The sequence below is a fragment of the Homarus americanus genome, unplaced genomic scaffold (genome assembly GCF_018991925.1).
Source record: "Homarus americanus isolate GMGI-L3 unplaced genomic scaffold, GMGI_Hamer_2.0 scaffold30108, whole genome shotgun sequence".
Classification (NCBI taxonomy): Eukaryota; Metazoa; Arthropoda; class Malacostraca; order Decapoda; family Nephropidae; genus Homarus; species Homarus americanus.
This window is the reverse complement of record NW_024748109.1, coordinates 6872714-7016892: the sequence shown is the minus strand read 5'-3', so window position 1 is coordinate 7016892 and position 144179 is coordinate 6872714. Positions and strand designations below refer to the sequence as shown.

Here is a 144179-nt window from a genome sequence, read left to right as displayed (position 1 = left end):
GTATAGTGGCTGTAGTGTAGTATAGACGGTAGTGGTTGTAGAGGAAGTAGTGTAGTGGTAGTAGTGGAAGTATTATATAGTAAGGGTAGAGGAAGTAGTGCAGTGGGTATAGTGTAGATGTCAGTATAATGGCTGTAGTGTAGTGGCTTTTTCTCTGCGTTTACTTTCTGAAGAGTCTTCGTCTTCACTTTCCTCTTCATCATCATCGTCGTCATCAACACCATCATCTTTGCCTTCATCTTTGTTATCGTCATCATCATCTTTGTCATTGTTATCATCGTCTTCGTCCTTCGTCATCATCATCTTTGTCTTCATCGTCTTCGTCGTCATCATCTTTATCGTCATAACATAAGAACATAAGAAAATAAGGAGTCTGCAATAGGCCGGTTGGCCTGTGCATGGCAGCTCCTGTCGAGAGTTACTACCACTCTCTAACATCCATGAATCTATCCAGTTTCCTTTTGAAACTTTCCAGAGTTCCCGCACTTACTACAAAGTTGCTAAGCTTGTTCCATTCGTCCACCACCCTATTTGTGAACCAATTCCTTCCTATCTCCCTCCTAAACCTAAACTTATATACTTAAATCCGTTGCTTCGAGTCCTATCCTGCTCGGATATTGTAAGAACTTTATCTATATCCCCTTTATTGATTCCTTTCACCCACTTAAATTCTTCTATCATATCTCCCCGCACTCTTCGTCTTTCTAGGGAATGCAAGTTTAGTTTCTTTAACCTATCCTGATATGGAAGGTTTCTAAGTCCCGGAGTCATTTTCGTCATTCTTCGCTGCACCGACTCAAGTGAATTGATATCCATTCTATAATATGGGCACCAGAACTGAACCACATAATCGAGGTGCGGCCTGGCTAGCGCAAGATATAGTTGCAATAAGACCTCTGCAATCTTATTACTTACACTTCTAGATATAAAACCCAATACTCTGTTTGCCTTATTTCGAACATTAACGCACTGTTTTCTAGGCTGTAGGTCCGGGCTTACAAGTACCCCTAGGTCTCTTTCACAAGTCGACTTCTCTAGGTTGATGTTGTTAAAGGCTGTATACATTGACAGTATTTGTTCTTCCAATATTAAGTACAAGGGTGTGTGTGCGTGTGAAGATGATGATGAGGTATAGGAACTAACTGCTGGGAGCCCGGAAATAATAAGTTAATAATAATGATGACCAGAGACAATAAAATGACCGACACTGTTATGTGACATCGACGCAACTTTGGTATTCTTGTGGAGGCTTAAAGTTCACCGCTAGAGAAGTTTATAGTTATGTATGTGAGGTGTGATGACAGGTGTGTAGTGAGGCAGGTGTGTGTGTGAGTGAGTCAGGCGTGTGTAGTGTGTGAGTGAGTCAGGTGTGGATGTAGTGTGGTAGTGAGTCAGGTGTGTGTAGTGTGTGAGTCAGGTGTGGATGTCTGTGTTATTGACCGTAAAAAAAATGGAAACAAGAAAGAAATTAGAGAAGATTGAAGAGAGAATAAATAAATAAATACATAATAATAATAATAATAATAATAATAATAATAATAATAATAATAATAATAAGAAGAAGAAGAAGAAGAAGAAGAAGAAGAAGAAGAAGAAGAAGAAGAAGAAGAAGAAAAAGAAGAAGAAGAACAACAACAACAACAACAACAACAACAACAACACACACTAAAAGGTCAAACAAGACAAAGACACTGATAACAAAGACAATGTATAAAGTTCTGCATCGTGAATAACAAACAAAGACGGGAAATGATTATAAATAAACAATTGAAGATATACATAATTTTACATGATTTTGCTTTGTATTCAACTGTAATTTTTTTCATTATATTCTGGTAGCATGAATAATGAAATCCAGCGTTCATGAGTACACAAAATACTGCGTTTAAGTGTTGGTGAATGGAATAACGATAAGAGAGAGAGACAGACACATGGATGGTTAGACAGGTGAAGAACAAAGATAAAATTAGGTAGATGGAAAGACAGTAAGAAAGATGGAAACGGGCAGACAGACGAACAAACAGAGACAAACACATGAAGACAGACAAGCAGACAGACAATTGAAGATATGCAGGCTGACAGACAGACAGATAGACAGATGACCACAAACAAGCAGACGAGAACAGACAAACAAATGAAGACAAACAGAGATAAAGTTAGGCAAACCGACAGATGAAGACAGACAGACAGACAGACAGACAGAGGAAAGTTTCACCAGCCTTGGAGGTCACCAAGTCCGTAGTTAGAGGTCGCCACACCTTCTGATTGGTATCTTAGGTCAAAGGTCAACCAATCTCACTCTTTCTCTTCTGTGAGTGGCTCCAAGTTATCGTTTATGGCTCCAAGTTATCGTTTATGGCTGCAAGTTATCGTTTATGGCTCCAAAATATCGTTTATGGCTCCAAGATATCGTTTATGGCTCCAAGTTATCGTTTATGGCTGCAAGTTATCGTTTATGGCTGCAAGTTATCGTTTATGGCTCCAAAATATCGTTTATGGCTCCAAGATATCGTTTATGGCTCCAAGATATCATTTATGGCTCCAAGTTATCGTTTATGGCTCCAATTCAAGAATGTTTTCAGTCAACAAAACAACAACAACAACAACAACAACAACAACAATAATAATAATAATAATAATAATAATAATAATAATAATAATAATAATAATAATAATAATAATAATAATAATAATAAATTCGTCATACAAGTTTACAATAGGTTTGGAGGTTTGGTATGTAAAGGTAGTGTTACAGTGTTACATAGACCATACAGGTATACAAGCAATGGTGAACAGTAGGACAAATTCGACCATGGATAAAGAGACACGCGTTAATAGTGTCCCGTCACCACGAACAAGATTATTGGAACAGAAATTAATTGTTGAAATATTGAACGATAGCTTCCGTAGTCATATTTTTTTCCCTGTAGTGGAATGATTTTTCTTGTGTTATTTTTGTAAGAGGTGTTGATAAAATAGGAATAGGAATAAATGTGATGAAAGGGGGAGAGAGAAAAGGCCAATAAAGCATGGAGTAGGTGTAAGGTAGGAAGGAATTCTTAATATCTATATGTAAATTTGTCTGTTTGTCCATCTCTCTGTTACACACACACACACACGCACACACACACATACACACACACACAAACACACGCACACACACACACACACACATACAAACTTGACCCCGAATGACCTAGCCTGGGAGAGAAAATCAAGAGAAAGTCCAACATCAATAGACGCAACTCTCACGGGTCAAAGGTCACGACACACTGTACCTGGATGGTGCTAACACTACCCTGAAGGACACGGTGTTGCCTGGATGGTGCCAACACTATCCTGGACAATATGGTGCCTGGATGGTGGCAACATTATCCTAAAGGAGGCACAACACTATATTCAACTACCTATCATGTTAATTATGACCAAAATATCGATAACAAAATCCTCGTCTCCAGAAAGAGTCTGAGCGACGAACGGAATATAATATGTTTGGGAAAATTATTGTAGTGTGTGTGTGTGTGTGTGTGTGTGTGTGTGTGTGTGTGTGTGTGTGTGTGTGTGTGTGTGTGGCTTAGTGACATTTATGTAGTAAGCTGAGACGATACTAAACACACACGTAAGAGTTGAAACATCCTGATCAGATAACACCTGAATGAGTGAGCATATGTGTACCTGTGTTGCTCACCTGGTGATTAGTTACCTCATTACCACAGCACTTACCCAGGTATTACTCGGAGTGATTGATTGTTCAGGGTATTACTCATGAGGTTGTCTGGATGTCTGAGTAGATGAATGTCCAGCCCCGAGGTGAACAACAATACTAACTTGTGTCAGATGTTTCCAGTAACTACGAGGCCACCGTGTGTTGCTCCACGTTCCTCACAAACCATTTATGGTCTAACCTCAGGCGCCGTTTCCTTAAGACAGGTAATTAGTTATATTCTACATATCATACCCGAAAGTTCTTATGATGCTAGATACAGATAATAATACCAGGTGGTGGTGGTAAGGTGGTGGTGTAGCCAGGTGGTGCAGGAGGGTTCACTCGTGGCCTCTCTCTACCACCTGAGTCATCATCACCATCTGGAGAGACACACACACAACAACACGCCAGAATTTGACATACTCAGCAAAATGACATAAACACCAGTGAGTATCTTTCGTAAAATATCTGTCATAAACTACGTGTGGAAAAATATCTTATGGGGATTGTATATTTCACTGAGCTGTGATGCAGGAAACACGGGTGAAAGTGGGGTGTGTGTGTGTGTGTGTGTGTGTGTGTGTGTGTGTGTGTGTGTGTGTGTGTGTGACAGCCTCGCCAATACACCTCAAGGCCAGGCGACTCTCCCAAGGGTTAACTAAGCTCTCTGTATCCATAATAGAGAAGTGAATCCACCTCAGACACACCTTTCCCTTTTGACACAATTTTTCATCACTGACCAGAAAACACAGGTGAGCTAATATACAGGTGTGACAGGTACAAATTTATTTATGTAACTCAATTAATAATCCATCTTTTAATAAAACTAAAGTGGATAAATTAATACATAAAGACAAGGTAGATTTATGGCTAGGGACTGACTGCGGTATAGATAGACAGATAGATAGACAGATAGACAGATAGATAGATAGATAGAGATAGATAGATAGATAGAGATAGATAGATAGATAGATATAGATAGATAGATAGATATTCAGCAAAATTCGTTGATACAAGTTTACATTGACTCTACATGTGTATAGAATAATGTAAGTATACCGTTAATGTGTATATACAGTAGGTAATACAGGCATACAGCTCAGCATGTATATAGACAATATACATAGACCGTGTATGTATAAAAACAATGGTAAACAGTAAGGTAATTCGATCAGACGCTTAGTACCTGTGAGGTAGTGATACTAACTGTCACGCGACTCTTATTGGTGCCGCCACTGACAGGAGCTGACCATGAACTTTCTTCCCGCACGTCACATTACGTACAACTGATTTAATTGGTGAGAAAAAAATAATTACTCACGCCGAGCTCTTGTGAGTAGGACGAGCTAGTACCGTGTGTGTGTACTGAATGTTTGTTTGTCAGTAAGTCAGGGGAAACGCTCCGAGTGTCCTCTGGTCATTTTCAGGAGGCTCGAACTACTGTATACTCTGAACAAACTTGATATTTTCAAGATTTTTTCCGAACCACAAGTAACAGAAATCACCATAATAATGATGATAATAATAATAATAATAATAATAATAATAATAATAATAATAATAATAATAATAATAATAATAATAATAATAATAATAATAATAATAATAATAATAATAATAATAATAATAATAATAATAAATCATCGTGTTCCAATATTGTTTTTCTTACACATGTAACAGCAAAAGCAAGACTTGACTGAACTGGAGCAAACAACGATGGTACTATACTCTACTGTACCTTTTGTCATAGCTGTAATGTTGACCTCTGACCTTAAAAATACAACAGCTTTACGGGAGGTCATGATGGAAATATCTGATAAATAATAAACGCGTTTTTAGTACTCCAGTGACTGAATTCATCAAAGTTTCAACCTTGAACTTTTCTATTTTGACCCGAGAAATGGATGACATTCTTGGGGCTGTCCGAGAGATTGCTGTAACACCTTCCTTTATGGAGCTTTGTGGACATACATACAATAATGCGTTGATGTTTTAATTTACTGCACTTTAACAGCTAATGTCTTTAACCTCTTGTATACGGGGTCTCTGTGCTGGATAAAGTCGTTTAGTGTCCCCGTAGTGAAGAGGGTACTGGAGATATTAAACTCGTATACTAGATTAGGAATTAGACTGCTCCATCAACAATAAAAAACACCGTATTTATATCTTGCCGCCAGTGTGTATAATAACAATAGAATATCCACAACTATTTGCACGTATTTTTTTTTCATTCCGTTTATTTTTATATCTTTGTTTCCATGACGAGCCCTGAGCCACCAACACTGCTGGGTGATGGTGGTGGTGATGGGTGGTGGTGATGGGTGGTGATGGTGATGGGTGGTGGTGGTGATGGGTGGTGGTGGTGGTGGTGGTGGTAGAGTCGTGACCGCTGCTTCATTTGCAGATTAAAGTTAAAATTAGGTTATGACATATGAGATATGATGATGATCCCGCACACGCTCCACACACACACACACACACACACACACACACACACACACACACACACACACACACACACACACACACACAAACTTGATCATCAGTTATCTCACCAACTCAGTAAAACCAGTCTAAGAAAATATGCTTTCCTAATCTGCCGAGTTTACCCGTGTGATGAAAATTATATATATTTATTTTGTGTGTGTCCAATTAGACTTAATCTACTGAGATTTTTATGCAGGAAATTATGATGTGAATTAAACCAAATTAAATCCAGGTCAAGCCAGGCTGGTTCTGGTAATCAGGGGTAATTAAACCTAACAACCTAACTGTCCCTCCTCTCGGAAATCCCGTTTTTTTTTTTGCAGAGTATTTTCTTATTATTATTATCATTATCCTGGAGGGCTTTATCGCTTTATTGTTTATTAATCCTGCGTCTGTTTGACAAGTCCTGCCGCCGCCCGAGATACAGTACAATCTAGTGTTTATACAGGAACCTTCACTTATCACATATTCAATTGTCTGACTTAGAAGCATAAAATTTAAAGCTCGTTATCATGTACAAATTAACATCTCATAAAAGAAGATATAATGTCGTTTATGATGTTATTTGCATATTTTGGGAGGAACTTATCAGACTACATTTGGCTGAACATTTTTTTTTTTACACATTATTCAAATTATATTATGTAAGAGATATAGTTATTGTGAATCAGTTACTTGTCTTTCACATACAGTATAATAAATTCCTAGTAACACGTATCTACAAAACTACACAACTTGGAAACAAATAAAACAACTTTACCCACAACATGACCTTAATGCTCTCTCCCACACATTTAAAGTTCTCATAGTTACGTGTACACAATATTACTTTACTCAGAAAAAAGTTACAGAAAAAGGTAATCATTCCAAAGCGACTTTTGTAACAGAGGAAAACGACCATGGGAGTGGGCGGGCGTGGAGGTGCGTCAACCATGATACAAGAGGCTATTTTCAGCCACACTGGATGACGTTCTCCCTGGAGGTAGTAGTGGGGGGTCTTGAACGGCTCACTCGGCTAACTCACATATTACATCAGACTCCACTTAAAAAAAAAAAACCTCTCAAACTAAATTATCTGGACTGTTAAGTGGCTCCTCCTGGCCCTAGAGCTACTTACTGCACTCTTACACACACACACCTACAATTCAGGTTACAACAGGTACCGTCTCTTCACCTCCAGGAGAAGAAAAAAACGAATGATATTGATCTTCACCATCCAGGAACATTAAAAACAAGAAGGACAACAACAGGTTTATGACTAGTTAAATGTTGCTTATAACAGATGTTTTTCTCTATTAAGCCAGGTAGCTGTTAAAAAAACCCCACATACTTTAAGATTTTTTATTGCTGGAGAAGTTATGTCAAAGATAAACTTATAAGACTAAATATCAAGGAGAAGTAATGTGCTGTGGCTTACGTTTGATATCCGGCATTAAAACCTTCTGGTCACTGTTGTACCTTATGTGTTGCTGAACGTTGGGAATATTTATCAATTCTTATCCTGTTTTTCATTGCAGAGAAAGATAGAGAATGATAATTATGCTCCCCCTCCCCCGGTGTGTGTGTGTGTGTGTGTGTGTGTGTGTGTGTGTGTGTGTGTGTGTGTGGAAATTTTCGTTGGCGAACAATAACACTCACAGTGAACTAAGTTATGTCAGAGACCGCTCAAGTATTTCGCGTTGTTCAGAGCTTTACGTGGAAGATGTTGAAGAGGGTATCAAGTGCATCCCTTGACAGTGTGCTTGGATGATGACAGACGGAGTATTAGATGCGTATTAAGACACTCTTATCTCTCTCTCTCTCCTGCTCTGTACGGGTGATATTTAAGGTTTGATATGATAACGTCTTCAATCTTTGTCAATGATGGGACGCTTCGGTGAATAAATTACGAGTGTGTGTACTAGCATAAAGCTTTTTATGTCGAAAAACATAACAGTGACATGACAGTGATCAACGCCCTGAATATTAATTTTAACGTTTTCTTTATTCTACACTTTATTCTTTGTATAAATCATCGTTTCCACTTTCCATACATATATTATAAAGATGTTTGACGCTCGCTCCAGTACGCAAGTGTTGGCTAAATAATTCATCGTATGGTAGGCGCCAGTTGTTGGGTTCACCATTAAAACAAATATAGGCGTGAGAATAATGAGGGTCGCCACAGTAATTATATTTCGTACGAGAAACAAGGTAGAACCGATAAAGAAGGGAGAGGCAGAGAAGAAAATGTTTGAAGAATAACATAAGCGTGTTTCGGGTGCCTTGCCTGCTTGAGTGGTGAAATAAATGGAGGAAGAAGCGTCGTCCAGGAGTGTTGCCTACCACTCCCGTCCCTACCTATACTGCACTGTTGGTATCTACACATACAGGCTAGTGTGATACAGTAGGCTTGCATGGAGGAACGCGGTGGCGGAGGCAGTAAGAGGGCGATAAACGTCCAGGAAGCAGCAAAACGTGCAAGGTTATAAACCATTACGTCGAGTGGATACTGAACCATGTACTTAAGAGACATGGGTTAATTAGATAAATATCCTGAGACGTTGTTGTGAAGGGTGAACACCACGACGAACCCACTTAGTATGATCGCCATCAGACCGAATCAATGGCTTTGAAGGAAGAGTCGACGGGTTAGGTTTGGAAGAGTTCATACGGTATAAACAAATATACCGGTGTACAGTATATATAATTTTTTATCGGCCAATATTACAAGGCATGCTGGTATTTCTCTGTCCTTCAATACACAGTTATGACATTTAATATCAATTATTACAGATCAGCCACACAACCTTATACGTTTTTGTGTAGGTAAATGTCACCCATGTTATTATGGTGCATTAATGCGCTTCTACAGCTCGGGTCTTTAAATATAAATGTGAAGGAATGTGGACGTGACCACTGACTTACTGTGCAATGATTGGAGGAAGAATGCCTATTGAGTCGAATTATAATATTTTGTGTCATTCAGTATATCTATCAGTCGAATATATCGTCATTCATTATAGAGTTAATATAGATAATCCTTAAAATCCCTGTTACAGTAAATAAATCACGTCATATATTTTATTAATTTTCTAACGTGAAATTTTATGAACTATTAAGACCTCATGTAAGGCTTAAATCTGTTGGGTAAAGTGTGTCAAGACCGTTTTATAACTTTCAGGAAATTAATAAACCTTTTTCTTACTGTTTCGTAACGCTTCTAAGGTCCCGAGTTAGTTGACTGTATTACTACCGTAAAAATTAATGTTATGTATCTGTTACGCTTCTAACATACTATCGACATTTTTTTTTTGTTACTGTTCGAAATTATTAATACCTCGGCGTCTGGTGACATTATCATAAATTAAATTGTGCTTTTGATGTTCATAATTATCATCGCAATAAAATCTTATGTCTTAATTTAGGCGCTGGTAGATTTTTTTTCATTAGTATATAACGAGCCAAAGAGAGAGTAGGTGTTTCATTGGTCAAGGTAAGGAAAATAATTCGTGTGTTTTTAAGAAGAGCGTGAAATTTAAGAGTATTGAGAATACTTTACAAAAGGCATTACAGTTCGAAACCTAACTCTCCTTTTATTATTAAGGAGTTTGTATTGCATCATGGAAATGTTGTTCCGTACTTCGTCTGATTCAAGAATTTGTAAAACAAAAATTATAAGCCATAATTTTTATAGCTGTTGTTTACTGTAGGGACGTTACAGTGTGTACACTACATTTGTTGAAACGGATTTACACATAATCATCAACAGTGGATGGTGCCGACTGACTCTTCCCTCACAGCAAGGAGCACGGTTACCACTAAACACCCACGAAAATTAAAAAAATAAATACCTAAAAAGAATGGAATATAATGCCAATCTAAAAGGAACCGACTATAGAAAAGGGGCGCGGCGCCAGGCCTGTCTGTATGTAAATCCGCCAGTGATCCCCGTCACAAGAATGGCTTCCTGGCGACACATTTTCCCTAGGAACACCCGCACGTTAGGGGAAGAGGGCGATAGGGTATTTAGAATGTAAGACGAGCTTGGTTGAAAATGAATAATATAGTGTCAGACGAATTGAGATCCGACACATACACTACAGGTGGATAATATTGTAACACCCTCGAAGAAAGCCCAAAGTTTGGTTGAGGGTCAGAAATTGTAGTAAACTTTAGTGCCATCTTAGGGTAACGTATCTATAGAGAAGAGACTCTAGATGTGTTTGCCAAGTTTGGATGACATGAACATAAAGTGTAGAAGGCATTTAATGACTTGCGAATTGCCACACAGTAAACATTACTGGCAGGATATTACCCAAGTTGAAACAAGAGTCTGCCGAGTGTGGGTAAGACGCCAGCAAAATGTTAGCATCTGTGCCGTATATGAGAAATTAAACAGCAAACTCCAAAAAGCCATTAGGAATCCATACTTAATTTGGTTATGATTGGAAGAAAAACACAGTAAAGGTTAAGACATAAACACGAGGCACACTTATAGTAAAGGTTTACATCTATTTAAGTATATGTGTGTGTGTGTATAAGTGAGAGGTGTGCAAGTTCTGGGCCAGCGCCTCCATGTAGTGCCTCCCCCTACGGTAACTGGGTCGTGATGGTGTGTGTGTGTGTGTGTGTGTGTGTGTGTGTGTGTGTGTGTGTGTGTGTGTGTGTGTGTGTGTGACATTAAACTTACAGGAATACAGTTATATTAAAAACAAGCATGAGTTGGAAGTTAGCGAGCGAGATAAAGATCTAAAGAAACAAAAACAGTTATAATTATCTAGACTTTACATGGCAGACCAACACCTCCGAACAATAACTTTTCTCGTCCACCGAGACGACTTTCACTCACCCAATAACAACACAATACAATAACACAGACCACACAATCAATCATCATTTATGCAGTATTTTCATTCATAATTTACCAGTAATCTCTATTATTTTATTTTTATTTTGTATAACGAGTGTAATTACTAAACTGATATCCGTGCTTTAAGAATTTAGCCTTTGAAGCATAGTTAACTAAACGCTTCAAGACCTCAGTCGCTGAAGCGTAGTAATAATAACAATATCAACACTGAAAGAAGATTTAAACTACGAGTACATTCATTCATACAACAAACCAAGTGAATAAATAAATAAAATATAAACTTAAAAAAAAAAAAGACAATATGTACTATATATTCAATAGTACAGGAATATTTTATTTTCTTCAATTTCTGATTAAAATTTCGCCAAGTAATAATGAAAGAAACTTTAGCTCGCTCCTAGATGTTATTATCATTGTTGGTGGAGAGGTTTTTCTGTAGGTGAAATATTAAGAGAGAATTATAAGACTCTTGCCAATTATTTCTGAACATGGTGTCGGAATGTGAATTACCTCAGTGTTTTCTTCTTATGTATGTATGTGTGTGTGTGTGTGTGTTTTAATCTCTTCTTGTTTGCAGTATATATAAACGAATTCACAAGAAGTCATTTATAACTAATTCCGGGAGAACAACAACAATAATAATAATAATAATAATAATAATAATAAATAATAATAATAATAATAATAATAATAATAATAATAATAAGAAAAGAAGAAGAAGAAGAAGAAGAAGAAGAAGAAGAAGAAGAAGAAGAAGAAGAAGAAGAAGAAGAAGAAGAAGAAGGATGAAGAAGAAGAAGAAGAAGAAGAAGAAGAAGAAGAAGAAGAAGAAGAAGAAGAAGTAACGAAATATGAGCAAATAATAAGATTTACCTGTATATACAGACTCCTAAGCTGGTTCCCTGTCCTATAAAGACAAGAAGTGATAATTTGAGAACTATCTTAAGAGTTTGGTAATCATATATTACAATTCGATATCTTCAAATAGGTATTGTACGATATATTCCAACGAGAAGACACCTGCTGCCGCTAACTCGTATTAGTGAGTCTCGCTGTCTGACGTACAACTAAATCATTAGTGTCTTAGTAAGCAAATGATTGTTCCGTGAGTTAGACATTATGGAAAGCTAATTCCTTGCAGAGTTTCGTCGCTAGGATCTAATTACCACATTACCAATCAATCAATCTTAAAATGAGTAAGGAGATTTGTATTGGCTGAAATATAGATAAAAGACGCGCCCGTAGATATTTTCCAGCGTTATTGGTTAGTGAATCAGCCAATCAGAAGCTGTTATGTATGTAATCAATACCAACTACTGTTATCTCTATACACCAGTGACCCAGTTTATTGACCTCACCCAACTCACGAGATATACACCGTTCCCAAACCTAATCTTATCCTAACCTAACCAAACCAAACCAAACCCAACCTAAGTTAACCTACGAAGCAAAAATGTTGGGATGCAGGTGAATGGATACAGTGCTCGCTTCCAGTCCTATGGGTCACTAGTTCTTACTATCTGAGGCATCCTTATTCTATGCAGTTGTGGGATTAAGTGAGAGCAGTCGAATACAGTGGTGGACCATAATACCTCCTTGTGTAACACCTCCTCCCAAAAGGCTTTAGTGTTCTGTATCGACAATGAGATCAGTATACCCAGAGCAGGACCCCGAGCTGATAAAAACATTGAGGTGAAATAGAAAAAAATAAAAAAGTTTGGTGTTAACAATAAATAGTAAACTCACGTGAGAGTTGTTTGAAATTGTTTTATTATTAAAATTATCTTTATTGCGAAGATAAAATATCCCATCTTATTTCACTTGATGATTAGACACTAAAAAGCTATCTTAACCTAACCTATATTAACCTAACCTAACTTAACCTAACCTAACCATAGTGTTTAACCACCAGGTGTAATAGGTTTATAATATTTCTGGTATAAATAAGTGATTATAATTTCTAACAGTCTTTGTGGTCTTGTGTCGACCTGTTGTAGAGAGAGAGAGAGAGAGAGAGAGAGAGAGAGAGGGAGGAGGGGGGGGAGTCACCACAATTGCTTAACAGCATTCTGGCACACACACACACACACACACACACACACACATCACACACACACACACCATGTTATTGAACCCTTCCACTGCCCTGCCCTTACTACCAGGATATTGATAGGGACTAGGTAGCTATTATGGTAGGCGGTGGTGGTGGCGGTGGTGGTGGTGGTGGTGGTGGTGGTGGTGGTGGTGGGGTGGTGGTGGTGGTGGTGGTGGGTGGTGGGTGGTGTGGTGGTGGTAGGTGGCGGTGGTGGTGGTGGTGGTGGTGGTGGTGGTGGTGGTGGTGGTGGTGGTGGTGGTGGTGTGGTGGTGGTGGTGTGGTGGTGGTGGGTAGTGGTGGTGGGTGGTGGGTGGTGGTGGTGTGGTGGTGGTGGTGGGTGTGGGGGTGGTGGGTGTGGTGGTGGTGGGTGTGGTGGTGGTGGTGGTGGTGGTGGTGTGGTGGTGGTGGTGTGTGGTGGTGGTGTGGTGGTGGTGGTGGTGGTGGTGGTGGTGGTGGTGGTGGTGTGGTGGTGGTGGTGGTGGTGTGGTGTGGTGGTGGTGGTGGTGGTGGTGGTGGTGGTGGTGGTGGTGGTGGTGGTGTGTGTGGGGTGGTGGTGGTGGTGGTGGTGGTGGTGGTGGTGGTGGATAAACACAGTTGACAAATCCAAGTTTCACCTTTGTTAAAGGTGGAAGATTTAAACGTTAGGTGAAGTAAGATGCCGTAGCTGAGAGAGAGAGAGGCGAACACCGGGCAGTGGTGAGTCAGGATGATGTCATTACACCCCTGATTCCTGCGAGGTGTAAAACACAGCCCCATCACCACTCCTTCAGGATGGTGGTGGTGATAGAGGCCGGATGGGAGGAGAGGCTGGGATGGTATACAGAGGCCGGGATGGTGGTGATAGAGGCTGGGATGGTGATAACAGAGGCCGGGATGGTGATGATAGAGGCCGGGATGGTGATGATAGAGGCCGGGATGGGATGATAGAGGCCGGGATGGTGATGATAGAGGCCGGATGGTGATAGAGGCTGGGATGGTGATAACAGAGACCGATGGTGGTGATAGAGGCCGGGATGGTGGTGATAGAGGCCGGGATGGTGGTGATAGTGTCCGGGATAGTGATAACAGAGACCGGGATGGTGATGATAGAGGCCGGGATGGTGGTGATAGTGTCCGGGATAGTGATAACAGAGACCGGGATGGTGATGGTGGCAGTATGGTAGCGACAACACCCCGGACTGCCTGCCTGGAGACCTGATGACTCACACATGACGTCACTCGCCCGCCCTGCCCCTCCCACCTTGGTTACCACACACCACAACATTCACGACCTCAACACTTCACAATCAAAACAAATCCAACCTACATTTGATATATAATTTACGCACTAAAACCTATAGTTAACGAGTGACAGTGTCTTAAATTGCCTAGTTTATCGGTAACGTAGAAGACAAGGCAGGAGGAATGACAGGTAAGGAAAACTGAGGGTACATCATCAGGTGGGCTAAACTATATATGGTACCCACACACACACACACACACACACACACACACACACACACATGGCGTATTTACACAGGCTATATACACAGTTCCAATTTATCACTTTCTTAGTAATAGATGAAGATGATGATGACGCTCAACAGTGACTTAAAGACCGCGGGTTATTCTATCTCGAACATCAACACACACACAAAAAAAGACTTTATCCCAGCACCCACATGTGTTTTGTATTAGCATAAATATTTTCATACATTCACTTGTTGGTTTTTCCTTTTCTTGTGTTCATTTGTGGTTTCTGTTGTGGATTGTGTTATCATGTTGGTGTACAAAATCACATTGATAAAGACGGAGGTGCAAGTATACATGTCACACACACATACACACACGTACACACACAAGATTATAAACATTCTTACACATTCTTACACATTCTTACACATTCTTACACATTCATCTCTAACAGTGAGACATTAAAGTGAAATTATTGTATTAGACTTGAACCAACAATACCAGGAAACGAGCGCTGTATCCACTACCCCACTACCCACCAAACCCTCTTCAGAATCACCTACTTTACCATCACCGATTTCATTATCACCCTTATCACCATTCTCATCATCATCATCATCATCATCATCCTGACCATCCTTATCATTACCCCTATTACCAGCATCCCTACTACCACCATAAGGCACACGTATACAGGATGTGGTACAAGGTAGTCAAGGGAAGCGTTTGTTGATGATGATGACAACCCTTATACTGTGCCTCCGTCGGCCCTTCGTCTGGCGGGCGTTGAGACACTACCAGAGATTGAAGAAGAAGAAGGAGAAGAAGAAGAAGAAGAAGAAGAAGAAGAAGAAGAAAGAAAGAAAGAAAGAAAGAAAGAATCACCAGAGTACAAAGAGTGAAAGAGAAGAGGAGGAATGAAAAACAAAACACAGGATAAAATGCAAAAATAAGTGCAAAGATATGAAAGGAAGAGGTTAAAAGGAAGAGAGGGAAAGAGGGAGGGAAAAGGAGGGGGAAAGAAAGAGGGAAAGGAGGGAAAGGAGGGGGGAAAAGGAGGAGGGGAGAGGAAAAGGAGGGGGAAAGGAGAGGAAGGAGGGAAGGAAGAGGGAAAGGAGGGAAAGGAGGGGGAAAGGAAGAGAGAGGGGGGAAAGGAGACAGGGGGGAAAGGAGAGAGGGGGGAAAGAAGAGCGGGGGAAGGAGGAAATGAGAGGAGAAGGAGAGGGGGGAAGGAGAGAGGAAGAAAGAGCGGGAACGTGCAGTGTTTCTTGGTAGGATCTACCCAGAATCTAGCCTTCCGCTTTAAAGAATCATATTGGGATCATTGTGGACTACGACAAATACAGACACAAACTACGACAAATGCAGACACAAACTACGACAAATACAGACACAAACTACGACAAACACAGACACAAACTACGACAAATGCAAAAGACTAAACATCCTGGGGAAGTAAGAACAATTAACGGCTGTGTATATGAAGGAATATTTAGATTTAGAGTAAACAAGTGTTGACTGTGTGGGGGGTGGATGTGGTGTGTGTGTAGGGGGTGTGTGTGTGTGGGGGGGGGATGTGGTGTGTGGGGGTGGTGTGTGTGTGTGTGGGGGGTGGATGTGGGGGAGTGGATGTGGTGTGTGTGTGGGGGTGTGGTGTGTGTGTGTGGGGGAGGGTGGATGTGGTGTGTGTGTGTGGGGGGGGGAGGGTGGATGTGGTGTGTGTGTGTGTGGGTGTGTGTGTGTGTGGGTGGGGGGGTGGATGTGGTGTGTGGGGGTGGTGTGTGTGTGTGTGTGTTTGAGACTTTGCATATTTGGCATGTGTAAGTTAACTGTCACTGTTTATTATGAGTGTTGTACGTGATTTAGTTGTATAATTTTTTGGTCTGGGTCTGGGATAACACTCAGGAACCTAATCTACAGTACAAAATATTCATTGTAGTTGAAAGCCAATTGAATGACCTCGTGATCTCGACTTCTTCACACTCGACCTCAACCAAACACAACCCACTTCCAGGTAAGACTATCAGGGAAGTACAGTTTAACCCTTTGAGGACTATGGTTTAACCCTTTGAGGACTATAGTTGAACCCTTTGAGGACTATGATTTAGCCCTTTGAGGACTATAGTTGAACCCTTTGAGGACTATGGTTTAACCCTTTGAGGACTATAGTTGAACCCTTAGAGGACTATGATTTAACCCTCTGAGGACTATGATTTAACCCTCTGAGGACGATGGGGTCATGGTGTATTGATTATGACCCTGTGTTCGCCAGGAGGTCATCTTCTACAGATTGTTAGCCCCTCTATTCACGGTGTCAACATCATGATCACGTGGTCCAATAATACTAGTTCATGTGGTGGTGGAGGTGGCGGTGGTGAGGGTGATGGTGGTAGGGGTGGTGGTAGTGGTAAGGGTGGTGGTGGTGGTGGTGGAGGGGGGAGGGGTGGTAATAGGGATGCTGGTACTAGGGGGGTAATGGTGATGATGAGAATGGTGATAAGGGTGATAATAAAGTAGGTGATAAGGCTAGTGAGGACAGATACCCCTCTTGTACAACTTGACACCAATCTTTATAATATCCTCCCCCACCCCCCCCAAAAAAAACACTCAGGTAAGATAATTGTGCACCAAGACTACGCTACCTGCCTCTTACCTGGCCACTGATGAAGAACCCAGGTGAGAAAGGGATCGATAGAGGTGATAAACGATTAATGAGAACCACAGAGTTAAGACAGGTAAGTAGATGAAGTAAATGGTGATAAATGAGGAGAAAGCAGAGATGGAAGAGAAGAATGACTGATAACAAAGAGAGACAGACAGACAGACGTTAGGAAAAAGTTATTAATTTTAAGATGAAATAAGCTGGGGGTACTAATCTTCACATGATATCAAACAACTTGTAAATCATCCTGTGTAACAAAAGATAAAGCGGCGACTCAGTGTGTGTGTGTGTGCCGGGGAGTGAAGGTAAGTCAGCTGGTTGATCGGAACACAGAGAGAGAGAGTACGATATAGAGGACTGTGGGGGGGGAGGAGTAGCTTAAAGGTGACGTGTGGTACCATTTACGCTTCATTTATTTACAAACAAAAGCTTACTAAACTTCCACCAGGTTTCATCCACGAGTGTTTATCAACTACAATTAAACAAAAGCGTAAAATAATAGCTAAAATGGCATTAAAATCATCAATTATTTACAAACGAGAGCTTTAGAAAGATAGATTGTATCCTGCATTAGATAAACAAATGAGTGAAATTAAACGCGAAATCTTATGAAAATTGAGATGTTTACCATTAAGGGGAAACCTACTGTACTCTTATGACCCCTGCAGGAGAGAGAGAGAGAGAGAGCCCGGGTACTGTATTCATGAAGGATTTATGAATGGGTGTGGCTCCTCTGACACAGTTTCTGATTTTGAGAGTTTATTGACAAAATCCTGGTAAACAAGTATTGTGTGTGTGTGTGTGTGTGTGTGTGTGTGTGTGTGTGTGTGTGTGTGTGTGTGTGTGTGTGCCATCTGCTGCTGGTCTTTCAGTGCTCACATGGTGTTATCGACCACCAACTGTCACTCTTTTAACTGTACACCACTTGTGAGTAGTCTATGTTGTTATGTCGGTAACGAAACAAGTAAACACACACACACACACACACACACGCGCGTCAACACAAACATACACACGTGTAGGTCAACACACACACACACACACACACACATATATACAGGTGACAACGCCCACGACTCCCGATCAGTATATTTATCAGTATATTACTTTAACACACGCATTTCGTTGTGTATTATCAATGTTATGTTATACAACTCTTGTCTTCCTTAGTGTAAATAATATAACTTTTTCTCTTTAATACAAACTATTTATTTTTCTTTATGTCTTAGGGAAATACAAGACTGTTTATACGTGGACATGAATCATGATATACTGAACCAGTGAATCACCCTACCTCTTCCTCCTCGCCACTCCTCCTCCTCGCCCCTCCTCTTCCTCGCCCCTCTTCCTCCTCACCCCTCCTCCTCCTCCCCTCCTCCCTCCTCTGCCCCCTCTTCCCTCCCCTCTCCTCCTCGCCCTCCTCCTCCTCGCCCCTCCTCCTCCTCGCCCCTCCTCCTCCTCGCCCCTCCTCCTCCTCGCCCCTCCTCCTCGCCACACCCTTCTCACATTACCCTCCTCCTTATCGTTATTGTATACATACTTCCAGACGCCTCAAGTAGCAACTCTTTTCCGCCTGTGAGTGTGTGAAGTGGCAGCCTCAACCACCACTACCACCCACTACTATCACCATCTACCACTACCACCACTACTATCACCATCTACTACTACCACCCACTACTATCACCATCTACTACTACCACCACTACTATCACCATCTACTACTACCACCACTACTATCACCATCTACTACTACCACCACTATTATCACCATCTACTACTACCACCACTACTATCACCATCTACTACTACCACCAATACTATCACCATCTTTTTTCAAACGTGGCCTCCAGCCTCCCCCTAATAGCCACACCTTCGCCACCATTTTATTACCTTAATATTAAATATCCTAATACATAAGTAGCTATCCTATCTGTGTTGAGTTAGTTGAGCCGCAGATCTATGTGACATTCAGTGACTGTTGCCTCATAGTCAATATCTGCAACTTTTGTCGGCATTGGGGCTGATGCTCTCGTTCCCCTGAGGCAGAGCAAAGCCGACCGAAGGAGAGAGAAGGACAGTCGACAACCCATCAACCCACAAACACCACCCACCATTACCACCACAGTTACCACTACTAACAGTACAACGAAAATTAAACTATACCGCTTCAACCTCCACCATAACCACCTCCACCACAACCACCTCCACCACAACCACCTCCACCACAGCCACCTCCACCACATCCCCTCCACCACAACCACCTCCACCACAACCACTCCACCACAACCACTTCATCACAACCACCTCCACCTCCACCATAACCACCCCCACCACAATTACTCTACCACTCCACCACAACCACTCCACAACACTCCACCACAACCACCTCCACCACAACCACCTCCACCACAACCACTCCACCACAACCACTTCATCACAACCACCTCCACCTCCACCATAACCACCCCCACCACAATTACTCTACCACTCCACCACAACCACTCCACCACAACCACCTCCACCACAATTATCTGCCACTACCACCATGGATAGATAGATATAATTGTTCCGTAAAAAAGCCCTAGAAGTCCACATTGGCTTAACATGGTTGTAGACAGTAGACAGTAGACAGTACAGGTTTATAAACAATGGATAAAGGTAAGTCAATTTAGCAAGGAATAACCCAATTAAGATGTTAAAAACTCATTGCCATTAAGGTCTTTTGCAACGCATTAATCATGTTAACTTAAGTAGACACGTCATAAAAATAGTCACCAATGATAGCGTCAAAATTACCTTCAGTAGAATCTATACCAATTTCTCATACCTGGTGAGTGGATATTATAACACAAAGAGCCAATACAAACCCAGGACTTGTTCAACAGTGTGTAGGAGAGAACAGACTCACCGCTTGACGGGTTAGTAAGCTGATAAATGGGAAAGAGGATATTTTAGTAAGGAATTAAAAAAAAAAATTACTGTCTCTGAGTATCCTTACGTCACCGACTACTAAAGTCCTTCCCCTGTCAATCTTGTGTGTGTGTGTGTGTGTACATGTGCGTGGGTGTGTACATGTGTACGTGTGCAAGGTGGGCGGTACAGGATATGGAGCATGACGGGGTTAGAGCGGACAGTGGCTGCCTCACTACGGCTGTCGACACACTCAATTGACTGTGAAAGAAAAAAAACACCACCACACAGACTCGCCTTCTTACCTAAGCTGGCATAAGGTCACATCTGGAGGAAGGCTGAACATTCTAAAGGCGATCATTCTGTTTCTATTGATGTGTGATTCCAATAGTGACCCTAATTGACCCACCAATGTCAAAATTTAGATGCTTCGGGTTTTTATTCGTATTTTGTCTTATTTAGTACCTTTATTATTATTATTATCATGATTATTATTATTAATATTATTATTATTATTATTATTATTATTATTATTATTATTATTATTATTCCCCTAATAAGCTCTTAATGGCTTTCTTGGGGCTATTCTTAGTTAATTATTCTTATTGTTTACCATTGTTTGTATACCTGCACTGTCTACATATAGTGCTTGTATACCTGCATTATCTATGTACAGTCACTCAAAAAAATATCTGTACATGGGGTGATCGATGAATTTCATAATGAACACTACGACTCCTGTTGTCTCGGTAGGGTTGTCAAAATCCTTCGTCCGTTGTGTCATATTTTCTCAACACAATTTTGTATAGATAACTTTATGAGTGACTATACAATATTGTTATACCTGCAGTGTCTCTATACATGCTAAACCAATGTCTATTAATCTATCTAGTTGTATGTCTCTCTGTCTGTCTACTGGTAAGGTTCAACACAACAAAGTCTCCCTATCTCAAGGGTTCAGAGGCTTTTATGAGTGGTAAGGATAGCGTAAAATGTGTAGCTTTCACCGCCATTAAGTTTTACCTTCCATTGTGGATAAACAACAACAATAACAACAACAACAATAATAATGATTAAAAATAATAATAATAAAAACAATAATAATAATAATAATAATAATAATAATAACAATAATAATAATAATAATAATAATAATAATAATAATAATAATAATAATAATAATAATAATAATAATAAACAATATAATAATAATAATAATAATAATAATAATAATAATAATAATAATAATAATAATAACAATAATAATAATAATAAAAACAATATAATAATAATAATAATAATAATAATAATAATAATAATAATAATAATAATAATAATAATAATAATAATAATAATAATAATAATAATAATAATAATAATAATAATAATAATAATAATAATAATAATAGTTGTAACTCATCGTCTGGTGGTCCATTATGGTCATATTAGAGCCATGGTCCACACCTGGCCCTTGGTAGTCCATCATGACTCACACTACTACAGGTGCCACGGGGCAAGTGACCTTTTAACACCCTTACTCAAGTATTACCTCTCATGACACACACACACACACACACACACACACACACATATAAGGACGGGCATTTGGTTACAGGCCGAGTGATCCGCAGCCTAAACCTAACCTTGCTTCACTTAACCTAACCTAACCTAACCTAACCTAACCTAACTTAACCTAGCCAACCCTAAACTGACTTAACCCAACCTAACCTTACACTAACCCAGCCTAACTTCACATAACCTAACTTTACCTAACAGTAGCATTAACTTAACGCCAATTCTAACCTAACATAACTGTACCTAACCTTACCTATAAACTAACCCCTCTCCACTTATCGATAGGGTGTTTAATTTTCAGGGGGAATAAGATAGGGGGTGTGTAATCTTCATGTGATCCGTTTCCTCGTATGCCTAATGTTTTGAGAAGGTGGAGGTAGTATCATGGAGCGCGAGTGACGTACAGTAAATATTGCCAACAAGACAATACTGACGGCCTCAACCTGTTTACTCTAACATAGATTTTGACGATAACATTAATTATATATTTCAGATAACAAGGTAAACAGGTAAACAACACTTCAGCTGATGTTATCATTCTAATCAACCCCCCAAAAATGGATACTTCCCTCTGTAGTGTGTGTGTTACCTTGAGTGTGGTGAGGGGGGGTGTGTGTGTTGGGTAGGTCAGTAAGAGGGGGAGGCGAAGTGAGAGAGTTCTGCAGCGGGGGGTCATTCTTGAACATTCACAGGTCACACACACACACACACACACACACACACACCATCTGGTTCCCTGTTTACATTAAATATTCGTTCCCCTTCACCAGATAATTGAACAACCTAACCTAACTTATGTTAACCTAACCTAACACCCACAGGTACCAATAAGGTAATTAATCACCAGATAAAAATAAACTAAGAACAAGTGAATCCTTCAGCTAAATCCCACAAATAATACTCACAACACCTGAGTCTATTAAATGATCGTGGTGTGATGGCCCAGGTATGGTTAGAACAGACCAACCCCTAACTAAGGTAAAGGTATATAAGGAGCATTATAACCAGGTGACCTCAGTCATTCATCAACGTGTGCAGTGATCCCGGGAGAAAGTATTGCCTTTTGGTACAATGAGGGTCGACTCGCCTTATTGACTTACTACATAGAGTTTCAACATCTGAATTGCCTTTTTTTTTATTTTCTATTTTAATGTTTATATCTGGCACTGATGTTGTTTATTGACATGTGATGGATAAAAATCGCCATAGAGGTTTAAACTAGATCAACGTAGACACGGACTGTGCAGTCATACAAAAGAATGGTGAACAGTAAGATGATTCGACCAAGTATAGCCCACCCAAAGCTATCGTAAGTTCCCCGGGGTAAAACAAGACACAGTGCTGGAAAAGGTTCTACAAGAGAGGATCAAATGCTACTTAAAATAAAGAATCCGAGATGACTGATATTTGTTTATAAATACTTGAGCGTGGAGAGAGGGAAGGTAGAGCGGTAACCACACCTTAAAACCCAGCGCTTGAGCACGATATACACCCGGGTCTTAAGCAATTGTATTTAGAGGAATGACTCATACAATCTTTATTCGCTGAGAGGAAGATATCTGATACGAGTAATATAATAAATCTTACATAAACTGTGAGGCAGATGGAAGGATGAACAACTGGCGTCATAGTATCTGGGAATAAAATGCTGACAGTTGCACATCTGAGGACAATTGTATAACTACACTGACTTTGTACATTGTTTATATACCTGTGTTGTCTGTGTTTGCACTTGCTGTTTCAGTGCGATCTTGTATGGCGAGTTTATTTAATATCTATCTCTCTATCTATTACAGCTGCGGTCCATATAAGGTAGTGTTAAACCCCTGTGGTGATGTTCTGATTACGTTAGGTTAGGTGTTGTTTATATAGTGACATTCCTGTTACAATCTGTCATAAATGGCACTGAAAAATACATTACGAGATGAAAGTTTTCCACCATCAAATCTGCCTTCGTGTTGATTGACTCTGACATAACACTCACCACAGTTTACCACACGTGAATAACACTGACACAGCATCGCTCAGACATTAGAGGCAGGAGTCAAGAGGGTTTCAACACAGTACAGTACACAAGTCATGTTTCCTTATCTCTCAGCTCTGCATTCTCTCTCTCCTTCTCCTTACCACCATTCTTCCCTCCTTCCCTCTCCTCCTTCCCCTTCTTCCCTCCCTCCTTCTCCCCCTCCCCCTCCCTCCTACCCCGATCATAATCAGGTCGCGTCCCTTGTGTGATCAAATACCACGTCCTGACTTGAGGGTCCTTCACTGGGGTTCCTACACTGGGGGTCCTACACTGAGGGTCTTACACTTGGAGTCCTACACTGGGGGTCCTGCACTGGTAGTCCTAAACCAAAGTCCTTACACACAGAGAAGACTCATACAGTATTAGATAAACAAAATACTTGAAAGTGAAAAAGAACAATTTAACTCTTTCTAGTTCACATCATATAACCAAAATAATTGCCATTCAAAATCCGAGAAATATAGCGAGTGAGATGGAAATAACTATTCTGTAATTTCAAACGAGAGATTGAGAGAGAACACAGGTTCGAACTCTTGTCCTACGTTGAAGGAAGGGGGTGTAGCTCAAATGGTAGAGCGCTCGCTTAGCATGTGAGAGGTACGGGGATCGATACCCCGCATCTCCAACTTCGTTTTTATATATATTTTTACAGTACTTTAACATTTGTTTTCACAGCTTAACTGATAAGATTGTTACTGAAATTTGGACTCTTTCAGCAGACACCAGAAAAAGGTGGGAGGCCTCTGAAATATGGTGTTATAGGCGAATGCTGAGAATAAGTTATACTGGCAGGAACAAATCAAGGGTGTTAAATGATATAAATGTTGTGTTGTCAGAGAAACAATTGAGACCTTGCAATTGTGTGTAAACAAGGCAGAAAGTCAGTCAGATCAGCAACTTGGGACTTGGTCACAATTTTTGTGATGCCATATGACAGCAGGGTTTACCAATAGACAACGCATGCTTGTATTATTTTCTCAGACGGTAGTACCTTCCTGTTTGATAGCTGCCTACTACCTAACAAAAGGTTAGCGAAAACTTCAAGAGAAATATATGAATTGTATAGAAAAAGAATATACAGTAATTAGGGATGAGGGGATAATAACAGAAATATTAATGGGTAAAGTTAGGGGTAGTAGAGCCAGGGGAAGGCAGAGACTGGGATGGGTGAATGAAATTAAAAACTGGGTCACCAGAGAGACAAAATCTTGTAAGATTGGTAAAAATATCCTGAAAACGTTTCGAGTGGAGGACTGTGGTCGCCAACCCTCAGATATGAGGACAGTACTCTGAATGCAGTTCTGATAGTATGGGATTAACTATTATCAGTAGTAGTAATTGTAGTAATAGGGTGGTGGTGATAGTAGTAGTAGTAGTATTGGTGGTAGTATTGGGGGTGGTGGTGATAGTAGTAGTAGTAATGGTAGTAGTTGTAGTAATAATAGTAGGTCTGTATTGCTTTGCCTCTTGGGAACAAGATCATCGACCTGTTAGCCAACAACAGTCGGAGTAGCAAGTCACTGAATGCCGCATAGATCTGCGGCTTAACTAACTCAACTCAGGTAGATACTTTTGTATTAGGATAGTTAGGTAATAAAATGGTGAAGGTAGAGCTATAAGGGAAGATTGGAAGCCATTTTAATAATAAACAAATAGTAGTAGTAGTATCAATTCTATATGGGATACCACCTTTTGCGATTTTGGGATCCACACCTTCTAATAACAAACACAGAAAGCGCACAATTAAAAAGGTATTTGTCCATTTTCAACCCCTACTTTATCTTATCCTTGTTATTTCCTCCTATTACAACAGGTAGAACAACGTCGCGGTCAACACGGCGTCCCTCAGGGTCTTTTTGGACCTTTTATTTATCAATTATCAACCGCAGTTTGTCTATGTTCGCAGAAGGGAAAGAAAGAGAGAGAAAGATTCTGTAATTTCAAGATGAGGAGAGAGTTAGATACTGAGGGAAGTGTGGGAGGAATTGAGGGCGGCGTGGTGGGGTTGAAGGTGGTGTGTATATGCTTCAGGGAGGAGATCTTCACTCAAGTGGACGTGACGGACGCCCTTCAACATTCTTCATCTTCACGACGCCCGTCACTACCACACATAAATATACGAAATACTCCCCTCTCCCGCACACATATACAGTATACAGCACATACTGTAGACACACACACACACACGACTACTAATACTACTATGCTATCACTCGGAATCGAGTGTTGATCATCCATCTATGACAGACTGTTAAGAATTTTTATTGGTGTCGCCTTCGTTGGTGAGCGCCAAGGTGGCTTGAAAAGGCGATACGGGACTTACTGCACAGGGCCGTCCACAGATGTTGCACGTGTGAAGGACCAAGGAGCAAGGACTATAAACAGTAAGGTCAGATCACTGTAACGTCATAAACTTTAACGCTGCCCCGTTCAATGACGTCACACTAGCGACGCACATCATCTGGTGGGTTGGGGCAGTGACAGATGGTGACAGCCTTACCTTGGTTGACGTTTGATTGTTTCAGTTTTTGAGAATACTCGTAAGGCTGAGGCTTTTATGTGGTCAGGTATAGCAAAATGAATGCCTTATATTCTCAAAGTTCTCCAAAAAATAAGTGAGATATCAAAAAAAATAAATAAAAAATATTACAAGGAGACACACGGGGAAGGAAGGGGGGGGGGGGGTTGCCGGGCATTTCGCTGATGACATGGATGAAGCAACTCAATATTTGAGCTTAATATCAATGCAAAAAATTTTCTTTTGCCAGAAATGGCAAGGTGAATGTTTAGGGGTACTCTGGACAACTGGACATTGTTTTACACTGCATACTCAAGAAAGTAGAGCAAGTTTCTCTAAACGTTAAGCATCACGACCGTCACCAGTGAATTAAGTGATGTGACTTTTTGTGTTTTTTCTTTATTTGGGGCAATATTGTTGTTTTCCTTTGTCAGATGTAGCAAGAACGATGTCTCATGTTCTTTTGGATGACCTGATATTGACTGACATTGCAGAATTAAGAAACTACAAGAATCTTCCCTCGCGTCTTGAAACAAACAAACGAAGTGTTGACACCTGAAACCCACGTACCGATGTACATAACTTTCTTTTCTTTCTTTTTTTCAAAATTATTAAATATATTCAGAGTTCATTTTGGCCACAAACAGCAAGATGAATGTCTCACCTTCGCGTAGGTACCTGGATATCGACAGACATTCCAGAATTAAGAAAATTCAAAAGAAATGTGAAGTCTCCTCAAACAAGTTCTCGGTTGGCCTAGAATGAAGTACACACATCTTATAGCAAGGACTAGAATGCTTGAACATTCATAATACAGTACATACCTGCATTTGATTTTGCCGTTGGAAGTTGTAGGGTTGCTACAGCCCATGGATACAGTGGTCTACTTTTTCTTGGTAGCACTTTTAACTGCACTTTCTTTACTCTGTACTCAGTCTGTAATCACCTTTGTAGTGGAGAGAGCACACGCGGGCAAATTTGATGTTTATCGCTTATCCATTTATCTCAAGTTTTCTTTCTCTGGGAAATCTGGAATACTCAATGTGCTCTCTGCTTGGGATTTGAGTGTTGCTGATCTTCCCGTATATTGCACAAATTGCCACAATTAATGATACACTGGTCCAGGGAGCAGACGCAGGCACGCTGAGCTCGCCAGATGACGCGTGTTTACAAGTCACGTTACCGAGCTGTGGATTGTGGATAAAACAAATGCCTGATGAACTAACCTTACTTGTATTTTATCCTTGTGGAGGACTACATCTAATGCGGGAGGGGCAGCGGCAGCATCTTTCCAGCACTGGCGCTTGTCTACCTCGATGATGGTCCACCTCAGCAATCAGCATGCTTCAGGTTTGTATTAAGACTATCTTTATACCTTTTCCGTTGCCCGCCAGCATTACGTTTGACATTCTGTAAAGGACTGTAGAGTTGCATTCCCCATAACGCAGATATCATTTTCACGATAAAAGTCAGTTTAGTCAACATGTAATTATTAATTTCATAAAAAATATAAATCGTCAGTTGTTGTTTTTTTTAGCGTCATTCGAAATTATAGGATGTGAGAGCCTTGTACACTCTCATTGACACAAAATCAGAAATACAGTATGCAAAACGCGAACCATCGTATGGTGAGTCGTGTTTTGTGGAAGGTGAAAATAAAGAGTTTCACACACACACACACACACACACACACATACATACATACATATATATTCTAAAATCTACCACTAGGTGTTGTGGTGGTTCCTCGGAGAAATAAAGCGTTTTAACCCAAACCAAACTCGCCCCGGTAAGCCGAGACCATAGTTCAATTGTTGACCAGGTGTGTAACTGTCGCGCCAAGGATAATAAGGAACCGGTTATCCACAACGCCCTGCCAGTACACCACGGCTGGTAGTGTTCCGAGATAACAATAGAATTGACAGGTGAAGTATTGCCTAATCTTCACCCTTGAATATCCCAAGTCCACACCCAAATGGGTTAAGGTTAAGATCATGGAACCACCAGTTGAACGGGAAGAAAGGGCTGGGGGAAGTGCTTGTGGTAATTCATGTTGTCTCAGCTTGGCATAAAAACAAATTAAGAATATATTATCCAAAAGGACCCTGCTGGAAATAAGCTGAACTGTATACCTGCGTAGTCTACTGTATATATGCCAAAAATTAGGAAATACAAATAGAGGAATACAATGTGCAACGCGGTGCTTGTATTTATATAAGAAATTATTTGGCCTACAACCTTAGCTCTGACTTAAATGATGAATGTGAAGGGCTTATGGCTGGAAATATTATCTAGAACTAAACCCATTCCCGTGGATACTCTACCGTCCACCCAACACTAGTCAGTTTGTGGATCATTTTACCAAGATACTGTACTGTCAAACCTTAGGACCGACTGTCAAACGGGTGACTCTGTTTACCTGCACTGCCTCGCATACAGGAAACTATACCCTGTACTTACACGGCTTACATGCACCGTACCATTGTCGATATTCATGCTGAACTATAACTGCATAGTTTATGAACATGCATATCCAATTGTAAACCTGTTCGACAATTTTACTGAATCAATGTTTTTATTATTATTATTATTAGAAACAGTTACTCTTTTAAGAGAACCAGAGAAAACGCGGCGAGAGAAAGACAAGGAGAAAGTGTGTTTGAGAGCCAGCCAGCCATCTTACACTAGACACAGCCCAGCACCAACCTGATGGTGAGACACTTGTCCTCTCAACATCAGCTGAACAAGATGAACATCACTTATCGTTATGTGTCGTTGCTTTTAACAAACTTGTGTAAATATTCGTGTCGTTTACGAAAGATGAATAATATTCTGTTAACCACTCTCAACCTCCTATATAGTTGTGGCGTCCAGAGAAATCTGGCACGACACATGCTGGAGATTCAACGGCTAGGATATTGTCATATACAGTATATGTAAGCACCATGAAAATCTGGATATACTGTACTGGTTTAGGGTAGACTGGCATATTCAAGTTAGAGCAAAGTCAGCGTCTCGTATGATAGTAATAGTAATAGAAACCTAAACAGAGAAAGACTGTGTAGAGCCAACAGCCCCGTCCTCCCTTTCAGGTTGGTGTCCCTAGCCTCCCTCCCCTCCCTGATCCTCCTGTAGTCCTTCCCTCCTCCCCCTCCTCACCCCAGTGAAGAATGTGACGAGACGCCCTCACCGCGCCACCACCGTATAAGGGGATGGTGAGTCTCATCCCGTCGGACTGGACTGTGTGTGTGTGTGTCTCTTTTGCTGGTCAGGATCCGCTGCCAGCCGCAAGACGCCTGTTGCAAGATGGATGATTTTTTTGCTTAGTAAAAGTGTCATACAAGTTTACATTCGTTCAGCATGTGCAAAGACAGTGCAAATGTACAAAAATACTCATAAAAGGTGCAAGTATGCAGCAGTGCACATAGTGCAAGTATACAACATACATTGACAATACAGGTATAGAGTCTATAGAACAGGTAAACAAACAAGAGTACATAGATCAGGTACAGTATACATATAGAAACCAGGTACACAACTTAATAGACAGCAGGTACCTTCGCCGATCAGTGGCGAAGAGGATAAAAGTAAAAGTAAGTACACAGTCGACATAATCAAAACAGGTACACGGTTTACAAAGACAGCAAGGACACAGTAGTTACAATCAAAACAGGTACACGGTTTACAGAAACAGGACAGAGCAGGTACACAGTGCATACAAACAAATCAAGTACACAGGTTACATAGAGCAGGTACACTGTACACAATAGCAGGTACACCGTGTACATAGACATACAGTGTACATAGAAAGAGCAGGTACACAGTATACATAGACAGAGCAGATACACAGTGTACATAAAAAAGCAGATACACAGTGTACATAGACAGCAGGTACACAGTGTACGTAGACAGAGCAGGTACAGTGTACATAGAGCAGGTACACCGTTACATAGAGCAGGTACTGTACACAGTGTACATAGTGTGGGCAAACAGAACATCGCATAAAGTGCAGATAAACAAACAATGCACAGAGACAGTGCAGATATCCAAACAATGGTAATATAAAGAGAGCGTCTATATGGCCCTGGATATCTCAAGAATGAGGTTAGAAACTTTATTTCCATTGCTTAACGCTGTGAAAGCAGGCGTAAGTAAAAAGTTCCACCCCTCTCGCAGATATGGCGTTATCCTGTTACTCTTATGATAATGCCTCGTCCTGTATTTTGCAACTAAACACTCTCCTGGTTATCTTCCACCTAAAATTTATAGACCTCTAGTGGAAATCAACTTCTTCTGGCTTCTTTGTGTTATTCTTCGTTAACAAGACATACTGTTCACCATTATTTGTATACCTGTATGGTATATATAGTAAGATTTTACTGAATATCTATCTATACATCTATCTTTTGTTTAATTGTTCACGTTTCATTGTGTCTTTGTTCATGTTTGTTTCTATGTTCATGTTTCATTGTTTCTTTGTTCACATTTCACTGTTTCTACATTCACATATTTCAATTTCTTTTCCCACAAAATTTATTAATTCTGTACTCAAATTTCATCATTTCTTTTCCTATACTATTTTTGTCAAGTATTTTCTTGTTTCTTTGTTCCATTTCTTACACTGTTGAAGACTCTTTTTCTTTGTCTCAATGTATAGGACCTTTAATTTCCTTTATCTGTGCTTTACTTTACCCTTACCCTCGGTCAGCTCGTTAACCAAGGGCGGTCTATCAGTTCTTTGTTGAGCAATGTTGATGGGCATATAATGGATCGTGAATGTATTGTATCTTGCTTCATTTCTTATGTGTTAAAGACCTTATGTTGCTTTTTGTTTCTTATGTGTTAAAGACTCACTGTTTTGCTTTTGTTAAATTTCTTGTGTTAAAGGCCCACTGTTTCTTGCAGAATTGAATTAATGGGAGAAAAGGCAGTCACTCAGCACTATAACATATGCCCCAGCCAATACCAAGTTCTCAACAACATGTAAAAATATAATATGTATTGAAATCCATAATAACCTTCTTTGCTTCCACCAACCACTTTTCTGCTGACTTCTTAATCTTTCTTAAATTCACTTTGTCCTAAATGAAGTTGTAATAAATTCTCTTCAATTCATATTCCTGTTGAAGTAATTTTACACTTACATACTCTTCCTATCTTGGCTACTTCTCAAGAGATACTTTCAGTGTGAGCCATCGTCATGAGCCATTATAAAGCACTCCAGTGGCAGAGAAACCATACTCAAAACGTGAATGGTACAAAATATGACGGAGCAGAGATATCAAAAGACCTGTTGACTGAGACCACCATGATTTTGTACCATGTGTTAAGAGACATCAGAGTCTTTCTGGTATTTTAAGTACTGTGTTTGTTTGATAGACCCAGTGTCCAAAATTGTGAGGGTTTGCTATCATACAGAAACCAATGACTTTGTTCTTGAGACTACCACATAACACTTGTCAAAAACTCAAAAATTATTCTGGCCATTACTTCTTTTTAGTGCATCATATCCCTGAAAACTATAGAATAATCCATTGACCAGTACAGTACAGCCCTTCAAAATTTGTTGCTACAAACTTAATTACAGTGTATAAATATAGTGTTCCTTTATTCATTGTCAATCCTTCATTCTTACTAATGTAATATAGATGCATTCTGCTGCCATATCCGGTACTTCCTGGAGATCTAACCCCCCCCCCCCGCCCCAAGTTGCTTTCAAACACATCATAATAATTATCTGGAACTGTAAATCTGCTCCTCCCCTTTGTCCTACTGTATACAACTGTACACATTAATATCTCGTTGACATCCCTACCATTGCCTCCTCCAACACATGCTACATCCACCTATTACTGCTGTGGCTCATTCTGTATTCAAACACATCCACTCCCAAATATGTATAACACCATATTTCCTCCATTTTGTCTCCCAGTGATTCAACATCTATTTTTTAACTTTCTCTACTTGTCTCCATCACTTTACTTTTCCTCAAATTCCCTATTAATTTCCTCCAATACACACTTATAAATTCATTCACCACCATTTGCAACTTTAGTCTCCAAGTCACCTACCCTATATATATATATATATGCTGATAACCACAAGGAATGAAGAAAACACGAAGTGCTTTCTTCTTTCCTTGTGGTTATCAGCATATACCTGGATCACGCGCAACTACAGTGATTTACTTGCATAATATATATATATATATATATATATATATATATATATATATATATATATATATATATATATATATATATATATATATATATATATATATATATATATATATATATATATATACAGCACTTAACATTATTAGGGACCTGCCACGCTTTGCCATAAACAAATAAATTGTACCGGGAAACCCCCACACACACTCTCATCATTCTGTCACTTTATGTAATTTGCTGACAAAACCCATGACCCTTCAGGCTTTTACACCTTCAATGCAGGAGTCATAAAGGCAAGCATGAACTCCGCATGCTTCCCAGATGGGCACTGTAAACTCTTCTGCGCTTCACCTTGCACAGGATGTAAGGGGGTGCCCAATAAACTAGCCCCCTCCAGAGCAATCTAAAGAAATCTATAGTACTATATATATAGGTAACTCACTTATTTACATTATACCCTCTGATCATCAAAATTTTTTTAAGAAAAAACATAACATACATTATACTGTACATACACACGAAAAATACTGAAATGGCAAATATATTTTTATATAGGATGTAAGAAAATATTTGTAAAAAGTATAAAATATATATATATATTTCTCTTCATATTAACTTACAAAATGACTGAAAACCATCTCCACATTATGTTCAAGTACTGTACTGCACACACATTAAGAAATCATTACAGAAAGGAAATAAATTAAAAATAGCTTTACCTCTACACTGTTTCTTCACACCTTAAGATTTTTTTTTTTACTAGCTATAGTCACATAGTTAAATACTGTATCAACAACAAATAATGACCAATATGAGACACAGCATTTAATAATTATTACACATATATCAAAGTGTAAGGAGAATGTAGTAATGTGTCAATCTACTTTAAATGCAAAATATGACATAGTGTACTGTACTGAATACAGACTAATAGATGGGTAGAATCACATATGGTGAACCCTAAAGGCTGAAGGCGTAGCTACCATACTCTGCTGTACCTTGTGAGGTAAAATAATTTTAACAAATTTAATTCTAACAATTAAGTGAATAACAACACAGATGGTTAGATAATCACTATTTGCAAGCAAAAACACAACCAGTTTTAAGATATGTAATATCGCGGCCAAAAACACACCAACAAAGTAGAGGATAAATTGGAGAACATTAGTACTGTATATTAAATAAAAAGAGTAATAATAAATACCTAACAACTAAGCTTCATCATACCAGTATATAGTGAGGAAAGAGAAATATTAACAGATAAGAGAGGAGACACTAGCTCCTGTCTTGAAGACAGGTGTCAAAAGTACTTAACACAAGAAATCTGGAGCTAAAAAATAACAATCAACACTTCTGTTCATATAACCTTAGTTTCACTATGATCAAATGAATCATCTATGCTGGTTTATCCCATCTGAGAATATTCTGTATAAGTACTTCATAAAGTAGCACACCAAAAAATTTATTTTAGTATAAAATTGCTTTGCTTTCTCTATACCGATATATATATATATATATATATATATGCCTACAATGTCATTTCATTACTACTTTACAAAGTCAAATCCAGTTGTGTATGATTCAAGTACTGTACTTCAATTGCCTCCACTGCTCCTTTATCTGGGACTAACACAAAACTGATGTGTAGTATTTTTGGAGAAGACAGTAATATTCCTTATACCCAATGGGCCAAGCATGAGGTCCAACCTAAAGTTATCATCAAGCACAGAAAAGTATTATTTCATTATTTTGTAGTATATTTTTTAATTGGTAAAAATAAAGCAGTGACTTTTAACAAGATTGCAATCACACACTGAAACCCGCACTTTCATCTAAAATATTCTACAAAATACTGTAATAATGTGTGTAAAGATTGGTGATACAACAAACACAACTTCACATATGAGAAGGTTAGGTATATCTAGACTGTAATACTGTAGAACTGTGTGTTTGTTGGGTAAACAAACACACGCATTAATAAAACATTGTTTACAATGAATAAAAATATGCAAGAACTCGAAGTAGAGGAATTTGTATGGATCTAACCAGGAATATAGATCTGTATTTTTCGTGCTATGGAGAGCAAAGTATAAATATTGTCACCTAAAAATAAAACACTGTACCTGTACTGTATTAATGAGCCTCAATTTACCAAATCACAACATGTGAAATGTACAAATTAAAATTTTCCTACTTACTGAATTCCAAATTACAATCTGTTTATCAACAATCAATACAACTAGTTCTCTCACATAAAATCAGAAGGGTCTCTACAGAGTCTTTTTCATACAGTCATGGAATCCCCCAACATTCAGCTATACACCAAATAACAGTACAGAAATCTACATGTTGATTTACCTTTCATTAAGGTGAAGAAGATGCTTTACCCTTCCGCTGTACAATATGCAGCTATGAAAAGGTGAATAGTGTCTGCAACAAGTGAGGTGGCCCATGGCAAAGAACATGCTTGGAAAAAAGAAGAGACAACCAAATAAATGTTTTAACAAAGTAACAAAAAACAGACCTCACCCAAATGGCTGATAAGTGGTGAAATAAATAGAAAAACATTAAAAAGTGACAATAATTTCTATGTGGCTGACCCAGCACGCCTTAAAAAAAAGAGTGGTCCAACTGTATGCTCGTTGCTACATTAGCCTGGAATATGGATCATTGCCTCACATTACCAAAGTTCACAAGAGGAGGTGATTGATACTATAATCAAAGTCATTTAAGACTAACCAAATCATAATAGACTATCCATTTGCTATCCAATGCACCACTTCTAACACCAAGCTCTGTGGTTCACCTTACTCCAGTTTGTTCATCTTTATATGTCTTAAATGTCAAATCAAATACTCAAGAGCAAGGACTTGTAGCGACTGAAATCTTGCACAGACTTTTCTTAGATAAATGCCGCATCTGTCTTCTCTAAGTAGTGCATTTAATCATCAGAAAGATTCATATACGCCTAAGAAAATACCTCCTTTCTATATTTGCCCCAAAAAATCTTGTATTGGCTTTTATTAACAAATATCAGAAGCCCAGAGCCTTATCATCTTTTATATAGCACAAAGTAAAAAAAAAAAAAAAATTTCAGTAGCACTTCCATTATAACACATCAATATTACATAGAAAAGTTAACAGAATAAAATGTTCAAGAAAGCTGCTACTGTACATGTACTTTCTATTATCAGAATATCTATTACTTAACTAGATCAACCTGCATCTTCATTTCATTTATAATAATCAGCACTAAACTGCACGGGTGAACAGAGCTACTACACACTCATGTCACTATACATATTAGCTATCCACTCAAACCTGACGACTTCCTCAAATAACCTGATCCATATTTCCACAACATGCAGTGGAAAACTATTTTGCCTCCGTTGATTAGAGTAACTGTTTTTAGCAGCTTAAACCTCTGACCTTTGGTAATATTATCATGAGGTGAACTATCTCAGGCAAACTTCATCACATATTCCTACAGTCTAAAGTATGCCATCCTCAGATGGGCTTGAACCTTGAGGTTCTCAACTTGGGCACCAATCACATTACCCATCTCTCATTTGAATTAGTCAATACATTGATTCACACCTTCACGTCATACATCAGTAACACCTTCAAGTCACACATCTTTATTTCCCCAATTCATCAGTGTTTCAGTATGTTTATCCAAACTAGTCTCTGTACTGTACTGTACATTAAAAAAATAAATAATAATAATAGTATAGGTCATAAACAGTACAAACAATATTGCCACTAAACACTAAATGTCAACATACAAAATTTTTCCCCTTTCTTCGAGTCATATTACCATTTAACTTATTGAGCTTAAGAAGCCTTATCACATTTCAAGAGCTACTTCTTCATTTCAAATATCCATTTGGTAATTTGTATTGCAATGCTTAAACTAACAATAATCAGTCTTCGTTATACTGTATGTCAGAAATTGCCTCTTTAAATACTAGTGCTATACAATGGTGTTCAGTTTGTGCTTCATCAGCACTGCATTACAAGTACAGTATTATGTAATCTATATCATACATGACTGAATAGCTCACTGGGTGATGCAAAACAAATATTATACGATGTTTGCAGAATATTTACTCCAAAGGACATGGTGTCCATAAATTATCTGACTTACTTTAAAACTTAAAAACCCCAAAAACATCATGGATAGGATACTGTAATACTGTACATGTGCGGAAATCAACTAAGACAAGAAAAAAGCTTTCGAGTTCTTCATCAAGTAGAATAGAATCAGTTTGTTTAATCTATAATGTTTTTGAAGTTATAAACTTTTAAAATTAGTCAGATAAATTAGGGACACCCTGTACAGTGGTGAAATTTATCATACTAACAACATGGCAAATGGTGACATTCTACAGACATAATCTTAAATTATTATATGTTCACTTAGCTGACAATAATTATCTATGTTGTACAATCCTGGTGAACTTTCCGAGGAGGTATTTAAGGAATAAAGTGTCAAAAAATTTTATGCACGTTGCCTTACTGATTTTTGTGGCAATTGCAAGTGTGTTTGTGTCACACATCAACATGTGAGGGTAACATTGCTAGGCATATGTTTTTTTTTTTTAAGACACCCTGAAGGAGTGAAGGATACCATAGGGAGTTAACTCCCCCGAGACAGCATTTTAAGTGTCTGAGCTAGTAGTGGAAACAAATGCAGACTGAACTTGACAATTCATAATACGGGAGTATTTAGAATCTAGCGCACCTACAAAATATTCACACACAAAAAACAGTAAAGATAATAATAAGTTCTGATGTCCACCTTAAGTTTACCAAGCAGGCAAGAGTAAAAAAAACAAAGAGAAGATAAAAATCTATCATTGATGAAAATCTAAGCTTCTTATAATGTAGATTGTTAATATTCCCCTCCACTGTCTATCAAAAAACTTCTCTTCCACAGTGACATTAATGTTACTTAAAATGAATATTGCAAGTTAGACTCTTAATAATAACTTAAGCCTTTCTTTTGACACTTGAAGTGCCTGTACACTATTGATGATTATATTATTTTAGTTTCCATTTCTGAGGAATAACAAATAAGCTGCTATTAGAGGTATTGACAGAAATAGCAACACATGTTTACATATTACAGTATTAAGATGTTCCCCATTTTGGTTATCAGTTGTTTATCATCCATAACTCCAAGTACTGTATCTTACACAAGATGGCACTTTAAACTGATAAACACAAGAAAAACAAGATGTTACTGATGAAATTAATTAAGGGTAGTTTAGTAATGACTTTAGTGTAGACATTAGATGCTGAAGTTGATTTAATGTCATTTCAAGGAACTGTCGGCCATCTGGTGACATGACAATCTGGGCGAGGTCTTCACAGGTGAAGAGTAAGTTCGGACATGGCTCCTTGGCTTCTGCCCAGAAGTTCACCAGCAGAGCACCAAACTCCATTAGTACCTCTGAAGATCCAGAATTCAGACATCTGCAGGTAGAAAATTATCCCTTACAAAATTTGACATCCAAAACAGTACAGTCCCTCGCTGAATATGCAGTTGTTTCAAAATAAAAGTTCACAAAGAAAATTCATATACTGTACTGTAGAGAACTATTTATTAAATGCATTACTGTATACAGGTATAGAGATGTATTCTAGGACCTCTACTGACCCCCTGACACCATAGCAAATTTCATACACAGAGCAGAAAAGTACAATAAATATAGTCATCACATAAAAATGAAAATGCATTAAGTTACATAAAACAAGACCCCCCCCCCCTATTTACAGTATATGGTTTAAACCTTTGAACACCACCTATGATTTCAGAGTCGTTCATGAAAAGTATGATTTTCCTCCCCCAAAATGAAAGTGCTATTCTTCACAATTCTTTTATATTTTTAAAGAGATTGTGATGATGAAGTTTTTAAATATGCCATCAAAATTTCCTGAAAATTATAAATAAGCCCAAAAAAGTTTTACTAAAAACCTCAAATTCTCTTTTTATCAAAGAAAAGCCGATCAAAATGATACCAAAAACATGCCAAATTACAATCATATTTGATATTAGTGAAATACCTGTACAGAATTACAATTACTTAAAAATTAATTGCAATTATGCATTATGCAATTATATACTTTACTGTACTGTATACTGTACAGTATATGAAATTTTGAATAATTCCTAAAAAATGGAAGTTGACAAATTACAGCTCCAAAAATACAGATTATAGCAATTAATTACAAAGGCACACCTAAATATAATGTAGGTTATTCAAAATAATTACAGAAAAATGTAGTACCTGTAGCTATAAAAATATAAAATTAAACATTACACCAATACTGTAAAGGTATCCCTTGCTATAAGAATGGGTTAGGTTCCTGAAAACCATTCATTAAATGAATTTCTGTATATCAAATAAAAGGATGTTTGGGAAAAAAAGGGTTCGGTTACTGAATGATAAGAAAACTTCCATATCATAACTTAAAAACATTAAATCAGTTTCCAAAGAACAAAACCTACCTAACCAATGATAAATAGTACACAACTACTGTAATTTCTACCTAACATATTAAAAATATTAAACAAAATACTATAACATTAAAAATATGAAGCTAAAGCCATTAAGGAAAAGCTAAATCAAAGTTTAACACAGCCACTGGCTGCATCATGCATGAACGCCCTCAAGCCTTTTTATAGCAACCCAGCCCGGCTGGCGACTCTCCCCCTCCCAACCTTAGCAACACAAAGAAATGTTTATTCCCTTTATGTTTTGACCTTATGATAGTTATTGCTTTTATTTTTTTTTTGCACATTATATATGTAGGGTTGTGTGTGCATGTAACTGAATAAAAAAAAAATGAAGAGTTAAGTTTATCTACCTGAAATTACGAGTTGAAATAACCATAACAAAACTTCCCCAGCCCACCTTGCTAACTCTAGCTGGTGCACAAAGAAATGTTTCTTTCCCTTATGTTTTTGATCTTAAGATAATTTTTTGGCACATTCTGTATGTAGAATTGTAGGTGCATGTAACTAAATAATATTATAAAAAACACGAAGAAAGTTATCTTTATCTACTCAAAATTAAGAGTTGAAAATAACCATAACGAAACTCCTACATCAGCCTGGTAGGGAGAGGTGACCGCTCCAGCTGTCTCCCGGTGGCATGCAATTTGAATTTTTGCCATGACCCAAATTCATATAAACGGGGAAGTATTCGCATCATGAAAAAGAGGTGGTAATTTAGGATATTCATACACACCATTAACTTCACAACTCCACCCGATTTTTTTTTTTTTAGATCTATCTCCTTTGTGAATCCATAAATACTATAGCCAATAATTAATCATGCTTACCTCTAGCTACCACCCACAAAATGGTACTGTACTGTATAAAGAAGACTTAGCTTCCTAAATGCACTTAACTAATGACTTCAAAATAAAATAAAATTTAGTAAGCAAAAGCAAAAACTTCATTTAATATATAACTTACTTGCAGAGAGCAGATCCAAGCTTTATCACAACATTTTGAAGGTTTTTTGCACTGCTTCGAGCATCTTCCAATGACATATTTTTTTTATTGTTGAGAGAGGGTAGATTATGTGGAATTCTATGGGCATCTAGTATCATAGCTCTGAAAAATAAGATGATATTTTATAAAATTTAAATGTTTACAGTACTCCTATCAATGTTACCAGTTTTTAATCAGATGCTACACTTTACAAATGGCACCCCAAAGATTGGTCTTATAGATATTTTATGTTTCCTGGCTACCCTAAAGTAGTGTATATACATGTACCGGGTAATATTAATTCCAAGGAGAAATACTCTGTACCACAAAGGATAATGGGTAAAAATAAGATAGTTCACAGCCTACCACACCACCTCACCTACAGGAGTTCATTAAGATTAGTCTGCTGGCAATCATAACACCCTCCTCCTCCTTCCAAAACATTAACATTCTTTTCATTTCTGTTTAATACATTTCACTTTTATTCAAAGCCTTTCTTTAGGTTCATGAATATATATACAGATGGCTATAATCACACTGTAGAAGACTACATAAAACTGGTGTCAAAATTAAATTGGATAAAATGTCTTTCCAGTACAGTAGAGACTAACAATATTCTAAATGTAACCAAAGAAATAACCGCACATGCTTATGTAAACTTACACAAATTGAGTGATGCTAACAGCAACAAGACTGATCATTTCCCTGGCACTAGATATGCCATTAGAAGTTGGATGGTGCATAACTGTGTTGTGGTTGATGGCTGGCAATCGTTGAGATACATTGTTTACACCCACTGGAATACTAAAGAAAAAAATGTGCTTAGTACAATAATTTCATAAGCTTTTATCACCTTTTATTAAAAAAAAGTTCTTCACAAACTATTATATCGTTAAATGCTGCAATGTATGATCAACATTTTATGGTCATTTTCCACATTTGCATGGATTAAACATGATTGCCTGCCACCTCCAATGTTTCATTACTGTACATCTTTCAGTACATTTCAGTTCAGTTTTACTCATTACATTATTACTGTATACTGTGTTTACATTGAGTCATCATGTGTAAAGACAAAGCAGGTACTGTACACAATTTAGTGTGTACAGACAATGCAGGTACACAGTACTATACTGTACATACACAATGCAAGTACAGTACACAAAAACATATTGAAAAATGCCTCTCTTAAGCATTTAGTCTATCAGTCCTGCCCATCTCATATTTTGCCATAAATCTATATCTCATTTTTTAGCACAAAAAGTTGTAAATTAATTATCATGATGATACAGATACCAGTAAATCAATATCAAAATTGCATGTTTACATAAAAGTTGATAAAATGTGACAACCACAATTTTTATTTCAAATTTAAAAAAAATACTTTGCTTAGACTATACAACATGCCATAATTCACTCTCACTCACTCTCTCTCTCTCTCTTTTACAAAATAAATGAGAAAAGTTTTATTACAATCCAAGAAATGTCTTACCTTGCACTTAAAGCATTAGGCTGACTAGATGGTACTACTGTTTCTTGGGTAACTTTTACATTAAATTGTGAGCTCACGCCATCAGTCCGGGTGGTTGAGGTGGGCTCAGCATTATTCGGAGGAGCGTACACTTTACCAACATACCCTGGCACACTATGCTCGTACCTAAAAATTATTTATATAGTTAAGAGGAGGATGACCCATGTACAGTGCAAAATACAAACATCTTCTCAAAATATTGTACAATATAAGGAATTAGTGGAGATCATATTAGTGAAGAATGAGGCAATCTATGGATAATGCAGGAGTGTCCTGTACTGTACAGTAACATGTCAATTTTAAAGTTTTTTAGAAAGGTAATTAACACCTTGAATGAAAAATTAAATAGGACTTGACTACTACAAGCAGAGTATACAGTACAGTTCTGCAGTGAGGACGTGGTACAGGTATTTAAAGAACGGAATTAGGAATGAACAAGTAACTGGGAGCTGGAATATTTAGCTACTCTAATGCACATTACTTTGTTGTGTGGTGAAGACATCCGAGTGAGTAGAGTGGATCAATAGGATACGATTAAAAAGTGTAACAATGTTATCAACTGGAATTAGTGCAAAAGAAAAACCAACCAATGATGAAGTGAAGGGACAATATGAGAGAATTTCAAACACAAAAACTGTACAAGATATATCATGGCTGAGAATATCCATAAGCCAACCTGTCACATATCATCATCACCATTTAACAGACATTTTCCTTGCTTGTGTAGGTTAGCCATTATTACCTAAAGTCATGGTGTCCTTGTTGCTATCAGACAAATTTGAAGCAAGTTTTATGGCTGGATGCCCTTATCACCAACCCACATTCACAGAATAAGAACTGAGCACCTCTTAACTGACCAGGCAAGGTTGCCACTCCCTGAGGTAGCGAATGCAAGATTACCTGCCTACCTCAAGTATTTCAGTAAACAGGATTACTTAACAATACCTAAAGTTAACAATATAGCTTACCTGCACTTATCTCCATAGGCACACGTTCCCTTTAGGTAATATCGGCAGAACATTGAAGGCTGTGCTGTAGCTGGGTCGTGTGAAAATCGACAATGGTCTGCTTTGTTACACACATTGTTCATAAAATATCTGTCAAAAGAATAAAAGAGATTAACAACAAATTCACAATCCATTGTATCTAAGTTATATAAAAATTAATAATACTTTAGTGTATAAGATATTTCCCATAAACCCAATCTGTTTTATCAATGTTAATAAAAGATAAGTACAATGTTAAGGGAAAAAGAATACCTAATCATTACAAGACCAAATAAATCATTCACTTTACATAATTAATGCAGATACCAGCTAACCACATGGAGATTAAAACTTTGTAGATTAGGTACTGTACCCTTGCATATTTTACCAGATGATCTCAACACCCTAATGCTAAATATGGGAATAGGTTAAATTACATTAGGTTAGGGTTGGTAAGGTGAGCATTTAGTGTTTAATCATCAAATGAAATAAGATGGGGTTCCTAATATTCACAAGATCCAAAACTTTTGTGTCTACTACTGTACAGTAGTGAGGATAAGAAGTCAGTGATAATGAAACTGTCAGTGGCAGTGTCTTCAACAAGTTTGAGGGCTGTGAACCAGTGGCGGATCCAGGGCACATGTCCCCCCCCCCAAAAAAAAATAAAATAAAAAATTACATATATATATATATATATATATATATATATATATATATCCTCAAAATATCACTGCACGGGCTCACTATGCTTGCCATTGACCCCCCACTGTACTGTACTGTACTGTACCCTGTAGTTTAGTTTACAGAGTGGATGCCCAGTTTATAATTCTAGCTCCTTTCTCTATAACATTACCATTAGGTTGTGTCACAATGACAGCACTTCCAGCCCTCCCACAGTGTTAAGAGAGACATCAGTGTACAGTACAGTATTAGTTTTTCACAGCTGCAAGTGATGAAAATATATTTGCTGCTCAAAGCAACTGTTTTAATATTAATACAGGGTACAATTACAAAAGTAAGTTCTATTTCATCATTTCTATTACAGGTTCCTTGAACCATTCATTATTGCAAATAACATATGGAAAAAATACGGATCAGTTCCCAATGACAAGGAAACCCCAATACTGTATGATACCCGTTACCTAAAAAGATTAAATAGGTTCATAAACAACAAATAATCCAGTAATAATCGGTATATACCTGTATATGAGTACAGGTATATATAATAATAAAATAATAATAATAATACAGTAAGAATTCAGCCACAAAAAATACTATTTATAATATTGTACTTCACTCTATAGTATTTCCTTTAGATATTTTCAGTTTTCAAGTTTGTGGGGATATATATTGTTTTTTCTTAAGTGGCCAATCAGCGGAAGTGTTGATGTCACAGGTATATTATTGCGCATCAGAAAAAATAATTTTAACCTAACCTAAACCTAAATTCACTGCAGAACAAAATGATAATACAGTAATACTGATTTTAACAGGTATAAACCACTGAGGAATACACAGTACAGGTACTGTACTCTAGGTCAGTAGGACTCAGTGGTTCATTCCAATTAAAATCAAACAGTTCAGAATTGGTTTGTTTTCAATTACTGAAGGTGTAAAGAGGCTCTTGAAACCTACAGTAGATACAGGTGTACTTTCTGCAGTATGAACCTTGAACAAAGTTAACACCACATTTCAAGATGCCTATACTGGATTCATGATATTTTTGACATAATAAAAAAACTTTTCTTATTAAAAATATTGCATAATATGGTTAGTTTAGGTGTAACCCTTTCGTATATTATTACCAACCCCGGGCATGGAGGGTACGACCTACTTGCTACTTCATAGTAAATTCAATCAGTTTTCCTCATTTCACTTTCACATTTGTATTTTACAAATGAAAACAAATACGATGGTGTATGATTTTAATGGCATTCTAGTCAGGATGGCTGTGGGCATTATACTGGTCCTTACATTATTATTTAAATGTTGAATGCTTTATCACTATCTTATTTAATCATCCTCTGATGCTCCGAGGTGTCCCACTTCTCTCATAAACATATATACGAAATGTAGGTTAGGTTAGGTTAGGTTAGGTTAGGATAGGTTAGGTTAGGATAGGTTAGGTTAGGTTAGGTTAGGTTTGGTTAGGTTAGGTCGGATCAAAATATTTTGGTCTATGCTTGATACCTAAACAATTTCACAACTGTTAAACATTGAGGTGTTGGTTTTCTTATCAAAGTGATTTAGAATTTAATCTAATCTTATCTTCCTTGTATCGGTATCCTTTATTTTGCCTGTATTATTTCTATTTGATCAATTTTGTTTAATATATCCAATAGTATACAGTATTAAAGTGGAATTTTCTGTGGCCAGAAGTATGGAGTTTTATTTTAGAACCTTTCGAATTATTTTATTTTAATATATTTATAAATTGTCAGTTATAAAAGTTACACTGTATTGGTAATATCAATTAGTAAATTTCAAAACATTTACATGGTAAAATCATACATATACCTGTATATATAGTAAAATAATTATTACTCAAATGGTACAATAATGGATATACACTACACAAAAATTTTACATAATCCACAGCAAAACAGCCAATGGCTATTTGGCCAGGGTCTCCTTCAGACAAACAGTGGATATTTAGCCGGATACCAGTCAAATAACCCCTGCCAGACAAATATTACAGTGCATATTTTAAAGAAAGCAAATTATTACTATGGGTTAAACCATAGTACTATTATTATTAAAATAAAACTTCTACGACTAAAATAGTCATAACTGGCAATTTAATAGCAGCCGTCCTTCACATTTACCGATAAAATTCTTAACTTAAGGATAACTGAAAACTTTTCCTATTATGTTCCATGAAGTACACCTCAGAAATATTATTATTAACTACTTAAACCACTCACATCACTATTGACTATAACTTCCTTTTCACAATAACTTGGAGTCATTTTCTTTTCACATTCTAGATATATCTAAATATTTATTCAGTAACATCTTCATAAAAGTTCACACGAGTTCAAGAGGTACATAGCAAATATATACAAACAATGGTAAGGAATGAACCGCTCAAACAATTATAGTCCAAGAAAGTTGTTAGCAGTTGGAATGGGGTTAATGTACTGTGAGGTCTTCTGTTAAACAACCAGACATTCTACACTTCCCTAACCCTGGCTGGTCCGTTACCACCACCGGTTTACACTGAAAATCGATTCCCTTTTTCTAATATCGTTTCCATTACTCGATTCACTTGTTAAAGAATATGCTCCTTACCGACATAGGACATTCTGAGTTCCTCCTCCTTCTGCCATTTTCCTGGCCTTGATGTAAACAAGTAATGATGGTGTAGACAGATGGACCACTTCAGAGGCCGCCACACCGTCGCCCCCTACAGTCACTGTCTCCCAGCCCTCCTGTAGATGGCGCTGAAAACGTAATGTACTTTATTTTACTTTACATTTTTTTCGCCACTGATCGGTTCTTTAGCCGCTTGAGCGTTCAGTAGCGTCTCTGTTACATATTAATGGCATGTACTGGCTCTAGAGTGTATCTTTACTTGTGCTGGGTCTGGACTCTGGTACCGTTACAACACTCATAGATTGTTCCAAGAGTTTGCAATTCTCACTCCCCTAAAAAATTGCTCTGACAATTTTCTGAACTTGTGGAAAAGACCATCTTATGAGTCTTTGTTTGTGGCTTCTTCAACCTTAAGATGTTACTCCTAGTGGTGTGGGCAATAGGTCATCCTTCAGCTCCAGATATGAAAACTCACCTAAATAATGTCGTTCCTCTGAAATGTTTATAAACTTCTAATAAATCACCCCTTGTCGACATATACAATTTTAAGCTACTACTAATACTCATTATTATTATATAGTAAAGTTGTCATACAGGTTTGCAATTGGATAGGAATCTTTATAAACTATGTAGTCATGCATAATACTCAGTAGTACTCTGTTATGCACTGTTGGCAAGTACTGGGCATGCACTGGCTCTTGAATGTTTCTGAACCTGCTCTAGTATATATGTACACTCGACTGAGATGTTTATACACTTCAATGATTAGGTCACCCCTTTAGGTAGCTGAAGTGCCGAGTTTTTGTAATGCATCTTCACTATCTGTGATAAGAGCAGTACCATCTACATAGCGATTATATATTACTTATTACTATACCATTAACTTTTCCTTCAATATTACTTATAAGATATAACTTCTCTCATTAAGAATTCTGAATATATATTATACAATGTTGGAGAAAGAACACACCTTGTCTTATTCCCTGTCTAACTGTGAATCAATTTGTAAGTTCATATTTACTAACACTGCCTTCTGTTGGCAATAAAGTTTCTTTAAAATTCTAATATCTCATTCATTAATGCATATCCTTCCAAGATTTTTTTCATAATTACAAGTACCCAAATATATCAAAATTAGTAATGGATAATTCTTATTTATGACACAAGTAATAATATTAAAGAAAAATAAGTTTCTGGTTCTCTCAGTCTCTCTGATAATATAATAAATTAATGATACAAAATTACAACAAAAATAAAATGATAGACAATGATGTCACAATACTGTATAGTATATACCAGAAAGTTGACTTTTTTTTACGGTTACCATAAGAGTATTTACGAATTGCAGCTGCAGGTGGCACAGCAGCTATACCAATGGAAAGTATCGAAACTCAAATCAGCATATACATCATGATCATGATATATATGTATAGTAGCCCATATTCTACGTGCACATTCAGTCGCAATAATGGGTATGATTTGGATATATTGTGGGGTAATGGGCGGGGTCACCATTTGTGGGGTAATGGGAAGTTTGGTTCACACTCAGGATGGGATGGAGAAAGGAAACTCACAATGTGCTCTCTGTATACATGATGTATTGGATGTACAATGCAGCTTGGTGCTGGGAAGGCAGCATGGTTACAAGCGCGATGTAGAGAGAGCTGGTTGGTGAGGGTGCTCAGAGGAGGACAGCTTGTGGGTCGCCATGCTCGCCGGCGGGAGCGAGGACAGCCAGGCAGGCGGAGGAGGAGGAGGTGTTGCTGGCTGGTTGGTGTAGCTAGAAGAAGAGAGAGGTCACCACGAGGTCAGGTCTTAAATAGCGGGGGTTGGCGTGGCTTAGTAGTTGACCTCCGTGATGTATGGCGGCGCTGGTTGACCCAGACCACGAGGCATACACTGGGGAATTCGCGGGGTCGGCTACTCAGCGACAAACAGCGTTTGTAGGGGAGAAATCCACTACAATATCATATCTCAGAATGTTTGCGTGATACTTGTGGCATGTGATCAAAAACATTAACTCACTTGATAAATTATATTATACATTGTGGAAATATGTGACGTGTTAAGAGTCACAGTATGCATTTGGGAAAATTCAATACAAAACGAACATAAATATTCTAAATAGTGGAATAGGAAAATTATATATAGATATACAGTATAGGTAATCTTTTAGCTGGCAATATTAATATCGCCATTTATAGTAACGTTTGCTTCGAGATTGGCGATTGAGTTTTTTTTTTTAAGTTTCAAAGACCGCGATGGTTGACCCTGAGATGAGGGAGGCGACCACGACCACCAGCCGAGGGAGAGGAGCCGCGTAGATTAACACTCAACAACTAATTTCCATCCAGTCACCTATGTTGTTCTACAAGTCTGGGTAATTGGGTAATATACGCCTTTTTGTCCTGTTTGATTTGAATAACAGTTTAATATAAGATTTTGTCATACGTCATTGTTGAGGTAATTTTGAGTTGGCATTGGCCTCTGGGATAACTTTCTACTCTGAGGTGGATATTGGTAGATGTAGATAGGTAGACATAAATAGACTGGTGGATATATAATATTTATTTAGTAAAATTATCATACATTCACATTGTTTAAGCGCATATAGTATATAGTAAACAATATTTTGTTTAACTAGAGGGTAATAAACTGACGAGGAAGTTAGGTAAAGTTAGGTAGGTTGGTTAGGTCTGTTTTTCATACCCTCAAAGGTTAAGTTCCGTTTATTTTAGACATAACCATTTTTTAACACATTTGCACAAATTACAACAGTATCCACTTTAAAAAAAACTGAAAATCTGGAGATTTTAAAATCATTTTCTATCAATTTCGGCTGTGGGTTAGTCATTAATATTTACCGCATCCATCTTTCATTAGTTTTAGTGAGCTCTGTGAAGATGGAAAAGGAGTCCAGTCTTGAACAAATTTCTGAAAACTTGGTCAATAATTCTATGAAGAGAGAGAGCAGCCATTTAGAGGTATCGGTATGTGGTGTACAGATTGCTGAAAATGCAAGTGTATCAAATTGTGATGCGAATGTGGCAATGGTGAAGGAAAAAGAGGAAAAAGACTCATCCACTGAAGAGGAGGAAGACGACTCCTCTGCTGAAGAGGTGTTTTCCATTGATAAGGAGGTAATGTAACCTAATAGAGCCAAAACAAAGAATGGTACAGGAATTAAATTTAAAGTATGGGCAGTCATTACAGGGATGGCAAGATTTAAATAGTTAATTTAAATTGAGGTAAACCATAGTACAGGTAAAAGAATTATGATAAAAATGCAATAAAATTTTAAGTGACATTGAAGTTTAAGATTTCTTAGAACAATTTCCCTTAATTACCTAATAACCAAGATCTATATTACTGTATGGTCACTCCTTCCACCACTCACTGTACACTCACATTGTGTTGCTGTTTTAGACTACTGTACTAATTACTTTCATAATACTGTATTTTTTTCAGTATTTAATTTTAACATTTTATAAGTGAAACAAAATCTTGAAAGTTAGACTAAGTTGTTGTAGTTCAGTATCACCTGCTTTTTGCGGTTGTGAAGCTAGTTACCCAATGCAGTAGGTCAATGCTTCCCATATGACCTTATTTGTGGTACTGTACTGTATCATAATTTTAATCTTCAATTTATCACTCTTCTTTATACAAATGTTTAATCAATTCTCTCTCTCTTTTAATAGTTTTACATCTAAATGTTTATTTATTTTATTATTCAGACAGATTTACCTGAAGTAGATGATCATGAGAGCAAAGCCCATTTTAATGGTAAGTGGATGAGTATAATTTAATACAATAGAGTAACATGATTTATTATACAGTACAGGGTGTCTACAAAGTACTGTTTGGTTTTTAACATTTTATTACAGCAAAACTAAAAGAGATAGAATAATGCAGTAAAGTTTATTATATGTTGTTGGTAACATTGTTGTTCCTCAATGCAAATCTCAGAACGACTTTAGCTCCAGTTTATTTAATGAACCAGACTGGGATCTGCAGCAGACCTGATTCCTTGCATTAGTTACTTGTATAATTGTTATGTAGTGATGTAATGCCTTTAGTAGACGTTCAGTGTGTGTGTGTTTTGGGATGCTTATCAGTGTACTACATATGCATGTACTGTACTGGTTATGGTTTAGCTTATGTGTAAGGGATGACATGGGTTCAGTCCTATGTTAGGCGATGTTGATGAGGTATAATTTTGCTGTGGGGTGCACTGCCACTGAGTTGGTTACCAGTTCAGTTAATTCACTGGAATAAACTGATTTCTTTTCTGGGGGTTGTCACTTTACAAATTTTAGGAAATGGTATAGTGTGTGTTTGTAAATATTCTCACTATTTTTGCAGAGTTTAAGCCTTGGACAACAGAGGAAATATGCACACTTGTCAAAAGAATTAAGAAAGAACTTCCTGCGTGTGACAAAAATTCATGTGTTCACACATTAAAAGAAATGAAGTGGGAGAAAATTGCATTTGATTATTATTCTGCTGAAGACTGTAAGGCAGAGTTTCGATTTCTCCTAAGAAAGGTCAAAACAATGAAGTAAGATTTATGGTATAATATGTTTTTCCTAAAGATTCTTCAGTGAATTTAGAAGTAAAGGCTTATTTATTTGTCATGATTATTTTTGTAAGTTATCTTTAATGGGACTTAATATTTAAATTAGTATCTTTTGATGGTAACTTCAGAAGAATCTAGGTAAGTAATCTTGGGAAAAAATGGAATGATGAGGTGAGCAAACCTATTCCATAGCTGATAGGTCAACAACAAGTGATCTGTAGGCCAGAGTGATGTGAACCATATCCAGGAGGCTCAAACTCATAAGTGTCTGGCTACACTTATTTGGATCTCTAGATTATTTTAAAGCAGCTCTTTACACATCAAACCAGCAATCAGTCACTGCTATTCCCAGTCTCTTTGGATAGTAGAGAGCGTAAAGTACAGTATTCACTATAACCCCCCCCCCCCTGTATCTCTTGGTAAAGAAGGTTGATGCTGTATAGAAATAGGGAGTGTGGAAATTTGAATTTTATACATACTGAATATTAGAGGATTTGAAGACAAGTTTACTTGAATGTTATAAGCATAGGGTAAGATTGGTTACCAAGAAAACAAGCATGGACTTTCATTTGAGCAAAGTGATTTAGAAAGGCCTTCAAATGAGTTAAAATGTTGGAAAGTACAGGGAGATGCAGGAATAGATAAATGTACAGAGCTATGCAGTGATGGCCGGGAGTGTAGGGTAAAATCCCCTTAGACAAAAACTCCCTGGAACAAAATCCCTCAAGACAAAAAACAAATGGTAACCTAACCTGACCTAACATAACCCTGAGAAACATTTACAGTACATAAAATATTTGTGGATTACATCCTACTTTGCACTTTAACTGAGAGGATTTTGACCTGGGGGGATTTTGCCCTGCTATTGGTGCTGGGGAATGTCTCTCCATCCTGTGTGTTGATGGTAGTATTTTGGGGAAATACCTATAATAAAGTCATCCCAGTTCTGCTAAGTTTGATTCTTGTGTCTTTTCAGAACTATGACGAGAGTACTCACAGAAGTGGAAGAAAAAATTTCAAATGGACAAATTAATAAATATTTAATTTTACAACCCAAGACTATCTTTACTAAAGAGTTTGTGAAAAAGAACAAAGGTATTCCACCTGTGGTGAGTGTGCTGACGTGAATACTGTATACAGTAATTTATTGCTACAAGAATTATTAAACAATCATGTTTTATGCTCTTAGTGAATGTTATAGACAGTCTAATGCAGTACAATATACAGTATTTATCTTTATTTTTTTAAGTAATGCATCATACACTACACTGATGAACACACGGGAATATAATATAATACCGTATACAGTATCTCTATTTATATAGCTCAGTGATGTATCATACAAAACATTGGAACTCGTGTAAGCAAAATCTGGTTTTCCCGATGTATTTATAATAATGATTCACACTAAGAAGAGAAGATGGCTGGATGCAGTTTATTTTCTTTTAGCCTCTTCGCCACTGATAGGCTCTTTAGCCGCTTGGGCGATCGGTCACGTCTCTGATTACTTTTCCTTTTCATTTATCCTCTTCACCAAAAGATCGGCTCGCTAACCGCCCGGGCGATCGGTCACGTCTCTGTCATGCACTGTTGGCAAGTACTGGGCATGCACCGGCTCCTGAATGTACCTGAACCCGTTCCAGTGTAGGTCAAGTCTTGTCTTGAAAGAGCTCACACTCGGTGCCGTCACAACACTTTCTGGTAGAATTGAAGATGTGATAAAAGCTCTCTGTTTATATTTAGTTTTAAGTTTTTCTGCTATACAATTGGTTCAAATCCTAAATGACTTGTTTACATTACCAGCAACTCTGTACATCCCCATATGAGGCACGTACGACCAGAGTGGACAAAGCGCCACTATGGTAAAAATCGAGATTTATTCACAAAAGGTTGAAGAAGCCACCTCTGTATCCCGAGAGAGAATCGGTTACTTAGGATGGAAGTGGCAATATGGTCGATTTTACTACTATTAAGAAAAACTACCCACGAGTCACTACATGCAGGGCTGGCGGTGAGGGTTGCAGGCGGCAGATCACGGAGGGGAAAGCACCAGATGTCTCCATTTTTTCTGGTGCTTTGTCCACACTGGTTGTACATGCCTCATAAGTTATATTAATGGCCTTCTTGCACACATAATGTGTTGGTGTCCTCCCACTTGAGCACTGTGTTTAGCATCATGTGCTCTTGTACAATTATTTTAGTTCAGTCCGTAATAGTACACAGGATCCAGCCAATCAGTGCCAACCTATTCAGCCCAACGTGAGTGCATTATCTTGCCCATTGACCAATGGGATGACAGCTATATTCCCAGGGGGACCTATTTGATCAAGCTTCAAGTTACAGAAGATAGCAGTACAGAAAACTGTAGTAGTTAAACTTCTTTGGAATAAGAGTAGTAAAATTTTGGAATAACCTTCCACAGTGTTAGTTGTGACCACCAAGTGTGAGCACATTAAAGACCAGACTTGACCAACACTGGTGAATGTTCAGGTCAACAGTGCATAACAACAGATCATTGTGCTAGTAAGGTGAAGGGTAAGGCTAAGGTTTATGGGCCCTGTGACCCACAGTAATTAAATTTCAGGGTGATCTTTTCTGTTTTAGATGTAAGACCAGACCAGACTTCTTATATTGTATATTGTTTTTATAGTAGCTACATTTTATTTATATTTGTGAGGGTACACTTCTGTATTGATTTGCTTATTTGACTTTAGGGAAATAATTTTGAAAATGTTGATATGAAACATACATGAATTAAGATAGAATACATTTTACATATAATTTTGTTGTTGCAAGAATATTTACTTTATAAATATTTCACATTTTTTTTTACAGAAACTGTTCTCCACAGTAGCTGAAGCTTGGAAAAATTTGCCCCAAAAAGAAAAGGAGAATTACACTAAATATTCTGTCAAAGAAAAACAAAGGAGACTCATTCCATTGTAAGTTAAGGATCTGTATTTATTTATTTCGCATTAACCAATTATCAGTTTACTAGCTGTTCAGGCAGTTAGTCTGTTCTTTGTTATGAACTTTATTACCTTGTGTTAGTCCTGTACAGGGATTGAATCCAGAATACAATGGTGAGAGATATGGACCACAGACACCCTGCCATCTAAAAGAAATTAAATGATGATAAGATACTAATACTGTTTTGTGACTTAGTTGACTAAAACCCGAATTTAAGGTGACAGATTGGCCTTGGATAAGATGGGAGAGATATAGCTTTAGGTGTGGTGTGGCAATTGGTCAGACACAACTGTTTAAGGCCTTTTATCTGTAGAGGACAATTGTTACACCAGATCTCCCCATTTTGGGCCAAAGGATGTAATGGGGAGGTGAAGATGATTGGTGTTCAGTACTACAATAGAATATATACAAAAGGTGTTTGGCTCTGTTAGCACTAATTTGGCAGAATGGAATGCCAGTTGTATGCTAATTTTATAATTTGAATATGGATTCTCTTTCATTCCAGACATATTGATGAACCGCCTCATCTCCCCAAATCACCATTTGAGGTAAATACAACATATATATATTTTTATGCAGTAGCTAGGAATAACATCTGGTAAAAGATTTTAGTGTACAAGGAAGCAGTATTCTGAACCTTTTTTATAGGAGAACTATCTCAGCATCCATAATTCTTTGATAGACATTACATTATTATACTTGAAGATTTCAGAGTTAAAATCTTGTTTTCTTTTCTTGGAACATGGTGACCACTTGATAGTGAGGAAGAGGATAGATCAAATTGATTTAGAGAGTCAGAAATAATATTAAAAAAAATGCAAGTTGTTAGTCCAGATTAAATAAGTTGAATTGATTTTCACAAGGTTGTTTGACTTCTTGTTGAAAACTTTACACACTTATTTTTTGTCTTCGAGTTATTATCTGCAAATACCAGCAAGAATGCCTTTTCAGGTGCTCTTCAAGTGGAGTCAGATCCCAATTTATGAAAAGGTTCCATTCCTGAGAAAACTTTCATAAATTGAAACACATTTTCCCATAAACTTGCATTATAGAAGCTCTCTTTCAATACCAGACTTGACAAGCACTGGAGCAGGTACAGATACATTCAGGAGCCAGTGCATGCCCAGTACTTGCCAACAGTGTGAGCCGATCAGCAGTGAAGAGGATAAAAGTAAAAGAGATATGTTCAACAAAAGAATTTCCTAAAGTCATAAAATGCCACAGAATGCTTCAAAACATGTTTTTTTTATTATGGCTTAATTTTTGTTCTTTTACGTTTCTCACTCTTGATTCCCTCCAATATATTGTTAAATAATTTAATCTTGTCTAACTTCCAGATCTTTTATGAACACCAATGTGGAAAAAAGGCTAAAAAAAGTCTCGAGTTCAAGAGGTCAACAAAAGTTAAATATGCAGCTCTAAAATCAGAGAGGAAGTTGAGATACATTTACTTATCAGCTGCAGAACTTTATACATATGAGGTGAGTATATACTACTAAATATATACATGTATATATACCCTTAATGTGTGGTACCCAACCAGTGACACATGCCCCAAGGAATACTCATCCAATGGGATCATATATATTTTTCAGGTTCAAGCTGCTACATATCAGAAAGAACATCCCAAGTGGAAAATTCCAATAAAACGAGGACCAAGTAAAGAAGAAAGTGAAATGTATCTCATGTAAGTGTAATTTATTGATAAAATTCAGTATCAGAGTTGCATGTTGAACATAAGGAATATTTAGACAGTATGCTTAGTTCTTTTTCTGTTTTTGTTCAGTACATTGATTTATAGATTTTGAAGTGTATGGTACAGTATATAAGCACTTTTGTCCGGGCTGCTATATATTTCATTGTAGTATACTGTACAGAATTTGTTAGACAAAATGTCATCCGTTTATCTGCTTTGCCACTTATCAGCTTACTAACCAGTCAGGCAGTTGTTCAGCTATCTGTTGTGTGCTGTTGACAAGTACTGGGGATGCACCAGCTCAAGAGTATAATGTACAAGTTAGGTTTGCTCAGCATTAGGGTATTATTAATCATCAGGTTAGATCTATGAAGCAGACTGCCAGGTCAAGTTGTGGAACTGAGAACAGTACTGGCTGGGCTTCAAAATAGCTCTTGACAAGGTTATAAAGAAGGATGGAGGATCCTTACACAGGCTACTGGCATCCTTCCCTCGGCATGGTCACCTCTAGTATGGGTGGCCATTAGGTAAATATAAGTGTGTGCTGACCAGTAATTAGGCATGCATGATACTATTTTCTCTCCATTAGGGAAGCTGGTATGCCACATCGTCCTCCACATTCAGCAGTCCTCTTATATTACTACGAGATGATAGCTGAAGGCATATTTGATAGGGTCCCTGGAATTAATCGGCTTTTTACAGCCCTTGATATGTTCAGAGAGCTGCCTGAAGAGGAGCAACAGGTTTACAGAAGAAGATATAAAAAGGTTTGTCATTATTTCTCAAGCATTTCAGGTACTGTATAGATGAGGGAGCATGTCATCATCATTGCTTGTTTTAATCCTTCCTTTTTTTATTTTTAACTAACACACACCCTTGTACCTCTCTCTCTCATCCTTCTCTTGTTCTTTTGAGCATTGGTTTCTTGATCTACTTCAACCTCATTTACAATTTAACTTTTTCTCCATTATTCCATTAGATCTTTCAGCCACATTCACTTTCCTTAGTTCATCACCTTTATAATTATCTCATTTTATTAATTCTTTTTTGCCCTGAACCTTCTATCCAGTATTTTCTTGTCTTCAACCAAAGCATGATAAAGATAGTCCATGCACTGCTCATCTTAGTACTGTACACTATATCTTTGGTTAAATTGCCTCAGACTACCTACCATAGTTTCTATATCCACACTGTCTATGTCTCTTGGTTGTATAAACTTATATGTTAATTTTACTGAATATCTATCTATCAACTTATCGGTATATTTTAATGTTCTTTCTATCAACAAGTTATCAAATAATCTTCTCAGGTGTCTTCCATGTCTATTCATTGTACTTAAGATTTGTTTTTATAACCTGTATCCCCAGTTATCAATCCTTTCTTATAATCTATGATCTGTTTCCAGCTTTATTGTATACTGTACTGTATACTGTAATACATAATTATGATATTTTCCATGTGTAAATCCTGCACCAAAAAATCATGTACATGGTGATTTAAAAGCCCCTGTGCAACTGTAATAAGTTGTTTTTTGTAATATCTACATTGTTATATACTGTATCTTCATATATGCACAGAAAATATTTAGAGATAGGTAAATAAATAAATATTCAGTAAAATATTCATACAAGTTTACAATTGATTCAACATGTATACCCTGTAGAGATAGGTAAATAAATAAATATTCAGTAAAATATTCATACAAGTTTACAATTGATTCAACATGTATACCCTGTAGAGATAGATAATGCAGGTAGGCACGACTGGACCTCGTCAGTGAGTACACAATATTTACAAACAATGGTAAACAGTAAGGCAGTTTGGCCAAGGGTAGCCAATAATGCCATCAGATGCTTATTTTCAGCAGGGTGGACAGTAACTTTTTGAGTATTTACTGTACATGTCTTTTTTTCAACAGGTGGTAGATGACTATGCCAGAGAGTTTCCCATATGGAAGGAAAAACAGAATGAAGTGGTACAAATGCTCGCTGAAAAGTTCATAGTAAGTCTTGTTGTTCTTACCAGGGTGGATGAGAAATAGTATATGACTCTTTAAACTTATGTACTAGTGTAGTGTATTGGTCAAGTTATGCCATTATTATCATACATAATATGCAACATACATCATACTACACAACATACATATCATACATATTGTTCAACATACATCATACATACTATACAACATACTGTATACATACTACACAACATATATAATACAATACAGTACAATGTTCACACATATAAAATATATACATTACAGTGGAGGTACAGTATTTCATAAAAGTATCTGCCAGGATGGGTCCGATGACCTCCAAAATGCTACCTGCAGCTCGTGATGTCCTGGGAGGGTTGGTGTGTGTGGCTGTGTGGCATACTGATCCTACTACATTTAGTAACCAAACATCATATTAATTACATTGAAATAAATGAACATGTCATACTGATGTTAAACTATGTACTAAAGTAAATGGATGTCCCAATATCTATCATTTGTGGTCTCATAATGTTTCTCATAATGTGGACATGTACTTTTTTGAGATACCGTACACATTGTTTATACCGAGACTACTGTGTGCCCTATGTCAGGAATTTCTCGCCCTTCCTTTACAGTATACACTCCAGGTGAATTTTGATAGACAACTCTTAAGTGTTTTTTGTATGTCTAAGTAGACTTCCACATGTGCACTGTGTTCTGTCTAAAATGTTTATGAGTTTATAAAGTTTTAAAATGGGGCAAGTAATTTATGGATGCTGTACCCTGTATATGTTGAACAGTCAGGTGAGAGAATGGAATGACTATATTTTTACTTCACAAAACTGCTTGATATTACAACTACTGTATTATACTCTGCGTTAAGTTCCTCACTTAGCCCCGTCATGAAAGTTTGTATATATTATTTTTTAATTTTAGGGTCTGGGAAAGATACAGTATGGTCCATTTGTTAATCTGCCTTTGAAGAAAAATTCTCCTGATATGAAGGAAAAGTATTTATCCCCAGAAGAAAACTTGTCTCATAGTTCAGAGGAAAATGTCTTGCAGAGTGAAGAGAAAAAAGTGACGAAGAAGGTAGTGGAAGAAATGCCCTTGAGTACCGAGACTGAAGCGACTCCTAGTGCGAAAAAGAAGAAATACTCCAGTAAAGAGACGAATACTTCATTCAGTACAGGGAAAACAAGTCTCCACAAAACAGAGGATTACCAAAGTCACCAGAGAAAGAAGGAAAATGAACAAGTTTTTCCTGATCCCAAAAAAGAAAAGGTAAGAGAGGCAGTCCCTATCCCTTTGTGGGAATTGTTTGAAACAGACTTAATGCCCAAACCAGAAGACAACTTGAAAGAAAAGATAAGAAAACTTGAAAAGTGGAAAGCAAAATCCAGTGAACTCACATTTGACCAACTTTCCATCCTTCAGAATTGCTTCAAAAAATTAAAGAATGGTTTTGAAACCTCCATCTTAACTGATGTTGCCAGTTTTAAAAAAGAGACCCGTAAAAGATTTTTAGGTACCTATCGAGATTTATTGAGCAAGCTATTAAATCATGATATTTTTGAGGATATATATCCCATTAAACATTATCCCAGTGAAAAATATCCTTTGATATAAACTTTTAGCATCTATCGAGATTTATATATTGTATTGTATTTGGAGAGTAAATAGCAGGTTATGTTGTTAATGTTGTGAGCGGATAGAGATTATTAACATTATAATGTATGTAAAGTATACGGTACTGTATGTTGTTACAGTGGCCCTCATGATACCTGTGCCAATAAGAACTGTGAAAGTGACAGATGAATAAGGATGATGGATTCCGTGGAAGGAAATGAAAATCTTAGATTAAAGGGGAATTAAACATTTATTATTCTTTAATACAACAACACAACATCAAACAAATTTCACTTGAAAACTTGTTATTGGACAATCATGTTAAGTAAATCTTGTAACAGCTCACAGTTCTCCGGGAGGTAATGAAAACTAATGGATTTATATTACTGAGGGATAAGTCAGATGGATGATGTAAACTTAGTTGTTTTGTTCTGAGATTTTTACATATATATGATTTTTTGTGAACATTTAACTTGCATGACCTTAATGGCATCTTATTTGTTTTTATTATGATCAATTTTATTTACTTACATTGGACTCATAATTATCAGTACATAATGGGTAATATTTACTTTATCAACTGTGTATCTATCTCAATGTGTTAGTAGTGTGGATAGTCTCCTTTGTAATTACCCTGTTATTGATTTCCATATTTTCTTTTTTAGATGTTTTTTGCAACACTGTACATCTTATGAACCATGATACACATTTTTCAGGTATTTCTGTAGAATGTATTGTGTTTAAATCAAACTTATGGGTTGCCAGAATCCCCACATTGTTAATTGGAACTAATATGGACATTATTTGATCTTCATAGACCAACCATATCCATTAAATAAGAAAAGGGTTGCATGTAATGTTTTACAGGTCAGCCCTTCAGTTCCAGTCAGTTGAGTAGCATAGGAAGGTGTGTCTGTCTCCCTCTATTCCTATTGGAAGCTATTCCCTAACTCCTTCTTCTTGTATAAAATCTTAAACATTCCACTTGGTTAATATTGATAACTGTCACCTCAGTTCTAGGTTTTAGATAAGTTTATGAGTTTATTTCAATAATTTGTTTACCAGTCCAGTTTGAGAATGTTTTACAAGTTGATATGCACGACCTTCACAACCCAGTGTAGTGCCTAAACCCATCATGTGTAACTTTAATTAAGATGTGGGTGTTTGACATAAAGCTTTTAATTTGATATAAGCTTTTGTGATTCAGAATGGAACTTTAGAAAACTGTCCTGTTGTTTGACAGTTGGGGAAACTGTTTATCATGCTTGGAAGTTAGTCATTGTTGTAATAATATTGTCTCACAAGAGTTTATTCATATTTTTTGTGTTCAGCTATAAGTGGTAACAGGAAGATAACTAGTTTTTTATTTAGATGCAGTCAACATTGTCAGGAGTCCTAAACCCTGAATTATCAACCCCTAGACCTGTTTGGTTATCCTTGAGTCACCAGGGATTTCAGGCTCAATGTGTAATTTTTGTTTTGTTTAGTTCTAAGGATTACAAGTGATGAACGATTGAGATGTTGCTTTTTAATTTTTCTGTTTTGCCTTGTAGTATTTCTGTTTTAATTCTTATGTTCTCTGGTCTGGTCTGTTGAAGGAAATAAAACTGGAAAGTTATATTTTTGTTCACATAGAAGAAATTTTGATACCATCATTCACTGTAGTTGGTGTCTTTTTAATACATATATATTTTTTTTAAATCTTGAAAACTAAAAACAGACACTAGTACAGCATTTTTATTAACAGTTTTATGTTTTGTAACGTGCATTTTATGTTGGCAAAGCATCTTTCACCTACTAATGAGACATTAACAATATTGATACCATAATCATTATCAAGTCGAACAGCATAATACAAACCCCAAGTAGTATCTCGACTGTCACTTGATATACGTAGCCTTTAATGACTTTGACTTTTTCCCATCATCACTAGTACAGTACCCATATCATGTTACAACTGTGAAACAAACACCAGTGATGACAGTAACATGCTTATTCAATGAAACCTTGACAACACCATCCTATTCATCAGTACATTCACTACCAATCTGTAGTTGATGTCATTACCGGCACAAATACTAACACCAATTACCTCTACTAGTGTTACCAGTATCAGCACTCTAGTAAAGCCTTATTTTTATTGCAGTTGTTTTCTTAAAGAGGTCATGGAATTCAGAAACCACCAAGACTGTTAATCTATGCAATTTTCACTTTTATAACATCAGTTTTACATTAAAACTTGTATAGTACCAGTAGTAATATATCCTATATAGATTTTTTACTATGAAACATCAGTCAGTTATTGGATTTGTAGTGTTTCTTCATTGAATAATACTTTATCCTCTTCGCTACTGATCAGCTTGTTATTCGCTTTGAGTGGAAATATGGGTTAGATTTTGAGCGCCACCTGTTTTACTGATGCTGTACATACCAGAAACAGTGATAAGTCATCAGATGGTAGTGTTGTATCTCCAATTTTGCAATGATGTATTCCACTACACCTGCTTCAATGTTTTAAAACATCTTATGTACTCAGGATATATATACAGGGTATATATATGTGACTATATCTCATTTCAGATTTGCCAACATAACATTAATAAAGGGAAATTTCACTATATCAGAAATAAGCTTTTTTTTTTGCCACTTAACATCTTACTAGCCATTCGATTGGTTGGTCTATCCAGTGTTCGTACAGAAGAAAACTGGGGATCTGGCAACCTGTAATGTTTGGTAGTGAGGATCACACTGGATAACACCCTTCTCACGCGTGTCTGGGCCGAGGCTCAAACCTTTGGCATTTTGGTGAAAGTTACACGCGTTACTGCTGTATGTCAGATCCTAGTCCAGTCCGTATCCATGCCTTTCTCCACATGTTAGCATCCCTGGTCATGCACCTTTTCCCAGATAGCATTGGTCAGTGTGAGTCAGATTACCCATTATATACAGTACACACAGGCCACATGTAGGACTTAACAGGTACAGATACATTCTGGAGCCAGTACATGCCCAGTACTTGCCAACAGTGTGTAACAGAGACGTAACCGACTGCCCAAGACAAAGCGGAGGTGTTGAACAGTTTCTTTTCCTCGGTGTTCATAAGGGAGGATGCGAACAATCTTCCTACATTTGAGAACAGATGGTTCGACACAGTGTTGACCCACATTGTGTTCTCAGAAGAGGTTATAAGAAATAAATTATCAAAGCTAAAGGTTCATAAGCGTCCCAGCCCTGACATGGTGCACTCAAGAGTGCTAAGAGAGTTGTGCAACGAGTTGCTGAGCCCCTGAAGATCCTGTTCTGTAAATGTCTGGATGAGCAATAGGTTCCCAGTGATTGGAAAATAGCTTATGTGAGTCCTATTTTCAAGAAGGGCGATCGACACTCCACAAATAACTGTAGACCAGTGAGCCTTACCAGCATAGTATGTAAAGTACTTGAGAGCATTATAAAGGATGCCATGATGGAACATCTTCTAGGAAACAACCTTGTAAAGGATTGCCAACACAGTTTTATGCCAGGACACTCCTGCTTAATACAATTACTCAAGGTACTGGATGTTTAGACCGGAATTCAGGAGGGTGGCAATATCGACAATACTGTATATACCTAGATTTTGCCAAGGCTTTCAACAGTGTACCCCATGAACGGATAAACTTTTACTTACTTTTATCCTCTTTGCCACTGATCAGCTCGTCAGCCGCTTGGGCGATCGGTCACGTCTCTGATTACTTTTCCTTTTCATTTATCCTCTTCACCAAAAGATCAGCTCGCTAGCCGCCCGGGCGATCGGTCACGTCTCTGTCACGCACTGTTGGCAAATACTGGGCATGCACCGGCTCCTGAATGTACCTGAACCCGCTCCAGTGTTGGTCAAGTCTTGTCTTGAAAGAGCTCGCACTCGGTGCCGTCACAGCACTTTCTGGTAGATTGTTCCAAGAGTTTACAACCCTCACTCCGAAAAAGTTTGCCCTCACAGTTTTCTGGACGTGCGGCTTCTTCAATCTTGAGCTGTGACCCCTTGTGGGGCGAGTGTCCGCCAGCTCCAAGTAAGGACACTCGACTGAGTAGTGCCCCCTGAGATGTTTATACACCTCAACTAGATCACCCCTTGCCCGTCTGTAATATAAGCTAGGCAAGTTCAGGCGCTCCAATCTCTCAGGGTAGCTGAGGTGCCGAAGTGCAGACACCAGTCTGGTGGCCCTCCTTTGAACATTTTCAACCAACTGACAGTCCCTAGCATATCTCGGGGACCAGACGGGGTGACAGTACTCCAGATGGGGAAGCACTTCACTCTTGAAGATCGTTACGAGGGACGGATCATCTAGATGTCTGAACGACCTTTTTATAAGACCCAATAATTTATTTGCCTGGTGTACCTTCTTCTCGCAATGGCCCGAGAACTTCAGCTCATTGTCAACATACACACCTAGGTCCTTCTCACATTCAGTCCTAGTGCAGTTTTTTCATCACGTTGGGACATATGATACACCTCCTTACCGTTGGTATGCCCCAGGTGCATCTTCTTACACTTCGTGACATTGGATCTCAGCAGCCAATAAACTGGAAGGGTACAGTATTCGGGGAAGTGTCCCAGCATGGATCGGAGACTTTCTCCATGGTCGCAAGCAGTGTGTGGTTATTAATGGCACGAAATCGCCATGTGTACCCGTGACAAGTGGGATACCACAGGGCAGTGTATTTGGCCTGCTGTTGTTTCCTTGCTTCATTAATGACATGCCAGAAGCTGTACACTCCTCCATACAAATGTTTGTTGACGATGCCAAGTTATTTAGGGAAATTAAGAACCAAGCAGACTGTAAAGAGCTGCAGAAAGATCTCTGTGAGCTTCAAGACTGGCTGAAGAAATGGCTGCTAAGATTCAATGTCACGAAGTTTAAGAGGATGCACCTGGGACGTACCAATGGTAAGGAGGCGTATCATATGTCCCAACAAGACAATGAACTGAAGTTCTCGGGCCATTGTGAGAAGGTGAACCAAGCAACTAAATTACTAGGTCTTATAAGAAGGTCGTTCAGATATCTAGACGGTCCGTCCCTCGTAACGATCTTTAACAGCGAGGTGCTTCCCCGCCTGGAGTATTGTCACCCCATCTGGTCCCTGATATATGCTAGGGACTGTCAGTTGATTGAATATGTCCTATATCATGAGCATTTTGAAGCCATTTTGAGTCCATGTGTACTTGATGTTAGGAGATATTATGAAGTCAATAGTAATTACATTTTACTATACAAAAATGCCCGAGAACAATACTGTATTAAAGAAAAAGTATTTGAATTTCTGATGAAAAAGGGGGGTCCGGACCTGCAGGACCCCCCCACCCCCTGGATCCGCCCCTGCAAAATATGATTTGATTAACCACTGTCGAACACCAATGGAAATTAGTTTTTGTTTGTGTAATTCGACTTAATATTTTCTTATTTTTGTATGTCTGCGCTATTTAATTACTAAAGCGCAAGTTTGTTTAGAGATTAGACCATCATAACCTTACTTCTGCTTCTGAAGTAAATTCAAATATGTTTTTCTTTGCTCCGCCACGACTTCTTACTTTATTCATCAATATATTGTAAATATAAAATCCAGAAGAATTTTTTTTGTAAGAACGGGAAAATAAACTTTGAAATAACAACACTGCATATATGTATATAAATATACCATACGGTCTAGTGAATATAGGTGTTTTATGTATGTTATAGGTATATTATTTATATAGCTTATCATATACCCTAAAGATTATTATAATGATATATACGTTATATTAAAATACAGTAATCATTCATCGATTACCTAAACATTCTTGTAGAGTACCAAGTATTTTTATTGGATTGGGATGGACTTAACTTGGTCGCTTTTTAAACAAAGTATTGCTGCTAACTCTACTATGACAACATTTTCTACCCTATTATTAAAATAAACTACCTATTTAAATGAATTACTTTTACTTTTATCTTCTCTAAATTATATAAGTCTCAATAGAAATTGTGTTAATTTTCAAGAGTAAAATATTCTTGAAAAAACAATATGGTTAAACAAGTTGAGTTAGAGTGAATGGCAACAAGGTGTGTCAGAGTGCCTGCAGGAGTGACGGCTGGAGGAGTGACGGCTGAGGGAGGGACGCGTGACCACTCAAACAACTTTATATCTGTCGTCCAGTTAAGGTAAGTTAAATTCAAATTCATATTATATATTCTTGTTATATTTTATGATTTATGTGTGTGGGAAAGTCTAGTTTATGGAGCTGACTGATGTCTTCTTACCTGTCAGTCGTGGGTGGAATATAAACCACAATGAATAAATAAAACACTGCATGTTAAATTACCTTAACAGAAACAACACTAAGCAACTTTTTAACATTAATTTTTTTTAGTAATATTGACTTACCAATAATATAAATTTTGTGTTATTTACTGTATCGTAATTTGTATTATGTATTTTGTTAATATAGTTGTAGGGAACTGTTTATCTCTCTAATGGTATATTGTGTAATACAGAGAGAATAACAGTGACATTCTTGAAGAGGTCTGCTAACTTATTAATTATTGAAAAATTACTGTATTGTTGATATACTGTATACCAGTATTTATATGTTAAAGTTGTTTTAAAAATGATTTCTTCAGCTATTACATGACATGCAAAGAATGGTATGCAATAGAAGTTCATTACCTTTTGGAGTTTTTATGAGGTTTGTAAATTGTTGGTTTATTAGGTGTTAATTATTGATAACTGACCCGCCGCCTAAAAAAGAAAAGAAAACCCCCAACAATTTTGCCGTATTATTGTGGAAACTGTCGTAGCTTTGGCAAATGTGTTAAGTAGTTATTTCTAAATTAAAGCTAACCTAACCTAATCTTAGTTGATAAGAAAACAAGTAGCAGAAGGCCTCACCAGCCTAACTAAATAAACTTACAGAACCTTACCTAACTTCATAGTCGTGGGGCTTTGTCCCCCAGATCCCTTGGCATATTAAACAGAAAGAACTTACTATAATATGGTGTAATTTTAATTTTTTGGAGGGGATGTGAGAGGAGTTACCTGAACCGTGTGGCTCATAGCCGTATACTGGCGTTGATCGGAGCCGTTAATGTGATTGACGGCAATGCTCCGTCTCGGCTAATTATCTAGCAAATGAAGCAGTTTTAAAAAAGTGATATATCAGAACTCACCGATGAAAATATAGTAAGAATAACATTATAACAAATAACGCATTGGCGGGTTAGTCATCAATATTAGCCGATTAGGTTAAGTACATGTATACTGTATAGTAGGTTAGGTTAGGTTCATCTTATATCTGATAAATGATATACTGTACAGTACTGTAATGTAACAATCCTTGTTAATTTGTTCCTGTGTAGGAAAGTCATGTCAGATATGAAAATGTGTTGCTGGAGAGACGTAGATCAGTCAGTAATACAATATTGCACTTAGTAATTATTTGGGTCTTGACTGTTGCTAGTTTGGCAGACAATTTTTGTCTTAATTTGCTCAATATTTGATGCTTAATGCAATGGAGATAGTCTTTCTTTGTGAAAACGTTAAATACATGGTTGGTACGCCTGGGTACGAAGTGACTCAATATTTCGTAATAATGTATTTTGCTTGTGTTTATAGTATTTACAGGTGAAAAAAGTAATTTAATCTGCAGTAAAATTTCCTCAGAGAGCAATGTTCAGCGTTCTTGTTCTTTTTGTTATAGTATTGTTTGACCCTTTGGGCGTTTGAGGATTTTTTGTGGTGAGTGTCCATAAAGTGGGGGAATCCCCTACACATAAATAACTCCACCAGGTAGTGATATACAGGTAGATGGTTGATAAACTTAATAAAGGCAGAGACAGTTCTGAACTTAGGCATAAACAGATATATATAAGCTTCTAACAGCATTTTTGGGCTAGGTTTATAGTAGTAGATCAGGAAGGGATGTTATCTGGTACATCTTTCTGCAGAGGTTTGTTCTCTGTACATGTATATAGTGAATGTGATTTGTAACGATCAGTTTAAATTCTTGGTAATTTTGGGTGAGGATGTTGGTTTTAGTATTTGATATCTACTGGTATGTGTCAGCCTGTGGAACTGGGCTGTCCTGTGAAAGCTAGATTTTGGGGATGATAACTTCTTTGTGGAAATACTATTCTCAGTAGAAGTGTTAAAAGAACACAGAAGTAGTTACGGTGATAGAGTTGATTAACACGACAATGTGGTGACTTACCAGTCTAGCAATGAATATTTCGTTCTGCACAGGGAATCAAGGTGAATGATGTTTTTGTTAAGAAGAGCTTCACCCCAATAAGTGGGAATATGTTTAGTGCAATTTGTTGGAAGTTATTTATTTGAAATTGGGGGGGGGGGGAGGCTAAAGATTTTCCCCTAAGAATAGATACCAAGGAGAAGGAATGCACGTTTGTGCTTTATTGTATTTACTTGTTTAATGTTTTGCAAAATTTTGAACCTGGGAGCATTTGTATTGTTTAGAGATCGAGTGTGCCACTGAGTTGGGGTTGAGGAGTCCTCTTTGCTGCATTCTTTTAGATATTGTTTGTTTAGTGGTGGTGGTGTTTGTCTGTACTAGTTTTTTAAATTTTTTGTTCCTCGGGAAAGTGTCCGTGTATAGTACAGTACTGTATGCACAGTACTGTGATGACATTGGTCATACATTTCAGTACTATAATCACTGACAATCGATAGTCACAAGTTTGTGTGCAAGGACTAACTACAGAGCTGGACTCCCCAGGTGAATCTACTGTAACTCTAAGAAAGAAAACAAAAAGTATGAAAAAACATGCATCCAAATTTCAGCTTCTTCATCATCATCAATTTTAGCAGCCATTTTCCACTTGTGTGGGTTAACCATGATTACTTCCCTGATTCAAGAAGTGCTTGAAATAGTGCCCTGACAACCGATGAACCAACCAAGATCTATGACAAACAAATGGAGTAGGTAACCATGCAGTATGTTGACACAGTGGGGGAGGGAGGAGGGAGCAGTGTACAAACAAAAAATTCTGGTCGAGTTTGCTTCTGTTGTGTCGAGCTTCTATGGGTCTAGGGCTATGTCCCCTCGTTTCTCCCACCAACTTGCTACTGGTGTATTATGCTTCTATTATTGCAGTAAATTTGTGAGGGTAAAAAAGCCTCACATCAGAAAAAATATGCTTTAATAGCTACCTGTACAGTACCACTATATAATAGTGGTGCACCTTTGTAAAGCAAGCTTGTTTTAGTAGTCGTTTCAAACTGGTTATGAAGGTTATTGTAGAATTCACAGGTAGTGAAACAAAAACATTTATACGTGGTTAGTACACAGACGTGTGGTTCCTTATCCTGAAGATAAAGTGGAATTTTATGTTGCTGTCTGAATTAGTGTTGTGCCAGTTTGTTAATGTACTGTAGATGACTGTTCATGGTGTAAAAGATATGTTAAAAGGTTGTTTAGTGCTTTTTGGGGGGATGAGCTTTCTTTATGTAGGTTTTATTCAAGACATTTAATATTGGAATATATTCATGGCTCTTTTTAGGGTTGTGGCACTGTGGGAGCATCAAGTTTCATATTACTAATGGTTATGGTGGGTATTGAATATTACTATAAATATTATTCTAGTGAAATTCCTACAGCGTTGTTCATGACTCATCGTAATGGAGTTTCTCAGTCAGCATGTTTATTCTGCCTTGGCATGTACGGTAAATGGGCTTCCATTGCTAGACTACAACTTCAAATGAAATTTCGTGTCCATATTTACTCATTTTATGTTAGAGGCAGTCTGGACCAGTTTTTCATTGGCTACCCTGCAACAAAGCCATTATGGTACCGGTACAGAAATATTTTTGATTTTGTCTGAATTGTGATTACTGTGCATTACCATATTCTAAGACAACCATTAGGTTTCAGGTTGTAGAATTCCACAGCAAATTAATTTTTAAAGATTATGATTTTGGTCAGCAATTACTATGTACAGTACAGAGTACTTAGAAAGGTAGGTTTCTGTTCATATTCATTATTCAGTACTGTGTAGAGTTCAGTGGTTGTTCAGATACCTTTATGACCATTAAGGCCGACATAAGAAACTTTGGTGTTAAACCCAAGAACCCAGTGGCAACTGGCATTATTTTATTGATTAGTAATGATTTCCAACTGAAACAAAATCTTTTAAAAATGGATTTGGGAAACAATTGTCACCAATTGAAGTTGAAGCAGCAAGTCATGATGTCACACCAGCTCTAAGTATGGTACCTCGCATGTCTCCTGTCTGGCCATTGGCTGTAGGTTGTAGGTACCTCACATGTCACCTGTCTCTGGCCATCACCTGTAGTTACCTCACATGTCACCTGTAGTTACTTCACGTGTCACCTGTAAGTACCTCATATGTAACCTGTAGATACAGCTGGGGAATGTTCCGCGTAAGACACCCGGCCATAACTTCGAACCTCTGAATGTGAGACCTATGGTAGTCGTGTGCTTACCAATCTGGCAACTTCTGGTGAGCTATACCTCTTTTGTGGTATGATTATACCTCCTGTGCACTATGATAGGCTGCTGATATTATGATGTTATCAACTCCCTTACCCCCTCCCCTCTCTCCCACACAATTACCAGAAAGGTGAGTGTCTGACTAGTTCCTTTGCTACCACAGGTCTTTCAGAGGTTCAAATTTGTGGCTGGGTGTCTTGTGCAGAACATTCCCCGACTGTATCTCACATGTCACCTTCTGGCCATCACCTGTAGGTACCTCACATGTCACCTGTCTGGTGATTATTATCATAGGAAAGTGATTTTTCTTGTTTCTTTAGCATTGATAGTTATTGTTGTAGTGTGGTAATGACTTATTTGAATTCATGAGTAAGACAATTTATGGTAGTGGTTACAACCCATAGGCAAGGTTGTAAAACATTAGTACAGTATTAGATTGACCGAGTCATTACAATACCGTGAACATTGAACTGGGTTGTTTTATCCTGGTTTGATTGTTTATACTTTGTGGGTTGGCTTGTTAATGTTTTAATTGTCCATCGATGAAGCTTTTGTCAGTGTTCATGATCTGTACTGTATGGTACAGTATCAGTTTTTGGATCACCTGAAGATTAATCCCCAAACATATTTCACCTTAGATTAACTACCCTAATTTTAACTTAATGTAACCTAACACAACTTAATCTAACCTAACCCACCAGGTAGTATTAGGGTGTTAAATCATCAGGTGAAATAAGCTGGAAGGCTAATCTTAAGGTGATCTCGGTTTTCTAACATGGATCAGTATGTGAACAGTCTATTACAGCCCTGTGTTATTGTTACGTAATCAGTTGTCTGTGAGCCAACTGGACTTGGTGGAAACTTTCAAGAGGCTTTTTTTATTCAAGGACATACTGTATGATCCTGATGATCTTATGGTAAACGAAGAACATAGGCTTTAGTGGCAATGATTTTTTTTAATTACTGTACAACAATACACTTGTAGTTTTACTGCTCAGTATCATCAGGAGCTATGTAAAATTTTTCCTTATCGATCTCTCCAAAGAAAATATTTATGTTGAAGACGAGGGTAATGGATATTGAATTGTTGCTTTTAACCCTTAACTGGTGGCTAAGGATTCCACTGTTGATAGCTACCATTTAAGGGTTGAGAAATAAAACACCAATCTTCATTATGACCAAGCACTTACAAACTCGGTTATCTCCTCCTCTCAGCTGAAACTTAGGTGTCATCATGAAACCATATCTCATGGTTGATAGCAGGTGATATGAGGTGTGTGTAGCTAATGTGATGTTATGACTTGTTGCTTTTGTTTATCAAAATGATGACTTGTTTTAAAGACCTTTTTTTAATGAGTATTTCTGCAAGAAAGAATAATTATGTATTGTAATGAAGTAGCCTCAGTTACTAATATTGTATGGATTTCATGGGTTCTATGAAGAATTAGTTGAATTTGAAGAACTAGCTGATCCAGTAAGATGTAAGTTGCTTAGGTCAGACCAGTAATGATATGGATTTCAGGTATAAACTTTTCTTACAATATAAGTACAGTATATGTGGTACTGTACTGTATTTCAAGTAAGATAATGACACGAAAGCACTTGAGAACTTCGTGTTTTCTTTTTTCCTGTGTGGATATAAGTTCTTTACGTGCAGTGATATTGTGAAAACTGAGAAAAAATTATTTGAAGTAACAAGTATCGTCTGCTTTTGTGTTTGCGGTGAAGCATAAGTAAATGGGACAGTTTATGAGAAGCTAATTTTGGCAGGGTAGTGATATTTTTTAAGATGACATACTTTATCCTCTTTACCACTGATTGGCCTGGTAGCCGCTTGTATTATAACGAAGCCGATGTTTTAGAAAAATTCCTTTACTTTCGTCATGATAAACGAGTAACCAACATAGTGAAGTTTATTCCGGAAATACGTGAATACATACTGTATCCTGTATTGCCTCAATTTTTTTTGAGATGAAGTTATTTATTGTGTGCTGCAAGATGTAATTAAAGTACAGTACTGTACTGTTATTAAACTACGAATGTTTTTACGCTGAATACATCACTAGATATTGTGGAGAAGCCAGACAAAACAGTACAAGGAAGAGGTCTGGTCAGTGTTTAAGCTTTTCTGGTGCCGAGATGTTTTTCTGATTCGTTACTTACAGAGTTGATGAAAAGCACAATGGGTATGTGTGAATCTGGTGTTCTTAAACTAAATAAATAAGGACATCTGTAAGAGAAGATGCTTTAAAATTTACACCATCTTATGTCTTAATGAAGTAGTTACACCCTTTCCTTATTTGTGGCTGATTGAATATATTGTTCAGGCATTTTTGAAAAAAATTATATACAGTGGTTTTGTAAGCACAGTGTCCAGAAAGAATATCCATCTTTGTTATGTAATGAAGGCAGATTTTACACATTTTTACACTAGAATTAGGGCTCAAAATTTCTTGCCAGCAACTCTGCCTTGGACCCATACACATGAGATTCTCACACATTGTGCTTAGCTGTATCCTGGGGCTGGAGGTTTAATTTCACAAACTACCTAATTGGGACAGTACTGCTACAATACTGTACTATTTAGCCACTATTATAGGCTGCCATTTTGCTTCAGTTAATTTCAGACTGAAACAAAATGGCAGATTGGCCTTAAAATCAAGATGGCAGCTCATTGTGGTGGTGTTGGTGGTATTGACTAGTTAGCTCAGCTTTTAATAAAGTTCCTGCCTCCAGGGGATAATACAGTAATGTATTGTACTTTATTTACTCGTAATTTTCCTCTTTTGAGAATGATGGTTGTGAAGAGAGGATAGACAATTTTAAAATCATCCCACAGTTATTGAAAGGTGTGGCATCATTGGCATGACTGCTGCTCTGCCAGGAAAATAGGATTTCAGTATCAATTCTCCATATGTGTAAAATGCATATTTATTTACCTTTATAAGGAATATTTTTGTTAAAAAATTCGTTCTGTGGGTGTGGGTGGGGTGGTACTGTACAGTATATGTTTCTGAGGCTCTGTGACTGGACGCCGTGCACCGTGGACTCCTGCTACCTTAGCCTCTACCACGTACTACCACCTTGTGATGTAATATTTTGTTTCGAAAAAACCACCAAGATAAATTTTTTTTTTTTTTTGTTCCGAGTAGGATTGACAAGTTCTGTGATATACTGGAATTTTTATTTTTTTATATTTTTCTGAGGTTTATGTGCGATGTACTGTACCATCTGGAAAGGATATTTTCTCATCTATTGTTTAACTGCTGGTAGTACAGTTGACAATTTGAATTATATTCTACAGAGTCTAAAACCAGAAAATTGGGTTGCAGTTTACTGTATACAGTACAGTATACAGTACTGTATAAAAAATGAAATCAGGCTGGAAAATCAATAATTTTGGGGATTCTTATGTAAGAATTGGTTACTATAGTTTTTTCTTAGCCCCCGTTGCAGCTAATTGGCTCATACATAATATTCGATTGATACTGTATTGATATACTGTAGTATTGCAAATAAATCTGTACAGTACTATACTGTATAACTGTTAAAGATACCCAGTTGTGGCTCAGTTTAGTGCTGAATTTAATGTACAGTACTACCTTATCTCTCAAGAAATGAATGGAAAAAAGTTTAAAATAAAGAGTATTTACCGTTGACGTCACAAACGAATTCACTCTTTCGGAAATCACATTCTTCGCTACTTCTCTTTTCACCAATTATTATTTATATCAAGACAAATGATACCAAACTTTTATAGCAACAGATAATAATGACCAGGTTATAAAGAGTTGACTCGAGTATAAACGCCACATATATATGTAAAAGTATATTGTAAGACGAACGTTACGGGGAGGTTGTGTGCTTGGCGGAAGAGCCTCTCAGCCGAGTGTCAAATGAAATACTGGACATCCAGGTTTTCACTAATAGATACATTACAGTACAGTACTGTGATTTTGGTGATTATTACTTCAATGTCTTTGGGGGCGATAAGAGAGATGTATGTAATAGTATCTTAATTGTTAAGTGTCTTGTGTATGATGTACCAGTACCTGTCATCTAGTGTGTGCTGAAATACCTTAGTTGATGAAGTGGATCTAATGTAGTGTGTGCTGAAATACCTTAGTTGATGAAGTGGCTCTAATGTAGTGTGTGCTGAAATACCTTAGTTGATGAAGTGGCTCTAATGTAGTGTGTGCTGAAATACCTTAGTTGATGAAGTGGCTCTAATGTAGTGTGTGCTGAAATACCTTAGTTGATGAAGTGGCTCTAATGTAGTGTGTGCTGAAATACCTTAGTTGATGAAGTGGATCTAATGTAGTGTGTGCTGAAATACCTTAGTTGATGAAGTGCAGTATACCGTAGTATCTGTACAATAATCACTGTGACTTCTATTATAATTTTGGTTGTATTTCTGAACCTGATTTAAGAGTTTTGTTTATATTAAGGGTTTTCAGATCCATACTGCATATTTATGTTTTGCTTATATTTCCTTATCTGTTTATAGAAGTACTGTACAGTAAACCCCATTTCCATAATTTGTGTTTTTACCTTAGAAGTACTGTATATTTTATATTGTTTTGTTTTGATTACGCTGTTAAATGCATGATATTATCCTTCTAGTGCTTCATGTTTCCTTTATGATATAAATTGATTTGCTAAGTTTAACTACTCCTCTTTTTTTTCCTTTACACTGTTCAGTAGTATTCGGCGACAATCAGCAATAATGCTTTCTTAACTTCTGTGTTTAAATCATAGTAACTTTCTTACCCTGAACTTAATGTTGAAGACTGGCTGACTCTTTTATTGAGTAGATCATTACACTTGTATGGTGCTCATCATGTTTACAAGAGATTCTTCCTTCTCTGTTGTGGGAATCACTTCTTTGTACCTTAGAGTTGGTGAAGAGTTGGTGATGGCGTTTCTTGTTCTCAGGATGGCAGCGTGGATGTGGAACAAGTTTTCGACCTGGTTTTGGGACCCATATGTGTGGCTGCCCCCGAACTACAACTGGGAAGATCTGGTGCCCAATGAGAAGGTTCGCTACGCCAACTGGAGTGACCTGTGGACATATCCCATTGTCATGGCATTGATAGCTATTCCCCTCCGGTTCTTGGTGCTCAACAATTTAGTGTATTGCTATATTGCCCAAGCTGTTGGCCTGAGGAATGTTAGGCACCGTCCTGTAGTCCCTAATGAGACTTTGGAACAGTTATTTTCCCGCTATAAGGCCAAACTTCCTGATTGTGAGATCAGCCGTTGTGCCAGTGTTCTCGGCTGGTCGCAACGGAAAGTAGAGAGGTGGATACGGCAAAGGACGGCCATGACTCGCATCACCAAGTTCACCAAATTTATGGAATGTGCTTGGCAGTGTACATATTACACTTTCATCTTTATTTATGGACTGTATGTGATGTTTGGAAAATCATGGATGTGGGATATCCTCCATTGTTGGTATGATTATCCAAACCACAGTGTTGATGATGATGTGTGGTGGTACTACATGATGTCCCTCGCGTTCTATTGGTCTATGACATTCACTCACTTCTTTGAGATTAGGCGTAAAGACTTTTGGCAAATGTTTTTCCATCATTTGGTCACTATTGCCCTTATTACCTTTTCATGGACATGTAACCTTACAAGAATTGGAACTTTAGTTCTTATTGTGCATGATTGTGCTGATATTCCCCTTCAGCTGGCAAAAATGAGTATTTATTCTGGTCATAAGGCTTTCTGTGATGCTGTATTTGCAGTCTTTGCCGTGATGTGGATTGTGACTCGTGTTGGAATTTATCCTATTTGGATCTTGTACAGTACGGCCATTGATGCTCCAACCATTGTCCCCATGTTCCCTGCTTATTACATTTTTAATGGCTTGTTGTTTGCTTTGTTATTTTTGCACGTTTACTGGACCTATCTGATCCTTCGTATCATTGCCACTACCATAACTAAAGGCAGTGTGGAAGATAACCGCTCGTCATCAGATCCTTCGGAGATCTCTGATGATGAGCAAGTTAAAAAGGAGATGTAGTTGATATGGTTAAGTCTTAAGGGAAACTTATTCCATTTATAGATAAGGAACCTAATACTGTACTATCTCAATATTAAGAATATGAATAATGTAATTTTCTTTCATGTTGAAGTGTCATTAAAAAAGATTTTAGAAATATAGCAGAACATTTTGAAGTGATTAAAGCGAATTGTGTTTGTGTGTTAGTTTTTGTGTAAGTGAGTTTAAATGGTTGAGTGGTAATTTTGTACTATGCATTGGAGTTCGCTGGTTTATATTGTGCAGCGGTGAGCTGCTTTGTACGATGACCATATTCGTTTAGGGCTCATATTTGAACTGTTGTGAGAAATGTGAATGTTCCTTGCGCAGCTCATAATCGTGTACTGTATGAGTTTCCAATTTTGATATAATGTTTTAGGAGGAGGAGTTTTTTAAATTATTATTTATATATACTGTACATCATTTTTTTTTAAAGATATTTATTCAGTGATAACACTCTTAAAGGGTATAAAGTGGAGTGGATTATCATTGCGTAATTAGAGTACGTACTGTATTATTCGGTATTGTAACAATAGGAAGCCCCTTTTTGTTATGCAAATATTACCCATTTAATTTTGATGTCAGTTCTTCCCTAAATAACACAGAGACTATTACAGTTGCTTTGTCTATGGAAATATGAATCCGTGAATAAGATAGTTTAGGAGTGACTAACCAAGGTCACATAATAAGGCTAAAAGTTCTACATAGGGCAGAGTGAGGTTGGTGGCCTGAAGAGTACTGTACCTTCTGTCTGCCTTAATGTTTTGTAGGTCAGATACTGTTGATTTCATGTCATTTGTAATAGCAGTTGTTCATTATTATTTATTTATGTTTTTCCTGATAAATTTAATACATTTGGGGAAGAAGTAATCACCATCTGATATTCCCATTAAAACAAGTACTGTAGCCTTTAGCCATGAAACATATCATTGGGGGGAATAATTAGCTTTTGGCTTTAGTTGCCTGTAATTTTCATTTATTGACTAATGCTGCTTATTCTACTCACTGTTGTTTCTTATTATATACCGTAATTGTAGAGGGAAGGCAAGGCTATATGGATTATAGTAATATGGAAACATAACTTTTACTTACTGTACATGGGGTAAACATGACAGTTATATACAGTAATATATATATATATATATATATATATATATATATATATATATATATATTTTATATTTTGTAATATATATATATATATATATATATATATATATATATATATATATATTTTTTTTTTGGATGGGGGTAATATCAATTTTTATTGTTTGAAAATTGAGTAGAGCCTAATTGTTTAATTTTTAATTTGTGCATTTTGACACGCACACAGATATACACTGCACACACACAATGTATGTAATAAGTCATTTATGTCCAATGTATATTTTCAGCCTTCGGGCTGCAGAATTTTTTAATAAACCGTTAATTATTATTATTATTATTATTATTATTATTATTATTATTATTATTATTATTATTATTATTATTATTATTATTATTATTATTATTATTATTATTATTATTAAGTACTACACACACATCCCCTGTATGCCCCCCTTCCCCTCTGTCTACTCACACACCCACTCATTTAGTCAAGCCTCTTTCTGACTGTACAGTACCTTCTTACCTCATCATCTTGACTAAAGGTGGATATACAATATTTGACATGGAAGGAACAACCAATTTTCATTTATCTCACTACATACTGTACATACATACAGGATTTCTTGATAGCACAGTAATTTGGGCATTGAGTTGTTTCTTTTGGGAGGTTTTCTTTAAATGAGGGGGTTAGATTTTTCAGGGGCAATGGTGATTACAATATTAAGATCCTATTAAAGCTTAAATGTACAGTAAACTCTCACATATGCAAAGTCTATGGTCCTGAATTGAATTTGCAAGATGAACCAATTTGAAGTGGGGAAATATTGTCATAATGGAAGTTTGTCCAAAATGTGCACAGTCTGTAATTTGTACATTGGATATCTTGTGGTGTAGCCAGCTATCATTTTTCTGCTAATCTAGTCTTTGTAACTTTTACAGTTTGTTGTTTTCTTGAGGCATTATTTTAGATATGCTCATAGCACCATCACAACACTCCATAATACATGTTCTTTACATACTGGGTTTCTACTAAGTGTTGTAGTAAATGTAGACAATAATTTCCACATTACAGTATTACAAACTCAGAAGGGTGTTGGATGTGTGGAACATTAATTTTGAATAATGGAAAAGATCTCACTTAAAGAATTTGATCTAGTGGTTCCCATAAGCAGACAACAAAACCAGTTAATGGGAGGGTTCTGCTAAATGAAGGGTCTGGCGAATACGTGGTTTTATTGTTATAAAAATTTCCCCAGAACATTACAGCTATTTATTTTTATTTTTTAAACTACTCCTCCTCTCCCATCTCAAGTGAATGTGCTTAGAGTGAACTGTGAATCTCTTTGATGTTTGATATTTTTTTTAGATCTAAAAGGAAATGCAGCATATCTGCTGATTTATAATTTTAGTATAATTTAAAGATAAAAATGGTTAAACCACTTCTGACTGAAATTGTTTAGTTTAACTGAGTTTATTAGAAATTAGACCTTTACTTTTGTACAGTGCCTTCACTAATACAGCCCAAGCACGTGGTTAGTGCTAGTAATGTGACTAATATTTACCTTCATGTAAATTTACAGTCAGCAAAATCAATCTCCTGTTAGATTTAGGCTTAACCTGTGTCAAAAAATCTGCATGTAACTTGATCATCTTTGTCAGTCTATGGCAGTTTGGGCATCAGATTACATTTATGTGGGTTGTACGAAGGTGTTTAAACAAAAGAAAACTGTCATGTACTGTATTGGTCATTGCATGGAAATGTTTTATGTATATGTATGAGCCTCCAGATATAGATATTTGACAGTGATGATGATGATTTTGTTTTAGTGTACAGTATATGTAGAGATTATGATGTAAATGTCTTGTGTTGCTCTTGTATAAATTAATTTTTTAAGTTATGATTATTTGAGGTAAAGTGTCTGGGATTGTGATTTAGTCTGTGAGAGAACAAAGGTTTTATGATGTTACCTAGAACTGGATGAAATAGTAGGTAATAGTACAGTAATAATAATAATAGTAATATTAGAAAAGATCTGCAACTGATATATCTACATTACACTCCTATTTCAGTGTCAGTTGAGGTATATACAACAAAGTGGTGATGGAATTTTGAAGGATAGTTTTCCCATATGCCTTTATTTTTCATCTTTGAGGTACGGTGGTTATGAAATACTGAACACGAAAAAAAGTTATTTCAGAGTTTAAGATTCTCAAAGTAGTTAGCTGTTGTATGTAATCATCCTGTTAAGTAAAGCTACATGTTCGTTATACAGTATCTGCAAAATACCTGGTATGTGAACTTTTAACACTGGTATTAGGTATTAGGAACCATTATAACAGGTTCAGGTTCATAGGTGTAATCTGACTCAAGGACAAAGTTAAATTCCACATGCATTCAGTATAATGTTTGAGTATGTAGGTTATTACACCATGTTGTTTATCAGTAAAGTAGTTCTTGTTAGGAAGCTGCAGCCTAATGAGTGGCTTGAAGTGGATGAAACCTGGCTTGAAGAAAAAATCTTTTGCTTGTGTGTACGTATAAACACTGTTCATGTAACCTCTCATTTCACTAAGAGGCCGTAGGAATTCATTTGTAGAGGCAGGGATGTGATATTTGCAATTACTGTATGCTGTAGAGGAGTGCTGAGTGGACAACTGATTGGTCCACCAATTGGTTGTCCACAGTAGGTGCTAGAATCATCCTGAATTAATTAGTTTGCTTGATAAAAATACAATATGATAGATGTTGAGTTGTATTGGTATGCTTGTTAGGAATTTTATATATTTATATATACGGTATCTATATATGTATATATATATTCGGTATATATATCACTCCATATGTATGCATATAGCTGAATTTGATACTAAGGTATAGGGTATTTATGTATGAAACTGAGATGTCTGGATGTGGCCTTAATGCAGAATTTTAAAGACTGAAGAAAGTCTGCAAACAACTCAATGAGAATTAGTGTACAGTACATGCAGGCTTATAAGTCCCAGTTACCATATAAATATTCATAGAAAAGCTAAGAAGACAAATAAGATGTATTTTTCAAATTTCAGCTCAGATACAAAACTGAATTCATAGTAGTTTTATTATATAGCTACAAGAATTTAAAAGAATATTATTTTCATACTGTATAGAATTTATATGTGTAAAAGAAGGCATATGATAAGGAGTGCATAGCAGTACAGGGTGTCCATAGATTATCTGATCCATTTTGTAACTTCCTATACTAACCTCAGACAACAAGCAGTGCATGTGTGGAGGTTTACCAAGACAAGAAAAAAGAATAATCCAAGTTGTTTGTCAAGGAGGATAAACCCATCATGTTCTGGTTATAATATTTTTGAGGTTATTAAGTTTTATTGAGGTTTAATAGTTTATGGACAGTCTGTATTATTTTTTTTCTTTATTATTTCACTACTGCTTTGATAAAAGTAGTCATCGTACTGCATTTAACTCTCATTAGGTAATTTAGTACTGTAATTTATTCTTAGGGAATATCTTATCTGTTCAAAATCACAATACAGTAATAGAACTATTTAAAATTTTGATACATTCATATGAACACATTGAGGAACCTACAGTAATTCTTAGTGTCTGGTACCCAAGATACTGTATGAGATTATACAAGTACTTTTGAATAACCACATAAATGGTGACATCTTTTTCCTGATTATTGTACAGTACTACTTTCACTCTCAAAGGATTCAGTTCTTGGATTTGGACATTTCTGATTTTAGCAAACAGCACATAATTTACAATCTTGTACCTAACGACCTGCAATTGTAAATGATAAATGTGATGAATTCATAGAGGTATGTAATCTCATTTACCGACTGTATACTATCTGCATCTAGTCTGATTGAAGTAGCAGTCTTGGGTGTGAATGAAACAGGAATCCAAGATACAGGTATGTTGATTGGAAGAGTCGCTCTCTTTCATTCTTGTCTCCTTGTAGGAACCCACAGACCTATATGAAGTAATGATTTTATAGATTAAATTAGGGAATATATTTGCTTACGGTCTGAAAGATAAGGTTTAGGTACTGTATGTGTATAAAGGATTGAAGGTAAATATTGTTAAAATAGCCTTTAGTGATAATATTGAAAAACAAAAATATTTCCAAAAGGCAGCCATTAACTTTTTGTTTGAGAAGATAATACTATTAATTCTGAGTTAGATTTCGACAAACTTAGGGATAGTTTATCTTCAAGAACGCTTAAACAAGGCGTAATTGTAAATTATATCAAGGAAAGGACATAAAACTATTTACGAGTCAACATAGACGAGTAGAGAAGTGTAGAATGGTTAATTGGTCAAAGGCATTTAATTTGTGTATGTGTGAGTTACCCAGAACAGTGAGCAGTGTTCGGGGAGTACTGTACTAAAGTGTCGAGTTAGTCTTGAAGTGATGTTAGAACTTTGCTACTGTACGGTAATTGTGTTGATTTACAGTTTGTTTATTTGTTTTATGCTCCTGCCTGTACAATAATTAATTAATTATCTCTGAATCCCCATTAAAGTTCATCTCCAGATCTAAACTTTTTTTTTTTATTTGTAGGCTTCAGAATTAAATACTTGGACATAAAAAATTATCTTCTGGAGTTGTCCTTTAATGCCAAGCAAATTCTGTACCATAATCAAAAGTTTCTTTATTGATGTTTTTGCATGAGAACCTCGCATAATTGTTAGTCTTGTCATAGTCTTCTCCCTTGAAACTCTGTCATCTTTCATCATGATTGCTATGTACAGTACTTTCTCACTTCCATATATCCTCCCCTTTGGAGGAGCTGATAATGAGATTATAATTATTTGTTAAACTACCAAGTAGTTGATAAACTGAGTGAGTGTTCTTGATGGATTTGTTCTTTAGTGTCACTTAAGGTAATTACTGTAGAATATTGTTTGGTATTTTCAACTTGTTACAATATGGCTGCTGTACATGTTTTGTTCACACAGTGATCGGGAGGGTCTGATCTTGCCTCAAGTGTGGTTTTGATTTTATGATAAGTTATAAGATTTGTTGTTTGTTACCCCACATTTTAACTATAGGTTACATTTGATTTTATTACAATACAGTATAACTCCAGGCAGAAGATAAGGTTCACAAGAAATAGTTGTCATTGTACAGTATTTACTTGAGGTGAAGTGCTTTGGCTGGTGTGTACTACCACTGACCATTACTTCTTTAAATATTTGGTGATATCAGTATTGGTGTATCTAAGGAGAATGTCTTTAAAATTTACATATACTATACCACTTGAAGTGTCTGCAGTTCCCTTGTAGGACTTCTTTATACACCTGAATCAGAATCCCCCCCCCCCAAAAAAAAACAAAAAAACAAAAAAGAAAAAGAAAAAAGAGAATAAAGAATATAGCAAGATTTAAGCATTTCCCAGGATAACCAATGGTGCCTCAGATACTAGTGGACCAATTATATATTTTGTAGCCAGGGGAGAGTGGACTGTGTTTAGCACTACAGTATTTACACATCCTGGGAAGGTCCAAGTTAATTAATTGGTGTGAGGTTTGGTCTCCTTATGATTCCAGATTTAATTGATAAACCAATAGTTCTGCGGTACTGTATTGGTGCACAAAATTCTTGAAATGCATTGCTCTTCGCTTACTGTAATGAAACAATATTCATACATATTGAGATCAAAATTTTTTGTTTTTAGAAAGACCGTTTTCATTTTTCAGATCCATGTAAGCCTGTTTAAGCTTTTATGTACAGGAATTTTCAGTGAGGAAAACAATGTAGAGTCTAATTACCAAATATTTGTATGTATTGTAATTTGGTCTTATGTGATCAAGAACTTTAATTGACTTCCTTGAGGCCAAGAAATGTTTTCTGTATACACTCAAATTCCAATACTACTGAACTACATGATTCATGTGTGTACACATACTCTATAGTACAGTACAGGCACTGACAAAACTTAACACATATGCATTCTTAGATGTGTACACATGCAGTGAGTGCAGATGTACAAAAATTACTAGCAAAGATTAACATACAGTTTAGTACTGTACATGCACATGCATTAACAAGCACAATACAGTACTGTAAAACATATACAGTCTGCCAGTATTTATATAATCACACACTTGTGGACATAAAGTGTAACACACATACTTATACTTTAGCTCTCACACACATGCACAAAACCTGCACAATGTGTCACAAAGAAATATAGATGAGGCCATTTTCTACACTTGTGTGGGTTTGCTGTAATTACCTGATGACAGCCCTCCAAGCTGTATGGTCCCTTGCAGCCTCTCATCAGGTTCTTATCTCTGGTGTCATTTATCATAGTCTCTTCCTGTATCCTTCATGGCCCAATCTTAACTCGTCTCCGCACCATATTCAAACTTTTGCACCTCTGTCCAATTGGTCTCCTCCTTTCTTTCTATGTGCCCAAACCATCTCAGTCTGCCTTACACAGGATCTGACCAATGTACTGTATAGGGTTTTCTATCTCTGAATTTTACATTACACATCCATTTCGCCATTGTCATTTCAACTTGCTCAAGCCTTTGTTTACCATTCTCTTTAACTGCCCAGGTTTCTTTTCTCTGAATATTTGTCTTGTAGTTTCCTGGCCATAAATAATGTCTTCAGTCCCCTTTTGGCATGAATCCAAACTGCATTTCATTAATGTCCTCTCTTTCCCTTTTTAATTTTTTAATCACTCTTATAAATTTCATAACTGAATGTAACTACTTCAGGCCCATGTAGTTTCCACATTCAGGTGCATCAGCATTTTATTTTAAGTACAGTACAATATTCACAATCACTCTTCATCCAGTCAGCAGAAACACATTCCACCAGAATTGCATTCGCCAACTAAGTCACCACCGTCATACCAGCATCATCTGAGGCATTTCTGCAAATACTGTACAGTAATCCAGTGCTTACTAGGAACTTTTCCATTCTTCATTTTGTCAATTTCTTACTTCTTCCATTCTCTTGCAATCCTTGGGCATGGTTCCTGTACTGGATCTACTGCTTCTAGACTGCCCCTGTCCCTCAGCAAATGAATGTAATATTTTCTCAAAGAATTCTTTATTTCATTAGCAGCAACCACATTTCCACAGCCTTTTCTCATGCACTGCTCATCAACTTTTAAAATCGCCTCTTTCTTCCCCATATTGCCATAATATTGTAAATGACACTTTATTTTTTTTATGAATGTAATATTTTTTGTTTATCTTTTGTGATATGATAAAGAGACTAGAATAAGTTTTAAAAGCTACACAACACCTTACAGGGTACACATGTTTTAATAATATCAAGTGCTTCAAAAGTCTGGTTTATCTATAAAATGCTTTGAACATATTGTACCTGGCAATATAATAATTAGGATTCACAATCTTCAGTAACTTCAACATTCTTATTAGATTTACTGTCACTGGAAGCATCGTACTTTAGGGCCTCAAATAAGTGAAATAGGTTGAAATGTGAAATGTAATGGTTTGTCTTCTGGCACTGTGCAGTATTGGAGTGGTGTAGAAAACTCTTGGACCATCACTCGGAGATTAATAAGATTTTGTCTAGGTTTTCAAAGTGAAGTAAAATATAGCAAAATGGGTAAACAAGTAATACTGCACTGTATGTGCCATAATGCATTTAGAAAATGTGAGGATTGTAAAAAATTTTGTTTACAAGACAGGGGAAGACAAATTTTGTGCTGTATTTTGTATGTTGTTGATTTTCCATATAAGGAATTTCAGCAGCAGAGTAATGACATAAGTTGTACGTGTTCACCTTTTTCTCCACCTGCTATTTGGAAGCTGATGTTTTGTTGACTTCTGTAAAAAAAAAAAACATGCAATAATTTGAGTACTTATACTACAGTACTGTATTGACATTTGTTAATTACGTATTAGTTTTAAAGCAGGTTTACATGTTTTTTCAAATTTTGTTCAATTGATTTTTTTTTGGAGTTAATATACATGACAAATTATTGTATGAAGATATACATTAGAATTTCATTACTGTGCACTGTAGTACAATACAGTACTCATACTGTACACAGTAATCCCTTGTTAATGTATGAGGTACGCTACAGAGATTTATTAAAAACAAAGCAAACCAGAAATAAATACCTGTACAGTAATTGCAAATCAAGGTTGAAAAACATTGATATTTTGTGGAAAAGAAACTAATCCTTCCTACATAATGAACACTGCAGTACTACAGGCTTTATGTTGCAAGATGATGGTATTGATGGTTCAGTCTGTTAGTTTGTGGCGAGTTCCTGTCCAGTACTCTGACGACTGGTTGAGTGATGGTGGTGGTCCTTTGAGAGTGGGGCTTACTTTTTAGTGTATCAGTGATGTTAATTTGTGTGTTTATTTGGCCCTTTTATTATTTATGTAGTTCTACAATAAACATAACTAAATCCAGTAAACTAATTATTTGAATTCAACTTCCTGTTTTTAATTTTTGATAAATTTTGAAAATTTGATTGGTAAATGCTCAGTATATATAATAAAAAAAAAATCTTGTGCATTGAACAGGGGGTGTTTATAGAAATAAGTTGTTGGTGTACATTAATCACTATCATGCTTATAAGCAAATGATTAGTGTGGTATATGGAGGGTTAGGGAGAAATGAGTGCATCTTCTGCCATGAACAGTACCTGTAGGGGGTGCTAGGGTACCAGCCATATTTTTCTGGCCACGGGTAGATGGCATCGTGACAACTGATATGGGAATAAGGCATTCACTTGTACTGTATAATAACAACTGGAGAACAATGATTGAAAGAACTAAAAGAAGGCAGACTAGTGACTGATGAAACATGTACTGTACTGTACTATTCAAACCTTGCCTGTTAGAGTGTACCTGACAGATTGTGTGGTGCACTTACTAGTTCTCTGAGCAATCTTGGGTATTCTAGACACAAGTTGAATTTATTTCCAAAATTGCACCGTAGCAAAAAAGGCTATGGAGCAATAGCACATTAGCAGGGGATTATACTGTGTATGTGTGTCTTTGTACAACTTTAGTCCATTAATGTACTTCAGTATATGTGTTACCCACCTCCCAGGAAACAATTACTATCAGTACTGTATACTGTTACTTGTGAATGTCAACCAAGTGAAAAAATTATTGCATTTAATCTTCATGTCATTATATCGTGAAATATTTTGTGAATTACCAATAAAACAATTTGAAAATGGGGTAGAATTAATTTTTGGTCTCGTAGATTCTCTAATAAATGTCTTATTGTAAAATATATAGATTTTATTTCAAGCCTCTCGAGTAACCACATGTGCAGGATAGGGTTAGGTCTAACCTATGAGCACTTGAAAGACTACCTATACTTCTTCCTCCTCATTACAATTCGCCCATAACCCTACCACCGGTGGCACCTTAGGATGCAATGGTATACAGTACTGCCAAGTGTTTTTTACATTTTTATTTTTATTTATTTAACAATAAAAGGAAAAAAAATGTGTAAGGTACAGTGAATACATATTCAGTGTGTAAACTGAATATGGAAATACTGTACCTGTATGAACATTTATTGGAGATACAGTTTGTGTTATTTATGGTGTGTTAGTCAGTGCTGCCACTGGATGTGTTGATGGCCTTCTGCCTGACATTCACAAGATATGTATTGTATAGGTCAGTGGTTTTTAGACTATGGGTTACGACCCAAATTATGGTCACCGGACTGTTCAACTGATCGTGAGGCCGTTATTGTCGTCAAGGCTGCAAACACTTCACTTTAGTTATCATTTTGGTATTGACCGGTACATGACGACAGCTGGCTTGTTATAGATTTTGTTAAAACACTTGTGTAACTATGTATGGGGGATCTTGTTTTCTCTTGCTTTTATTTGTCACACGGGTATTTTAATGACGTGTCAATTTTGGAAGTATCTCTCTCCTTGTTTCATCTCCATTTATTGTCCTGTTTGTGTGTCCTTTTTTAATCAAGAGCTGCTGAGTTACTCCTGGATTTTAGATTCACTCATAAAACATGGTTGGGCTGCTAGGTTCTCTGAACCAAAATGGGTGTTCCGAGTATCCTGCTTCACTGATTTATTTGGTGAATTAATTGCTTGAATGCTTCTATGCAATCTAGGGGTCACAACTTTGTCCTCACTGACAAGCTGTCCTGATTTAAGATCAATCTGAAGTTGTGGAAAGACAAAATATATGTTTGCAGTTCAGTCCTATGTGCTATTGAATTAAGGTGATCCTTGGAGAACTCTTGTAACTGAATTCTTGAAGTGGCATTTATCCAGTCTTCAAAACCTCATTGGAGCTGATTTTCCGAAACTGAATACCTGGTGAAAAAAGTTTGCACATACAGCAGTATACTTCTCCAGTTAATGGGGAATACACAGTACAGTACTAGCCAATCTCTTGCAACTTTATCCATTGACCAATACCCTTTCAAATTATTAATCTCATGCATAGCTTTTCTTGTTACCATACTGGTACTGTATTCCCAGAAGTTAAACCTGATTTTTCAAATTCTGAGAAGGTAGGTACTTAACAAAGTATTGGTGAAGGTCAGCATTTGGTTCCCATTATGCAGGATCCCTGTCAAATTGAGTATCTCCGAAGGCTTCGATGTTGTTGGACCCCCTTGACACAGTGCCTACGGTGCCTAATGGATAATCTGACCCTGGTTTGATTATGATTCAAGTTTTATAATACCCTGTACACTGTACTGAACAGTTTTTTTTAAGGAAGAAATTGTTGCAGGAAGCTTGAATTAAGGTCACCATAACCTTATCCATGCTGCCCCTAATGTAATTTTCCCTTTAAAAATGTTTGTGATGTGTAGGTAATTTAATTACCTTAAATTATTTTTTACAAGAAGCAATCTCCCCCCCTCTTCCCCCCACACAATCTCTCTCTGTGCCTCTCTATCAGTAACAGGTATATGTGACCTCAAAAGTGTAGGGCAGTTATCAGTTTATGGGCTGTGATAAGTGAGGGAGTAGTCATTATCTCCATAACCATCTTTCCACTGAGCACGGACAATCAGTTCACTGTCGCCCCACCAAGATCATACTCCCATTCACAGTCTTTTCTCTGTCTATAGCCATCACAGAGATTGGTAAGCAATGTACTGTATCTTTTGGCTTGTGATTTGGGCAGTACTGTACCTCTAGTAACTGTGTGTTATAGTTAGATTGTACGCCTAGTTTCTTGATTGTTGGTGCTTAATTGTTTGGTGGCGAATTTGTGGTTTGTGCATTTAACTTGTCTTTGAGTCTGTCTTTGTGAGCTGGTATTTTGATATCTTCCTCTCCTCAGTTAGCCATACGTAAATTGCTAGTTTTGTTAGTCTTGGTCCGGTAGTTATTTATAACTTGAAATTATGTGCATTGAGTATTATGTCTGAGTTGTGAACACGATAGCTTTATAACAGATTTAACTTCTCCATCTGTGGTGTATGTGAAACTCATACATGCTTGATATAATCGGTATATTTTCTACGTTTTTGGTTAGTTATTGAAAGTTTGGTTAATATGGTTTTCATACAGCATGAGGTGTGATAAGGCTGCTCCTGTACCAATGAGGTATAAACCAATTCTACCTGCCATACGTCATTCTATTCTTAAGTCTCTTGTTTCCATATACAGTACAGGGTAATTTTGTTGTACAGGTATGGAAAGGCATCGAGCTTTTTACCGCACAATCTAAATTTTTACCCTGAATCTGAGACGAGGTGGGGCATCTTATGATCTTAAACCTTGACAGGGTCTTGTCATTAGGTGCAACAAGCAAGCAATGGTTCTTTTAATTAGGCAGTTGTTACTGTTGCGCCTAGATGTGATCACGAGGGTTAAAGACTATAAGCAAGAAACGAACATACTGGAGAGGGTAAAGCGGCGATGGTTGTCCAGGTAGTGAGAGAGAGGGAGAGAAGTGGATGTAAATAACGTGGGGTGGAAGCGGGTGCTGTTTGTTAATGATAATGTTGTCAGGACAAGAACATTGCGGTGGTGGTGGGGGGAATCCAGGTAAAACAGTCACAGGTAAAAAAAGTCACAAAAAAGTCACAGGAAAAAAAGTCACGGGAAAAAAGAAAAGTTAACTATCGAATTCTCATATTTTTTAAGGTTAATGTGTCAATCAGTTTCAGTAAAGGAGTATGCAGAACTGATGGTAACCTAACCTAACCTAACCTAACCTAACTCAACCTTTATTACCGGCCACCATAAATTAATTGACTTTTTTTCCTAGCCAAAATTGTGACTTTTTTCTGTGACTTTTTTTTCCTGTGACTTTATGACCGGTGGGGGGGAGGCTCTAATAAATTCACCCCACCTCCACAAACCAGATCTACCCACTCACGTCTACAGATAGATTCAGGGAAAGGAATTGGTGGCAGCACGAGGGAAGCATCACAAGTTAAAGGAACGTTTGGGTGAGGGAAAGAGAGAGATAGTTCTGGGAACGTATCAAATGAACGGTGCAGGATTACAATAAATTCACAGTAGGAATGTATGTTGTAGACGATGATGTCATTGCTAGTAAGCGCTTATCACATGAGGCCAGAGGAGAGGGGGAGCCGTTATCAGGAAGCTTATCTCTACGTTATCATACGCTACTAACGTTTACCTGACGTGTGCACTCACTGCCAACCTTACTTCGTCACGTTAACCTTTTAAATCGTCATTTATCTGAGGTCAGAAACTAGGTAGTTGAAACAAATACATGGCTCGCAAGTCTCAGGAATATTTAACATCTTGAGCTGTACAGTGTCTCGAAAAAATTCTTATGAAGTATATTGACAATAATTGTTTATATAGGTGGCCCTGTTACCGATTGTATCTTTGATCACCTGGTGATTGACCTCCCTCAGCTTTCACCTGAAAATTAATCGCCCTAATGCTAACCTACCCTACGTTAACATAAACTGTTGTATCCCAATGTAACCTAACCTAACATAATCTAGCCCAACCAAAGCTCCAGGTAGCTGTAGGGTGGTCAATCTTCTGGTGAAATTCGCTGTGGAGGGCTGAGCTTCAGGTGATCCAACATCGCTAACAGGTATAAACTGATAGTAATTATTTACATTATATACATTATAAAACATTGAATGACCATTATGTTGCCTGGACACCATCGTTACTCCAACTTATTGGGAAGTTTAAAATATATAATGAATAGATATGCGAGTGATATGGGCTGGGTGAAAACTGGATTGCCTTGTATGGGCCAATAGACCCCGTGTAATTCCAACCGCGACACATAAGTACTGTACCTCCCAGCATCAGGTAGTATAGTGGGCCCTCCCCTTCAGCTTACCTACACCACCTCATATGATCCTGTAACTGTGTTATGTCTCTGTATCATGCAGCAGGTGAGAAAGTGTTACATAGATCTAGGTGTTTTCCCCGCAAAATAATTTCCTATTTGTTCATGATCTGTTGGTGGTAGGCTATTGCACGTGTTCTTTATACAGTACTCGGTGCTCGTTTAATTGTCAACTAAGTCGTTACCTCGAGTACCTAGACAGCGAGGAATCTTGTTTTTGATAAACAAAAATCCCCGTGTACCCCGAGGTACTTTAATATTAAAAGAAAGCAGTACTTGGAATCACTTCCTGCACTGATTTAAATTGCGACTCTTGCGGCCATCAGTGGTGGAGTCCATGACTGTCGCCTCTCGTAGTCTGGTACAGTACTGTACTGGGGTGTCCAAGATACTAGCGACGTCAGTGGGGAATTGGTTCAATTTCATTAATACGGTTATTTTCGTCTCTGTTTACTGGAAGAGTTAACCAGTGCACCATGTCTAGTAGCCATAGAATTACGTTGTGGGACAGAATAACGCTGAGTAAAATGTTGGTACGTATTACACGTAAGCACTGTTGTATTGTAGAATTCCATCATCATACACTTTAAATAGTTTTACAAAAATGTAATTACATTTATGCCGTGATATTTTTAGATGTTTTATAACATAAGTGTACTGAAGACGTTACTTGATGCTCAGTGGTAGAGCATTTACATAACAAATGATTACCGCGTTCGATTCCCGGCCAGGGGTAAGAATGGATTCCCTCTTTGTACACGAGCCTGTACGCATTCAGCAATTAGATGTGTACACATTTAGGTGTGCTTGATGGTGGTGGAGGTTCCATTTGGTGTACTCTTAACATCTTGCCGTATGTATAAACACTAGATGCCACGGGAAGGAAGTCATTCACTTCACTCGAAATTTTTGTGGCGTTCGCGCAGGTCTGAGCGACGGGAAGAGGATCGATACGAGGTGCCACTTCAAAGGTCGAGAGTCAGTTTATCTACTGTGGATAATTTTATTCTTCTTTGTCAGTATCAGACAGTGTAGAAACCCATTTTATCCTGTAATGCTTTCCCATTTAGATACAGTATAGCACCGTGTCGTTTGGTAGATGTGTGCTAGAGGGTTTTCCATTCTTTCTAATTATTGTATGTGTTTCACAGATATTGCAAACTTTTACAGAAAGGTGTGTGTTGATTTTTTTTAATACGCGTATAGAAGCTGCCATTCAGTTACCTGCACCGTGGAGAGCCTCTTGTACTTACTGTAAAAAGTTTCTTCACCGTATTACACAACCTCTGGTATATAGAGTAAACCTGATGGCCGCACGCTTTAGGAAAATTAGTGTTCTCCGTTTTTCAAGTTAGGGAATGATAAGAAATCAATGTAGACAATAGAGTTTTTTAGTTTAACAAATTTATTGGCAAAGCTTGGAGTACAGTTTGCCTAATCTGAGTAATTCAGTCAGGTCTTGATACTGAGGGTGGTATCACTTCTCAATGCCACGTAGGACAGAGGTTCACACACAAAGGAATAGATCTTATTCATTAGCAGTATATATAGGTCAAATTCATGTGGGTTGATGTCGCTGTTCACTGCCACGCAGGACAGAGGTTCGTACACAAAGAAATACATCATATTCATTCGTAGTATATATAGGTCAGAGTCATGTGGGTGATGTCACTGTTCACTACCATGCGGGACAGTGGTTCGTATACATTGGGAGTCATATCCTAATTGAAGACTAATCAGTGTGGGCTAGCAGCAAATTATGGATAAACAGCAAGAATCCTCAAGCACCCCCTATTCAATGTAGTAATTACAAAGTTCATGATGCAATAAGCCAGGTGGCCTGAAGTCTTGACAGTGGAGTTAACACGAGAGGAAAGAGTCAGTTTAATATCCGTGTACAGAAAGCCAGATGCTACACACTGATCAGTTTGCGAAAGAATTTAATCGACTATCATATGGGTGTTGTCTTTGTCAACTGTGTAGCGAGTGCATTACTTTCCGCGACTTATGAGACGTGTGTAAACGACCCATGAGACGTACTGTATACTGTAGCTTGGTTGTGATATGTTCATGACTGGTTTACCTCAACGTAGCGTTACGGAGCTTATTCATTAGGTAAAATAAACTGGGCTTTCTTCGGGCGATCCTCTCGTTTGTCCAATTTATTATTATCTTTTATTAAGGGCATGAATGACGTGGTAGAGTATAGGCGAGGTGTCAGGAAGTGATGTTGATATGATAGTACTACCAGGCGTTCTGGGAAGAAGGGGAGGGAGGCAGGGAGGGAGGATCATATTATCAGGAACACCCCCAATGCTGTACCCCTGGTGCTGCCCCCTCGCGCTCCACCAACTCGCCCGCCGCTCACCTTGTTGTGTTCCCCCTGTCACTGGGAGGAGTTGGTCTACTCTGGGTCTCTTGGTGTAAAGGTATATTCTAGATTATGTTGTTTTGTGTAACTTGTAAATAGCTTCTGAATGTTACCTCAAGGTTTGTGGTAATCGTGTGAGTACGTTCGTCCATTCGTTTGTCCTTCCATCATGGGGATCTCTGGGTCTGCGGATGTCTGTCTGTCTTTCTGTGATTTTGTGAAGTTATAACAAACTTTTTTGTATAATTGATTGATCAGACTTTGTAATTAATTCTGGCAGTATTGATTGAGTTTATTCGACGCGCGCGCGCGCGTGTGTGTGTGTGTGTGTGTGTGTGTGTGTGTGTGTGTGTGTGTGTGTGTGTGTGTGTGTGTGTGTGTGTGTGTGTGTGTGTGTGTGTGTGTGTGTGTGTGTGTGTGTGTGTGTGTGTGTGTGTGTGTGTGTGTGTGTGTGTGTGTGTGTGTGTGTGTGTGTGTGTGTGTGTGTGTGTGTTTCGCCAATGAATTTTTGGATCACCTGAAGGTTTCCCCCCCTCATCTTATTTCACCTTAAGATAAACCACCCTAAGGTTAATCTATTCTAACCTAACCTAACCTAAGGTAACCAGATAGCATTAGGTTGTTTATGCATTAGATGAAATAAGGTGAGGTTGTTAATCTTCAAGTGATCTGATTCCGTGGGTGGTCAAACACTCTGCCTCTGTACCACCGTAATGTTTCACGCTTGAAGCAACTTTGAAACATTACGGGTTGCATAATCGCTCTGCACACTATGAGCATGTCGAGGACACACCCACAAACACACACCCACAAACACACACAAACACACACACAAACACCCCCCCCCTCCCCACACACACACACATTTCACCATGGTGCAACTTACATCACCATTAAGTGCGATAGTTTGACCCATTGTGACTGATGACATTAAAAGATTTACAGCTTAAATCATCGTCCTTAAAATGTCATATAAAGTGATAAGGTGAAGTGAAGCCTGACACAGTAGCTTCACTTTCTTTTTGTACCGCGTGTCTCTCTTCCCAGCCACCCGGTATATGTAGGCCTATAGTGTATGCCTGTCTGTCTGTTTGTCTGAATATACAGGGTGTTCATAAATGATTACCCTAAAAAACTGTGGTAATCATTTATGGACACCCTGTATATCTTAATAATTGTTGTCTGTATATCTTAATTGTACATGATGGTTCTATGTATGTATGTATGCATGTATGTATGTATGTGTGTATGTATGTATGTATGTATGTATGTATGTCAACAGTCCATATGTATGTATGTATGAGGGAGAGATTGTTGTGGTTGATGCTTTTGGTTGTTGTTGCTTGTTGTGGGTGTTACTTGTGGGTGTTGCTTGTTGTGGGTGTTACTTGTGGGTGTTGCTTGTTGTGGGTGTTACTTGTTGTGGGTTTTACTTGTTGTGGGTGTAGCTTGTTGTGGGTGTTACTTGTGGGTGTTGCTTGTTGTGGTGTTACTTGTGGGTGTTACTTGTGGGTGTTACTTTGGGTGTTGCTTTGTAGGTGTTGCTTGTTGTGGTTGGTGCTTGTGGGTGTTACTTGTGGGTGTTGCTTGTTGTGGTTGATGCTTGTGGGTGTTGCTTATTGTGGTTGAGTTGTCCAGTATCTTAGTCTCGTCCTCCACTTGTGTGTGTGTGTGTGTGTGTGTGTGTGTGTGTGTGTGTGTGTGTGTGTCCCGCAAACTCTGAGGAGTCGGGGTTGTAATGCATTTATTTTATATCTTCTCATAATAATAAGTCAAGAACTGCAGTTGATGTGAAAAATATTGGATATATTGATATAAGAAAAAGAAGTTATTATTATGATGGAAGTGTAGTGTGTGTGTGTGTGTGTGTGTGTGTGTGTGTGTGTGTGTGTGTGTGTGTGTGATGACGTGTGGTAACCTTGGTTGGACCTCTCCTTTAGGATGGCCTTGACACACTTCAGCAAATGGTTCTGGTCGGAGGATGTATGGCTGCCCCCGGGCTATACCTGGGAGTCCCTTACCCAGGATGAGCAGTTCACCTACCCTAACTTCTACGATGTATGGACCTACCCGTTTGTCATAGCCGCGTTGTTCATCGCGCTGCGTTACCTTGTGCTCACCCCTTTTGTTTTCTCACCTATCGGCTTGGCCCTGGGTGTGAAAGATATACGCTCGCGTCCACCACCACCTAGTGTCACTATGGAGGCCATCTTCCACCAGTATCGTAGCCGAGCGCCAGAAGAAACTGTTCGTAAAGCTGCAGATACTTTAGGTTGGACGGAACGGCAGGTGGAAAGGTGGCTGAGGCAGCGAGCATCATCAGCGCGCACCACAGATTTAGGCAAGTTCTCTAATATGGCGTGGGAGACGACCTACTACACCCTTTATTGTGTCTTCGGTTTGGTGGTCCTTTGGGACAAACCTTGGCTGTGGGACATCCGTCACTGTTGGTATAACTTCCCCAAACACGATGTTGACGCGGACATTTGGTGGTACTACATGATAGCTGTCGGGTACTACTGGTGCATGACCATCACTCACACCATTCAACACCAACGCAAGGATTCGCTTCAACTTTTTGCGCATCATGTACTCACCATCTTGCTCATTTCATGTTCATGGGTGTGTAACTTTGCCCGACTAGGATCATTGGTGCTGGTGCTGCATGAGTGTGCCGACATCCCCATGCTTCTGGCCAAGATGTTTAAGTTGTGTGGTCGAAAGGATATTATGGACAAGTTGTTCGTGGTGTTCTTGTTGGTGTGGCTCACAACGAGGACTGGCCTCTTCCCGATCTGGATCTTGAGGAGCACACTGTTCCAGGCCCACGTGGTCATCGGCGCCTGGTACCCTGTGTACTACATCTTCAACGGCATGCTGTTATTACTCTTGTTGATACACATAGGCTGGACTTACCTCATCCTCAGAATCGTCGTCCGTAAGGTACGATATAATGAGATGGAGGACGTTCGTTCCTCAACTGACTATTCGTTAGAAGACGACGAGGAAGATGAAGAATCGCAGAAAAAGGATTTATAAGTTTATCTTCAATAATTATTTTCACAATTACATTCTCAGCTCTCGCTAGAACCAAAGAAATGTGCAATGTTTACATCCCGTTATCTCGTAAGTGCCTCTATTGTTTCCTGTAGTCCCCGAGAGATAAAACACTACCCTTCTGTCTTCACTACAGTCTTGGAGAAATCATTATTATCTTTATATTATTTATAGTACGATCTGGTGTGGAATAAGAGGCTGTGAATTAATTAACGATAATAAAAACAACCTACTGATCCTGGGGGTCTGAGTGAAGACCTTTGGGCAGCCGTGTTGTCTGGGGTAGTGTCCAGGAAAACGAGGTCTTGCAGCTGAATGTCGTGTACACAGCGACATTGTGTTGTATGTCATTGCCAAAATTTTATATGTAAATTTTTAAATGATCACCTGAAGATTACACACCCCAGCTTGTTTCACCTGAAGATTAACCACCCTAACCTAATCTAACGTACCCACTTAACCTAACGTCACCTGGCAGTAACCGTGACTCTAGCAACTCGTTACCGTGACGTGTGATGGTTGTGTAATAATACCTCAGGTTTGAAAGTTGTTTATTATCACAGATTAACATATTAATATTTTTTGGATACACTGTTATGTGAGGTTGTGTAGTGTGGAGTGAAGTGATTATTCCATATATTTCACATATACTGTATACAATCAGCATCCGTACAGCACAGTCACTCGAAAAACTATCTATACAAAATTGTGTTGAAAAAACATATTACACAACGGATGAAGGATTTTGACAACCCTACCGAGACAATAGGAGTCAGTGTTCATTCTGAAATTCATCGATCACCTCAAGTAGAGAGGGTCTTTTGGGTGACTGTACAGTACATGTTGCATACATAACCTAACCTGTGCATTAACCTCATGTGAGTTACATGGACGCTGACTGTATATCATTTAAAGAACGTTGTTAGACTTAGAGCATTGTGTCTTGTTGCTTCTCATTAATACAGGGTGATCTACAAGTCCCTGTGTATCTGCAGTTTAGGTTATAACAAATACAGTATAGTTGTTCTTTGTTATACCTACCTGGTTATACCTACCTGGTTATACCTACCTGGTTATACCTACATTGTTATATACCTCGTTCTGTTTACAGTGTAAATACTGTACTGGGAATAATATGTACTGTATATAAAATAAACGTGCAGATTATGTGACCATTTCCAATATTTCCCGTACAGGTAGACCAAGGTTAATAATTATCTTGTTAATTAGTGTAGATGTACAGGTGATGAATTCTTCCACCACCTTGTATCGTATGTCGTGAATTATTCCCAAGAAACATAACTGATTAATGTAACCTCTAGGAGCGCTTTGTCGTCACCATACTTCCTCAACGTGTCGGCTGCCTGGATCACAGTCAGTCAGTCAGTCAGTTTTGTTTCCCATGACCAGACTCTGTTACCCAAATGTTTGTATCAATAAAGAAAGTTGTTCAGCATGTGTCTGTGTCTGTGTCTGTCTATACACTGCTTCCTACTAGCTTTGTTTATCTCCCGTGGATAGATATATTAACCAAGTGGTCAGTTTACAGAGGGGTCAAAGTTTGCCCCCAAAATACATAATTTGGAGTTTTTGGGGCCTAACACTGGGTCGTTTATTATTATTATTATTATTATTATTATTATTATTATTATTATTATTATTATTACTATATTTTAGGTCGTACAGTAAACAGGAACCTAAAAATCAGTGAAAAAAAAAGACTATTGCTGAAAATCATTTATGTTTTTCACAATAAATTAAGACCATAAGATCAGACGCTTATTTTTTCCTACTGATTTTTGTTTCTTTTTTACTGCACGTCTTAAAATACTGTACTCGTAAACATTGAAGGTTCTGAAATAAAGAAAAATGAACCTGTAATTTCCTGTACTTGATCCATTACAGTGATTACAGTATAGAAACATCTGTAATATTGTAGTCTTTATTTAAGTTTTGAAATGGGGTTAGATTTTTTGACAACCTGTATTTTGAAATCGACATAAAAGATGTATTGTTATTCAAGACAACAATACAATATTAATATTTTTTCTATATCCTTACCCAGTTCTCGTGTGTGTGTGGGGGGGGGGGTGACTAAATACAGGTAGTTGTTATATGAAACTCGGTTGTATAAGACTCAGTTGTTTAAGCATGATTACAGTTCCTTCGTTTAGTTTTGTTTTGTCTCGTTGAAGAATAAGTTCCCCACCCTAGTTTGTTTTATCTGATGATTAAAAAAGTACTTCTATCATATCTCCCCGCAAATGAAATTCAACACCAGCAAGTGCAGCGTGCTTATTATTGGAAGAGCAAATACTGTCCATGTATACAGCCTTAACAACATCAACCTAGAGAAGTCGAATTGTGAAAGAGACTTAGGGGTACTTGTAAGCCCGGACCTACGGCCTAGAAAACAGTGCGTTAATGTTCGAAATAAGGCAAACAGAGTATTGGGTTTTATATCTAGAAGTGTAAGTAATAAGAGTGCAGAGGTCATATTGCAACTATATCTTGAGCTAGTCAGGCCGCACCTCGATTATGTGGTTCAGTTCTGGTGCCCTTATTATAGAATGGATATCAATTCACTTGAGTCGGTGCAGCGAAGAATGACGAAAATGATTCCGGGACTTAGAAACCTTCCATATCAGGATAGGTTAAAGAAACTAAACTTGCATTCCCTAGAAAGACGAAGAGTGCGGGGAGATATGATATAAGTATTTAAGTGGGTGAAAGGAATCAATAAAGGAGATATAGATAAAGTTCTTATAATATCCGAGCAGGATAGGACTCGGAGCAACGGATTTAAGTTGGATAAGTTTAGGTTTAGGAGGGAGATAGGAAGGAACTGGTTCACACATAGGGTGGTGGACGAGTGGAACAAGCTTAGCAACTTTGTAGTAAGTGCTGGAACGCTGGAAAGTTTTAAAAGGAGGCTAGATAGATTCATGGATGATAGAGAGTGGCAGTAACTCTCGACAGGAGCTGCCATGCACAGGCCAACCGGCCTATTGCAGACTCCTTATGTTCTAACACTACCTGGTGTGTGGAGGGGGGGGGGTTAGGTGAGGTGAGGTTAGCTTTGGTTAGGTTAGGTTAACTTTGATTAAGTTAGGTTAAATTAGGGTAGGTTAGGTTAGCCCTTTTGGAGCGGGAGATTACTCGAAGCTGAATAAAATCGTTTGGCGGTAGCCGGAATAAAATGGCAAGTGCATGAAACGCGGCGAAAGGGTTAAGTTAGGATAGGTTAGGTTAAATTAGGGTAGATTAATCATTAGTTGAAATAAGCTGGTGGCGTTTAATCTTCAGGTGACCCCGGTCAAGTATAGGGGCGGGGAGCATCAGTTACATAGATGTGAATTTATTTAGTAAAGATTTATACAGCACAAACATACTAAAGAAACACCGTCGATTGTCCTCTTTAACCTGAAGATTAAACACCCTAACACTATTTGGGGGGGGGGGGTTGAAGTTAGGTTAGGTAAGTTGTGGAGAAGTTTGGTTAGATGAGGTGAAGTTAGGTTAGGTTAGGTTAAGTTAGCTTAGTGTTAGGGCGGTTACACATTTAGGTGAAATAAGCTAGCGGGGCGGTTAGGTTAGGTTAGGTTAGGTATCCAAGTGCTTCATACACAATGTATCCTGTTCTTTACCAAGGCTATCACACATACTTATTACATGATGGTAGGTGACTCTTGCACATGGCTCACCCTACAGTACACACCAGAGCTGATAGATCGACTCACTTGGCTTCATGCATACTTTATCACACTGACTACAACACTGGGAACTCATGTGACGTACGTGTGTGTGTGTGTGTGTGTGTGTGTGTGTGTGTGTGTGTGTGTGTGTGTGTGTGTGTGTGTGTGTGTGTGTGTGTGTGGAGAAATCGTATCACCTTGAGATTAGGCAACCCTGTATATAGTTCATTGGATGATTGAGTCAATAAATTCATGCTATCTGGGGAAGGGAGAGGGCTGGAGGGGCCAATCTTAAGGTGAAATAAGCTGGGGACTAATAAGGTGAAATAAGCTGGGGGAAATCTAAGGTGAAATAAGCTGGGCTAATCTTAAGGTGAAATAAGCTGGGGACTAATAAGGTGAAATAAGCTGGGGACTAATCTTAAGGTGAAATAAGCTGGGGCTAATCTTAAGGTGAAATAAGCTGGGCTAATCTTAAGGTGAAATAAGCTGGGGGACTAATAAGGTGAAATAAGCTGGACTAATCTTAAGGTGAAATAAGCTGGCTAATCTTAAGGTGAAATAAGCTGGGGCTAATCTTAAGGTGATTTATATGGTTGTCATGAACATTAGAGAGTAGTGGACCAGACACACATACACACACACACACACACACACACATCATACACACACACACACACACCTCTGACTAGGGGTCCAAACACAAACACACACACACACACACACTCTGACTGGGTCCACACACACACATACTCACTAGGGGTCCAAACACACACACACACACACACACACACACACACACACACACACACACCTCTGACTAGGGGGTCCACACATAATCTCACTAGGGGTCCAAAACAAACACACACACACCTGACTAGGGGTCCACATGCACACTCTGACTAGGGGGTCCATGCACACATACTCACTAGGGGTCCAAACACACACACACACAGACACACATACATACATATCTGATCCAGTAATCTTCCCACCTAGAGAACACATCAAGACTTCCCTCTATAATTGAAAGTCTTAGAGCATTATATATATATATATATATATATATATATATATATATATATATATATATATATATATATATATATATATATATATATATATATATATATATAACCATTAATACAAACTATGAACTAGACAGGTAATGGTTTATTTTTTTCGACTTATATTTATTTCTAAGTCTTAAGTGAAAGTATTTAATTAGTTGTATGTGTGTGAGAAATACTGGGGGGGTCGATGATGTCGGGGGTGGGGTGTTTTCTGACTTCACCACAAGGAGAGAAAGTGGCGCTCTGATCACGGTTATGATAAGGAAGATAAGTTATCAGTACACTCCTCTCATTGTTCCATCTGACGCCCTCATCGCCCCCTCCTCACCCTCCCCAGCCCTCACCAGCCCTCACTAGCCCTCACCAGCCCTCACCAGCCCTCCATCATGTCTACCTGGCTTAACCCCTTTAATAGGATGCTGCTTCCTCCCCAAGTACAAAGTCATTCTACTCAGAGCAATCGGTTTACACCCACTCAAAGCGCTAAGATATCATACACAAGGGATTAAGATAACTCACGATAACCTACTCTTGAGTTTAGATCGTTAGTTCATCGTACTCAATGGTGGTGACGTACTCAAGGGTGTATTCATTGTACTTTGTGTCAGCATCGTACTCAAGGGGTTAATTCACTGTACCTTATCCTACCCGACTCTAACCCTTAGGTAGCGTTAAAGTGTTTACAATGTGTACAGTATAGTGAATGTTGATGGTAACCTAACCTAACCTAACCTAACCTAACCTAACCTAAGCTAACCTAACTTGATCTAACCCTTCCCTACCCTACCGTACCTTCCCTACCGTACCTTACTTACCTTACCCCACCCTACCCCACCTACCCTACCCCTACCCTATCCTACCCACCCTTCCCACCCTACTGTACCCTACCCTACCCTACCCCTACCCCACCCCACCCTACCCTACCCTACTCCACCCTACCCCACCCTACCCACCTACCTTACCCCTACCTTACCCCACCTACCTTACCTTACCCCTACCTTACCTTACCTTACCCTACCCTACCCACCCTACCCTACCCTACCCCTACCCGACCCTACCCTTACCCTACCCTACCTTACCTTACCCTACCTTACCTTACCTACTCCCTACCCTACCCTACCCCTACTGCACCCCCACCCCACCCCACCCCCACCCTACCCCTACCCCACCCTACCCACCCTACCTACCCTACCTTACCCCCCTTACCCACCTTACCCCACCCTTACCTTACCTTACCTTACCTTACCTTACCCCTACCCCTGCCCCTACCCTACCCCTACCTACCCACCCCTCCACCCTACCCTACCCTACCCTACCCCTACCCCACCCTACCTTACCTTACCCTCCTCACTCCTACCCTACCCTACCCCTACTCCCTCTACCCTACCCTACTCCCTACCCTACCCTACCCCTACCTTACCCCTCACTCCCTCCTCACCTTACCTTACCTTACCTTACCTTTACCCCTACCCCTACTTGCCCTACCCTACCCTCCCACTCACTCTCCTCCACCTTACCCTTACCCTACCCTTACCCACCTTACCTTACCCTACCTTACCTACCTTACCTTACCTTACTCCTAAACCTCCGCTGGACAAGCAACAAATTTGTTTTAAAAGGTTTGGACCTAAATTCATACATAATTTTAGAAATGTATTTGACAGATATTTAAATACAAATTGGAAATATTGGATTTAGTGTTGAAATACATCCGTAGAACCTGTAATGCATCATGTATTTAACTCAAATTTTACAAGAGGGTGAGTTTGAACCAGTTACCAAATACCATAATTAATTGGAACACATTGGGATGCTTCAGGTATACGAGTGATCAGGGTTGACTAATGCTTCATATGGTCTAATACTGTTAATTCTTATATTCTTATGCGATAACTTGAAGACCCCGATATTTTTTTTTTTTTGACCTTTTGAGGGAAAATTTGGAAAACCTCGTGTATTTTTTTACGTGATGTATCTATATTAATCACCAGAAGAGCTTGGTATAGTGCGTTTTTTCAGCTGAGGAAGAAACGCGCTATAGTAAAGGGCAGAATATAATGTATTGAGTCCATGAATTGTTTGACCCATTTCAAAACTTTAATAACTTCAATAAATATTTTAGATAAAACTCGTTGTATATGTGGAAGTGTAGTAAGAGGAGAAGAATTGTTGTTATTTTTTGTTATTTCAGTATAATAAAACCAGCGTGTTCTATCTATAATATTTTGGGGATTATTAACTTCTAAATTAGTCAGGTAATTTAAGCTACATTAGGTATTGATAAGGGTAGGGGTATAGGAAGAGGGGGTGAGGGGCGTTGGAGGAGGTGGTGAGGGGCGGGAAGGGACTTTAGAGGGGGTGAGGGGCGTTGGAGGAGGTGGTGAAGGGCGGAAGGGACTTTAGAGGGGTGAGGGGCGTTGGAGGAGGGGTGAGGGGCGGGAAGGACTTGGAGGGGTGAGGGATGATAGGAAGAATTGCTGCATCACAAAGGTCCCTCCCCAGGTAGATATGGTGGGCAGAGGAAGGCAATGTGTTTCACCGATGCATCAACACAAACACTCGAGGGAGGGAGGGGGTGATGTTGCGTTCACATTCATGCCGTTTTTTGGACTGGAGATTAATAAATTCATCCTGACTTCTTTCATCTTAATCGTAAACAACCTGACTTAACCTAACTTTTCCCCCAGGTAGAGTTAGTGTTTTAGTCATCAAGTGGAATAAGTTAGGGGTGATTAATCTTCACGTGATCTTAAATCGTAATAAAATCAACCCAAAGAAAAGAAAGTTCGGATTTATATACAAAACCAAACTTATATATTCCAATGTAATGTGTATTTTTTGTTGAATTATACTTGTGAGTGTGTACAGGTGTTGGTGAGGGAGGAGGAATGGTTGTTTTTTATATAGGCATCTCCCATAGTGGACACCCCACTTCGTTAGTTAACATGATATTACCTGGTGCTAGCTCGGGGTGCCACTTGTTGACCTGCTTAAAACCTCACTGTAGCTTCTTGTTGGTGGAAGCTGATTACGACCCGCTCCACACCGCGCCCTCTCCATATTTGGATATTATTTTTTTCTGTTTATTCTCCCATCTGCCGCTGCGCAAACACTTAAACATATATACTGCTACACCTATGATTACGTGCTCAAGATATGCATCGCTTTTATGTAGTGCATAAGGAAGGCAAACATGTTCAATTGACATGCTCAACCGCTTGGTAGTGTGAGGCAAGGACAGCATGAATCACTAGTAGCGGCACGTCTTGCGCTGCTCAGACAAGAAGTTGCGATGCTTGACCACCATGATTCTTATCCGAATTATTGGATTTCACTTGACACATCAACAATATAATGGTGTTTTTACCCAGTGCTCGGGTATGTTGTGCTCTACACTACCAACAGAACATTGTAAGGTGGACGGGAAAATGACTCCACCCATCACCAGTCTACCCTCCTCCTGCACCCACTCTGTCACCTGCTTCCCTCACCACACCTTCAGGTAAGTGTCCATTGCTTGCTGCGTGTAATGTGCATGTGTCCACAAGCTAACATGGCAGGTGTAACAGTGTGATGATGACGTCATTTAATAACTCATGTATCGCCTGTAGTTATTTATTAGAAACACACACACACACACACACAGCCACATGCACACACTACGCACATATACTTAAACACATACATGCACAATTTCACACAATTTAAACAATCATCAGTCATTGATTGTTCATCTTTTATTTAACGATATATTAGTTGTGTGTGTGTGTGTGTGTGTGTGTGTGTGTGTGTGTGTGTGTGTGTGTGTGTGTGTGTGTGTGTGTGTGTGTGTGTGTGTGTGTGTGTGTGTGTGTGTGTGTTACTAACCAAGCATAATGTAGTATATCTATGTATTATGTAGCAAAACTATCCAGGTATTTTGTATTTTTATGTAGTATAAATAACCAGGTATTATGTAGAATAATTAACTATGCACTACGTAGTATAAGTAACCGCGCATTATGTAGTATAATCAACCATGCATTATGTAGTATAATCAACCATGCATTATGTAGTATAATCAACCATGCATTATGTAGTATAACTAACCACGCATTATGTAGTATAACGAACTGCATTATGTAGTATAACTAACCAAGCATTATGTAGTATAACTAACCACGCATGATGTAGTATAACGAACTGCATTATGTAGTATAACTAACCACGCATTATGTAGTATAACTAACCACGCATGATGTAGTATAACTAACCATGCATTATGTAGTATAATCAACCATGCATTATGTAGTATAACTAACCACGCATTATGTAGTATAACGAACTGCATTATGTAGTATAACTAACCACGCATTATGTAGTATAACTAACCACGCATGATGTAGTATAACTAACCATGCATTATGTAGTATAATCAACCATGCATTATGTAGTATAACTAACCACGCATTATGTAGTATAACTAACCACGCATTATGTAGTATAACTAACCACGCATTATATAGTATAACTAACCACGCATTATGTAGTATAACTAAGGTACAGGTACAGATACAGGTACAATAGAGGTACAGTTACAGATACAGTTACAGATACAGGTACAATAGAGGTACAGATACAGGTGCAGTTACAGGTACAGATGCGGACCAAATTCCCCAGACACTTGGCGGTATCAGGTGCAGTAAATACTTGAGGATCATCTGGTGAAGGGATCGGAATTTTTAGGTATTTTCCTTTTTCGCTGTATTAAAGAGTGTTGTTCTTACATTTTGTGGTTCTGACGTATGACGAAAAGCAGCGTTATTAGATATAAACACATCAATATATGACCCAGAAGTATATGCCAAGTGTTCAGGGGATTTTGTTCATAACTGTACACTCTCAACTTAAACTTCTCGGACGCCTGGACACGTTTTGTTTATTTACGATGGCAGTGTTATCCTCAACGTCTCCTGTGACCTTAGTTAATATATCGCTTTGTATTATGAAGTAAACACACTGTTCTTGTCCTGCGGTCACAGCAAAGTAGTGACGCTAGTAGTTAAACAAATTCTTGACTTAGGTCCAGCTTGTGACACACCACAGTATCGCTGCATGGTGGTTCTGTCTTCATGTTGTTACTTACTCACATAATACCTGAGCTTGTGTATATAATTAATATTGAAAATGAATGTTGTATATTGGTGTTATTTAGGTAGTGTAGTGTAGTGTATATTGTATAGTGTAGTGTAGTGTAGTGTAGTGTTGTGTAGTGTATAGTGTAGTGTAGTGCTGAGCTAATTTACGCATTGTTACAGGCGGGACAGTGGTGGTGGGAAGGGTGGAGCTCCAGCCTGTGGCGCGCACACTTCTGGCTCCCTGCTGGCATCACCTGGGACGATCTTCGCAACACTGAACACTTTACCTTCCCCAACTTTTACCATGTGTGGCTCTATCCTTGGTTGTTTAGTATTGTACTCATTATTGTCCGCTGCTTCTTCCTGGAGCCATACGTCTTCTCCCTCTTTGCTCAGGCTGCGGCTATCACCAACTGGCGACCTGCTCCTCCAGTGGCCAACAGTGTATTAGAGGCAGTGTACCGGCAGTATAAGGTGACAGTGCCCAGAGCGGTGGTGAAGCAGGCATGTGAAGATAGCCGCATGTCAGAGCGTCAGGTTGAGAGGTGGCTCCGTCGTCGCCACGCCCACACCCGCTCCACCAAGTACGACAAGTTCGTGGACTGTTCCTATGACTTTTTGTGTCATGTGGCGTTCACCGCACTGGGCCTCCCTATCATGTACAGTAAACCGTGGCTGTGGAACATCACCTTGTGTTGGGAGGGTTACCCGCACCACAGTCTTGACGATGACCTCTGGTGGTATTATATGTTGTATCTCGCTTACTACTGGTCCACCACCTTCATCATTCTCTAAGCCTGGCCTTAAAATGTCTGCTCGCCTTCAGTATTTATTGCACCACATCTTCACCATCCTTCTTATGGTGTTTTCGTGGACGTGCAACTTCGTCCGTGTGGGTAGTGTGGTGCTGGTGGTGCACGAGTGTTCTGACGTGCCGCTCCTGGCCACCAAGCTCTGCCTGCAGGCCGGTATGAACCGTGTGGCTGACGTTCTCTTTATTGTGTTCCTGGCGGTGTGGCTGGTGATGCGCTGCTACATGTACCCCGTATGGGTGATCGGCAGTGTATTCTTCGAGGCCACCACCTACATGTTCATGCCGTCTGCCTACCTGTTCATGGGTTTGCTGTTGGGTGTGTTGGTGATCGACCTGGTGTGGACGGCGCTCATTCTGGCCATCGTGGCTCGCAAACTATGGCCGGTAACCTACAAGACTGTAGGTCGTCCTGGTGAAGAAATATCGAGTTCTGACGCGGAAGTCAATAATATCAGCAAGTCCGATTGATAACGAAGAATCATTATGTATAAAGTGATGAATGAAATGAAATACTGTATGAATGTTGTGAGAAATTGGCAAGATAATGAAAGGAAGAGTTAGTGACGTTAATCACCCCTAACTGGACAACCTCATTAGATGTCTCAACTCTTAAAACATCACCAAGTCGTTTTTATATTTTGCTGTAACTTAGGAGACGAGAGTGAGTATTCTAACTCTTAGTGTCTTAGCTGGTATATGCTTAAAAAAACATCCACAAACTACTATAACTTATAGATGAGGTAACATGGAATCACCTGAAGATTCACCTTTACCTTATTTCACAACGATTAAACACCTTAACGCTACTTGGTTAGGTAAAGTTAGATTAGCGTTAGGGTGGTTAATATTAAGGTGAAATAAGCTAGAGGTTAGTCATGTGATCCGTGACTTGTTTGCAGTCATGTGATCCGTGACTTGTTTGCAGTCATGTGATCCGTGACTTGTTTGCAGTCATGTGATCCGTGACTTGTTTGCTGTCATGTGATCCGTGACTTGTTTGCCGTCATGTGATCCGTGACTTGTTTGCTGTCATGTGATCCGTGACTTGTTTGCTGTCATGAGGCCAAGAGGAAGCAGAGCCAGACTGTGACGCATGAACATCATGTAACAAACTTGTCACTCATGTTTCTTCTGCAGTAACACTTGGGACTCGCTGGCGCCAATGGTCCTCAACGGCGGTGTTCTCCCATTTCGTCTACACCTGCAGGCTTCTCATTTATTTATTTATAGATTATTTTTCAATTTTTGTTTACTCTGAAAATATAACATACTGTATTTATACCCCAAATCTCTTATGACTTAATGATCATTGATTCATATTATCTGAAGATTGTCTTGTGATTCCTTAACGTAATGTAATCTAATTTAACCCAAACTTAACCTAACCTAACCAAACCATATACTCTGTGCTATTTATTCCTTTAAAATAAATTAATGTTTTGTTTACTGAATAGACATAACATGAGGTTAGGTTAGGTTAGAGAAGACATAAATACATAAAGTAGCCATTATCAGTCCAAAATAACGCGGGTAGACGAGATGGGAAGTTAACCACAACAGCTAAACTATACGGGTTTGTGTAGTTAACAACGTATAACTTTTATACTAACAACGTAAACATCATTTTGAAAAGTATTTATGAAACTTTATATATATCTACAGTATATAGACGGTATATAAAGGTGTGAAAAGTGGACAGAGTTATTTGTTTGGTTAGATTTAAATAGAAAAGATGGAAAAGTTCTGTTTTTTTAAGTTGTGTAAAATGTGGGACGATGTGAACGGTGTGAATGGGAGTGGACTTGGCCGAGAGTGGAGCAGCCTTCAGAGAGTTGGCCAGTGAGTGAAAGTGGGGGAGCTTTGAGAGTTGTTGGTGCCTTGGATACAACAGATGGATCACCTCAAGATTAGCTCCTTTAGCTTATTTCACCTGATGATTAAACACCCTCACGCTAATCCAACCCAACCCAACCCAACCCAACCCAACCCAACCCAACCCCAGGTAGCAATTGGGTGTTTAATTATCTGATGAAATAATCTATTGGGGCTGATACCCAAGTGATTCAGAACAAGGTATATGAATGAGACCAGGTGAGAGTATAGTGACTTTTCCACGTAAAAGAAAGAAGGTAAAATTGAATGATTCCTGGAATGAGAATGCGTGAAGAGAATGTTTATGGAAAATGGAAGAATGACATAGTGATTTTACGTAAGGAAGGAGAGGAAGAGAAAGTGATTAAAGTCAGTCAAGAGTGTGAAATAAAACTGAATAGAAGTGTGGATAGAAGAAGTGGTGAGGGCAAATTTGACCTTTACTCTGTTTTAAGAGGAATAATTATTGTTATGTGTAGTGGTGTAGTGAGTAAGGGTGGTGGTGGTGCTCCAGGCCAGTACACACACACACACACCCACCCACCCACCCTCTCTCACCATCACTACGTTTAAAGATGAATTTTCACCCTATTCGAGGAGTTTAACTTCACTTCGCCTTACATTCCAAAATAATAATAAAATAAAATGAATCTTGGAAAGCTATAAGAAGGTAGATCACTTTTGAAATAGTATATATGCCTGTTGAAGTAGAGACTCTTATAGGAGATTTTAGTGCCATTCTTGATGATAATTGTGTATTAGTAATGCAATCCAACATAGAGGGTGTCCCAGAAGTCTATTGTCGAGAGAGAGACAGAGAAAAGAGAGAGAGAGAAAGAAAATAAAGGAGAGAGAGAGAGAGAGTATGAGAACGAAAGGAGAAAGAGAGAGAGAGTAATATTTGTACCTTCTTATACAAACCATCCTTAAAGTAATGTGTTTAATTAGCTTTAAGAATAACAATACCTTCTATGGCACTCGGGCCTCTGGATCACCCTGTACTAGATGGGTAATAGACTTTTATAAGGTCGATGGTCACTGGTTTATATAGTGATCGTCGTCTACACTGACCAGTAGTCCACCTTGTGTATAAAATTGGTGCGTCCTGCCATATCAGTTCCTCCTGATACGTAGTGGGGGGGCAGGTGATATCAGGAATACTCCTTTATCCTTACCTAACCTAATCCATCCTATCCTAACCTATCCTATCCTAACCTATCCTATGTGTTTCTGTGAGGTTCTTTGATGTTTACTTTATAATGATGTAGTTATAGTGTGTTATAAGTTTTTCTTCGAGTTAATTGACTTCAGAAAAAAATGTTATTTGGTGTATTATCAACGAATGAATGAAACGCAAAACACAGTGGAAAGATGAGATGTTGAAGTGAGGTGTGGGATGGTGATGGAGGGAAGGTGTGGGCAGGTGATGGAGGGAAGGTGTGGGCAGGTGATGGAGGGAAGGTGTGGGCAGGTGATGGAGGGAAGGTGTGGGATGGTGATGGAGGGAAGGTGTGGGCAGGTGATGGAGGGAAGGCGTGGGCAGGTGATGGAAGGAAGGTGTGGGCAGGTGATGTGAAGGGCACGCATCCACTAGTAAACACAAGCGCTTGTTGACGTCACACTTCCCGCTGATGGCTTGATAATAAATATTTTTTTTTTACACTTTATCATTATTCCTTTTTCACTTTTTTGAAAACTCTTTCTTGCTCAAACTTTTTGTCAGAAGTAAAGATAGTTAGTGGTAGTTTAGCTAGTTAATAGGGTGTAGTTAAAGCACTTGTGGTGTTTACATATTTGAGAATGAAGTCTGTGATGTACTGTTTGCCTCGGGATTGACTTCACTGTTTACCTCGGGATTGACTTTACTGTTTACCTCGAGATTGACTTTACTGTTTACCTCGAGATTGACTTCACTGTTTACATCGAGATTGACTTTACTGTTTACCTCGAGATTGACTTCACTGTTTACCTCGAGATTGACTTCACTGTTTACATCGTGTTCCGTGACTCATATTGACCCCATAGCCATGCAACATATGGTGATAGTGGTGCGTTTTGGTGTGTATGTATGTATGTTTTACTGACCTGACTGATACTGAGTGTCATCTCCCTGTAATTGAGACAGATGTTAGTTGTTATTAATGGGATTATATTATAACTAAAGACAAGGGAAGGTCTTAAATACGTCTGTGGATCATCTTAAGATTAATCACCCCAATGCAGACCTAACCTAAATTTAAACTTGACCCAAGCAAACCTAGCCTCACGATTTAACCTAACCTTGACCGACCCTAACCTAAACTTGACCGAACCTGACCTAAACTGACCTAACCTAATCTATCCTAAGTTGACCAAACCTTAACGAATGTAATTTAACTCGACCAAACCTGACCTAAACTAACCTAGCTTGACCTTGACCTATCCTGGCCTAAACTAACCTAATTTGACCTAACCTAACCCACCAGTTAAGCGTTAGGGTGTTTAACCAATGAGACACACTGTATATGTGAGAGCAATCTATGATACACCCTGTACATGTGCACGCGACTCATGAGACACCCTGTACTGTAGTGATGCCGTCTGAGAGGTGAACGAAGACATCCAAAATCTCACGGTTGTTAGATTACCGAAGTGGCTTGAACCTTATTAACTATTAAGTTGAAAATCACAAGTGACAAGCGCAGAAGAACTTAGTAATGTTTTTATTGTTAAGTGAGATGACCTGAAGATTAGCCCTCCTGCTTATTACACTTATGATGATCACTCTAATGCTAACCTAACCCCCAGATAGCAATTAGGGTATTTATTCATCAGATACAATAAACCTGGATGGCTAATCTTTCAGTAAATCGTTAAATGTTACTGAAATTGTCAAAATATATCTGGAATATTAACACTTCTAGGCAGAGAAATATTTACATTGTATATATATGTTTGGATAAAATTCTATAATTAAAATAAAAGATTTGTCTGTTTATAGATGCAAAAGAATAATGATAAAATAAATTGTAGTAAAGTCATTTGTGGTTCCTGATGATGTAAGGTTGCCAGTGTTCTAGTCATTTTTTTTTTTATATCATTCATGTTTCATTAAATTATTGCTCCGCTGCATCTGAATTTTTATTTCTATTCCTTTACTTGACATAAATACTTCATCTTGTTGTGATGGGCAAGACACAGCAGTAGCTTGTTGTCTATGTTATATTGATAGTATCATTTTGATCATCGTCTACTGTTGTAAACTTTGTGTAAGAGAGCCGAGACAAAGGTTGAAGTACAAGTGGGTGGTGTGTGTGTGTGTGTGTGTGTGTGTGTGTGTGTGTGTGTGTGTGTGTGTGTGTGTGTGAATAATAACAATACAAAAATTGGCCCGTCAAAAGGCAGAAAATATATAATAAACATGATGAAAGTTACATAATTACGGAGTGGATCACCTGATTGATAAATATTATTTATCAATCAGGTGACACAAGCGGTACATGTATAATATATAACAAGGAATTTCAGCACAGTTACAGTACAAAAGTGAGAATGGCGGGGAGGGAACACATAAGTTACCTACGTGTTGTTGATAATTTTGACAATGGTTAGAATTGGGCTGTTCCTAAAGCGATCAGTATAGGATTGTATGGGCTGGTTGTCGAACAGTAATTTGAGGATGAGGGATCTCAGGTGGAGGCAAAAGGCTGTGGAGAGGATGGTGTAGTAGCTTCTCCCACAGATGAGGTTATGTACAGTCGGGGACATTTCCGACTAGTACACTCAGCATTGTCAATCCACTCTTTCCGTGATGTGTGAACCTCGAAAGTATTGGAATGTGAATCCGAAGCCTGTAACTTACTTGGTTGAGACGTGAGGCTCACACAGTAGCCTGGGACCACAATGCTTTAAAGAAACTTGATATAATTTTACTCATTACATGGTCCGGTAACGTTGATGGTTCGTCGTTTACATAATGCTCTCATCGATTAATATTGATGTAGTATGGATGCTTTCCATTCATTTAACGTGAAGTGAATAATGTCTCCTGCAGTGGACAATGTAAGGCTGAAACAGTAACTTAGATGGTTACACAGTATAAATCTACCACTTAGTTTCATTGTTACGAAATTGTCAAGCTAAGTGTATAGTGTTAGGCTTTATCCTGGAGTGTGGTGTGGGTCAAGTGTTGTGGTGATGGCGTGGTGCCTCGTATTCTGAGACAAATCCATAGTCTTGTTGTAGCATACTAAAAAACCCGCATATAAACATCATTTCTCTTCATGCAAAGGCACATTTCGTCATGGTCGAGGTTTTGCCCAAAGTTTACATGAAGAGCATGACTTGTTCACAAACTACAGCAGACAGGTATAATGAAATTAAACTGTGAGGTTAAGTTGTGAGGTTCAAATAAAGGGAAGGACCAGGAGGAGGGTTAAAATTCCATTACCGCGCGGAACAGTTGAAGGATGTATTAAAAAAAGTTGTTTGGAGACTTAACCGCCTGGGTGGGATATACTGAATATATGAGAGATGGGAGAGACTTGCTGACCCTGGCTTAACTACCTGGGTTGGTGATCCTAGTTAGCGAGGACTGGTGACATCGAAGAGTGAGCGGATGGCACCAAGAATCACAGACCAGGTTGGGTTAGATTAGTTTAGGTTAGGTTAGGGTTGGTTGGTTGGGTTGGGTTGGGGTTGGTGATTCTCATCTCTCACCCTTTCCTATCATTCCCTCTCTGAGTGTTGTGACCCGGCAGTATTATTATTTCCTGGTTCCTATAGAGACTTCAAGGTGTTGTAATCGTTGTGTTTACATCTCTTGCGACACAACCACTTCCTCTGTTCATATGAAGTCTATGCACACCTGTAAGTACAAACAATATTACAGGTATTACGAACATGAAACAGAATATAATACTTCACGTTCATGGAGTATATGGCATTTAAATATTAATAACCTATTTTTTATAGATTATTTCCCAATTTATTTCACTTGATGAATATAGACCCTAACGCTACCTGGGGGGCTAAATGTTAGTTTGATGTTAGGTTAAGTTAGAATTAGGATGGCGTTAGGTTAGACTTTGGTTAGGTTAACGTTAGAGTGGTTAATCTTGAAGTGATACCAAAAAATTAACTTTATTATTAGATACTTAATTCGACGATGGCAGCTTTGTGTTAATGTTTGACTAATTGATAAGATAGATGAGGAAATAAAGTTTATTTTTTGAAGGATCACCTGAAGAATATCTCCAAACTTATTTCATCTTCAGAATAAAGACCGTAACCTAACTCAACCCAACCCCTTAGGTAACGTTGGGAAAGTTACTCTTAAGATGAAATTAGCTGAGAGCCTAATCTAGCGATCCCCAAACTAACTGGAGTGGTAAACATAAGAATGTTTACTCTCCCCACACACCCCCCCACACCCCCCCACACACAACCCCCCCACACACATTTTTTGATTAATTCTGCTGTTTGACAAAAAATAAGAGCGGAAGGTTCCTGTCTTGTCATAGTACTGTGTATTGCCTGTGGTTAGGGGATGGTGTGTTTTGATTAAGGTAGAGTCAACACCATTCGCCCGCAGAGTTATGAGTTACGTGGAAGATTGATAAGGGTATTGGTTTGGCCCGGGTGCGTTAGTAAGAGAGGTGCTATCAAGCCTGACAGTACGCGCGTTTACCCTCACACGCTTTTGTTCCGTCCTGTCATAACGGTAGTTGGAGAAATTTTGTGACGGTGTGAAGAATTTTATTTGAAGTTGAAGAAGAACTGCTACATACCTGATCCGTGGGTTGAGGGCAAGATGGCCATGATGAAGCAGTACGTGGACGTGTTCCTCAGCCCTTCCACTCTACACTACATCAGCAACAATACTGTGGTAAGTCTTCCTCAATCTTGTTCACTCTTATCCATCTTCTTACTGTTATAGTCTCTCTGCACACTGATCGAGTTGACTTAAGAATGAATGTGTGCCCTTTGCGTGTGTATGTAGGTCAACAAAGTCGCTGGCTTGCTTCACACATTAACTGGACACTAAAAATACCGTAACAATGGCAGTGTTGTGGCCTAGAAGAATAAGAATTTTTAAGACAAACATCATGTGAGTGTTGGTGATATTAACACTTAGCCGACTGAAGACGATGACGAGATACGTTTACTAATAGTTTGACGGAATTTACAAATATTCATTGGGTGGTTCACGATAGTTTGGTGCTTGTTCCTGGCTGTAGAGTGAATGGCTATTACCTCAAGAGTTAAACATTTCAGTATTACTCTTTATGTCTCGGGAGGCCACCTTCGGAATTCTCAAAATAAGTTCTCAGACCAGTTTGATAGCTGCAAGATTTGTCGTTCATGTGGAGAATTATGGTTCCCTTCGACTAGTTGCGTCGCAGCGAGTGACTGTCCTACCTTAAATGGTAATCATATTCTCTGGCGTAATTTTTAAAGCAACGCCTTTGTGTGTGTGTGTGTGTGTGTGTGTGTGTGTGTGTGTGTGTACCCGAAGTAATATTGCTTACCTAAGACCATTGAGTAGTTGGACATGTTCTTCCAGATAAAATGACTATTTCATGATAAACCACTTCATAATTTACCAGGTGACTCATTCTTGTTAACTATGAGCCAATTATAGATTTAATATTTTTTAAAGAATAAATTAAGAAAACATCAGTTAACTTACTGTAACTTAACACAACTTAGCACATGGTGATTTTAATTATGGTTCTGTTAATGGCGAATGAGAATGAAATTACAAGACATTTATTCATATCGTAAATCCCAGCACTACATTTTTTATACTTAAGAAGGACTGAATTCATGATAATTATTCACAAATATCTTTATATCACCCGAGGCCCAATATTTTAAACTAATAACAATTGTAAATAAGAGTCTAGGTAAGTCCGAATCCACAGCTACTGATTCGTGCTACAGAGCGAGTCACCTGGTAGAAAATAGATGATTGTTCGAGTTATTATATAAAAAAGTAGAAGTATTTCCTGGTTTGTTTCTCACCTGACGAATACCACTTATCTCACCGTGTTATCTTTGAGTTATTTTGTATGCACCTTAGCGACCTAGTGAGATCATCAAACTACATATCAGTTTGAGTCCACTTTTCTTGGTGCTGTTTGTATCTCTTGAAGACGGGATGACACGCTTGTTAAACTCCGGTGCTGCAGTGTTAAGACGTCTACATCTGTAAATAATTATACGCTCATACCTACGTACATAGATGTATATATATTGGATATGTATGAATTCTCCTAAACAACCACCTACTGTATAGCTGCTATTTTTGTTGGACTACAGAATGTCCTGTACAATGAACTTTATTTACATTATGAATGATGCCGTTTCATATATATATATATATATATATATATATATATATATATATATATATATATATATATATATATATATATATATAATTCATGGAATTTTGGATATACTGTACAGATATGAAGCTCCAAGACTAATATATAACGATTTTTTTAGGTTGGCATTTGGTGGCATCAGTTCTCTGCATTATTCTGGAGTTCTGACTTCTGGCTACCGTCTGGGCGTCAGTGGGAAAACATAGAGCCCAGCAACAAGTTTCAGTACCCCAACTTCCACGACGTGTGGGTCTACCCGCTGCTGCTCAGTGTTGGCTTCATCTTGTTTCGCTTCTTCCTCCTCGAACCCTTCGTGCTGGAGCCTCTGGCACTTGCTGCAGCCGTACCCAATAAACGGCCTCATCCACCTCCACCCAGCAAAACATTAGAGACTTTTTATCGCCTGTATGGACTAAAACCCTCAACGAAACAACTTGTGGAGGCTGCAGACACCTCGACACATGACAGTGAGACAAGTTGAGATGGTTACGTCGTCGGCAGGCGATTACTCACACCACAAAACATGACAAATTTATTGACTGCGGGTATAATTTACTGTGTCATATTTTGCTCTTTATATTTGGTTGCTCGATCATGTTTTATAAACCTTGGTTATGGAATATTAACCTTTGCTGGGAGAATCATCCTCACCACAGCATTGATGATGACGTGTGGTGGTACTACATTACCGGCCGGCTCCTTCATGCAGATCAACACACCAGCCCGGAGTGTGGCAGACAAAATACACATGATGTTGCACCACATGTTCACTATACTACTCATGGTCTTCTCTTGGACGTGTAACTTTGTGCGTGTGGGGACTCTCGTTTTCTTCGTCCACGAGTGTGTAGACATTCCCTTATTATTTGCTAAGATGCTCTTGTATGCTGGTATACAAAGACTAACAGATGTCATTTTTGCTGTGTTTTTGATCAGCTGGTTGATAACTCGTAATTACTTGTACCCATTCTGGATCATGTACAGTGTATTTGTCGATGCTACTCCCTATATCCAGATGCCAGCAGCTTACCTATTTAAGGGTCTGCTAATAGGCTTATTGGTGTTGAATATTATATGGACTGTACTGATAGGGGGTGTGTTGATGAAGAAACTCTGCGTTGGGTCTCTGGAGGACGTCCGTTCAGATGGTGAGGACTTATCAGAGGATGACAACACAAGAGGTAGCTGTGACAAGAGGAAACAAGAGTAACACCGTAACTTGTCAACACAAATACAAACGATGATTAACAATGTGTTGGCCAGAACTTTTAAATCCCTAATATTGTGCCACGTGAAATTGTTGTATATATTATTAGATATATTTGTTTACTCCCACTTTACCTATCGTATGTGTTTTTTGTTGTTCGGATCATTATGAGATCTGTAATATTTCATGGATCACCTCAGGATTAACCCCCAGCTTTGTTTACTTGATGATAAAACAACATAATGCTGTCTAGAGGTATTAGGTTAGTTTAGGGTTAGGTTTGGTTAAGATAATATTTATGTTAGATTAAATTTGGTTAGATTAGCTTAGGTTAGCATCAGGGAGGTTAATCCTAAAGTGAAATAAACTGGGCGCTAATCATCAGGTGAACCAACTCACATACCCTTAAAACTGTCAGATGGATCTCACTGTTCACTGTTTCCCCCCAAAGCAGTGAAATATAGGAGTATTATTTCTTGCTGGGGATGTGATTTTGGTGGCCGATTTGGGCCTGAACATTGTTTGTGAATGTTGTACTGAAAATTTTCCCTAAGTCGGACTATATACAGATTAAGCCAGTCCGGCCCAACCAAAAGTCCGACTTAAGGTAACAGCTTCTATTGGTACTTCTAATGTCAAAAATGTTGTCAAAAAATTTACCAAACTCATATGATTGCTGGAGCCTTGGTGGGTGGAGAGAGGCACTGCACTTTAGCTAGTCTGATGGACTTCACATTAAAGAAGAGATATGTACAGTATTGTATTATACCAAACTTAATTACACTACAGGGTAAACTTAGTTCCACTAAACTTAAACTGAATTAGGTAAAACTATGTACTGTACAGTAGACATTATTTAATCACTTAAGTCACTGCTGAATACCACCCATTAGGCAGTTCAGGTGTCACAGAAAGATCAGAGTAGGAAACTGGTGTCGCGCCACACGGCCAATTACAACTTGGTATTAGCGCTGACAACTTACACTGTGTTTGTGCCTTGTAGTGTCCGCCTTACTCCGACACGTAATGATCTTTATTGTACGCTCCTGTACTTCCCATAGTATTATAACTTAAGAGTGTACAAAAAACTAGCAGGAGAAAAGTTCCAAACCTAACCTTACTTAATTTAACCAAAGCTGACCTTAATCCTGACCTTATCTAACCTAGCCTATCCTTACTTAACCTACCCTACCTTTAGCCTAACCTAACCTAACCTAACCTAACCTAACAACATTACCGAACATAACGTATTTAAAATAATTGTCTATATCCTATGACTTTTCCTAACCCAAATTATAACTTTTTTCCTGTGACATTTTCCGGACTCTTAACAAACATTCCTAATATTTAAAAAGTTTCCACAATATACAGAGTCTTAGTATTAATAGCATTGTACCCAGTAATGTTTATTTTGTAATGTAAGATATTTATGAAGTGTTATATAATGCGGTTACAAAATATAATACTAATAAAAGTGCAAATCCTTCCTACCAGATCCTGAAGGCTATCCCCCCCCCCCACGAGAATCCTAGTAGCTATCTAGTGTTAGCATTTATAATATATAGTTTCCAGTAAATTTATGTTTCCACACCAAAATTTTTTTAAACGGATCTTCTAGTCATTGTTGTAAGTGTAATGATTCTGATATTTTACAATAAATATTTTTTTTACTTTCGGTTTATTTATCCATTAAAAAAACTGAAGTGTTACCATTGTTTACTATTATTTAAAATGTATTATGTATGGCGGTGATACGAATGATCATCCCGATGGTTTTAAACACTTGTTATGAGACACCTAACAATGATACAGCGAAAAAGAAAATATAGTGATGAAGAACTACTGTATTTCAAACCAATACTGTACCTGTTTCCCCTCCATGAATTATGTAGCATTATTATACAACTTTGTGTATCTTTCAATTTTCCAAAGTTACTGTCATTAATGGAATAAAAACTATATTTATGATAGTCCCAAAAAAATAAATTAATAGATTTACTCATTTCTTCATAATAAATGTTTAATATCGGGAAGATTATATGTATTTATCAGATATTACCGAAGTTTATACAGTAGTCATAAAAAAATAACTTACCTCGTACTTACTAAATATTGGTATTAATTATCATACTGACTTATGATATTAAATTAGTAGTCGAGAGCTGCACTTGTTGACAGTTTTGCTCGGTAGTGTCTGCTGGTGTAGCTTGGTGTCTGTGTATGGATAAATGTTTACCAGAAAATGTGTATTGAAATCACAGATGAATTTGGTTCTTTCTTATTATTTGTGTGTGTGTGTGTGTGTGTGTGTGTGTGTGTGTGTGTGTTTGTGTGTGTGTGTGTGTGTGTGTCATTGGCCGGGCACTACATGAAGAAACATTACTGACATTATTTTTTACGCTCTAATACAAGAAGCGCCGTTATTAAACCCAATTAAATGCATTGTATGAGAGTAGGAAATTCTTACACACGCACACAATTTGAAAGTTAACCTAATTTAATCTCACTTAACCTAACCTGACTATTTGGGCAAGGTGGACCCAGTACGTTATGATAAAGTTAATGATGTGGGATACTGACATCGTTAAGCAAATTAAGGGTATTTTCTTCATAATGCATTTTAGACACAGGCAGTTTAGCCGTTAACTTGAAAGTGGAGTTGAGTATAATGAAGGTTTCTATACTCAAGGACAGGGATACTCAACCAGATGTCCACAGGCTTGATCTGGCCCACAAGCAATTCGTACGAACCCCCTCCATAAATCACGATGCTAAAATGCGTGGACGTCATTTATTGTGATGTAAAGTTTTGTCAGTCATTAATCAAACATCACAATCTTTGATTTATGATAAAAATACTGATATATTAAAAGATGAAAAGAAGTAGGCCAATTTTATACATTTTCTGACAAAATAAACGGAGAAATTTTAAAATCACATGGGATGTTGGGGGTTACTAGTGACCTGCCAACAAGAGAACACGTGTCTAAATAATAGTGTTAGTGGCTGATGATATAAAACGATGATCAGTGGCATTTGTTTTATTTATTAAGGAAATGATACATTTGTGTGGGCCAGCTGTTGAATTTTCATCAGCAATGAACAAAAATTCTAAATCTTAGTACAATAATGTGAGATCTTGTGTTTTGAGTTTCATTAGAATATAAAACTACGTTACTGACTCAGTTGAAGGAAAGATTTCACACTTATACTAGTTTTCCTCCTCATTTTCGTATTGTTGAATATGTGTTTATTTCTTTTAAGGGCGTGTGAGACATGGAAGGAATACATCCCGTCTGGCTGCTGCTGTAGAGCCAAGTGTCCACGGCCTTCTGAAGGTGGTGACTACACCAAGTGATGCTTCCCACACCACACACACCTCTCGCCCACACTGAAGATATACCTTGATCCACCTCGTAGTTTCAATAACGTACATGTGAATAGCTAACATGAGTTACTTATCTTTGAGGGTAATACTTGGTTCTAATTTTAATATATTGCTCGAAGGAAAGTAAATAGAACACGGCGGACATGGCTGACGCTGCTGATACCGACAGTGAAGAGGAGTTTGAGGTCTGCAGATCAACAACTTCGTTAAACTCTCATCAGGTGTTAACAGGACAAATTGGGGAGGCAAATAAACTGGATGTGTCAAATATAGTAATAGAAGACCCGGAGACAGTGGACACAGACTGTAAAGGATCAACTCAACAGAGTTCCTCGAGTGGGTTAGAAGGTGACTGTAAGTCACGGTGTTGTGGTGGCTGTTTAAACCCACACGGTGACAAAGTTAAGTGCCGGCAGGATACTCTTGACTCAACAAGCATAAGTGCCACTTCCTCCCATGGTGAATGTTACATCAGTCGACTGCCTTGTGAGATTTTGTTATACATCTTCTCATTCTTGAATAAGTATGATCTATGCATCAATGTGTCTCTCGTGTGTACCGCCTGGAGGGACTTGGCTAAAGACCCTACGCTGTGGACGCATCTCGTGTTTTCCTACCAGCACCGAGTAGACGGTGATCAAGTGAGGCGTCTGTTGAAGGGGTCGCCACATTTGCTCTCCCTGGAGATGCAAAGCCGCGAGGATGGCGGAGACCTGTTACTTCAGGCGGCCGCTTCCTGTACTAAACTCAGGGAACTTACTGTCAAATTTTGTGATGGTCTGACCGACACCGTTTTTAAATCTTTAGTAGAGAATTGTTCCGACTTGCGTTACTTGAATGTGGAAGGCTCTCGTGTGTGCAACAGTGAATGTTATTTTCTGATGGCGGAGTTCCGCCAACTACGATATTTGAACTTGTCTCATTGTCAGTTTTTAGATAATTTAGGGTTAATAGCTATTGCTAAACAGTGCAAATACCTTGAATATCTTGATATTGATGGTATCACAAATATTTACGATTCTTCTGTGATGTGTTTGACTCGAGAGCTCAGCCACCGCCTCAAATGTTTATTCCTAGACGGTGAGCACCTGACCGACGCCTTGTACAAGACACTTCAAAAGTGTACGCTGCTAGAAAAGCTCGGGGTTTCATTTTGTGAGGAGATGACTGACGCTGGTCTCTCTGGGATCCATGGACTGAAACATCTTACTTGGCTGAAACTCCGAAAAGGCAGTCAATTGACTCCAAATGGCTTGACACGTTTGTTCCAGAGTGGAGGTTTACAGCAATTAGCTTATTTGAATCTCGGGGAGTGTTGCCTCATGGACGACAAGGTGCTGAAGGCCTTGTCCTTCAACTGCCCCAAGTTGGTTCATTTAGTTTTACACTGGTGCTGGGAGGTGACGGACGTGGGCATTAGCGCTGTGGTGGCTTGCTGCCCCCGCATCCGTATTCTCGACCTAGTCGGTGTGGTGCAGATCACTGGCATAGCCTTCCTCAACATTCCTACCGCTCTCCCGGAGCTTCTTATACTTGATCTTGAACAATGTAACACCGTGGATGACAAGATCCTGCAAGGTGTTGTGTCCCAGATGCCTTCACTCAGAGTGTTCGACTATTGGGGGGACCCTGTGATGCCCTCTGACTCAGATGATGATGATGATAATAGCACAGGTAACAAAGGCTCAACAAATATTACGGCGATGAAGACATCAACGACGGTAAATCCATAGAGGTGTGGGCGGGAAGCTGTGGGGAGGTAGTGAACCTGGGAACTGTACCAGCTGGAGTTTCATCATCATGACAGCCACCACCAGGGTCCACCACAACATGTCCTCAGACAGAGAGACACAGTTTATTGTGATATGTAAATGAGATTACTTTTAACAGTATCTTTCCAACACATTTTGTACGTGGATGTTTAGTCTTAAGAGTTTGATATGCATTACCCTCTTAACCGCTGCCATGATACATGTAACTTGCGATTTTAATTACTGTATCTGGCTAAGTGAATTACAACGCAAACTTATCTCAGCTTAATATACTACAGGGGTCCTCGTTATTCGCGGATAATTGGGACTGGAAAAACGCTTCTGATAATGAATCCACTTGAAGCGGGGAATTAATCCCATAAGAAATAAAGGAAATAGGTAAAATTGGGACCATGACATTGTACAAAACACTCAAAAAAGTTTATATGATATTTTTTAACATTATTTACCTACGAAACATTTGTTAAACATTTAATAACACATTATTTTCAGAAATTATTTAACCTTATAAGATAACTAACGTCCTTAAAGTTCATTGGGTTCGTGTGTTGAGGCAACGTAGGCCGTGCCAGCGGTGGTCCGCAGCAACCCTTGCTGGTGCACACTCACTCCAGTGGTTTATTGAGACAAAATACTTGTTATAAGGTTTTAAAAATAAATAATTTACCATAATAAAATATATTTATTTACTTAGCTTCAAAGGTAGAGATGTTTGGCTTGATTGGATTGATGGAGGAGGGTGTTGGACGATGGAGGACTAGTCGGAGGATGAAAAAGAAACAGGACTAGGTGGATTATCCACTCCCACTCTTCTTTTGCCTAATCACTTCTAATTTTACATCTATACTATAGTGTTAGTTACAAGACTAGCAAGGTTATTCTAAAATTATAACTTGCACTTGTCAGATCTCACCGTACAACAGAATGGATATAGTATCTCTAGAAAGAATTCAGAGGAGAATGACAAGACTAATCCTGGGCATTAGGAACCTTGAGTACAGAGACAGGTTAAATCATCTTAATTTGCACTCCCTCGAGAGACGTACAGTGAGGGGCGATATGATCGAGGTGTATAAATGGAAATCGGGGTTTAACATAGGTGATATAACATAGGTACTTAAACTATCCAACCAGGAGCGAACTCGTAGCATTGGTTTTGAATAGGAAAAATTTAGATTTAAGAGTGACATAGGAAATCATTGGTTTGGAAATAGAGTAGTGGACGAGTGGAACAAGTTACCAAACCTCATCATTAACTCGAATACGCTGGATAGCTTCAAACATAGGTTGGATGGATATTTGAGCGACGGGGGTTGGGTATAAATGGGACTGCCCAGTATGGGCCAATAGGCCCGCTGCAGTTTCCTCCATTCTTCTGTTCTTCTGTAGTGTGCTTCCTTTGAGTGCTATACTGTCCTGTTTGGGTTGAGAACTCATGGCTACAAAAACTATAAAATAATTCACCACAACATGCAAGAAAAGACACAACAAAGACAGGGGTAAACACAACACAGAACTGGTCTGGATAAAACAAAGTGGGAGACTGGCGCGGGACACATGTGTGCAAGCTTGACCCCAGGAAGGGGATGGAATTTCAAATGCCTCAGCTAAAAATCTGTAGATTTTCTCCAGTTTTCAAAGTTTTGAGTGGAATCCATTTAAATGTGGGTACTTTTTACATGGATTCTCACAAAAAGTTGACCACTTAACTGCGAAACCGTGGATAGTGAATACTCTTATAACGAGGACCCCCTGTACTGTATATTGGACCACGATGAGCTTAAACTAAAACGTCTTGGAAGGTTAATGTGTTACAGCAATTTTATATGAGGGAAACTAATTTGTACTATACTGTACCCAGAACACACACACACACACACACACACACACACACATGTATGTACGTTTCCACTTCATATAGAGAGAGACTGCAGTTTAATATGTTTGAATCAGTTTTGTGTATAATTTTTGTTTCAATTAAAATGTATTAAGCTAATTATTGGATTCATTGTGATGACATAACCCCGTGAAGGAACTAAATGAACCCACCAACTGGTATGTGTGAACAAGACCATACTGGCAGTACTGGTGAAGCAACCCAGCAATAGTCGTCTCAACTTAACTCTTTAATTTGTGTTTTACTCTTCTTATTGTCATCTTTTTCCAATTTAGAATCTCTATTTTCCATTTCCCTATTTACTTCTTATTTTCTTTCTCCACTACTTTGTTACTCGTACTGGCAGACAAACACCCACAAGGATTTCTTGACTTTTCTTGCAGTCTTTGGGGCCAAAATCTCCAAAATTACTGTGCCCAGGTTCTGCCAATAATGGAGTACACGCTGGTGTTTTGTTTGTACAGCTTTTAAATAGAAATCTTTTTAAGTGAATAATCGCCTCACATAAATTGTAGCAACACTAGATCTACAGTCATTTAACAATAAACCCTCTCTACTCGGGGTGATCCATGAATTTCATAATGAACACTGCGACTCTTGTTGTCTCGGTAAGGTTGTCCAAATCCTTCGTCCGTTGTGTTATATTTTTTCAACACATTGTCGTAGAGATAATATTTTGAGTGGCTGTATTATATCTTAAATAATGTAATAATCAATAATACTAACAAATATCAACAACACACTCATCCAATACTATAGCAAGGCAAACTACTACTACACAATGGTAAGTTAGTCATCATACAATTTGCTTTTCAAACACTTTATAGTTCTGTCTCCGTAAGCATTCTCTCACACGTATTCATAATAAACTACACCTAATTTGTATACTTATCACCATAAACCACACATATGAAATTCTAACCTTTGAATGAATAAATTTACCTCACATCTGTCAACAATTCTTGCCAAACCTCTCCAGTAATGCCATCTATGATTAATTTTTTTCTCGACTGTACTACAACCGGTGGAGCTGGCTAATATTTAAAGCAATTATTTGTGATGAGACTCCAATGTAATATACAGATCATACAGGATTTCCCAACAGTAGGTAGTAGTGGTCGGCTTTGCTCTGCCTCAGGGGAACGAGAACATCAGCCCCAAAGCCGACAACAGTTACAGATATTGACTATGAGGCTACAGTCACTGAATGCCGCATAGATCTGCGGCTCAACTAACTCAACACAGATAGGATAGCTACCAATGTATTCGGATATTTAATATTAAGGTAATAAAATGGTGGCGAAGGTGTGGCTATTGGGGGAGGCAGGAGGCCATTATAAAAAAAAGTGGTATTAGAGGTAGTAATAGTAGTTGTACTGTAGTAGTAGAAGTAGGAGATGTTGTAGTAAGCGTATGTAGTTAATTGTAGTAGTAGTAGTAAGTAGTATTAGTAAGTAGTAAAGGTAGTAGAAGTAGTAATAGAAATAGAGGTAGTAATATTAAATAGTAATAGTAGTTGTAAGTATTAGTATTAATAGCAATAGTAGTCGCAGTAAGTAGGAGTAGTAGTAATAGTAAAATGTAGTAGTAAACTAATAGTAAAAGAAGTGAAGAGCCAAATCTCACAAAAATACCGATGAATTTTCCACTAATCATGATGGGATGAAGATTTGTTGGTTCCTGAAACATACACATGAAGAGACTAAAAAATTGACTGAATTTTTACATTAGCATATATTTTATTGTATTTTTTTACGTTTTTCGCTATTTTAGAAAAGGTAGACGGGGGGTGGCTAGTATATGCGGTTGAAAGGGATATTATTATTATTATTTTATTTAGTGTGGCGGCGGTCTTAAAAGATTTATTAAATTAATTTATTTATCCTGTCTTGCGTTGCAGCCTTCAACCTACCATGTATATTACCATTAACTTTGTAACTATAGTGATTCAATAATATTAAAGAATGTAAATCGACCGCCCATTCTTGTGTACTTTTTCAGTGGCTGTGTAGCGACATTTATTAGCTTAAAGCAGAAGATGATCCAATAGTCCAACAGTTTTATTATCATACACATTTTTCTCAATGATTTTGTATCTAGTAAAATGTTTCCTACATATTATAGTCTGATTAATCCTTTGTTAAATTTAATATTGTCTTGACTCACTGAGCATCTTTTGATATCAGCTTAAATTATGTACACGAGTAGTTATTCGGTGTTTGCTTGATTTGAGGTATGTGTAGCAGCGTGTGTACATGTGTGTGTGTATGTATGTATTAATTCTTTGTTAAACTTAGTGTGATATACGGTGGCCTGTTGATGGTGAGCCAATGAGAGAGAGGCGTGTGTGTGTTTGGTATGTTGTGGTACAGCCAATCACAACTCCCTCACCCGCTGTCATCCCAGTCCTCCTATCTCTTGATAAGATATTGTACTGCTAGAAGGTCTTACTTAGGTACTAAATAACTGATTCAGCTAGTAAGTTATTTATGTTTTGCCGATAAAAAATAATAGGGAGTTTAAGTTGAAATGATCCGTTGGTAATGTTAGGAGGCTGTCAGGACCGCTTCAAACATTAAAAAACGACAAACACGCTGAAAACAACGTAGACTAATATTTGTTCTATATAAATACACATATCCACTATATTTTGCTTGAGGTTGTCAGGTATCCCATATTTCTAGGGATTGTCCCTTATCTCATTGCCATGTCCCGAAAAGGTTTGTCAGGACGGATAGTTGTCCTGTATATAAGAGGCTTTTATGTGATAAGTGACTTCAAAAAGCAGTAAATCATCCCGACTTGTCACTGTCAGACTTGTCAGTACAGGACTTATCTCGCTTTACAGAACAATCGGATATTTTAAATACCGCTCGTAGGTTTTTTACGGTAGCGGTGAACTTTGTACATAATAAAGTTTGTACCTTGAGAGGTATTGTAGACGACCCAGATTTATGTGTTGTGTGGATGGCTGCCAATAGTTTGATGCATTAATTAAATATTTCCAATAGAAAGAGAGGTATTGAGGTTGACTTTGTTTCCATAGCATTTAGATATGGTGTAAGTTATACCGTATATCTTTATTTGTAAACTCTGGCAACATTTTTCTCTCAAAATATTGTATAGGCTGACGGGACCGTTAGGGGATAGTGTAGATAACGTACTGAAAATAAGCCTCCGGTAGGCCTACACAAGAAGGCAGCATGAACTACACTCTATTGGCCTTCACCCCCCACCTGGGTACTGTTATCTAAACATTGTGCTTCTGAGACGGTTGTAGGCACCCCTCAGTGTCCAACTGCAGGATCCACACGAATGTTAAGCTGCTGTAAGTCCTAGAGGGTGGTGTGTGTGGGGGGAGGTAGTACTATATATCCATTGTAACACCAAATGAGAAGGGAAAATTCATAATGAGGAGAAACTTCCCTGTTTCCTGTGTTATTGGTCAGCGGCATAACATCTATAAGAGTTTGTAACGCTCGGGGCTTTAGAGTCTACTGTAGATCGTTAAGTTTAGAGGCGAGTGTTATATATAGTGGGTCACCTGGATTCCACCTGATTACACAAAAGCTTATTAATATCTGATCCATTAAGTGTATTTTGTTTTTTACTTCTTCTTAAGGGTGGGAGTTACCTGTTGGAGAGAAGGTTATAAATAAGAATTGTTTGGTGGTTCACTTCCAGGACAATAACTCAACCTGTGGTTCTCAGAATTAAAATATTTTATATAAAGTTTATTGGGATCACCTGAAGAATCATCGCTCCAGCTTATTTCACCTGAAGGTTAACTACCTTAATGCTAACTTAACTTAACCTAAACCTATTCTATCCTAACCCATTTTTATAGTAGATTCTAATATTAGGCATTTGTAAACACTGGTTAAGTTTACAATATACTTGCCGTGTATGTTGTGTCATATTTATGTTAATACAGTTAGTCAGGTTTGGAAGTTTCAGCGTCATGTTTTGTTTTAATTCCTTCACACACCTCAACCTCCCGCCCCTAAAAGTAACAAAACTGACGTGTGTATAAAGGTTACTAATGAGAAACTTCTGGTAATGTACAGGTGTGGACGAGAGCAGTGTGTGACTTGGAAGACCTGCCTGCTGAGGACGTACCTGCTGTGTCACCCTGAGAGAAGTGGTATCGAGGTGAACATCTTTACACACAAGTCATCAATGAACGATGTCTCCTGATATTCTTTCTCTCTCATACTGACAGAAGTTATAACGTGGGATATATATATCTAGGTTTTGTGATGTGAATAGTCCAGCAATAACCACAGCAACAGTCCAACATGGAGGAGAACGATAGTACGGAGCTGAGAAGGGTGGTGGAGGAGGCCGTACGTGCTGTGAGTGGGAGGATCATGGTGGAACTGACACACCTACACACTGGCAAGGAATCACCGAGGACACCTGAGAGTAGACGAGGCAATGACATATGTAAACAAGAGTGTGGAGATGGTAAAGAGAGAAAAACAAGGAAAGAAGATGAAATTAACTACAAAGAATTGGTTGGGGAAGACAGAATCAAGTGCAGGGTGCCTCCATCTGTGGCGGTGTTGTGCCCAGAAGCAGAAAGAGTGGTGACCAACGACTGCGAGGTGGAGGCAGCGAAGCAGAGGAGCGTGTTGCCCACTGGCATTGAGGAAGGTGTAGTGGGTGGGTGGGTGAGTCACACACTGGCCACACTCCTGCAAGTCATGGCCTCCTCGTCAACGTCTTCTTCAGCGCCCCTCTCAGACACCTCCTCGTTCTCTGATGAAGATATTGTCCTCGCTAGTGCTCTCCTTGATTACACCTGGCAGAAGCTCAACACAGGTAGGTCCTCCGGTAGTTGCTTAATTAATAAAACACGAAACAAAAGTTATATAGGATTAACCTGACGCAGGAGCTGACCAACAATCACAGAACAGTAGACGTGATGTTACAGATAATGCACTAAAATGATTCAGAACATAAAGCACAATATTGTACACATCATATGCCCGTATACAGGTTTAAAGAGATTATTTGTATTTGAGGTTTTTTTCCTTCATGCAGGTCACTGGCGAGATGTTCCTATGGCGTGGCGGTTGGTGTTCACTTGGGGTAGTATAGCCATGGTTGGGCTGCTGCTGTTGAGACTCGAGGCTGCCCTTCACCACCACACTGGTCCCCCTAAACACTCTCACCTGACAGTTGCAGCAGGGGTGTTGCGGGCGTGTGATCGAGGACTTCTTATGGGTGCCCCTGTCGACGACAACCCTCTTCATTCTTCCGCTGCTTCTCTGAATACCTACGCAAGGCTGGCGGCTGCAGGAAATGCTGAAGACGAGAATTGTATTGTTACGCAGCAAGATGAAGCCAGCGTGACGAGGCCTCTGCCCTCCGTCCACTGTCCACCCCTCGACCGCTTCTTGTTGCACTACATGGCTGCTGGCGTACCTGTTAAGTTGACAGGTGTGGTGGACCACTGGCCAGCTCTCAAGTTATGGAATCTTAAGTACCTTCGACGGGTTGCAGGTGCCCGCACAGTGCCTGTAGAGGTGGGTGCCCGCTACACTGACCTGTCCTGGTCACAGGAGCTGATGACCCTGGACGACTACCTCAGCAGGCACGTGACGAGCCCTGCTGCCAACACACCCACTGGCTACCTGGCCCAACACCAGCTCCTCGACCAGATACCTCAACTACGAGACGACATCTTGGTGCCTGACTACTGCCACCTGGGTGAGGAGTCTCCCCGCCTGCACGCCTGGCTGGGTCCACGAGGCACCGTCAGTCCCCTTCACCATGACCCTGATCACAACATTCTTGTCCAGGTAAGATGAAATCATTACAGTACACCCCTCTACCCTATTCCGTTTTCAGGTGACTTGCGAAGATCTTTTCCTAATGATGTGTTGCAAGAAGAGAGGTTTCAGTGGTTGCTTCATTTGCTTGCTTTTTTCTTGTTTGTCTGAGGAATTTTTGAGTTAGGAAGCTAAAATTTGGACTTCGTGACCAAGTGTTTGGCAAGCCTTATTATTATTACTAGTTTTAGTTTTCGCCGTATACTTTGTTCATAGCATGGCAGGGGGGGGGGGGTTATGATTAATACACAGTCAAGTGTTTTGTCTCTGTGTCGGCTAAGTTGAGATGTCACCAGGAGCCATTTGTGTTAGTTTACAGATTTTGCGTTTAGTGTTATGTTGTCCTGTGGTTCTGTACTGGCAGTAAAATACCCACAAGTCTTCTTCTCTTGTATTTTGCTTGTAAAAGTTGACGTGACCTTCACAGGTGGTTGGTTACAAGTACATCCGCCTGTACGAGGAAGACCAGAGTGATCTGGTGTACCCTCACCCGGACCCCCTGCTGTCCAACACCTCCCAGGCTGACGTGGAGGGCCCCGTCGAGGACTGGCCACTCCTGCAGCAGGCGCAATATCACGACTTACTGCTGGCACCCGGCGACGCCCTCTACATCCCCCCACGCTGCTGGCACTATGTCAGGTCGCTTTCAGTCTCCTTCTCCGTCTCATTCTGGTGGAGGTGAGAGCCGGGTGCTCCTGCAAGACTAAAAATACACCAATTTCTTCTTGTCATCTTCAGTTCTGGTTTTCAAGTGATTTTGTTACAATTATACGAATTTTCATCTGTGACAGTTACTGACTTTTGCACACAAGTAGAACTTTGTATGTTTGTTTGTTTCTCATTTTAGTTGTTGAGTTATTAAACTTATTTTCATCTACAACATCATCAGCTAGACAGACAGACAGACAGATAGATAGACAGATAGATAGATAGATAGATAGATAGATAGATATTCAGTAAAATCGTCATACATGTTTACATTAATTCCATGTATATTATATGAAAAACAGATATCCAATAACATAGACAGTGCATACCAACAAACATTAGAAAAACAGTAAGACCAGGGAAAGCCTAACTAAGCCATCACGTGCTTAATGCGATTATAGGGCCCCTTGTTTGGGGTCTGGCTTTTTCCAACTTTCTAATCAATGTAATTTACTCGAATACTAAAGCCAGCAGAACACAGATGACCACCGGAATAGCGTCAGAAATGTTAAACAACCAAGAATTTTTTGTGAGTTATTAAATTATAGTTGTGATTGTCTTTGTTTTGATTTATTACCTCTTAGTGCTGTAAGTCTTCCTGTCTACACTGTCAGCTGTAGGTCTTCCTGTCTACACTGTCAGCTGTAAGTCTTCCTGTCTACACTGTCAGCTGTAAGTCTTCCTGTCCACACTGTCAGCTGTAGGTCTTCCTGTCTACACTGTCAGCTGTAGGTCTTCCTGTCCACACTGTCAGCTGTAAGTCTTCCTGTCTACACTGTCAGCTGTAGGTCTTCCTGTCTACACTGTCAGCTGTAAGTCTTCCTGTCCACACTGTCAGCTGTAAGTCTTCCTGTCCACACTGTCAGCTGTAAGTCTTCCTGTCCACACTGTCAGCTGTAAGTCTTCCTGTCCACACTGTCAGCTGTAAGTCTCGCTTCATGTACTGTACACTCAAGTCCCCATCGTCAGCTTGTAGCTAGATCATTGCCTGTCCACCTGTCAGCTGTCTGTCCTGTCCACACTGTCAGCTGTAAGTCTCGCGGGTTATTTTTATTTCATGTACTGTATATCTACACAGAATATATATATGTTTCAAGTCCCCATCGTTTATCATTGAGTGAGATGTGAGTTGTAACTATTTTTTTCCTTGTAGCTATTTGGGATCCGCATTGAACACACACACACACACACACACACACACACACACACACACACACACACACACTGTACAGTATATGTTTTAAGCGTTTGTACACTTTTGATTTGGATATATATTTTAGTGTGCTTATTGTTTATGTTGACACACGCATAAATGTATTATTTTTTGTGAGTTTGCGTTTGTTGGTGGAGAGGATATGGTGCAGTATAGTGTGATAGTGATGGTGTTGTCAGTATCGGTTGGGCATCATCCTTTGGTTGGGGGGGGGTCATTCATGTAGTGATGGGAATTATTCCTGTAGTGGTGGGGCTTATTATTATTATTATTATTATTATTATTATTATTATTATTATTATTATTATTATTATTATTATTATTATTATTATTATTATTATTATTATTATTATTATTATTATTATTATTATTATTATTGGAAGAGTAAAATCTGAAATGGTTTGCCCTAGAAAGACGCTCCGTGTTAAACATTTTATCGTAGAAACTGTAAATTTATTTTATGGCTGACTTTGGAATAGTAGTTTCCGTTCACCCACTTACACTCACTAAACAGATAGATAGAAAAATTGATTTATCTAATATTTCTAACATAAGTGGATCTGGGCTTGGCACTGTCAAGCCCAGATCCACTTGGGTAACCCTACAACTCCTCTGTGTTAGACGTTGTTAGTGTAGTAAACGATGATAAGTGGATTTTTGTGAGTGTAGCATTGGTTCTTTAAGTGTTTAACAAGGTTCGTAATCTAGTCCATCAACAGTAAACAAATATGAGATAGAGCTCTTTCTTGTGAGGGGGGGGGGGAGAAGAAAATGGCACTAATTATATTAAATTTTACTTTACCTTCGAAATATTTATATTGGATGAAGAGGTTAAAACATGTTAAAATAAGAAAACACATACAAGAGACGTAGAGATATATAGCATAAATCATCACAATATTACGATAATTATTGTTTATGTAGCTCAGTTTTTCAGTAAGAAGAAAAAACTCTTGGTTGACTGAATGACTGGGGAAGAAACAGTATTTACCTGAGCGCTGGCTAAGGAGATCTGACATTATTTACGCCTATTACTTTTTCTCATGCCAGATTATATAAAAAAAATAATTTGGTCTTATCACAAACTTTGGGAAGCTACATTATTCTGATACAATATGACCGTTCAAGGGCCGCCAGTCACGCCATGCACACGTTACTGCCTTTTTCCACACCAAGCCAGGTCCTTCCCCATTCCGCCTCCAGATGCCGCGCGACACTCAATGAAGTTAGGCTACTCAATGGTCACTCTGTCACGGGTCGTGGTTATTTAGTTGTGTTATGTCATATAATTCCATTACTTCTCCGTTTTTTCTTTCCATAACTCAAATAATAACCATATCAAACCGTTTTACTCTATAATTTTAAGAGTATAGAAACCTACCGAGTGAAAATTTATAATGAATCAACACAATATAAATACACCACCATCTTTTTTTATTGGCATATCGTAGTTTATCATTTTGTTCAACTTTTTCGAATAATTATGGACACAGTTTTAGTCACCATCGTGTTTTTAACTCTTACAATTCGTCTAATTTGATTTTGATTTACTGTGCTTTAATATCGTAATTGGGATTTATAGAAATACTTTTTTTCTGCACTCAACTGGCGACAATAACTAAAACACAGACCTTGTTTACATCACCTCACTCTAAGACCCACCACACGTCTATAAGTGCAGGTTGTATCTCTAAACAACTACTCAAGAATCTACTCATTTTAGAATTACATAAACCTGACCTTTACAGATTTTGATATGGTATGAACTGCTGGAGACAAATTATATGACTGATACCTCCCCGCTCGTTTATCATAGTTACTCGTCCACTTTACACAGGAAGGAGCCCCAGCTGAGTAACTACACTAACTGCCACACTGCTCTAAGAGGAAGACAAGTTGGTTACATATTGTATTGTTTTCTGTGACGTATGTGTTTTTGTTATCTCTAATATGCGTTGTTAGTTGTTTTCTGCGATTTAATTTGTGGCGTAAGTTGTGATACGTGGTAGTTATCTGTGCCATATGTATTATTTTGTTATTATTTTCGTGTGTGTCATTAATAGTAAAACAATTTCCCTATTTAAGTCTACATTGTGTTGGTCTGCCACATGGAACACTTCCTTGTTATGTATAAAGTATGGCAAGAGTTGACCCATGACAACCTTCACCCATTTATCTTTCAGGTTGTCTCAGGAAATCTTGATAAATGTGTTGGATGGAAAGAAATACGAAATATTTACGACAAACTTTTTTTTTTTTTAATTTACGTCCTATGTGTCTAGGAAGATGTATATGTTTTTGTCAGCATTTTTTTTTCTAAAATAATAGTGAACAGAAGTGCATGGGAGGCATTGATTCTGTTTTAAAGATAAAAGTATTTGTTTAATTTTGTGTTCTCGGTTTTTGTATTATACGGAGGATTATAACTTACTGCTAAATGATATTCATGATAGCGTAATGAAAAAAATATCATAGTCTAGAAATTAAATAATATAGAAAATATTATCAGAGAAAAAAGGTAAAGGTTTGATGTTATTAAGAAATATATTGATTAATTATAAAGTGTAATGGATTGAACAAATGGAGGTGTAGTTGTATTGCTTCGATATGTCATCACAATATATGACTTAAAACTGGCATTTAATAATTAAGAAATAACTGGAAACTTGTCTATGTGTGACTTCCATCCTCTTGGAGATAGCTTCACTTGGCTGATCCATGTGTTGGATCCTTGTGGATCTTTGACAGGTGGGTTTCCTTTTACGCAATCTTTAACATTGTTCAGTACTAGTTGTTGAGATAACCTAATGAGACATAGCTGACAAGACTGAGAATGTCACAGGTGATGCATAAAATTAACTGATGTGACAAAGAGATTCGGGGAATATCACAGGTGACTTAATGAGTTATTTAGTATAACTTATTACGCCATTTACTCGTGGCTTGTGCTGATTCCTTGTTCATAACAGTGATTTATTTTATTGATAACAGTGTTGAGATAGTTTTGAACCATGGTTCGTGCGTGGTGCAGTCAAGTGCGTTGAGGTGAGTGACTGGCCAGACCCTAGAGTTTCGCCAGAGAGCACCTCCCTAAACCCAAGTGATGCAGCTGGCGGTAAAGATACACAGGTGGTGCGCTTAGTTCCTAGTATAACACAACTGGAGTTACAGACAGGGTCACAGGTGAGGCACTAAAGTATATTCCCGCCATCGCCTGTGCACACACCCGTCCTTAAACCTTCGCGAGTCACTTGACAGAAAGACGCAATAAATGGCTCAAGTCCCCATCAACAGTTGTAAAATATTTGGCTTCCTTCTCATGTGTTACGAGAGGAAACAGAACAAGTGTTGACTTGGACTTGTATTATCCAGTCTACACACCTTCCCACTTTTTATTGGTCTCTTATGACACAGACACGATAATGAATCTGACAAAAATATCTAGTAAAGGATTAATTGGGAAATATTTTTCTTATATTGGCTACATCTCTAGAAACAACAGTGGCAGTAAGAAACTGACGACAGTAAAAGTTGCCACAAAACTGAGTTAGTCTCTTTGTCGCCTCATATATATTTGAACGTTAAATCCAGGCGGAGTCATAGCAACAGAGCGAAGATATTACCCTACCAACACCGCTAGCAAGTTGATATAACAACAACGTTTAAATGTAGAAAAAAAATAGCATTAACATTTTGAATTGATGTATTTTGTAGCCGAGTCCAGATGCAACTATAAAAGCAGCGTCTAAAATTATCCCAAACAACGATGTCTATGTATAGTTACAGTAACAGCAACAAAGTATAGCTAAAGCAGTGACTTAAGGTTTAGCTATATCAACAGCTTACATAGGTATAACCCACGCAACAGCCTCAAGGTATGGTCATAACGATAACAACTAGGTATAACCATAATAAGTGCAATTATATTATACCTAAACCTAAACGCTCATAATTAATCAACAGTAGCAATAGCAGAAATGTCCCTTAATATCGTTGTAAACAGCATTTAAAAGTAGCCATAGTAACAGTTGCAGCCGTAGCAACAGCCTACCAACAGCCCTAGTAACAGTCTCCACACACTGCCTTGTAGACGATGATGGTGCAGAAGATAGCATCTGACGTCTTGTCTCCTGGTAGTGAGTCTCCATAAATTTCTTTCAGTGAAGATTCTGGAGGTAACTTGTCTAGAGCCTCCAAGCTTCCTCTTTACAATGTTTGTGTTTTGGTTGTTTCTGGTCATCTGTGTTTGTGTGTCACCTGAGAAAATATTGTGTGTCTGTGTCTCTTCTTTTGGTTGAGGTTAAATATATGAGGTTTAAGGTCATTTGGCTTGCTTTAAACTATGACCTATGTAATTATATTTGATAACGTAACATTTCATCTGCTTTCACTCCCTTCTATAGCAATTTCCTTTGCAACCACATACTGCATCAAGAGTGTGTGCCTTGTTCTAGAATTATATTGTTACGAGTGTATCCCACTGTATTGAGAATTTATTTACTATACTAAGAAATCATATATTTTTCGAGTGGGAGTGTACAGTATATATCTTGTACTGTACCATATAGGAACATAATAGACGCGTTGTCGGTCGAATTTTTTTTCGTAAGATGAAAGAAAACGCTAAATCTCATTATGGTAATGATGTTTTTAAATAAATTGGGCCAAAATATGTAAAAAAAAAAAGAGTTAACTTCGGGTCTAATCAAGATAAGTAAGTGACTACTATATGTAACTAATATATTCTATACATTTATACAAAATGTAAAAAAATTAATTTTCTTGGAAACTGTAGCCCCCTCAAAATCCATAAAGGGAAAAATAATTTCATCGCCGAAGCACAAAATCTGTCAAAATGGGTCACTTGATTGATAAATAATATACAAGTAACACAAGTGGTACAAATATGATATACAGTAACAAGGTGGGGAGAAGGTTATACTACAGGGCAGTTCAACATAGTAACAGTGCAAAAACGTAAGATTGGCTGGAGGTGAACACACTGATCAATTACGAGTTGCTGATAATTTGTACAATGATAGAGGTTGAGCTGTTCTTATAGTGATCAGTACGTGCTTGTATGGGCTGGATGCGGTTGTGGTGTCGAACAGCAATTTGTGGACGAGGAATCTCGGGTGGAAGCAGGAACCAGTGTCGAGGATGGTGCAGAAGCTTCTCCCCAAATTTGCAGATGACGTCATGGTGATGATCAGAGAGAGCCGAGAGGGTCAGTGTGTGTTGCGCGCTTTTTTTAATTTTTTTCGTCTTTTGCACATTCTTGAGTCCCTCGCGTTGCCATTTAGCACACCTCATAAGATTACCCTTCAACGGCTGCAGCCCCAACCTTCTCCTTCCACTGTTCGGCAGCTTCCAGGAGCTTGAGGGCATCATTCTTCCCACCCACATGCATGTTTTCGGGACAGGGATATACATAACGCACACCGGGATCAACGTCCTTTCGTTCAATAGTATCGTCAACGGAGTACAGGGGCCAGTGACCCACATCACCTCCTGAGCCACCTGTCGGCCAGTTGCTACTACAAATCGCACCATTTTGAATTAACTCAGATCACTGGAAACACCAACGACCTGAATTCATTTTTTTTGATGTGTGAAGCTAGAAATGTGTGAATTTGGTGGAAATGAGTGAAGTTGAAATTTTGATCTTAAAGTGTAGTAGTATAGTGTAGTGTGGTACTGTTGTTGTAGTTATGATCTTATAGTGTAGTATAGTGTAGTGTAGTACTGTACATAGTTGTAGTGATGATCTTATAGTGTAGTACTGTAGTTTAGTGGTAATGATGATCTTATAGTGTAGTACTGTTGTTGTAGTAATGATCTTATAGTGTAGTACTGTAGTTTAGTGATGATCTTATAGTGTGGTAGTTGTATTGATGAATTTTTACCATGGTCACTGTATTATTATGATTATTATTATTATTATTTTTATTATTATTATTATTATTATTATTATTATTATTACAAGTAAGAGTCTATCTGTACACAATTAAAATAACCGGACTATTAATACGAGAAAGAAATAATCACATTGGCACTTATTGGATCAGGGTACAAGACAAGAATAGGAAATGGAGAGTGAATGACCTCAGTTGAGATATCTAGAGCAAGGTGAAATGGCGTGGTACAGGAGTACATGAAAGGCTGTTTATCTCAATACTGTGGCAGGGAGAGATACGACCCTGAATCGCTGGGGAAGTGGATGCACGTCGTATAATTCTCATTTTATCAGTAGAGTGGCGAAGTTCTCGTAGGTCCAAGTAAGCTACGGCTTTACTGAATTCTGATAAGCCTCTTCTTTATTCTCTCGCTTTCTCTCTCTCTTTGTTATTATCTTTTAGAACGGCGATTCATATTCAGGTTCAATTTCTTGGAGACGTCACAGCTGAGATACCTGCTTTTGAATCGACTATTTCTAGAATTATTTCGTAGAATTCTGACCAAAGGAAAGTGCTTTAAATGTTATAGTATTTGCCAGAAAACTTTCAGTTCTAATATCTAGTTAACTTTAGTCACACTTGTCTTGTAAGGTCACCCCTGCAGCTAACGCCCATATCAGACGCTATTTTACGCATATTGCATACTCCCATTTGACTCAAAGTATGGGGTAACCCGAGAATATGTTTATATTTTAATTGCCAAACGTTCTCATTATGAAACCGAAAGAATTTTCACTTATCTATGAGGAAAATTCGCCATACGGACCAATATTTACTGATTATGACCTGTTGTGGCCTGGAAGATAGTGATGATAATAATAGTAAAATAATAATAGTTAAATTGATAATGAAAGCTGAGAATGATGTTAAAGATGGTGTTAATTTGGATGATGGCGATAATGATTGCGATGTGATTGTGGAAATGGTGGTGAGAGGGATGTTATGAAGGATGGTAGTGAAGATGTTGGTGGTGGAAATAATGAATAAAGGAAACTGTAGAAGACCAAATGGCCAATACTAGTCAGCTCCTGTTTGCACCCAACCGTTAGAGCTTTTAGATTATCAAATGCTGTTTCTGCTGAACATTTTTCTTATTGGGAAGTTCACTTTGTAAAAAGATTGTTGTATCTTCTCAGGCGGTGGTACCTCCCTGTTTGATAGCTGCCTACTACCTACAGTACTTCTAAAACAACGGTTAACAGAATTATTAATCACGATTTGGAGTTGTAAGGAGAAAGACTTGAATTATGTGACAATGTTTACTGACGAAACTCACTTCCATATTAGTGAAAAAGTTACCAGACGCAACATGATATTTTGGACCGACCAACAACAACCTCATGAATATTTTACAACACCAAATGTTGAAAATTTCAAATGCAAAGGAAATTTATTTCTTCACTGAGAAAAAGGCGAAATGTGAATTTGAATAGTGTAATCTTCCAGCAAGATGGTGTACCCTCTCACACATCAAATGCCACTGTGAAATTTTTGAGGCGATACTTTCCAGAGGATCAGCTGAATTACATCAAGTACTGACAATGCTTGGCCACCATTCTCCCGCGATTTTTTTCCAGATTCCTGTATTATCTCTGGGAATATCTTAAATTCAGAGTACAGTATTATGACAACAACCCCAAAACACTGGAATCGTTGAGGGTTAAAATTTAGTGCAGTAGTCCATGTATGTACCCAAAAGAAGCTTCCGTTCGATTTTCTTGGGCAAAATTATTTTATGGTTGAAGCAGTTTCTTGTAGGTCTTCATAGATCGAAAATGAGATGCCATTTTTTCCACCACTTCATGGGCATTTTGAGGATTATTAATATATATATATATATATATATATATATATATATATATATATATATATATATATATATATATATATATATATATATATATATATATATATATATATTTCATGTAGATCCACAATGAAAACGTGGATAAGATAAATCTTGATAAAATCACACGGGAAAAGGAAACAACGGAGCACCTTAGCTTTTGTCTTTATTCAAGACATCTTGAATAAAGACCGGAGTAATATATATATATATATATATATATATATATATATATATATATATATATATATATATATATATATATATATATATATATATATATATATATATAAATCACTGTAGGTGCGCGTGATCCAAGTATATGCTGATAACCACAAGGAAACAAGAAAACACGAAGTTCCCTTGCACTTTCGTGTAATTCACATCTTCATTGACCTGTGCCCGGGTGGGCTAATTCTCGCAAAAAAAAAAAATATATATTTCCGAGTATATTCCACAAACTTTATCCATATATATATTTGGCTTCTTTTATCAAGTTAATGTTATTTCTTTCTATTTAAGAGTAATTTACACGTCTAAATAATCACCAATTCTACAACTGTAGAGGTACAGAGGTTCATATTTTTAGTCTCTTCTCGCCATAAAACCATCACATCACGATGCTACCTTTTGTTAATTTTATAAAAGGGAGTGTGTGTGTGTGGGGGCGAGGTGATGGAGAGGGTGATAAAATTACTCGCATGTGTATGGGAGGGAGGCGGAGGTGCAGGTCGTTACTTGGGTTATTTGAGGAATTTGTCTCTGTCGGGAAGGATTTCTTGAATACGCGTGAGAGTTCTCTTGGAAAATTTATCGACAGATGTAGCAGTGCAGTGCAGTTGGCGAGTTGTCCGATCTTCTTCGATTATTTCTTGACACTGGGTCATAAAGCGACAGAGTCTACAGCTTAAACAAATTCATGCTTAGGTGGCTCTTGGGCCGCCAGCCTCGAACACCTGGGAAAGGAACCCACTATGGGTAGATGGTCCACACCCCATACACTAAGTTGAGGTGCTCTTGCTGCTATCGTGTTCTTCTCCTTCAGACGGCTTCCAGGCTACACCTAGATCCGTTGCCGCCCGCATCATGCCTCTCTCACCTTCAAAATCAAACCAAAGAACCTGGAACTGGACTCAAGCTCTATAGGGGTTTCCTTCACATTACCACCAAACCTTTCTTAGGTCTTCCGATGATTTGATCGAGTACCTCCTACTTGACCACCAAACATTTTTCCTGGATGTTCTGTTGTTACCTAAATCTCGCTATATGGCCAGACACCATCTTAGATTATTTAGATTGAATACACCAGACAGAATGGAGTGGTCAGTGTTTGTCTGAACTCAAAAACTGTGTCGTAGTCCCCGCATATTTTCTTGTTTGTCAAGGATTGAACCTGTTAGTCGTACTCTTTTTTACGTCGAATATTTTATAATATGATTTCGTTCCTCACAAAAATTTTTTCTTTGTTCCCGTTGCTGTACTAAATGTGTCCTTTTTCCGTCAACACCACGATGTACCTGGTAGCACCACCACTATGTATCCACCACCACCACCACCATGTGTCATCCAGCACCAACACATCATCAGCAAACTCCAACTACATTATCGTCTCCCGCTCTAGTGATAAGAACCCTGTCTAATTTCCATCGTTTTCCGATTATTGAATAACGTGGGTGGCGAACACAGGCGTATCACCCACCGATTTAGTACACTTGCCTCCATTGTTACTGAATCATACAGGCTTTCATACAGGTTCTTCAATTACTCTGTATCCACTACACCACCTAAACTACACCCACTTTATTATCTACAATTTATCCACTACTTAACTACTACACTATCTGCAGTATATCCACAACACTACACTATTTCCACTACACCGTCATCTACATTACATCCACCACACTACACTGTAAAACTATACAAGGATTCTTTAGATTCAAGGATTAGATAACCAGGGAATTAAAGTTTTCTATAGTTTGTTCTTATAACGTAAGTGTGAGATCTATAGTCATACGTACAGTCAATGATCACTGACTGAGGCCATGTTTGGTCCTTCTGATTGTATGATGCATTGTGTAACTAATACGATGTATTCTGTGTATCACGTATAGTTAATAGAGAGAAATTAACAGGAATCACCCTAGTAAATGAATGTTGCTGAGAATTCTTGGTCCAGTGTGTCATATTGTATCGCAGCGTATTGGAGAATTGACTTAAGTGCGGTGGGTGGGTGGTGTAATTCACAGTCTACAGCCTCCCGTTAATTACAACTTAACTTTAGGGAGACTTTGGAGTTCCCATTGCACCAGGTTGTGAGGGGTCCTGAAGGACTCGCCTGCCCCCTCCCCCTTCCCAGGAGGCTGCCGCTTGAGGGTCCGTGTCTCAACGGTTGTGGGCGAGGACCAGTTAGTCACTTATCAGACTCAACTTTGACTCGTATTTAAATCTCAATATTCATCTTTACAGTTACTTGTTGACTTAAGTGTTCCTGTTTAATAATGTTGCTGTTTTACCCTTATTCCAACTTGGGGTAAATAATAAAGATCTGAGACACTTTCGGTTCGCACGGAGGAGAATAATCAGATTACTGGCGTTCAATGATGAAAAGCAACATTGATAATAAGGTGAATCTCAGCGTTAACAAGGAAGCGCAGTTACACAAAGGGATTGTTATGGAATCGTGTTGCATCACCTTCAGCTCGGTATAATAATTGGATCAGATCCCTCTTAATGACGCTGTCGTTCCCGAGAGCAGAAAAGTTATAAACTTGTCCCGGGTCTTGGAACACCGCCTCTAACGAAGACCTTTATAACAATGCTCGTTTCTCTTTATCGCCTGAATCTACACAAATATCCCCTGTAAACCTCCAGAGGTAATTTTGCTGATACAATTGAACTACAATAAAACAGGGAAAACAAAAGGAATTAAAAGATAAACTTGACAACAGTGATCACCATCATTGTTGTACATCATCACCTGCAAGACGAGCACGAGACTCACACACACACATACACACTTTAAACACTCACCTACACATACAAATGTATTGACACATACACAAAAACTAAACGTACGAGTATTTAAACAAAACAAATACACAGTAACACGAACAAAGCAAGCACAATAACACACATACACACAAACATAGTGGTACGTTCATAGCACACCGCTAACCCATGTCATGCTATGAACAATATACTTTACGTGTGTAGTAGAACTTTTGGTAAACCAGAAGATGGTGCCACAGTTGGTGATGGTACATTTGGTGGTAACATATTTGGTAACAAGGTACAGATGTTACTGCTTAAGCTTGAACGTTAATTCAATTATAAAAAAACAAAACAAAAATAACGTCAGTATTTATGTAGGTAATATATTTTTTTTACTGAAGTTTTTATTCATTACAAGTTAGAGAAGTTATATATTAGGGACTATTGATCCATTTTAGTCTTCCAAGAATTTCCAGCACAGTATCCTCTTCCTGTAATTGTTGTAGCAAGAAATGTGAGCTTAGACTCGATACATGTGTTTAAACAAAGACCGTGTGTGAGTGTAAAGGCTTTATGTCCGTCCCTGTTGTACCATTGAGCTGAGCCTTCTGACACATACTGGGTTAGCGGCCACAAAATACTGACACTGACAAAAAGTTCTTGTGTCTAATCTCCTCATAGCAACTTTATCTTTCTCTCTTTTCTCCCTTATTATGTTCCTTTATTAATTTCTGGAATGAATCGTGTCAAAACTTAATTGAATAATGAAGCCATGACGATGTTAGAATTACCAACTCATAGATCCGACTTTCATTACGTTTATTTACTGATATCTTGTCCGCATTAGAGTTCCATGTCAACAACAAATATTATCACTGTCAAAACTCTCTGGTTTATGTATCTGCTTCAGGTATTTCAGTAGATGCCACAATGATGACACTTGTACTACGTGAACCTGATGATCGTTGCTTTGTACATTGAAAACCAATAAAATTAGCAACGAGTAAAATATACCCGGTGCTCTCGCTCTCGTGACGGCGTTTAGATAAGTTTCATCTTGGGACTTGAAGCATCATTATCTAGCTGCATGAAGGCTTGCAAGGTCAGCGAGTGGAGATGAGTGACATCTGCACAAAGAACCAGGTTCCTCCTGGTTGAGATACCCGCCACTAGCAAGTTATTATCTCTGTCTCCCCCAGCTCACCTCACAGCTTTCATTATGCCCACAATATATTTTATCTGGAAAGACAGAAGCTCTTGGTTCAAGCATACTCGCACTACAATAAATACACAAGTTAACAACATATTATGTTTCCTCAGAGTTATCAGTGCCCAACGTCTCACAAACGCACCGGAGTGATAACAGCTAACGACATAATTACGTCGTCGCTACACTGTCCTTGTGTGTTTTGATAATGTTATGTAAATGAGATTGCTTTTAACTAAACCATTGTCGGTCTGTGAGTAAAGCTCTCCGTCGTGCCAACAGAGTTTATTTACCTTTCTTGTGGTTCAGGATGAAGTAGTGGGAGAGCCGTCACATTTGTTTCTCACGACGCGTGTTTGCTGTTTCCCTCACACATATTTCATAAAACGTATCAATTCTTTATATACAAACTAATGCTAAATTTAGTCGTTATCACCCAAAGGACAAGTCAGTTTTAAAACACGTAACTATACTAACAGCTGACTAGCAAAGGAAAATAACGAATACTAATTCTTTTTCTTAAATTTATAAAGTATGACAAGTTAATCATTCAAGGCACTGAACCTCTTATTTCCAAAAATACATTATTGATCTTCAAGGGTTAATCTTACCCCACATCCCACCACTGCCTTATTGTCGACATCAGCCGATCTACTGTGCTATTATAGATAAACGTGCCCGGCCTCTCGTGCACAAGTAACTGGGGAGCCCCATCAGGAGGACTTAACCTCTTGAATAGGAAGCGGAATAGCTATTCATATCATCGACCGCCACCAGGCAGCCTCAACTGATGTAATTATGAACTAACAGAGAACTATGGTGACACTAACACAGCGTGTGGTGATTGATCACGCTAACACTGAGTGCAGAAACTATGGTGACTCAAACAGTATGTTGTGACAATAATGATAATAACACATTTCGTGTGGTGACTGTGGTGGAACTCAGGTAATGGTGAGAGTTGAGAGGAAGGGTGATGAGAGAAGAGGAGTAAGATGAAGGTGGGAGATAAGGGATGTGATGTGATGAATGAAGGGTGATGATGGGAGGCGAGTAACAGGAATGAGAAGTGAGAGAGGATGGGTGAGGGAGGAGGGGTGAGGGCAAGAAGTAGGAGAGAAATGAGTTATAAGTGACATTAGTAACTCCGGCAGGTTGTCACTGTCGCATTGTGTACAGTCCCCTTCACTAGTGCGTT

At 38.2% G+C, this 144179-nt stretch overlaps 7 protein-coding genes and 1 non-coding gene across 15 annotated transcripts; 7 read left to right on the top strand and 1 right to left on the bottom strand.

The window, feature by feature from the left end:
• The first annotated feature begins 24317 nt into the window (after window positions 1–24317).
• On the top strand, window positions 24318–24390 carry Trnaa-agc. Its single transcript has one exon. It is a non-coding gene; the product is annotated as a tRNA-Ala (tRNA).
• Window positions 24391–33034: 8644 nt separating this feature from the next.
• Window positions 33035–45884, bottom strand: LOC121880015. The gene is made up of 6 exons (XM_042386967.1): window positions 45772–45884; window positions 42463–42591; window positions 41456–41620; window positions 40627–40767; window positions 39946–40086; window positions 33035–37937 (listed from the first exon to the last, which is right to left on the bottom strand). The coding sequence occupies exons 1-6, from the start codon at window positions 45807–45809 to the stop codon at window positions 37718–37720; spliced, it is 834 nt and encodes a 277-aa protein (XP_042242901.1). The 5' UTR covers window positions 45810–45884; the 3' UTR covers window positions 33035–37717.
• LOC121880014 (nucleolar transcription factor 1-like) lies at window positions 45853–61647 on the top strand. 3 transcript variants are annotated; one of them, XM_042386966.1, is made up of 13 exons: window positions 45853–45931; window positions 48043–48175; window positions 48679–48935; window positions 49530–49578; window positions 50158–50353; window positions 51348–51480; window positions 53207–53313; window positions 53847–53889; window positions 54679–54822; window positions 54937–55028; window positions 55627–55804; window positions 56956–57039; window positions 58081–61647. In XM_042386966.1, exons 3-13 carry the CDS (start codon window positions 48699–48701, stop codon window positions 58642–58644), a joined length of 1827 nt encoding a protein of 608 aa, XP_042242900.1. In that variant the 5' UTR covers window positions 45853–45931; window positions 48043–48175; window positions 48679–48698; the 3' UTR covers window positions 58645–61647. The 3 variants fall into 3 exon arrangements, with proteins under 3 accessions (XP_042242900.1, XP_042242898.1, XP_042242899.1); XM_042386964.1 differs by having other exon boundaries at window positions 45855–45931; window positions 57952–61647; XM_042386965.1 differs by having other exon boundaries at window positions 45855–45931; window positions 48043–48183; window positions 57952–61647.
• A 3070-nt stretch (window positions 61648–64717) lies between these two features.
• LOC121880197 (bifunctional peptidase and arginyl-hydroxylase JMJD5-like) lies at window positions 64718–130319 on the top strand. 4 transcript variants are annotated; one of them, XM_042387353.1, is made up of 5 exons: window positions 64718–64823; window positions 119427–119592; window positions 127287–128043; window positions 128266–129026; window positions 129484–130319. In XM_042387353.1, exons 3-5 carry the CDS (start codon window positions 127518–127520, stop codon window positions 129736–129738), a joined length of 1542 nt encoding a protein of 513 aa, XP_042243287.1. In that variant the 5' UTR covers window positions 64718–64823; window positions 119427–119592; window positions 127287–127517; the 3' UTR covers window positions 129739–130319. The 4 variants fall into 4 exon arrangements, with proteins under 4 accessions (XP_042243287.1, XP_042243284.1, XP_042243283.1 ...); XM_042387350.1 differs by having other exon boundaries at window positions 119427–119598; XM_042387351.1 differs by lacking the exon at window positions 119427–119592 and having other exon boundaries at window positions 64729–64823.
• Window positions 73965–75155, top strand: LOC121880098 (ceramide synthase 6-like). The gene has a single exon (XM_042387154.1). It carries the CDS (start codon window positions 73965–73967, stop codon window positions 75153–75155), a length of 1191 nt encoding a protein of 396 aa, XP_042243088.1.
• On the top strand, window positions 87262–96472 carry LOC121880198 (ceramide synthase 6-like). Of its 3 annotated transcripts, none has more exons than XM_042387354.1 (2): window positions 87262–87385; window positions 93898–96472. In XM_042387354.1, coding segments are annotated over exons 1-2 (1101 nt in total). In that variant the 5' UTR covers window positions 87262–87383; the 3' UTR covers window positions 94997–96472. The 3 variants fall into 3 exon arrangements, with proteins under 3 accessions (XP_042243288.1, XP_042243289.1, XP_042243290.1); XM_042387355.1 differs by having other exon boundaries at window positions 87263–87376; XM_042387356.1 differs by lacking the exon at window positions 87262–87385 and adding an exon at window positions 91903–92015.
• On the top strand, window positions 103137–117832 carry LOC121880097. Its single transcript, XM_042387153.1, is given in 6 exon segments — window positions 103137–103160; window positions 105047–105681; window positions 105683–106178; window positions 113332–113451; window positions 115077–115422; window positions 115612–117832. Coding segments are annotated over 6 exon segments (2175 nt in total). The 3' UTR covers window positions 116166–117832.
• Window positions 113030–115523, top strand: LOC121880199 (ceramide synthase 6-like). The gene is made up of 2 exons (XM_042387357.1): window positions 113030–113451; window positions 115077–115523. Exons 1-2 carry the CDS (start codon window positions 113377–113379, stop codon window positions 115434–115436), a joined length of 435 nt encoding a protein of 144 aa, XP_042243291.1. The 5' UTR covers window positions 113030–113376; the 3' UTR covers window positions 115437–115523.
• Window positions 130320–144179: the final 13860 nt, after the last annotated feature.

What these genes read in the sequence shown, in the direction of transcription:
- LOC121880015 (XM_042386967.1), bottom strand. Translation starts at nt 45,809, where the DNA reads ATGGCAGAAGGAGGAGGAACTCAGAATGTCCTATGTCG. An exon ending in ACTCAGAATGTCCTATGTCG is followed by an intron (nt 42,592 to 45,771) that starts GTAAGGAGCATA and finishes TTCTTTTGACAG; the next exon opens with ATATTTTATGAACAATGTGT. An exon ending in CTTGGATCTGCTCTCTGCAA is followed by an intron (nt 37,938 to 39,945) that starts GTAAGTTATATA and finishes TTCTACCTGCAG; the next exon opens with ATGTCTGAATTCTGGATCTT.
- LOC121880014 (XM_042386964.1), top strand. Translation starts at nt 48,699, where the DNA reads ATGGAAAAGGAGTCCAGTCTTGAACAAATTTCTGAAAACTTGGTCAAT. An exon ending in AGAAAGGTCAAAACAATGAA is followed by an intron (nt 50,354 to 51,347) that starts GTAAGATTTATG and finishes GTGTCTTTTCAG; the next exon opens with AACTATGACGAGAGTACTCA. An exon ending in TGCTCGCTGAAAAGTTCATA is followed by an intron (nt 57,040 to 57,951) that starts GTAAGTCTTGTT and finishes TTTTAATTTTAG; the next exon opens with GGTCTGGGAAAGATACAGTA.
- LOC121880098 (XM_042387154.1), top strand. Translation starts at nt 73,965, where the DNA reads ATGTTTACAAGAGATTCTTCCTTCTCTGTTGTGGGAATCACTTCTTTG.
- LOC121880199 (XM_042387357.1), top strand. Translation starts at nt 113,377, where the DNA reads ATGGCCATGATGAAGCAGTACGTGGACGTGTTCCTCAGCCCTTCCACT. An exon ending in ACATCAGCAACAATACTGTG is followed by an intron (nt 113,452 to 115,076) that starts GTAAGTCTTCCT and finishes CGATTTTTTTAG; the next exon opens with GTTGGCATTTGGTGGCATCA.
- LOC121880197 (XM_042387349.1), top strand. Translation starts at nt 119,694, where the DNA reads ATGGCTGACGCTGCTGATACCGACAGTGAAGAGGAGTTTGAGGTCTGC.